The 126,757-nt window shown below is 39.9% G+C and overlaps 2 protein-coding genes and 1 long non-coding RNA gene across 3 annotated transcripts; 2 read left to right on the top strand and 1 right to left on the bottom strand.

The window, feature by feature from the left end:
* Positions 1-18,354: 18,354 nt before the first annotated feature.
* LOC121862356 (elongin-C) lies at positions 18,355-35,313 on the bottom strand. The gene is made up of 3 exons (XM_042360586.1): positions 35,208-35,313; positions 25,096-25,317; positions 18,355-19,681 (listed from the first exon to the last, which is right to left on the bottom strand). Exons 2-3 carry the CDS (start codon positions 25,302-25,304, stop codon positions 19,540-19,542), a joined length of 351 nt encoding a protein of 116 aa, XP_042216520.1. The 5' UTR covers positions 25,305-25,317; positions 35,208-35,313; the 3' UTR covers positions 18,355-19,539.
* A 10,405-nt stretch (positions 35,314-45,718) lies between these two features.
* Positions 45,719-90,938, top strand: LOC121862355 (N-acetyltransferase ESCO2-like). Its single transcript, XM_042360585.1, has 12 exons — positions 45,719-45,879; positions 48,067-48,281; positions 51,133-51,299; positions 53,567-53,674; positions 57,176-57,226; positions 64,027-64,130; positions 66,175-66,297; positions 73,579-73,843; positions 75,422-75,457; positions 80,500-80,858; positions 85,348-85,525; positions 88,627-90,938. The coding sequence occupies exons 2-12, from the start codon at positions 48,089-48,091 to the stop codon at positions 89,158-89,160; spliced, it is 2,118 nt and encodes a 705-aa protein (XP_042216519.1). The 5' UTR covers positions 45,719-45,879; positions 48,067-48,088; the 3' UTR covers positions 89,161-90,938.
* A 1,927-nt stretch (positions 90,939-92,865) lies between these two features.
* Positions 92,866-109,542, top strand: LOC121862354. Its single transcript, XR_006088215.1, has 3 exons — positions 92,866-92,974; positions 100,474-100,516; positions 109,078-109,542. It is a non-coding gene; the product is annotated as an uncharacterized LOC121862354 (long non-coding RNA).
* The last annotated feature ends 17,215 nt before the right edge of the window (positions 109,543-126,757 follow it).

Genomic DNA, 126,757 nt, shown 5'->3' with positions numbered 1-126,757 from the left:
AGCGCTCTGGCGCACGTGTACCGAAAGTGCTTTTGGGTGCATGTGTACCGAAGTGCTCTTGGCGCATGTACCGAAGGCCTTTGGGTGCACGCTACCGAAGTGCCTTTGCGCATGTGTACCGAAGCGCTCTTTGGCGCATGTGTACCGAAGTGCTCTTGGGTGCATGTGTACCGAATTGCCTGGGTGCATGTGTACCGAAGTGCTCTTGGGTGCATGTGTACCAGAGGCATTGGGCGCAAGTGTACCGAAGTGCTTGCGCATGTGTACCGAAGCGTCTTTTGCGCATGTACCGAAGTGTTCTTGGTGCGGAAACCGGCGTTTTGCGCATGTGTACCGAAGCGTTTTGGCACGTGTACCGAAGCGTTTTGCGCATGTGGTACCGAAGCGTTTGGGTGCATGTGTACCAAGCGTTTTGCGCATGTGCACCGAAGGTTTTGCGCATGTGTACCGAAGTGCTCTTTGCGCATGTGTACCGACGTTTTGCGCACGTACCGGCGTTTTGCGCACGTACCGAAGTGCCTTTGCGCATGTCCGAAGCTCCTTGCGCATGGGTACCGAAGCGTTTGGCGCATCACCGAATTCCTTGCGCATGTGTACCGAAGCGCTTTGCGCATGTGTACCGAAGCGTTTTGGGTGCATGTGTACCGAATTGTTTTGCGCATGTGTACCGAAGTGCTCTGGTGCATGTGTACCAGAACGTTCATTGCGCAGTGGTACCGAAGTGTTTTGCGCATGTACCGAATGCTCTTGGGTGATGTGTACCGAAGTGCTTTTGTGCATGTGTACCAGAGTTCTTGCGCATGTACCGAAGCGTTTCGGTGCATGCAAACCGAAGTGTTTTGGCATAATGAAGCGTTTTGCGCATGTGTACCGAAGTGCTCTTGGCATGTACCGAAGTGTTTTGCGCATGTACCAGAGTGCTCTTGCGCATGTGCACCGAAGTGCTCTTGGCGCATGTGTACCGAGTGCTCTGGGCGCACGTGTACCGAAGTGCTCTTTGCGCATGTACCGAAGCGTTTCGGCGTATGTACCGAAGTGCTGGCATGTACCGAAGTGTTTTGCGCATCGTGTACCAAATCGTTTTGCGATGTACCGAGTGTTTGGGCATGTGTACCGAAGTGTTTGGCGCACAGGTACCGAAGCGTTCTTGCGCATGTACCGAAGTGCTCTGGCATGTGCAACGAGACGTTTTGGCGCATGCGGTACCGAAGTGTTCTTGGCACGGCACCGAAGGTTTGGCGCATGTGCACCGAAGCGTTTTGGCGGCAGGTAATGTGAAGTGTTTTGGGCGCACGGCACCGACTGTTTTGCGCATGTGTACCGAAGGCTTCTTGCGCATGGTACCGAAGCGTCGGCGCATGTGCACCGAAGTGTTCTGGCGCATGTGTACCGAAGCGTTTCAGGGTGCATGTGTACCGAACGCATTGGGTGCAAGGTACCGAAGTGCTCTGGCATGTACCGGTGTTCTTGGCGCATGTGTACCGAAGCGTTTTTGGCGCATGTGGCACCGGCGTTTTGCGCATGTGTACCGAAGTGTTTTGCGCATGTGCACCAGGCGTTTGGTGCATGGTACCGAAGTGCTCTGCGCATGTACCGAAGCGTTTTGCGCATCGGGCACCGAAGTGCTCTGGGTGCATGTGGCAACGAAGCGGTTTGCGCATGTACCAGAGTGTTTTGGCGCATGTGTACCGAAGTGCTCTTGGGCGCATAAAAGGCGTTTTTGCGCATCGTGTACCGAAGCGTTTCGGTGCGCTGTGTACCGAAGTGTTTTGGGTGCATGTACCGAAGTGCTTTGGGCGCATGTGCACCGAGCGTTTTGCGCATCGTACCGAAGTGCTCTGCGCATGTGTACCGAGCGTTTCTGCGCATGTACCGGCGTTTTGGGTGCATGTGGTACCGAAGTGTTTGGGCGCATGTGTACCGAAGTGCTCTTGGTGCATGTGTACCGAGATGTTTTGCGCACGTGTACCGAAGTGCTTCTGCGCACGTGGTACCGAAGTGCTCTTTGGGCGCATGTGTACCGAATGCTCTTTGCGCATGGTACCGAAGTGTTTTGGGTGCATGTGCAACCGAAGTGGTTTTGCGCAGGTACCGAAGGCCTGCGCATGTGCACCGAAGTGTCGGCATGTGTACCGAAGTGTTTCTGCGCATGTGTACCGAAGCGTTTGCGCATGTACCGAAGCGTTCTTGCGCATGTGTACCGAAGCGTCTTGGTGCATGTGTACCGAAGTGCTCTTTGCGCATGTGCACCGAAGTGCTCTTGGCGCATGTGCACCGAAGCGCTCTTGGGCATGTGTACCAGAGTTTTGCGCATGTGCACCGGGCGTTTTGGGCATGTGTACCGAAGGCGTTTTTGCGCATGTGGTACCGAAGCGTTTTGCGCATGTGCACCGAAGTGCTCGCGCATGTACCGAAGTGCTCCGCATGTGACCGAGTGTTCTGCGCATGTGCACCGAAGGTTTTGCGCACGTGTACCGAAGCGTTTCTTGCGCATGTGCACCGGGGCGTTTTGGGCATGTGCACCGAAGTGCTTTGGGCGCATGGTACCGAAGTGCTCTTGCGCACGGTACCGAAGTGCTTGCGCATGTGTACGAAGCGTTTGCGCATGTGTACCGAAGTGCTCTTGGCGCATGTGTACCGAAATGCTCTGGGTGCACGTGGCACCGAAGCGTTTTGGGCGCACGGCACGAAGTGCTCTTGCGCATGTACCGGAATGTTTGCGCATGGGTAATGAAGTGCTCTTGCGCACGACCGAAGTGCTTTGCGCATGTACCGAAGGCTCTTTGCGCATGTGTACCGAAGCGTTCTTGTGGCACGAAGTGTTTGGGTGCATGTGGTACTGAGCGTTTAGGGTGTATGTACCGAACGTATTGCGGCATTAGGCGTTTTGCGCGGTACCGAAGTGTTTGCATGGTACCGTTAAGTGCATGTGTACCAGAGTCTATTGCGGTACCGAAGTGTTTTGCGCATGTGTACCGAAGTGTTTTGCGCATGTGTACCGAAGCGTTTGGGTGCATGTGTACCGACTGTTTTGGGTGCATGGGTACCGAAGTGCTCTTGCGTTTGGTACCAGAGTGCTCTTGGGCGCATGTGTACCGAAGCGCTCTTGGCGCATGTGTACCGAAGTGCTCTGGCGCACGGTACCGAAGTGCTCTGCGCATGTGTACCGAAGTGCTCTTTGCGCATGTACCGAAGGTTGTGGGTGCATGTACCGAAGTGTTTTGCGCATCGCTACCAAACTGTTTGGCGCATGTGTACCGAGTGTTTTGCGCATGTGTACCGAAGCGTTTGGGCATGCGGTACCGAAGCGTTTTGCGCATGTGTACCGAAGTGCTCTTTGCGTGATGTGACCGAGATGTTTTGGTGCATCGTGTACCGGCGTCGGCGCATGGTACCGAAGCGTTTTGCGCATGTGTACCGAATGCTTTTGCGCATAAAATGGCGTTTTGGGTGCACGTACCGAAGTGCTCTTGCGCATGTGTACCGAAGCGCTCTTGCGCATGTGTACCGGCGTTTTGGGCATGGTACCGAAGTGTTCTTGCGCATGTGTACCGAAGTGCTCTGGCGCATGTGCACCGAACGCTTGGTGCATGTGTAATGAAGTGCTGCTTTGCGCATGTGTACCGAAGTGTTTGCGGCAAACGGCGTTTTGCGCATGTGTACCGAAGTGCTCGGCATGTGTACCGGCGTTTTGCGCATGTGTACCGAAGCGTTTCGGTGCATGGTACCGAAGTGCTCTGCGCATGTGTACCGAAGCGTTTGGGCGCATGTGTACCGAAGTGTTTTGCGCATGTGTACCGAAGCGTTTTGGCATATGTACCAGAGCGTTTTGGCGCATGTGCAACCGGCGTTCTTGCGCATGTGTACCGAAGTGCTCGGCGCACGGTACCGAAGTGCTCTTTGGCATGTGTACCGAAGTGCTCTTTGGGCGCATGTGTACCGAAGCGTTTTGGCGCATGTGTACCGGTGCCTTGGGCGCATGTGTACCGAAGTGTTTGCGCATGTGGTACCGAAGCGTTTTGGCGCCAGTGTACCAGAGCGTTTTGGCGCATCGGGTACCGAAGTGTTTTGCGCATGTGTACAGAGGCGTTCTGGTGCACGTGTACCGAAGCGTTTTGGCATGTGTACCGAAGCGTTTTGGGCATGTGTACCGAAGCGCTTGTGGCATGTGCACCGGCGTTCTTTGCGCATCGGCACCGAAGCGTTTTGGGTGCATGTGTACCGAGTGCCTTTTGGGTGCATGCGGTACCGAAGCGTTTTGCGCATGTGTACCGAAGTGTTTTTGCGCATGTGTACCGAAGCGTTTTGCGCATGTACCGATGTTTTGGTGCATGCGGTACCGAAGGTTTTGCGCACGTGTACCGAAGTGCTCTGGGCATGTGTACCGAAATGTTCTGCGCATGGTACCGAAGCGTTTTGCGCACGGTACCGAAGTGTTTGGGTGCATGTGCACCGGGCGCCTGCGCATGTGTACCGGCGTTTTGGCGCATGTAAACCGAAGTGTTTTGCGCATGTGGTGTACCGGCGTTTCAGGTGTATCGCGGTACCAGAACGCTTGGGTGCAAGGTACCGAGCGCTTTGCGCAGGCACCAGCGTTTCGGCATGTGGCACCGATGTTTTGCGCATGGTACCGAAGCGTTTTGCGCATGTACCGAAGTGCTCGGCATGTGGGTACCGAAGTGCCTTTGGCGCATGTACCGAAGCGTTCTGGCATTGCAACCGAAGTGTTTTGCGCATGTGCACGAAGTGTTTTCGGTGCATGTGTACCGGCGTTTGGGCGCATCGTACCAGAGTGTTTTGGCGCATGTGCAACGAGCGTTTTGGGCATGTGACCGGCGTTTTGGCGCATCGCACCGAAGCGTTTTGCGCACGTGGGCACGAAGTGCTCTGCGCATGTGGCACCGAAGTGTTTTGGGCGCATGTGCACCGAAGTGTTTTGGCGCACGTGTACCAAAGTGCTCTTGGGCATGTACCGGAGCGTTCTGCGCATGTACCGAAGTGTTTTGCGCATGTGCACCGAAGTGCTCTTTGGGTGCATGTACCAGAGCGCGCACGTGGGCACCGAACTGCTCTTCGTATGTACCGAAGCGTTTTTGGGTGCAGGTACCGAAGTGCTCTTGGGCGCATGTGTACCGAAGTGCTCTTGGGTGCATGTGCACCGAGGTGCTCTTGCGCATGTGGCACGAGCTTGCGCACGTGGTACCGAAGCGTTTTGCGCATGTACCGAAGCGTTTTGCGCATGTGTACCGAAGTGTTTGGGCATGTACCAGAGCGCTGGCGCACGGTACCGAAGCGTGCTCTTGGCGCATGTGGTACCAGCGTTCTGCGCATGTGCACCAGAGTGCTTGCATGCGTACCGAAGTGCTCGGCATGCGGGTACCGAAGCGGTTTTGCGCATGTAACCGACCGTTCTGGCATGTAATCGGCGTTTTGGCATGTGTACCAGAGCGCATTGCGCAACGGTAACCGGCGTTCTGCGCATGTGGCATCGAAGCGTTTTGGGTGCATGTGTACACAGAGCGCGTTGGCGCACGCGGCACCAGCGTTCTGGGTGCATGTGTACCGAAGTGCCTGCGCATGTGTACCGAATGTCTTTTGCGCATGTACCGAAGCGTTCTGCGCATGTACCAGAGTGCATTGCGCATCGGTACCGAAGTGTTTTGCGCATGTGCACCGAAGTGCTCTGGTGCATGTGTACCAGAGCGTTTTGGCACGCACCGAAGCGTTCTTGCGCATGTGCACCGAAGTGTTTTGGGTGCACGTACCGAAGTGCCTTAGCGGCACCGTTGTGCTTTTGGGCGCAGGTACCAGAGCGCATTGGCGCACTGCAACGGCGTTCCATGACATGTGGCCGAAGTGCCTGCGCATGTGTACTGAATGCTCTTTGCGCATCGTGTACCGAAGCGTTTCTGGCATGGGCGTACCGAAGCGTCGGCATGTACCGAAGCGTTTGCGCATGTGTACCGAAGTGTTCTGGGTGCATGTACCGGCGGCCTGCGCATGTACCAAGGCGGCACACGAAGTGTTTCGGTGGTGCGTACCGAAGTGCTTCAGGTCTGCGGTACCGAAGTGTTTTGCGCACGTGCACGTGCACCGAAGTGCTCTTTTGGCATGCGTACCGAAGTGCTCTTTTGCGATCGGTTACCGGCGGCCAGTACCGAAGCGCTCTTGTGCATGTGCACCGAAGTGCTCTTGCGCATCGGTACCAGAGTGTTTCTGGCGCACGGAATGGCGTTTTGGGTGCATGTGTACCGAAGTGCTCTTGCGCATGGTACAGAAGTGCCTTCGGCAGGTGCACCGAACTGTTCTTGGGTGCATGTGCACCGAAGCGTCGGCATGTGCACCAGAGTGCATTGCGCACGTGTACCGAAGTGCTCGGGCGCATGGAACCGAAGTGCTTTGCGCATGTGTACCGAAGTGCTCTTGGGTGCACGTGCACCGAAGTGCTCTGCGCATGTACCGAAGTGCTCTGGGCGCATGTGTACCGGCGTTTGCGCTGTGGTACCGAAGTGCGCTTTGGGTGCATGTACCAGAGCATTGCGCAATACGTACCGAGCGTTTTGCGCACCGAAGTGCCTGCGCATGTAACGAAGCTCTTGGCGCAATGGCGTGTTTCGGTGCGGCGTACCGAAGCGTTTTGGCGCATAACCGAAGTCCTTTGCGCATCGTGTACCGGTGCTGTTCCAAAGACGTGTGTTTTTGCATGTACCAGAGTGCATTGGGTGCATCGTGGAACGAAGTGCTCTGGCGCATTGTACCGAAGCGTTTTGCGCATGTGCACCGAATGCTCTTGGGTGCACGTACCGAACGTTTTGCGCAAAGCAACGAAGTGCTCTTGGGCGCATGTGTACCGAAGTGCTCTGGGCACGTACCGGCCATGTCGCGCACCGAAGTGCTCTTGGCATGTGTACCAGAGTGCGTTGGGTGCATCGTGCACGAAGTGTTTGCGCATGTGGTACCGAAGTGTTCCCCAGAGTTCTGCGGTACCGAAATGTTTGCGCACGCGCAATCGGCGTTTCTTTGCGCATCGTGCACCGAAGCGTTTTGGTGCTGTGTACCAGGTCATTTGCGCATGGTACCGAAGCTGCCTGGTGCATGTACCGGAAGTGTTTTGCGCACGTGTACCAGAGTGTTTCTGCGCATGTACCGAAGTGTTTTGGGCATGTGTACTGAAGGGGTTTTGCGCATGTGGCACAGGGCGTTCTCGGTGCAGGTGTACCGAATTGTTTGGGTACCGAAGTGTTTTGGCACCAGAGTGCATTGCGCACGTGAACCGAAGTGCTCGGTGCATGTGTACCGAAGTGTTTGGGTGCATGTGTACCGAAGTGTCTTGCGCACGTGCACCGAAGCGTTTGTGCATGTGTACCGAAGTGCTCGGGCATGTGTACCGAAGCGTTTTGGGTGCATGTGTACCGAAGTGCGCTTGCGCATGTACCAGAGCGATTGGGGCACATGCACGAAGCGCTCTGGGTGCATTACCGAAGTGCTCTCGGTGCATGTGTAACGAAATGCTTTTGGGCGCATGGTACCGAAGTGTTTCTGCGGCACGATGTTTTGGCATGGGCACCGAAGTGTTTTGGGCACTGTACCGAAGTGCTCTTGGCACGTGCAACGAAGTGGTCTTGGCATGTACCAGGAGTGCGTTGGCATCGCAACGAGCGTTTTGCGCATGGGCACGAAGTGTCCAGAGTTCATGTGTACCGAATGTTTGCGCACGCACCATACCTTTGGCGCACGCCACCGAAGCGTTTTGGCGCATGTGTACCGAAGCGTTTCTGCGCATGTGCACCGAAGTGCTCTTGGGCTGCAGGCACCAGAGTGTTCTAGCGCATGTGTACCGAAGCGTTTTGCGCACAACCGAAGTGCTCTGCGCATGTAAAAAGCGTTTCAGCAGGTGCAACCGAATCGATCTTGGGCATGTACCCATGCCTTGAGCATGTGGTGTTTAGGCGTTCTTGCGCATGGGTACCGAAGTGCTCTTGGCATGTGGAATCAGCGTTCTGGTGCATGTGTACCGAAGTGCTCGGCGCATGTGCACCGAAGTGCTCTTGGGTGCCCAGGCACCAGAGCGCGCTGCGCACGGTACCGAAGTGTTTTGGCGCATGGGTACCGAAGTGTCTCGGCGCATGTGCACCAGAGTGCATTGGCGCACCACCGGCTCGGTGCAATGTGTACCGAAGTGGCTCTTGGGCGCATGTGGCACCGAATTGTTCTTGGGCATGTGTACCAGCGTTTTGCGCGCAGGTACCAGAGCGCATTGGGCGCACGCACCGAAGTGCTCTTGCGCATGTACCGAAGTGCCTTGGGTGCATGTGTACCAGAGTGCGTTGGTGATACCGATGACCTCTTGGCAATACGTGTACCGGCGTCTTGGGTGCACGTTTACCAGAGCGCTCTGCGCATATGTATCGAAGTGCTCTTCGGCGCATGTACCGAAGTGCTCTGGGTGCATGTGCACAGAAGTGCTCTTGCGCAGATGTACCGAATTGCTCTGCGCATGTGTACCGGCGTTTTGCGCATTGGCACCAGAGCGCATTGCGCACGGTACCGGCGTTCTTGCGCATGAGAACAGAGCGCATTGGGCATCGCACTGAAGCGTTTTGGGCATGTGCAACCGGGCGTCTTGGGCATGTACCAGCGCTTTGGGTGCATGTGTACCGAACTGTTCTTGCGCATGTAAACCGAACTGCGTGCATGTGTACCAAAATGCCTTGGCATGTGTACCGAAGTGCTCGGCAGGTGTACCGAATTGTTTTGGGCGCGGTACCGAAGCGCTCTTTGGGCATGTGGTACCAGAGCGCATTGCGCACGCTGCACCGAAGCGTTCTTGCGCATAGGCACCGAAGCGTTTTGCGCATAAAATCGAAGTTTATATCAAAAATCGAAGCGCTCTGCATGGTACCGAAGTTTTGCGCAGGTACCAGAGTGCATTGCGCACGAGCAACCGGCGTTTTGTGCATGTGTACCGAAGCGCTCAGGCATGTGCACCGAAACGCTCACGGCAAAACGGCGTCGGCAAGTACCAAGGCCCGGTGCGGGTGAATCGGTGTTTTGCGCATCGCAAAAACGGCGTTTCGGCGCATGTACGAAGTGGTCTTGGGTGCATGTACCAGAGTGCGCTGGCACGTACCAGAGTGTTTTGGGTACGGCATCAGCGTTTTTGGGCACAATACAGAAGTGTTTTGTGCATGGTGCACAGAGAAGCGCCCGCAGGTAACCGAATTGCTTTTGGCGCATGTCAATCAGCGTTTTGCGCACGTGTACCAGAGCGCATTGCGCATCGTGCACCGAAGTGCTCTTTGCGCATGTACTGAAGTTCGGCAGGTGTACCGAATTGTTTGCGCATGTGTACCGGAAGTGCCTTTGGGTGCATGTGTGCCGAAGTGTTTTGGTTTCTCAGGTGATTGGGTGGTGTTATGTTTTTCTAGATGTACTTAATCACTGAAATTAATCCCAACAAATTTCAAATCTGAGAGAAAATCATATTTGGGTGAAAAAACGCGTAAGGGGGGACCCTTACGCGTTTTTTCCAGGGTCGAGACAAAACGCGATAAATGCGATTTTGTTCAAAATCACAGTATAGGTACTCCTGAAGATGCTGATTCCGATCCTATAATCGAAAGTTCGATTGGGGAATAATTAGTGGTCGTAATGATGCTTGGAATATTTTAATGAAATTTTCTCAATACTTATTTCAGCACTCGCAAACTATTGGTTTCTCAGGTGATTGGGTGGTGTTGTTATGTTTTTCTGGGTGTACTTAATTACTGAAATTAATCCCACCAAATTTCAAGTCTGAGAGAAAATCATATTTGGGTGAAAAAACGCGTAAGGGGGGACCCTTACGCGTTTTTTCCAGGGTCGAGACAAAACGCGATAAATGCGATTTTGTTCAAAATCACAGTATAGGTACTCCTGAAGATGCTGATTCCGGTCCTATAATCGAAAGTTCGATTGCGGAATAATTAGTGGTCGTAATGATGCTTGGAATATTTTAATGAAATTTTTCTCATTACTTATTTCAGTACTCGCAAACTATTGGTTTCTCAGGTGATTGGGTGGTGTTGTTATGTTTTTCTGGATGTACTTAATTACTGAAATTAATCCCACCAAATTTCAAGTCTGAGAGAAAATCATATTTGGGTGAAAAAACGCGTAAGGGTCCCCCCCTTACGCGTTTTTTCCAGGGTCGAGACAAAACGCGATAAATGCGATTTTGTTCAAAATCACAGTATAGGTACTCCTGAAGATGCTGATTCCGGTCCTATAATCGAAAGTTCGATTGCGGAATAATTAGTGGTCGTAATGATGCTTGGAATATTTTAATGAAATTTTTCTCATTACTTATTTCAGTACTTGCAAACTATTGGTTTCTCAGGTGATTGGGTAGTGTTGTTATGTTTTTCTGGATGTACTTAATTACTGAAATTAATCTCACCAAATTTCAAGTCTGAGAAAATCATATTTGGGTGAAAAAACGCGTAAGGGGGGACCCTTACGCGTTTTTTCCAGGGTCGAGACAAAACGCGATAAATGCGATTTTGTTCAAAATCACAGTATAGGTACTCCTGAAGATGCTGATTCCGGTCCTATAATCGAAAGTTCGATTGCGGAATAATTAGTGGTCGTAATGATGCTTGGAATATTTTAATGAAATTTTTCTCAATACTTATTTCAGTACTCGCAAACTATTGGTTTCTCAGGTGATTGGGTGGTGTTGTTATGTTTTTCTGGATGTACTTAATTACTGAAATTAATCCCACCAAATTTCAAGTCTGAGAGAAAATCATATTTGGGTGAAAAAACGCGTAAGGGGGGACCCTTACGCGTTTTTTCCAGGGTCGAGACAAAACGCGATAAATGCGATTTTGTTCAAAATCACAGTATAGGTACTCCTGAAGATGCTGATTCCGATTCTATAATCGAAAGTTCGATTGCGGAATAATTAGTGGTCGTAATGATGCTTGGAATATTTTAATGAAATATTTCTCATTACTTATTTCAGTACTCGCAAACTATTGGTTTCTCAGGTGATTGGGTGGTGTTGTTATGTTTTTCTGGATGTACTTAATTACTGAAATTAATCCCACCAAATTTCAAGTCTGAGTGAAAATCATATTTGGGTGAAAAAACGCGTAAGGGTCCCCCCTTACGCGTTTTTTCCAGGGTCGAGACAAAACGCGATAAATGCGATTTTGTTCAAAATCACAGTATAGGTACTCCGGAAGATGCTGATTCCGGTCCTATAATCGAAAGTTCGATTGCGGAATAATTAGTGGTCGTAATGATGCTTGGAATATTTTAATGAAATTTTTCTCAATACTTATTTCAGTACTCTCAAACTATTGGTTTCTCAGGTGATTGGGTGGTGTTGTTATGTTTTTCTGGATGTACAGTATTACCCCGCCTAACGCGGTTTCACTTAACGCGTTTTTTCATATACGCGGTGCCTCGCCAGAGCTGAACTTTCACTTAACACGGATTTTTTCCACATATACGCGGTGAGTGTCCGGCTCGAGACGCTATTTTTAGATTTGCCCCACCTGCCACCCTGCCTGACTGCCTGTTTTAGCTCATAAAATTCATACAAATTACCCGGCCAGAATATAATTTACATTGCTGGAATTCTTATAATTTGATGATCATTTTGAATATAAACATCATATATTTTGCATTAGACATACAAATTTTAGATAAAATGTTTTCTCTGAGTAGATATGTTCTCTTTTGTGCAAAATATATGACATTTATATTCAAAATATTCCTGGTCTTACAAGGAATCCAGCAATGTCAATTATATTATCCTAACTTTAGTTTGAGGTATTATTTATTAAAATTAAATATTCTGGTTTTCCCACACATCTCCTTGGGACGGTTGGTGGGGGGTGGGGGGGAGGGAGGGACCGACCGACCATCTGTTACCCTGTGAAGAATATTTTTTTTTTTTATTAACTGAAGATATTTGTTTTAGCTCATAAAATTCATACAAATTACCCGGTCAGAATATAATTTACATTGCTGGAATTCTTATAATTTGATGATCATTTTGAATATAAACATCATATATTTTGCATTAGACATACAAATTTTAGATAAAATGTTTTCTCTGAGTAGATATGTTCTCTTTTGTGCAAAATATATGACATTTATATTCAAAATATTCCTGGTCTTACAAGGAATCCAGCAATATCAATTACATTATCCTAACTTTAATCTGAGGTATTAAATACAAAATGTTAAAATTTATTTTTTTCACCCAACATCTCTTGAAGAGAGGATTGGTGGGGGGTGGGGGGGAGTGTTGGGACTGACCGCGCGGTTGGAAGAGGGGGGAAGGCAAGGTGGGGTACTTTGATTGACAGATAGTGTCGTGAAGAATATTTTTTCTTTTATTAACTGAAGATATTTGTTTTAGCTCATAAAATTCATACAAATTACCCGGCCAGAATATAATTTACATTGCTGGAATTCTTATAATTTGGTGACCATTTTGAATATAAACATCATATATTTTGCATTAGACATACAAATTTTAGATAAAATGTTTTCTCTGAGTAACTATGTTATCTTTTGTGCAAAATATATGACATTTATATTCAAAATATTCCTGGTCTTACAAGGAATCCAGCAATGTCAATTGTATTATCCTAACTTTAGTTTGAGGTATTATTTATTAAAATTTAGTGGTTTTCCCCAAAAAATTTCTCAGAGAGGGAAGAGCCGGTAGTGTAGTGTGAGAAGAGGGGGAGGGAGTTGAGTCCATTATTTGAATGGACATTAACTTGGCGACTGTATTTCTCTATTTCTCTTAAGTATTAATTGTGTGCATGTACCATCATAAAATTAAGATGCTATTTTTACTACAACATAGTTGTGTCTTCAAAAAGTGGAGTTTGGGGGTCGGGCCGGCTTCTATTGGAATTAATCCCATATGTTCTGTTGTTCACTTAACGCGGATTTCACTTAACGCGGGACCCTCTGGGTTCTATTGACCGCGTTAAGTGGGGTACAACTGTACTTAATTACTGAAATTAATCCCACCAAATTTCAAGTCTGAGAGAAAATCATATTTGGCTGAAAAAACGCATAAGGGGGGACCCTTACGCGTTTTTTCCAGGGTCGAGACAAAACGCGATAAATGCGATTTTAATCAAAATCACAGTATAGGTACTCCTGAAGATGCTGATTCCGGTCCTATAATCGAAAGTTCGATTGCGGAATAATTAGTGGTCATAATGATGCTTGGAATATTTTAATGAAATTTTTCTCAATGCTTATTTCAGTACTCACCAACTATTGGTTTCTCAGGTGATTGGGTGGTGTTGTAATAGGCCCCTGTCTCATCAACAGAACGTATTATATAAATGGGTCAATACATCTGATATTATATTCAGATTCACCACCCTGTAACTTTCCACTGTCTATTAGTAAGACATGATATGGACACGTGAGCGGGCAACTCACCCAAGAGGGCGAGACCCATAGCTCAGCATTTCTGTAAGCACGCACTGCAATGCCCTTAAGCTTCAGTCACTCACATCAACTTATATCGTAAGGACGTGACCTAATGTTTATAATACATAAACGCCGTCCCCTTCTCATTCACTCCTAGACAGTGAGACTTACGGTTGATCAACACTCCGGAATTATATATATAACCTTTTATAATAAAACAAAGGAACTACCGTTTGGGTTTTGTTACTTAAAACCCAAATATGAATATATGTGAACGGACTGGTTAATTGGACAAGCAGCTGATTCATATAGGTGGCAAGCGGTGTGTACGGATTCTTCAAACTGGTAGTCGTATCATCCGTCTGTGTTTTGTGAAAAACAAGGAAACACAGCAGTGACGCGTTACATAATCCGAGTGTTTAAAACTATATCCCGTATTGAGACGATATTTAGTGAGCGTTCCTTATCTCTGCCACATACAAATACATGCAGAATTCGTAATATACATATATTACAGCCTGTTGGTGCATATCCAGATTGAGCCGGTTGAGATAGACTCCACTCAGTATTTCCTAGACATTACAGTGTTGCAGTGTTGAAGAACAGTTTCATAGCCTGGACTAACAATTGGTGTTTCACTAGCAGCTGAACAGTATTGTTGTGTCGTCAGCGCGAATTACGAAGTTCCGGTGTCATCATACAGATCTCCATATATACGTGGACTGTGAAGACTTGGCACACGGCAGTTTCGCCAGCGACCCAGCAACGACCAGTGTGATAACCAATCATCAGCAGTTCTCTGATCGCCGGAGGAGGAACTCCCCTAGTTCAAGTGGACTCGTCTCTCACCAAAGCAGAAGCGTCTTCTCGTTGCCAAGGAAACCAGCAGCAGCGCACGCATCCTAGGAAGAGGCCCCGCCCACACTCCACCCACTCGACTCAGACCTCTTGAAGGATCACATTTCTATACAGACGTACTACTCTGTATAAATAGGTATTTAAATTACATAATTCTACACACATGAACATATTCGAGAGATATCTTCACACCGATAGGTTCGTCGGATAGGATTATTTCAATGATAAAGTGTCGAATGTAAGATTAATGTATTGAACTCCTATAATTTACAGTGGTTTGTAAGTGTGTCTTCTTATTGATAGTTTAATAATTAACTACAATTCATATTCATTTGTCTTGTAAATGAGAGGCAAGTGATCTACTTACTGTTAAGTATTCATTGACCCAAGGGGGCTAATAGATAATTTCTAAGTTTCCCATGTCTAATGTAGATGAAATCGAACGCTTAGCTACTCTCTGAACTTCAACTGACCAAATAAGTTTCACCAAACCCTTTCAAGGCTCCAACTACAACCTTTATACCTTTCCATTCTAAAGGAGGTGTATGTGCTACTGCAACACCCATACACCTATAGCTCGACTCACGGATCTTGAATCTTCACTTTATGATGTCATCTGGCTCAAAATATCTCTACCAACTATGACTATTTTTCTTTGTTTCCTATAGTGTTCTCCCAACTCTACCAACTATTTGGAACTCATAACTATTTCACTTCTTGCCACGAGTCGTTGGTATCCACACATCCACTGAGAGTGGCTTGGTTCTGCAAAGGATGACTCAGGTGGAGCTGAGGCATTCTTTTTCCTAACTTAATGATCTGGAACAAATAATTATACACCCTACACGTGTTCCAGATTGACACGATCAACTTACTAACATTCTTGATCTTTGTTTTACCTCTAACCCCTCACATAATTCGTACTTAATTTCTGCCCCCTTAGGGTCTTCTGATCACAATCTTATTTCTATTAAATCAAACTGAGCATGACCACCTCCCCAACCCCCCTCTTAAACGCTAACAATGGCACTATCGGAGGGTGAACTGGCAATCCTTGCGAGAATTTTTCTCCAACTTTCCTTGGGATGAATATTACTTTTCCACTAGGGATGCCTCGGTATGTGCTGACAGCATTGCTGGGGTTATACAAGGTGGTATGAGCACATTTATCCCATCTTCTACCAAAACTTTCACTTCACAATCATGGTTTGATCGATCCTGTTCTCTTGCATGTAGGGAGAGAGATAGGGCGTATCAAGTTATGAAACTATCTCCTTCTCCTCTTACCTACTCCTCTTTCATTACTTCTAGGAATTGTTGTAAGGCTTCTTCGTAGGGCCAAGTGGAATTTTATAAAAAGAAGGACCATTGACTTTGCTAACTCTTCCTCTAGTAAATCCTTCTGGTCCTTATTCTTCTCTAACTCCACCTTTGACAATTCCAACTCTCCCCCTCCTACTCCTGCTCCTGAAGCTATGCACTTTCCTATACTGTAATCTCCACTCGTAGGGTTGCTGCTGTGATATCCAATCTGGATGTGAGTAAGGCACATGGATCAGACAGAATACCCCCCTTGTGAACTGAGGGAGTGCTGAAATTCTAGCCCCTGTACTTGCTTGCCTCAAAACCCAAACTTTTCCTTCTTCTTGGAATCATGTCTCGATTCAGCCCATCCCAAAGAAGGGTGACCATTCTAAACCATCAACATCTCCAAAACATTTGATAGGGTATGACACAAGTCTTTGCTTTCTAAACTTCCCTCTTATAGTTTCTCTCCTCCACGTTATTCTCTAATTTCTAGCTTCCTTGAGAACCGATCCATGGCACTTGTCAAGAAATCAATCACTCGCTCTTCTCTACCAATAGTGGTGTTCCACAGGGTTCTGTTCTTTCACCTACTTTTTTCCTTCTTTTTATCAATGATTTACTTCACAAGAAATTCTATCCATTCTTACGCTGTGGATTCTACTCTTCACTTTTCTCATATTTCCCTTCCCCCTAATTTTCAAATTAGATGTTTCTAAAGCTGATAAGCATTTCATCTATCAAAACAGATCTGTGCAACATTTCTGAATGGGGAGGTAGAAATCTGGTTCAATTCAAGTTATAAAACACATTATTTATTTACAAATTACACTTTCCAAAAATAGCTGATCTCCCACCAATCACATTTCAGGATGCAATCACTCTGCCAAATTCTAAAATACCCTGTAGATATGCTAGGCCTCACCATTTTCTCTAATATGTCATGGAAGCCACACAACCACAACATTCCTAAAGCTGTCTCCCAAAAGCTGAGAATGCTATGCAGATACCGTGGCTACTTCACTCCTGAGCAGTTGTTTCAAGTTAATAAGGGATTCCTTCATCCTAAGTTGGAGTACTGCTCTCATATCTGGGGTGGCTCTTCTTCTGCCCACGTGTTAGATCGGGTGGAATCAAAGGCATTTCGTTTTATTAACTCTCCTCCTTTAGTCGATAATCTCTTTTCGCTGCAATGTTGCTTCACTCTCTCTCTCTCTTTAACAGGTATTTTAACGGGCAATGTTCAGTGGCTTTGGCATCCTGTGTACCGCTGGCAAGGCCGTGGGCTCGTAAAAGTCGTCTTGCCTGCGGTGTCCACAGTTTCTGTGTGGATGTAGGTCACACTAGAATAACCTGTTATACTGTAGTACATCCTTCTTTCCTCACACAGCCAAAACTGTGGAATGCTCTGCCTTCTGTGTTTCCATACTCATACAATGTCTCACTTCAAAAAGCTGGTTTACCAGCATCTTTGCAGTGTAGAGTAAAATAGTATTTTCCTCTTCTATTTTTAATTTCTTTTTAATTACTCTTTTTGCCCCTAGGCCCTGATGTGGGTCAGTGACCTGTGCCCGGGTGGGCTATTCCCCGTAAAAAAAAAAAAAATAAATTAAATAAAAAAATAAAAAAAATTAAGTGATAAACATAGTAATTGGGGAACGCTCACAAAAATACACAGATTTGCAGAAAAAGGGACTTTTGAGACACTAATTTGCTAGGTTAGAATATACAGTACTGATAACATTTGACTGTACAGAATAAAGTATTTATTCCAACATGAGTCTGATAATGTAAAACTAGACTGAACAACAAAGAAATGAGTTTTATGGTTGGAACATACCCATCTCGCCCATACAAACCAAAGTTGGCTGGTGGGGTGATGAAGTCAGGCTAGCTCTGCCCACCTGTGTGCGAGTAGACACCGTAATCTCTACACTTTGGTTCTTGCCCTGCAGCACAGATGATACAAGCAGACCACTGTTTTTCCATTTCTGCAGATAATAACATTTTAAATACTCTGATGGTAATACTTTATTAACCCTCTCGTGGTCTTCTGTACGCTAAGCTCTCCCATGCTGGCGTGACCCCTCCCGCCTAGTCATTTCTCACACTGAGAGCACCCCTCCCATAAGCAGAAATGCTGGAACAGTGGACCAGCCCTATCAATTACCTAAATTCCTCCCATGAGCCTCGTTGGCTGGCAGATGCATCTCTAAGGGTGCAATTTGGGTCTGGATCACTCTAACCAATGTTTACCAACATGAAAAAACCGTTCCTGTTACCAATGCAACCTGTGTCGAAAGACAAAGGGGGCGAGATTGTAAACAACGCAATTGCGTAAAAAGACCACGAGGGGTTGAAATTTCCAACCATGGCATGGAGTACCAGATGGTTAACTGATTTAAATCTGGAAAAAAATTAAATATGATAAGTCAGCAAAATAATCAATATCACTTGGGATTCAACATCTATTATTGAGGTTTATCACAAGGTATAGAACATGGGCATACATTTTCCTTCTGTACATGTGTTAATATTTTAACTCAAACAATTTGCAATGGATTTTAACCAAACTTTGAGCAGAATACAAAGATATTGTATGGCAAAATCTTAGAATATTTCAATAATCATAATTTTTTGTCACAAACATTCAGAAGTACTGTATGGTCTTTGGGACTTTACTGTGGAAAGATAGTGGGCTTACCTGCCTTAAGTAAAAGGAAGTGAACAATAACAAAATGTACCAATATTTTATTCAGAATTGAATACAAGAGAAAACAACATACTCACAAAACTTACTGTACAACATACACATGAAACAAAATTAAATATATAAATTTCCACCAAAAAAAAAGAATACAAGAATCTAACCAATAAAGGAAACCAAGACTCAAAATTTCAATTTAATGTTTTTTTTTTTTTGGCAAACTGGTTAGCAGTATTCTCTCCAATGCAAAAACCTTCCATAATCATATTCATCACCCTGCACATAGAGGGGATCTCTATAAGAATTAGAAATATTAGGACAAAATATTTATGTCATTAATAACAAAGATGTGAGTGCATCAACTATATGCAATTAACATGTCAAGTAGTGCAAAGTGTTTGCCTAATATATACATTCGGTAGAGTTTTAAGTAATTTCCATTTGTAAACCTGCACATTAATGTTTACGGTGGATGACAAATCCAAATTCAAACTGGTGAAAGAATGAAGCCATAATACTTGAGAAATTGGGGCCTAAACGCGAGGATTTTTTTCTTTTTCAGTACTATTTCAATTTCAGTGATGCTACAACATATCAGTGACAGTTTTCTAAGTTATCAGCAACAGATACAATACTGTAGCCTCAGGAACTGGGTACTATCCTACAATAAACAAACATGCCAAATAAAGAAGGATTTGATGTACACAGCAGCACCATCTTCTCTTTATAAATATTAATCAAATGGTCTCCTAACACTCATCTTTACATACAAACTTATCCTCCTATTTCAGTTACATATAAGTGATTTTCAATTTCCTGAAGTTGGAGTTATTTAAAACAACTGATGCCTTAACATTTAAGTAGAAAAAGCTATGATAAATTCTGTTGATAAATCTAGCTCTGTCACCTCACTGTCCTTATGTCTTGGCAATAGCTCATACTGGTACCTAACATATATTTTCATTCTTCACTTCCTATCTGAATACCTCACAATTGCAAGATGATTATAATCGTTTACTGTCTTTACAGAATGAATGTTGCAAATTCGTGAAATCACAATATCATGGTACAGAATGATGAAATCACCTATTGAATGACCCTAAAGTTTCTTTAAGATTCTCTCTCTACCAATGCTTGAAAGAAAATCCTTGATATTCACACACCATCTCACAGACTTAATAACTCAAGAGGCATATGGTTTATAATTGATTTGTTCAGCAGTCGAGGAAGTTAGCAGCCATAAGCAGCTCTAGAGCAATTTCAGGTGCAATGGGGAACTCAGGAATCTCCGTAGAGCTGTTAGTGTACCGAACCTTATAGGTGAAATACATGCACACTTTTTGAAGTACATGTGATCTGGAAAAAATAAATGAATATGAAAATGATGAATTGGTCCTAAACTCATATTTTAAATGGAGTTTGGCCTGGGTTATTCTCAGTGTGCAAACAGGAAAATATAGTGTGTTTAAACCCTTGAAATAATATTTGAATTAAAAATTATGGTAAAAGCTTAGGTGTTACCATACAAAAATTGATACCTCACCGAGTCATGTGTCACATCAGCAGTACAGTAGTCTGTTATTTGCTTGGTTACAATTTTGACTCCAGGAACAACCCAATTTTCAATGTTAGTCATTCACAGCTCACTCTTATAGAGGGAGGGAATCATCCAGTCCAGTCTTGGTTATTAAATGGTATAGGTATTATCAAAAATCCATACATTCCATTTATGTGATTTCTTCATATGGATATCATAGTACAGTACATGGTATAAAATTCTGGCTGATGACCATGTACAGTACCTTTTAGTATTACCCCTGCACATACCTTATGCAGGTACTACTGCCTGGGAAGATATTGGAAGCATAACGTGTTGTCTAATGGTAGACCCTGCTGCCATATGACATCAAAAAAATTGTGACCAAGTCACAGGTTGCTGATCTGACTTTGCCTCATTTACACACAATTGCAGGGTCTCAATTATTTCTCTTACTACTGACAACACAACATACATACTGTATATTGTTTCTCACTTTTGATCTTTTTTTTTATGGCTCTTTATTTATTTTTTTATAATTTTCATGAATTTTTATTAGTATTACAGTATTAAGTTTCTTTTATTGTAAATGTTATTTATTTCATTAACTTTTATTAATTTTAATAGTATTAATACCCTATTATTATTATTACAGTACATTAATATTATTATTATCATCATCATTTTATTATATTTTCACCCCCAGGCCTTGATGTGGGTCATTATAAAATTACTTGTGCCCGGGTGGTCTAATGCCGCCACCGCCACCAAAAATAAAAACATATGGTTTTGTTGAGGGCAAATGCAGTCCAGTGGAATTATAGATCTATACATAACATTCTGATGCAGTGAGATACAGTATGCCATCCATGTTGGTTGTTTGATGGTCTAAAGACATCAAAGAATGAAAGCACATAGAGAAACAGAATTTTTGTAGATACTGTATAATGTACTGCACCAAAGTGCATCACAATACTGTACAGTGGAGTCTTGATAATTTGCAGGTTAGATAACAGAAGAGATCGTCAATTATCAAACTGAAATTATAATTCAACCAATTTAATGAAAATAATTAGTTAGGTTCCAGAGGCCAAAAAATATCCATAAAGTTCCAAAACTACTTTAATAAACACTAAATACAAATCATACATAAAAAATACAGTAACACAGATAGCGCACAAAAAGTCGTTCTATACATCACAAACAGCTCCTTCCCTTTTCATAATACTACTGTATAATCCTCTGGGCAACACCATTACACAAATATGGAGACAGGCAGGTGCCAGAGCTGACCAGCCGTTTGCCTATGATGTAAAACCACCAGGAATTTAATGACTTAATAACTCTTCTAAGATTGAGTGTGGGATTTTTTTCGGGAAAATATTACTTTACAAAATGTTTGATTAACCCGGTACCATATGAATCTAAATAATATGGGAATTATGGTGAAATGGCATAATGTTGTAATAAGGAGGTTGGAGGGGCAGCCAAGCGCTTGGGAATGGGGGAGGAAGCTCAGTCCACCACTTAATCACCCTGCTTCCCACAAACAATTTACCTTCCATTTTTTTTTCTCACACACACACACAATAACTAATTAATTTATTTACTTAAAAACTGGAGGCTTACCCCCTCCTCCACCCCATCTTATGTTGTCACTCAAATTAGGAAATTTATACTTTACTTTGACAATTAAGTGTTACTTCTTATAATCAACAGTTGAAATACAATGGTAATCTATTACTGTATACGTTTATTTATATAAACTAATTTACCAGAATTAAAGTAACTGGTGAGAAATAGTTAACTCGTCTCAACCCAGTGACACATCTGATGGCTACATCTGCTCAGAAGATTAATTATTTATTACAGTAATAAACCAACACAAATATTTATATTTTTATACATATGAATCATGGATTATAAAAATTATTGAGAGAAATCCATGATCTACCCCTGACAACAAGCCTAATTTACATTAAATTCAAACAGAAACCCACCACCCAAATATCTGAATGAGCTTTAGGGTTCCGTGAGGCAAGTCACTACGAGGTTTTATTTACTATTTCATACTATTACGTGGAATTATACAAAAAATTTTCACCGTTTTCTTGTACTATATTTTCTGTTTTTCTAAGGAATATTTATATTATATTTTCTTTCTTTTTTTCCGAGCCAAATGAGAGCAAATTAAGACTGCGGAAACCAGCACTTGGCTGGGAATTGTGAATATTTTACCATATACAGCATTAAAATTATGTGTAATAATAAAAGTATCTGAATTTTTATTTCACAAATTATCGCAACTCCACTGTACCAGATTTAGATCTCTATTCTCATTGGACTCCCACTGTCTGCCAATGAACATAGGTCCTCACAGTGGCAGATCACAACTGGGCTATTTGGTGACTTCACTTATAAAAGATTTACAAAACTATGGATGTGCCCCTAAGAAAACATACCAATACAATCAAGTCTTTGATGTTACAAACTCTCTGTGCTTGATATAGGCGTCAATTTGGTTACGCAGAGTTCAAGTTACAATTTAGAATCAATACAGTATTTTTTTATGAAAATACTCAGTATTGTAATATTAATATATGAGTTGACTGCCTTAGCTGGATAGACTGAATGGTGAGAACCATCTGCATTCTCCCATGCTGAGAAGAAAATGCACTAGGTCTAAATACAGGATATTACTCTCAGAAAAGAATTTCGATTTTAAACTTGGGCAAAGACTATCACCACTAAAGTACAGTAATTGGTGTGTACTACTGAAGTATGGCAGCACCTACTTCTAAACTCCCTTCCAGGGCCTTTTTCATAGGAACAAGACGTACTTCATCAAGCTTGTTCAAGACTACTTATATCGTTCTCTTTAACTGCTCAAGATTCACTACCATACATTACATTTCAGCTTGCTCAAGTCTACTTATGTCATCTTCTTTAAATGCCCATATTTTACTGCCATACATTATTACACTTCTCACACCATCTGTATACATTCTTCTTTTCATTCAAAGGAAAGGTTCTCCTGCCACCAATAAAGGCAGCAGTTCCCTGAACTTTCTCAAGATACTTGTGACTCTTGCAACCGAGCAGGCTTAATCACCCCCACCAGCACTGATCAACCCAGGTAACAGAACATCAACACAGTCCAGGGACATATCCCTTATGTTAAGTTTCTTCAATCTTGCTCTGGACACATGGTTATCTGCACATGCAGAACACTTAAAGTAAGCAACATCCTGCAGTCGGCCATCTACTCCACTGTACCTCTTGTGTACCCACATTCCACACTCATCCATTTTTTAGTTGCTTCTACCACCTTTCTTGCATGAAGCCCAGGCCATTTTCCATTTTCCCCATGGGTCCTTCACCCACTCCACTAGCCAATACTGTACCTACTTAGGTTTTTGCCACATTCACTCTCAGGTCCTTTAACACTATTCAATTTCTTAAATTTAGTCCACTACCCTTCAATTCTGTGCTATCTGTTATCAGCACTAAGTCATCAGCATACAACAACTCCCAAGGCAGGCCAGCCCTCTAGTCCCATGATGCTGCTTCTAACATCATGATAAATAGAAGTGGGCACAATACAGTCCCCTGATGGACTCCTACTTTTACCTCAAATTGTTAATTTTCTTTACCATTTACTCTAACAGAGATTTTTAAGCTCTCAAATAATGAGTGCAGAATTTAATGTACAGGTGTACCCTGATAACCAACGCATATAGGGATTGAGAAAAGTCATTGGTTAGTGAATCAACGGATATCAAAGCAAATAATCCCATAAGAACATAACAAATTCAGGGGGTTAGGGACCAGCGACTCTCGATATAACTTTGTCGTGCACACTGTCAATCAAGAAAATAAAGCAAGCATAATAAACCTTAAATAAGGAATGTGGATGGTAGAGATGGTCTAGGGTGACAAGTTCATGTCTCTACCAATCTTTGCTGGTCCATCACCACTCTTATTATGCCTTATCATATCATGCTGCCCCTAAGAAGGGGAACTATCATTGTGGCATTTAAGTATGATTGAGTAACACACCAAGTCGGATATAATGAAAAATTCAAGTCTCTACTAATCTTTGCTGGTCCATCACCACTCTTATTATACCTTATCATAACCCATCAGGCTGCCCATAAGAGGGGGCAGCACAATAGGAATTATCACTAGGGTGTTTAGGCATGATTGCATAACACACGGTCATAAATAACGAAAAAAAAATCACAGTTAGAGACACACAGTAAGTGTAAAGAAGAGCAAAGATGGCAGTAGTGAGTCAAAGGCAGCACGCAGAGCCCTCTCGTGGTAAGAATTCACACCACGCCACTGCCCACCATATTCAATACAGCTCTGCCGCTCCTCTCAGATCATCGGATCTCCGGGGTATCAACAAAACTTGCGGGTTATTTCCCCAATACCTGTATGTAATCGTTGGTTATACGAAACGGCGGTTATTGGGGGTGTTGGTTTTCGGGGTATACAGTACCTGTATTATTTAAGTGCATACTAAATAATTAAAAAAAAATTGTTATTTAAAATTACCTTTACATATTTATCATGTATATAGCATCATGTCTAGTGCTATTACTAATACCTAATGATACCCTCTTTTGCTCATAGGTAAGAAATAGCATGTCACAAACATTTCTCAATTAGAACCATGTTATACTGACCTCTTATAACACTACATTTTCCAGGAAAGCATCTAGAGTGCTATACTGTATGCTTAAAGTTTGCAAAGGCCAAATTCACCAGTGCCTTAATTCTTCAGGAACACATCTGTTGACATTTGCGAGGAATGACTAGTTATTGAAATCTTCCCAGAACCCCTCTCTTTCTTCTTCACTCTTCTCACTTCACAGTACATAACTATCACCCACATGTAATCCCAAAACAACACCAATACAGTACTATTCTTCACATTCACGCTTCATTGCCCTTGCTTGTCCCCAGCTCACCTCTCCTTCGCCCTTTAGTGTTGTACAAAACTTCATAAATCCAAACATCCAAAGACTCCTTCCACTCATCACAGTTCCATTAACTGTCTCTTTATCACTCCCAATACATTCATGAATATCCAAACATCCAACTTGCATTGAAATTAATAAAGTAACAATAAAATTCCTAGAATTGTGTTAAAATAGATAAAAAAAAAGTATTATGTAAAAGCTTTTGTTTAACCAAGTGTAAAGTGCACACACACTTCGGTACTTACGGTATCTCCCTAAAGTTGACTTCATTTGTTTCATTTTCAGCAAATTGGCCAGGTCCAGAGAGCATAGCCTTGATGGTTCCTGAGGTGAGTGCATGGTCTCTCTTGACAATGAATTCATGGCCATCAGAAGATATTAACTTGACGTACATGGCGTCGGGACCCTCACAACCTCCATATACACGCTCCTCATCTTTGTTTTCGTCCCCCATCTTCCAAAATTACCTTGTCAAAAATCAATCAATTAATATAGCACAATTTTTTTTTTTTTTTTTTTTTAATTTAAAAGCTCACAGAAGTTAGTGGTACACAGTATAAGAATGGGCAATATTATTAATATTCATTACTCCACAACTAAATTTCACTTGATATATATTGGATTATTTCGGAGACAAGGACCAACAACGCTCATGGAATAAAAAAAATTTAATACTCTGTATTAAAATACTTGTATTGTAATTCAATAAAAAAATAAGGGATTAGGGGTTGCAGGCCCAAAAAATTCACCAAACAAAGCTTAACCACTTGTGTATGGGGTCTCCTCTCTGCTGAATAAAACTGTCTGGTGATAGCTAAATAGAATGTTAAGAAACCAAGAAATGTAGTTTTCTGGTACAACATGGAGAAAATAAAGAGAACTGTGCAAAAATTAAGAAAATTGCAAATGAAAAGAAGAAAATACCCCAATCTTTTCTGTGGATGAAGAGAAATGCTATCTGTCTTGGAACTACTACTATGGCATTGCAACAAGTGGCCATGATAGCTTCCTCGTAAGTTATTACTCTCCACATAATGGTAGTGCAGCAACAATGTCTGGAAAGTACAATGGTGCTCAAAAGAAATTATCTGGTATGCTTGAGAGACCAATCACTTACATTCCCTTTTTACCTCATGGCTCTAAGTTAGTGATTGAGCTTAGCTGCAATGCAAGTGAACTAATGACACATATGTATGATGTACTGGAATCTTGCTATGTATTTTTTAGCAGTAGCTCCAGTCGTTCTGCAGCTCTTAAGGAAAATTTGGCACAAATTGAAGGTGCATTTCAATTAAAAAATCCTTTCAAAGACAAGATGGAGTACCAGGCCAGAGTCAGTGGATGCCTTTTGGAAATCTTATGAAGAAATATGTGAAGTACATTGAAAATACTTCAGTCAATAAGGAGTAGTGATGAGGCTCAGAAGCATTTGCTGGAAACTGCACTCAACTGTGCAAAAAATATTGATGTTGATGGAGAAGAGGAGTTCAAGAGAGTTCTCCGTCAAAGGAAACAGCCAAAAAAAAATTTGACGATGATCCAAACTCTAGTGTTCAGTATAATATATTGTAAGGAAATGAATGCAGTTTTAGATACGATGATTTCTGTGCTGACTTCAAAATGTGAAAATCTGAAATCTTCATTCAAATATTTTGCGAATGTTCTTGATCTTAATGTTGCAGACTATGACTCGGAAGGCTTTATTGAAGTCATTAAAGTCTGTCAGAAACCAATCCATCTGAAATACCCGACACTAAATCATTCCAAGTTGAATTAGAAGTGTTCAACATTAATTTTTCTCAATATGTGGAGCAGCATCCTCATGTAAAAAAAAAACAAAAAAAACATTCGCTCAATTGCAGAATGTGCACTGAGTGCTCATAGAAAGCAGCATTTATTTCCTCATGTGCCAAAAGTTTTCAGGCTATTCTTGACAGTACCACCTTCAGTATGTAAAAGTGAAAGGTCTTTTAGCAGGGTTAAGCTTTTGAAAACATCCATGTGAAACAGAACCTCACAAAAACGGTTGCATAATCTTATACTCATAGCTTGTGAAAATGACATAATTGATCAGATAGATCTTCAAAAGATTGCAGTTAATTGGAAGCTTAAGAAAACTAGGAGAATTAAAATTTAAGTTTAATTTCTTATGAATGGGTTAATGCTGTTAATTTTATCCAAGCTCCCCCCCGACTTACGACCACCCGCACTTACGACCTGCCTCAGTCCGTAACGACCTTCCGCACATACGACCGCCGCAGTCGGTACCAATTTTTTTTTTAAATGACTCGCGCATTTTCTATACCAAAACGTTTCCGTCCGGTACGAGAGCATCGCGTGGCTTGGGTCGTCGCGTGGCTACAGCACCCACGCAGTAGAGAGTTTAGTTGGTGTTTGGCTGTCGTTGTATCCGCAACTGATCGCGCTGTGTACTGACATTACTTTCGTATTTAATTGACTTTAGAATGACTGGAAAGCGTACAAGTGAGAGTGCTGGTAGTGCTCAAAAGAAAAGGAGACAGTCAATTTCTTATGAGACAAAAATGAAGATAATAATGCAGTATGAAAATGGAAAAACTGTAGCAACAATTTCACGCAACCTAGGCTTCTCACATTCGACCATATCTACCATTTTGAAGGACAAGGAAAGTATTCGCGAGGTAGTGAAAGGATCAGCACCTATAAAGGGAACTATAATTTCAAAGAAAAGACAAGGTCCTATTCACGATATGGAAAAATTATTGGTGATATGGATAGAAGACCAGATACAAAAGCGTGTACCCTTAAGCCTTCTAATCCTAAAGGCTAAGGCAAGAAGCCTTTTCGAAAGCCTGAAGGAGCAGGCAGGAGATGAGTGCGAGTAAACCTTCACAGCAAGTCAAGGGTGGTTTAACAGATTTAAGAACCGCTACAGTTTACATAATGTTAAGGTGAGTGGAGAGGCAGCTAGTGCTGATGTTGTTGCTGCCGAAGCTTTTAAGGAGGAGCTAGATCGTGTCATCGTGGAAGGAAATTATTTGGCTGAGCAAATATTCAATGTGGATGAAACTGGATTATTATGGAAGCGCATGCCTGAACAGACATACATCCACAAAGAGGCAAAAACAATGCCAGGATTCAAGGCATTCAAGAACCGAATTATGGGGGGGAATGTAGCTGGTTTCAAGATAAAGCCCTTCATGATCTATCATTCAGAGAACCCCGGGGCTTTTAAACATGTCAGTAAGCACACACTGCCAGTGTTTTATCACAGTAACAAGAAAGCCTGGATGACCCTAGTACTGTTTGAGGATTGGTTCATGAATTGTTTCATTCCTTGAGCCAAGGGGTATTGTCTGCAACAAGGGATTGCATTCAAGATTTTGTAAATTTTGGATAATGCTCCAGGACACCCACCACACCTGGACGACATGCACCCTGATGTTAAGGTAGTCTACATTCCACCTAACACTACCTCTGTCATCCAACCCATGGATCAAGGTGCTTTGCAGCTTTTAAAGCTAATTATTTATGTACAACCTTCGCTCGGGCTGTTGCTGCTACTGAAGGTGAGAAAACGCTCAGATAGTTTTGGAAGGACTACAACATTTTGACATGTACAAAGAACATTATTGGAGCATGGGATGAGATTACAGAACAGTGCATGAATGGAATATGGAAGAAAGTCCTTAAAAGATATGTGAACAGTTTCAGAGGATTTAATGAAAATTAAGTAATTTCGGAGATTAGTAACAAGATAGTGGAGTTGGATAAACAGCTTGAGTTAGAAATTGATAATGAAGATGTTGAACATTTGGTTGAAAGTGTAGCAGAAGAGCTAAGTAAAGAGGATTTTATCGAACTGGAAGCACAGGAAAATGCAGAGGAAGAAAAGAGTCTAAATGTAAAAGAAAAACCTGCACCTCCCAAAAATTTTCAGCGAAGCAAATGGCAGAGGCATTTGCTACAATTAATAAGGGGATGCAAACGTTTGATGGAATGGATCAAAATGTTGAGAGTTTTGCCAAAGTTGACAGAATGGTCCAAGATGCACTTGCTTGCTACAGGGGGATTTATAATGAAAAGAAAAAGCAAACTGTGCAGTCTAAATTGGAAATCTATTTTAAGAAGTCCCCCATTGCTGCTTCCTCACACCCAACCAGTGCTGCCTCTTCACTCCCTAAAGATGATCCAATACCTTCAACCAGCAAGTTTCCCTTGTACATAAACCTGTCTGAAGAAAGCTACATTGATGACCCACCCAGCCCTGTCTCCTCCTCTGCTTCATCCAACTAATATAGTCTCCATGTATACCTGTAAATATAAAATTATGGGGGCCCCGTGTGCATTCAGCTGACTACATTAAAGGTAAGTGCACAGTAAAACTGTATCCATTCTTCATTATTGATTACTTTTACTGTACTGTATTTCATTTTAGATTTTATATGTATTATTTTTTGCATTTCCGACTTACGACCTGGATTTGGGTCCCTAATCCCGTCGTAAGTCGGGGAGGAACTGTATTTGAGTAAAGATTTTACTTTATCCATTAAATTTCCATGCTAATGTTTAATAATTATACATTCAATAATGAAAATTTTGTAGTTCGCTTGGTCATTTTTCTTTTAACCCTCATTAGTTGGTCAAATTTGATAGGGCGAGTGGTACATTGCTAAAAAAAAAACCAATTACCCCCCTCCCAATGACAACCACTTCGGGCCATCCCTGTCCACGCTTTACTAGGATAGGTAGGTTAAGTAGGTTTTGTTAATTCATCTTATCTATGATAAATCATAATATAATATACTGTAGTAAAAACATTCACTTGAAGTACTCCTGTGTATGAAAAGATTGATAACAATGCTGCTGGGAAACCACTGCATTTACATGTTGCCAAACTAATAAGAGTACTACAGTATGAAAGAATAACTCATTATCAATGTCTACACAAAAGTTTTGCAAGTTGCCAGAGCTAATGTTGTTTCTTAATGAGTACGAAAAGGGTTCAGCCAGAAAGAATAACCACACCCTGCAAAATAGTGTATTTAGAAAATGCTGCAGCTTCTGAGAATGGGGCATGGGAGGGGGGGGTACTACTAAGAGCAGAGACGTTACCGAGAACTAATTCTGGCTTGAATGTCATGTACACTAATACTGACACTATCCTTGATAAGAGAGAAGAGTTTGGAACACTACTGAAGGTACATCAACCAGCTATTGTAGAAGTTGTCGAACTGTTGTACAAGAACAGGAGAATCGACCCAGAGGAATGCGAGTTCAGTAATGCTGAATTTTACTCATTTACGAACCTTTCTCAAGAAACTTGCAAGAGGGGTGTGGTTATCTATGCTAGGCAAGACCTTAGAGCCAGCCAGGCGAGGGTACAGGGAGAGAGTGTTTTTGAAGAGTCCAAGTGGTGCAAAATTAAACTAAAGGGAGGGGACTTACTTACTGTCGGGTGTATCTACAGATCCCCAAACTGTGGCCCACTAAATCAAAGGAAATTAAGAGCCTTAATAGACAACGAGGCGATGCTCAACCCTAGCCACCTCCTTATCATGGGGGACTTTAACTATGGCTACATCGACTGTAGAAACGAGTTCATCCCAAATGACTTGAATAACTCTGATACTCATTTTGTAGAAACTCCGAGAGATACTTTTCTGTTCCAACACGTTAGAGACCCGACACATTACAGAGGGGAGCAAACACCCAAGCCACTAGACCTCATCATAACAAACAAGAAGGGTATGGTGGCCAAACTGGAACACCTTGCCCCAGTTGGCACCAGTCACCATATAGTGTTGTCATTTAGATTTAACTGCTACCTAGTTCAAGATAAGGCCAGGCCAAGGTGCAAATATTACAAGGGAAATTACAAAGGGGTGAGGGGTTTCCACTGGCCTGACTCATTAAGGCACAAGAATGAAGACACTACACTGACTATCATAACTAGTAAAGTGACCCATTTGATCGATAAATATATAACCAAGACCAAACGCAGTGCCTCTAGGAATAAGAGGGGATCCCTACACATAACCATGGGCGGTCGAGAAAGTTAAGAAGAAAACCCAGAAATTCAAGACATGGGTTGGGTCAAACGATGAGCAGGACAGGATGATGTATGCAAGAGCCAGAAACAAAGCAAAGATAGTGTAGAATGGCTGAAAAAGAGTTCCAGAGGCTGGTTGCAAGCGAGGTCAAGTCAAACCCAAAGGCGTTTTACCGCTATGCAAAGTCGAAATTAAAAACGCGAGTAGAAGTATCAGACCTGAGGCTTGAAGATGGTAGTTATGCAGATTCTGACCAGGATAAAGCTGAGGCATTGAACAGCTTCTTTTCCTCGGTGTTCACAAGAGAGGATGCGATTAACCTTCCTGCGTTTGAGGAGAGACAGTTCAACACAGCACTGACCCACATTGTGTTCACAGAAGAGGGCATCAAAAATAAACTGTCAAAGCTAAAGGTCCGTAAGAGTCCCAGCCCTGACATGGTGCATCCTAGAGTGCTAAAAGAGTTGTGCAACGAGCTTGCCAAGCCCCTGAAGATCCTGCTTTGTAAATGCCTGGATGAACAAAAGGTCCCCAGTGAATGGAAAGTGGCTTATGCAAGTCCTATCTTCAAGAAGGGCGATCGTCACTCCACGAACAACTATAGACCGGTGAGCCTGACCAGCATAATATGTAAAGTACTTGAGAGTATTATCAGAGATGTCGCGTGGAACATCTACTAAGAAACAACTTTGTAAAGGATTGCCAACACGGTTTTATGCCGGGGCGCTCCTGCTTAACGCAATTGCTCAAGGTATTGGATATTTGGACCCATATTATGGAAAGGGTGGTAATATCGACAATATATACCTAGATTTTGCCAAGGCTCTCGACAGTGTACCCCACAAAAGGCTGAAAATCAAACTGAAACGGTACGGAATTTGGGGAAATGTCCTAGCATGGATAGAAGACTTTCTACAGTGTGTGGTGATTAATGGCACGAAATCATCATCCGTACCTGTCACAAGTGGGGTACCACAGGTATTGGGCTCGTTGTTTGTTTGTTTGTTTCATAAATGACATGACTGACGTTGTACACTCCTCCATACAAATGTTTGCCGATGACGCCAAGTTATTTCGGGAAATCAAGAACCAAGCAGACTGTGAAGAGCTCCAGAAGAATCTCTGAGAGCTTCAAGAATGGTCGAAGAAATGGCTGCCGAGATTCAATGTCACAAAGTGTAAGAGGATGCACCTGGGGCGTACCAACGGTGAGGAGGCATTTCATATGTCCCAACGGGATGAAGAAACTGCACTATTTGAGACTGAATGTGAGAAGGACCTAGGTGTGTATGTTGACAATGAGCTGAAGTTCTCGGACCATTTTGAAGAAGGTAAATCAGGCAAATAAATTATTGGGTCTTATAAGAAGGTCGTTCAGATATCTAGACAGTCAGTCCCTCGTAACAATCTTCATGAGTGAAGTGCTTCCCCATCTGGAGTACTGTCACCTCGTCTGGTCCCCGAGACATGCTAGGGACTGTCAGTTGGTTGAAAATGTTCAAAGGAGGGCCACCAGACTGGTGCCTGCACTTCGGCACCTCAGCTACCATGAGAGATTGGAGCGCCTGAACTTGCCTAGCTTATACTACAGACGGGCAAGGGGCGACCTAATTGAGGTGTATAAGCATCTCAAGGGGCACTACCCAGTCGAGTGTCCTTACTTGGAGCTGGAGGACGCTCACCCCACAAGGGGTCACAGCTCAAGATTGAAGAAGCCGCAAGTCCAAAAAACTGTGAGGGCAAACTTTTTCAGAGTGAGAGTTGTGAACTCTTGGAACAATCTACCAGAAAGTGTTGTGACGGCACCAAGTGTGAGCTCTTTCAAGACTGGAGCAGGTTCAGGTATATTCAGGAGCCGGTGCATGCCCAGTACTTGCCAACAGTGCATAACAGAGACGTGACCGATCGCCCCGCCCAAGTGGCTAACGAGCCGAGCAGTGGTGAAGAGGATAAAAGTAAGTAAGTGAAGTAAAGTGGCGTGGCTGCAGCCAGAAGGGGTCGAGAAGAAGAGGAAGACTGAGGCCTACTTGGGTTCAGACCATGAAGGAGGCAGAGAACAGATGGGATGAAATCTCTGAGAGCCCATGATTGCACAAGTTGAAATAATTATGTGGAGGCCCTTTGCACCCCAAAGCATTGGAGGCAGTAACAGGCATGAAAGAGAATAGAATTAATGTCTATAAAACATTCAGACACTTCCAGCTTATGTAAATAAATGACTGAAGTACAATAAACAAGATGGTGTCCTTCTTGGGTAGTGGTATAAAACGTCTTTATTTACAAGAAAAACTAGGGGGGGAAAACAGAATACAAAAAGTGCTATTCCTCCACCCCATTTGCTTTACTCTTATAATAAGACTTAAGTTTTATTCTATTGATATTTTTGTTAGACACCTGGTTAACCCAGACCCTTGTCCATAACATACCAGTAAAGATCCATAAATACATTAAGGAATCTGGGAAATATTGTGGTGCTGCAAGTTATAAAAATTTTCAAGGGAAAATTTGTTACAGAGTGGATATAGGCACAGCAGCCGTACGCCCAAAATCACACTGGATATAGGTATGGTACCACAGATTGTGTTAGTAATGGTAAAGGTTAGGTTAGGTTTGTCAGAAAAAAGGTCATCTTAGTAACTATCATTGGTAATAATGGAGCAGATGGCAAACAGCAGAAGAAGCTGTTCGATTTCATTCATTTTTTCCACAGATGTTCTTTAATTATAAGCATTCATTTTTAATTTGTTTAGTTCTTCTCTATCTACGATCATAAATCACCTGTATTGGGCAGGGTAAGAAGGATGAGGGATAGTGCAGGATAAAACCCAATGAAAAACTGACCATGACACTAAAATGATTGTCTCTACGTGCTTTGCATGCCAAGAAATTATATACCATATATATTCAGTCGAAAAATCAACCATGTTGACTTATGTTGTTGTCTGCTCACATTCACAAGAAACGTTAAATTACACCATGTCGCTTTGAGAAAGTTGCCTTTATTGGTAACAGATATCAAAGTACTAAGTACTTTCTGTTTAATATGGTGGGGAGTCGGCCCCCCCAGCTAGGAAGTTGGATAAGGCGAGGTAGATTTCTTTGGTTGGTTAGATCAGATTCTATTATGTTCTGTGTATTGTTATATCATTCTTATTACTTACTATCATGATTATCATCCAATGAACATGTGGAAAAAATTAACGAAATTGAACAACGCGTTGTGGTGTTAGCCATCGGCTCCAGGATTACTGTCATTACAGGCAGTGGGTATTTTGCCGTAACCGGCTAAGTTCCTATTAACGTTATTTTAGTGAGTGCGCTGATTGGCTAATCGTTCAATACTGATGAAAAGCGCGAGAACTCTATTTGATCGTGACTGGTGGCATTTGTCATTTATTTTGCAGTGAGTCGATCGTTGTATAGCTGTAAACATATTTCTGTTGTTCATAAAAACTTATCCTTATAAGAGGCAACATTTACTATAACCTAATAGAACTGACCTAACCAACCAAAGAAACCTACCTAACCTTACCTAACTTCCTAGCCGAGGGCAGACCCCCATCATATTAAACAGAAGATACTCAGCCAATCAAAGCGCACTCGCAGCAAAATAGCATTAGTAGGACCTTAGCTGGTCACGGCAAAATATCCACTACGATCATTATATAGTCTGCCGACCAAGCATACGCATTAGGTTGCCGCACCTATAAACATCGACATTTTGCCTACGGCTGCCATACCTATATCCTGTGCCAATTTGTAAAGACTTGTTCATTATTCATGAAAAATAAACTTCATAAAAATGTAAAAGAAAGATTAATGAGCATGAACATAAAGAATCAAATTAAGCCATATTCTTGGTATCAGGTGGGTTCCCTAAGAAATGCAAAGCTGCCTTCAGACACGACCTACAAAATCACAAAAAGAAATGCAGGTCAAACTTCAAGTCTTTGTACAAAAATCAAACCATGCTTGTTCCCTGTACAAAAAGATTTAAGGTCGATTCTCTATTGATAATGGTAAATAACAGAATATGCAAAAGATTGAATTATTACAATTCACCTTCCGTCTTCACATTCCAGAAACTCATAAGCTCCACTTAAAATTATTAAAGGTTTTCATGTACGTTAGGAAACTTGATTATCTGTGCAATGAATTCTCCTATAACCTTCCCATTACTATGTAGGTTATTATGCAGCAACGTCAACCGATACACATGCATATCTAAATCCATACTGCAATTAAGGCAAAATAATATTCCCAACTGTAAAACCGGTAGTGTTCAATGCAAGGGTTACATTCAAAGGAAATAATATTAAACTTACTACACAGTACGGCGGCCACTGCTAGATGTAAACAGCTCCTGCTTCGAGCTCCCAGTGTTGCCAGGGATGTAAGTTTAAACCTCGCTAGACAGGCCTCGATAACCTGCTAGATTGGAAAAAAAAAGATAACTATTTCTTGCATTCGACATGACGTAAGTATAATCAATAATTGCACAAAAATGTTTGAAAATCACGCTTTTCCATTTCTTTATTACTATAGCCATGGCAAGAAAATATTTAGATTAAAAGAATATTCTGAATATACTGGTACAGGTGCACAGAATACTCACCTCTTGCAAAAAACAGCAACTCTGGGAATTCATCTTCCTCCTCATTTGGTGTGCTGGTGCAGGGATTTCGTACTCATAATAAGATTTTCCGCTTCGGAATCCTGCCCGGATTGCTAGAGGGTATTAACCATTTTTGTTGTCAAACGATTTCTCAGTTTATTTTTTACTATGTTTAACTGAATGAATGTTCGCTCAACTTCAGGGTTGGAGTGAGGTAGAATGAGGACTGACAGAGCAAGTTCAGCCAGTTTCTGGTACGGATTGCAGTCTGGTGCATCCCGGTACCTGAACACTTCATTCCAGAAAGGAATTGTTTGCTTAACTTCTTTCCACTTCACAAGAGGTATGTCTTTCCACTGAATTATCAATGACACTAATATCTTCTGGGGGGACTTGCAATAGTTCCATTAAAGGTATCAGGGATTCTTTAACTACACGAAGTGCTTTCTCAACTGAAACCAAAGACATTTGCTGAAGATTTATGACATTATTTGGTCGTCTTTGCCGAATTTGCTGTATCAAGATGATAATGAACTTCACGCATCTCTCCCTTAGTGCTTTCTCTTGATCCGTTTGGAAACCTTTTTCTTATTAAAGGTCGACTTCTTTTTCGAAGAGACAACCCAAGCAAGGCTTTGAGTCAAGCGCATTTTCAATGTTCCCTTGAAGGGGGTCAACCTTAGAGGTTCAAAACCAGTCATAACGGTGTCAAAGGGAATTTTTAGCTAAGCATTAAATAATTTTTGCAGCTTAAAGTACATTTGTAAAAAAAATCAGTATGACAAAATTTGGCATTAATAATACTAGGAATCTACCAGTCTTCTTTTAAAAAATGGCTAGAAAAGGGCGAGAAGTTAGATCCCATGTAAATGAGCTAGATCTAGCGAGAAAATGGCTAAAATGGCAACACTGCGAGTTCCTCCACGCACGAATCTGTATGAATGAGGCTTCGAACCTCCGACCTTATGAAACACGAAACCAAATGCGAGTCATTATAACATGACTGTTCCCTTTCTTTCTTTATCAGTAACATGTATAATATTACCACATGCGGACGTTTGATTAAACTGGTTCCTCTATTACCTTTACACGAATTTATTATCTATATAACTCGTATTTTTTTTAAAGAAATCAATTTGCCTGTAGAGCAGTCGGTCAGTTTTCTGTTGTGCACTGGATATACGCGGTCTACTGAATTTTCTTTGACGTGTATACGAGTGATTGTTAAAGTCTGGACTTAAAATCGTTAACAGTTAGTGCTGTCACAACAGTCAATGGTTTTGACAGTTTTCTACACTAATTGATTCTTTTAATTATGACTTCGAGTGGGTTACTAACAGTGACAAATATTGTTGAGTAATGTATGCGACCAGTTGTTTAATTTCTCTTTGCGCTTGTCAATTCTCTTTGTAATGGCCACATACACACGTACAATAAGGGAGATCTTGTGGTGTTATGAGATATTGGTTCACACTCAGGATGGGATGGAGAAAGGAAACTCACAATGTGCTCAGTGTATACATATTGTATTAGATGTACAATGCAGCTTGTTGCTGGGTAGGTAGCATGGTAATAAGCGTTGAGTAGAGAGAGGTGGGTGGTGAGGGTGCCCAAAGTGGGGGCACGCGGCTTGAGGGACGCCTAGGTATAAGGCGGGGATAGGCGTGGGTAGATAGTTGACCCCCGCTCCGTGGGCGGCGCTGGAGGCGTAGGCTGGAGAATTTGAGAAGGTTCGGTGCTTGTATGGGAGGAATCCACTACAATACTCCCCTTCCCCTCCGGGAGCGGCGGGAGCGGGAGCCGCCAGGCTGGTGCGGAGGAGGAGGTGTTACTTGCTGGTGGCACTTCAGATCTGTCTACCTGATCCGGCAGAATCGTATAAATACCCCCAGCAATCAACAATAAAAACATCTATTACCAAACACACTCCTATTTCACACTTCAGAACATTACCCAACAATAGACTAACAGAAGAAGTTAAATTAATCCAAACCCATTACAATGAAATAAACAAGTACAGTATATGGAAAGACATGGCAGTAACTGGTGGCTATATACGACGCAGACAGCACGACAGATAAAATTAAGAGACGCATGTAAGGAAGCAAAAAAAAAAAAATGGAATGATATAATAGTGGCCGACAAGACTAAAGACACAAAAACATTTTGGACTTCCATAAACAAGATGGTGGGGCATAACAAGCAAAAAACACCATACATTAAAGACTGTAGTGGATGATCTCACCATAAGCGTAGCCGCCTTTAGTCGCGGCGGGGTTCAGCCAACCGGGGAGTTTCTCTTACAAGCCTCGTCATCTAGACTCGCAGGGGGGGGGGGAGGCCACCTGTGACGCTTACTTCCGGTCTTGCTTCCGGTGGCCGTGTATATAAGCTCCCAGTCTCGCCGTGGATAAAATCATGGCTCACCGATAGAACGCAGTGGGTCAGCGTAGATGGTGTTAAATCTGAGTGGGGCCGTGTAACCAGTGGGGTTCCCCAGGGGTCAGTACTTGGCCCACTCTTGTTCATAATCTACATAAACGATTTAGATACTGGGATCAGCAGTGACATAAGCAAGTTTGCGGATGACACCAAAATAGGGCGGCAATTTAATTCAGGGCAGGATGCAAATGCATTACAGGAGGATCTAAATAAACTGCAGGGGTGGTCTGAAAAATGGCAAATGAAATTCAACACCAGCAAGTGCAGCATACTTAATATTGGAAGAACAAATACTTATAATGTATACAGCCTTAACAACATCAACCTAGAGAAGTCGACTTGTGAAAGAGACCTAGGGGTACTTGTAAGCCCGGACCTACGGCCTAGAAAACAGTGCGTTAATGTTCGAAATAAGGCAAACAGAGTATTGGGTTTTATATCTAGAAGTGTAAGTAACAAGAGTGCAGAGGTCTTATTGCAACTATATCTTGCGCTAGTTAGGCCGCACCTCGATTATGCGGTTCAGTTCTGGTGCCCCTATTATAGAATGGATATAAATTCACTAGAGTCGGTGCAGCGAAGAATGACAAAAATGATTCCGGGACTTAGAAACCTTCCATATCAGGATAGGTTAAAGAAACTTAACTTGCATTCCCTAGAAAGACGAAGAGTGCGGGGAGATATGATAGAAGTATTTAAGTGGGTGAAAGGAATCAATAAAGGGGATATAGATGAAGTTCTTATAATATCCGAGCAGGATAGGACTCGGAGCAACGGATTCAAGTTGGATAAGTTTAGGTTTAGGAGGGAGATAGGAAGAAACTGGTTCACAAATAGGGTGGTGGACGAGTGGAACAAGCTTAACAACTTTGTAGTAAGTGCGGGAACTCTGGAAAGTTTCAAAAGGAGGCTCGATAGATTCATGGATGATAGAGAGTGGTAGTAACTCTCGACAGGAGCTGCCATGCACAGGCCAACCGGCCTATTGCAGACTCCTTATTTTATGTTCTTATGTAACACGCAACATCTCCTCTAAAGAAGCTCCTACCCAAGCAATCTCTCCAGCACCAGACTGTTCTGTATATAATATATTTATATAAGAAAACCGCCATCGCTGAGTTCCCCTTCTCACCTCCATGCTGTGTGCGATTCAACATCACGAAACCCCACAAGACCATAATGGAACAAAACTCAGAGGAAAATGAACAAGAGTTAGCATTCAAAAGGGAATGGGTAAAAGTTTTTAAAATATCAGATGAGGAAAATGAAGATTTTGATACTGAACACGAAGAAAGGATAGAAGATGAAATGGGAAGACACATAAAATCACCCCAAAGCAATATATAGACTATAACTTACTACCTAATAATCAAATAATAACCATGGGAGAAATGATGCACTGTCTGAGGAAGTTTAAAGAAAAGGCCCCCGGTCTCACTGGTATTACATGAAATATGATCATAAATCTACCGGACAACATCTTAAAAACATTATTGAACATCTATAACGCATGCTTAATAATGGGTTACATTCCAGACAAACTAAAATATGCTAAAATTATATTTATTCCCAAGGATGGCAAGGACAATAAGGAAATATTAAACTACAGGCCAATATCTTTATTAGAAATTACCGGGAAATTACTGGAAGAAATTCTAAATTCAAGACTTATAACCTTTTTAACACAACAGGGGAAAACAAACAATAGACAACATGGATTTATGCCCAATAGAAATACCCTAACTGCAATCGCTACAATAATGGAAATAATGGCAATAGAAAAAAGCAAGGGGAACCAGATCAATATAATTTTAAGGAACGTTTCTAAGGCTTTTGATAAAGTTTGGCATTTGGGCTTAAAATGTAAAATATTAAATTTGGGACTTAACGAACACTTGCTAAGAATATTGTGTGACTATTTAGATGATAGGAGAGCACAAAATCAAATTGGAAACTTTATGAGAACTATGTTTAATCTCGAGAGTGGAGTACCTCAAGGAGGATACCTATCTCCGACACTATATACAATTTATACTTCAGACACACCTCAACCAACCCCCTTTAGCGAATATGTAATGTTTGCTGATGATATCACTCAAATAGTATCATACCCATTAAAATCAACCCAATTTATGGCACGCTACGCGGCAACAGCGATAAAAAACATAAATGGCTGAGAAAAAATGGAAAATCAGGACAAATTAGAACAAATTCAAGATAATACCAATAGCCAAGATCAAAACAAGTCCAGTAATAGTCGACCAGGAACTATACCCAAACACTGAAGGCAGGATGCTTGGACTAAAACTAACAAAAAGAGGATATATAACATACATAAAAGATAAAGAACGACAGGCAAGAATAAGATTATGAAAAATAAAACGTTTTAAGAACCTTAGCATAAATAACAAAAGAAAGATTTATATAGCCCTTGTCAAATCATTTATGGACTACCCACCCATCCCATTGAACACCCTCAGTAAAACGAGCATTAAAAGGTTACAAACAGTACAAAATATATCCCTCAGATTTCTTTATAACATAAAATATACAGACCACATCAATAATGAACAGCTCCACAAGAGAGCAAACTTTCTAGCAATCAATGTAGAAATACACAACAAAGCCGCAAATATTAGGAACAAAGTGACTGAACTCAACACAGAACCTTACCAAAACTGGACAATTAATATAGATAACGAAGAATTCCAAGAACACAGTTGGTTTAAATCAGCCAGAAAGAAAGTAATTGAACCATCTCCTGCCCCAATATACACATAAAACATTAATAGAGAGAATAAAAGATGAGTGACCTACAAGGCCCCATTAAGAGCCTGGCAGGCCTCTCCATACAGTGTACTTTTAGACTAACACAACTAACATTTAACTAACACATTAAAAAAAAAGGGAGACTAAATGTGACTATCCTCCCAGCCACACAAGGACCTGGGAGGGCTTGTGGGGTACGGGTTATTGGTTCACACTCAGGATGGGATGGAGAAAGAAAACTCACAATGTGCTCTCTGTATACATATTGTATTGGATGTACAATGCAGCTTGGTGCTGGGAAGGCAGCATGGTTACAAGCGTTGAGTAGAGAGAGCTGGTTGGTGAGGGTGCCCAGAGGAGGACCAGCTTGTGGGTCGCCATGGTCGCGGGAGCGAGGGCCGCCAGGCAGGAGTGGAGGAGGAGGAGGTGTTGCTTGAATACTGGCTGTAGGTAGAAAGAGAGGTCACCACGAGGTGTGGGTCGCCATGGTCGCCGGCTGGAGCGAGGGCCGCCAGGCAGGAGTGGAGGAGGAGGTGTTACTTGAAGACTGGTTGTAGGTAGAAAGAGGTAGGTCACCACGAGGTCAGGTCTTATATAGCGGGGGTAGGCGTGGCTTAATAGTTGACCTCAGTAGTGTAAGGCGGCGCTGTTTGCTTACCTAGACCACGAGGCATACACTGGGGAATTCGCGGTGTCGGCTACTCAGCGACAAAAGCGTTTGTGGGGGAGGAATCCACTACAGGCTCACTAACTCCATCACAGTAGAAAAAAAACTAAGTAAAAAGTATAATAAGTAGCACTATATAAATAAACCAATACTGTACTAATACAAAGGTCTGACGACCCAAGGGAGCAAAACAGAGATAAGAAACAATAGAACAGATAAAGCGATCTGGTTGAGCCCAGATTCTTTCTACTCCTACTGTATTTCAGTTTCACCACTTTTCTTCAATCCCTAATAATATTCTTTCACCTCATAATTCATGACTCCAAAGCCAAAGATACTTTTTCACGCAGAGGGTGGTAGACCCATTTAAAGGTCTACCATCCCAAACTGTGGAATCAAAAACAGTAATGGGCTTCAAAATAACCCTTGACAAAATTATCAAGAACAATATGGGGGGGAGGGGTCACAGGCCGCTAACTTCCTTCCCTAGGTAAATACACGCAAACGTGGGCTCTGCATCAGCACTATAATAGATGGGGGAAGGTAAAGTCAATGACACATAGCAGCTTGTACAGCTCTTGAAATGCAATCTGGTGATTATGCAGTAGCCTTGCAAGCTCCAATAAAGTTTAAAATTTCTTGTGTTCTTTGTCTTCATATCGAGTTTTCACACGAACTGCAAGCCGAGCTTCAGCTTTCATACAGTGTCACACTTGGAATGTTTAGCAAATGGATTCAACACAGACATGCTTAGTCTGTGCATCCATTTGCCTGTGATCCGTGATCCGTGTCCCCGTACGCATCCGTGTCAGTGAAAAATCGAGTATATGAGAAAAGGTTGAGAAGCATCCATTGATCAGTTCCGTGTCCGTATCCGTGAGGGATCGCGCAGTGAGCGATTTTTCACGGACGCGTATGGAACACGGAAGCTGTTGTGGGGGCTTCGTGACCTACGTAAACTCACGAGACCTATTTTATAATTAGTTTTCCATAACATCCACCATGCCCAAACGCAAGGATTCCAATAGACTGACCAACCAAAAAGTTTGTGAGGCCTTGGTAGAACTGGTCAGACAAAATCCGGGCATTTATGATGCCAGGTCTCCCCAACACAGGGACCCCATATTCGTTGCCAACATAAAAGAAACAAAAGAAAATAAGGAGTCTGCAATAGGCCGGTTGGCCTGTGATTGGCAGCTCCTGTCGAGAGTTACAACCACTCTCTATCAATCATGAATCCATCTAGCATTCCTTTAAAACTTTTCAGCGTTCCAGCACTTACTTCAAAGTTGCTAAGCTTGTTCCACTCGTCCACCACCCTATTTGTAAACCAGTTCTTTCCTATCTCCCTCCTAAACCTAAACTTATCCAACTTAAATCCGTTGCTACGACTCCTATCCTGCTCGGATATTATAAGAACTTTATCTGTCTCCTTTATTGATTCCTTTCACCCACATAAATACTTCTATCATATCTCCCCGCACTCTTCGTCTTTCTAGGGAATGTGAGTTTAGTTTCTTTAACCTATCTTGATATGGAAGGTGTCTAAGTCCCGGAATCATTTTCGTCATTCTTCGCTGCACCGACCCCTGCGAATTGATATCCATTCTATAATAAGGGCACCAGAACTGAACCGCATAATAATCGAGGTGCGGCCTCACTAGCGCAATAGGTCCATCTCCATGGCGTTGAAAATTTCTGGTATACCAGGTATGTATGTATGTACAGTATTTATGTGTAGTACACCGGTATTGTATTAATCAATTGTAAATATATATACTAGGTATGCTAGAGACTAATTATTATTGCAGACCAAATATCCGTTGCCAATTTCCTAAATTTGAACTCTTCAAGCAACAGTGCAGAAGCAACTGGTTTCAAATATATTTCATAACTTATATCAGCATATTTTGGAGCCAACATATACTTGGAATGTTCATATAAGGAACTCTTTTTGTCATTAAATTGGAACTTAAAAAACTAAACTTGTGAGCATTCCTATCTGAGGGAATGAATGTTAAGCCTTTCAATATATTAGCCCAGACTTCATCTATTTCAGAGATAATTTTTGGGCAAATATAATGCCAAGAAATTGTAGTTGTCACCTTCTAAAAGCAATGAATGATGACCCACAGTTGCTTGGCCTTCCTGTCTCTTTGTAAGTGCTGAGAGATCAGGAAAACAGTTGATTGAAAATATCCAGAGGGCCACCAGACTGGTGCCTGCACTTCGGCACCTCAGCTACCCAGAGAGACGAGAGCACCTACAACTGCCTAGCATACACTACAGACGGGCAAGGGGTGACCTAAACGAGGTGTATAAACATCTCAAAGGGCACTACTCAGTCGAGTGTCCACAGACTCCACACCTGGAGCTGGCGGGCGCTCGCCCCACAAGGGGTCACAGCTCATGGTTGAAGAAGCCACAAATCCAGAAAACTGTGGGGCGAACCTTTTCGGAGAGAGAATAGTGAACTCTTGGAACAACCTGCCAGAGAGTGTTGTGACGGCGCCGAGTGTGAGCTGTTTCAAGACCAGACTTGACTAACACTGGAGCAGGTTCAGGTACATTCAGGAGCCAGAGCATGCCCAGTACTTGCCAACAGCGCGTAACAGAGACGTAACCGATCGCCTAATCGGCTAATGAGCCGATCAGTGGTGAAGATAAAAAAAAAGTAAAGTATAATATTATGAAATGCAAGAGTAACACATTACACATGAACTACCAAGCTAGTCCTTAATGTGCTATCGCACACTTGGTGTGGTCACACAATTATCTTGTAGGCGATTTCAAGAATTCCCAGCTTAATCCGAAAAAAGTTAGCCCTGACATCCATAAATCTAGGATTTCTCAGAGGTGGAGGGGGCAGCTGTATATCCTGCCGGTAATAACGACCAATGATAAAGAAAAAGGCTGAATGATATTTAAAGCCACGGTAATATTTAATTATCTGGCTTGATAACCGCTTGGGCGGTCGGTCAGAACACACACACACACATATATCCCTAGCCCGAGAATTGCTGTTCGACACCACAACCGCATCCAGCCCATACGTGCACGAACTGATCGCTATAAGAACAGCCCAGTCCCAACCATTGTAAATATTATCAATAACTTGTAATAAACCAGTGTATTCACTCCCAGTAAACACTACTCCTTGCACTGTCACTATGTTGAAATGAACTGTAGTTTGAGCTTTTCCCCATCTAGTTATTATATATCTTATTTGTATCACTTGTGTTACTTGTATATTATTTGTAATTCGAAACCCATTCCCCAAATGTGTAACTGTATATTTTCAGCCTTCTGGCTGCCAAGCTCTTTCAATAAACCGTTAATTATTATTATTATTATTATTTATATTGTGGGGTTTTTGGGATTGTTTGTTTCACACTCAGGATGGGATGGAGAAAGGAAACTCACGATGTGCTCTCATGTATACATGTTGTATTGGGTGTACAATGCAGCTTGTTGCTGGGAAGGCAGCATGGTTACAAGCGTGATGTAGAGAGAGCTGGTTGGTGAGGGTGCTCAGAGGAGGACCAGCCTGTGGGTCGCCATGCTCGCCAGCGGGAGTGAGGACCGCCAGGCAGGCGGAGGAGGAGCGAGGGTCGCCAGGCAGCGGCGGAAGAGGTCAGGTCTTAAATAGCGGGGGTTAGGCGTGGCTTAGTAGTTGACCACCGCTCCGTGGTGTATGGCGGTGCTGGTTGACCTAGACCACGAGGCATACACTGGGGAATTGGTGGGGTCGGCTAGGCAGCGACAAACAGCGTTTGTAGGGGAGAAATCCACTACAATATATATATATATATATATATATATATATATATATATATATATATATATATATATATATATATATATATATATATATATATATATATTGCATGAATACTTATTTACAACCATGTTATCAGGAAAGATCCTTGTATGTTATTTTCAACGCTTCATACAAATTATCAAATCCTTGAATCACGTATTCGAATTTGAGCTTCCGATACTTCAAAGGTTGAATGGAGCCTCAAACCTTAGGTCTGCCTCGCCTATGTCAAAACATGATAATTCACTTGAACAAATAATATATTGCTTTATTTTTTTTTTAAGTTTTTGATAGTATTGTTGACACGAATAGAGAATAATGAAAATAATTGATAAAGCCAAATTCTTAAGGCAACATATCTTAAACTTTTAGGAAATCTTGCTTTCGGGATAAATATAATAAAGTAACATACATAAAAAATAACAGATAATTTAAGGATGAAAAAAGAAGTTAAATATATATATTATGACAAAAAAAATGATCTGATAAGAACCATCGACTACCTTGGTAATGGGGAGTGTGGGACCTGTTTGAAGGACGCGCGGGAGCTAAAGGCGGGCTCACCAGTCTCAACTAATGATAATAGTCCTACTGGCATTCGGTATTATCAAATTGGACGGGCAGGAAGAACACCTACGACTAGAATTATTCCATTGATGCTACTCACTAGACTGCTTCTTTCCGGTAAATGAACTTTTAGGTTTGATGCCGTTGTAGAATGGGACTAATGACAATAGCTGTTTCATGCACTAAATTGCCTGGAATTTTGTTTATACTAGACTTGTGCACCTATTTAAAGAAGGATTTGGGTGAATAAGACTATGCGGTGGAGTTCTTGATTATACCCAACTAGTATATCTGAGTTTGACTTGTATGGATGTATTGCAGTGCGATATTGACTTGGGTTCACTGCCCTCTTAGGTTGGACATAACAAGCTTGTTTAGTTTGACCTTGGGCAAAATCACAGGTTTGCTTCAGGTACTGCAGTGACCTGTACCGTCAGTGGGTCCAGGGGTGATGGCACTCACTTGGCCTCAAGGGAAACCAGTTAGACATAACTATTGTGCTGTCTTGTATGATTACATCAATTAAAAAAAAGGTCAATTTTCACTAATGCACCAGTCTTTGTTTGGGTATTAAAAATATGTTTTTCCGATGTTATTTGATGAGTTTCGAACTAACTAACCTAACATAACCTTAACCTAACATAACCTAACCTTAACCTAACATAACCTAACCTTAACCTAACCTTAACCTAACATAACTTAACCTAACCTTAACCTAACATAACCTAACCTTAACCTAACATAACCTAACCTTAACCTAACATAACCTAACCTTAACCTAACATAACCTAACCTTAACCTAACATAACCTAACCTTAACCTAACCTAACATAACCTAACCTTAACCTAACATAACCTAACCTTAACCTAACATAACCTAACCTTAACCTAACATAACCTAACCTTCACATAAGGCCGCCTCATTACCGCCAAGAAGACAAAGTAGTGATTAGGTGCCTAAATATCTACCAAATGAAGCATTTACACAAGAAATGATTATCATATCAGAACTCACTGATAACTCGTCAGCAGGTGAGTCGACAATATTAATCATCGTTTTTATTCCAAAAGGTATTTTGGGCTTTTAATCATTATCACTAGGATTTTTAGTACAATTATCATTTCGGTCATTCAGCAAATTTTAGGATTTTAAGTTTGGCTAATCGTCCAATACTGGTGTACAATGTGAGAACTCTTTGACCGTGTCTGGTCTGGTGGCATGTAGCATTTATTTCACCGTGAGTCAATCGTTGTGTAGCTGTAAATATATCTAAACATATTTCTGTTGTGCATAGAAACTTATCATTATAAGAGGCAACATTTACTAGAATCTAATAGAACTGACCTAACCAACCAAAGAACCCTACCTAACCTTAACTAACTTCCTATAAAACAGAAAGTACTTAGGCAATCAGAGTGCACTCACGGTAAAATAGTGCTAGTAGGAACTTAGCCGGTCACGACAAAATATCCACTACATTTAAGTTATGGAATCAGTACTTTAGACAGTTTTAAGACACTTCTTCTGTAGCATTTCATCCGTTCATGATTACTTTCCATGAAAGTCGCAATAAAGTGTTGGAAAATCGTCATATTTTTTGTAAGTTTTTGTCGGAAGTTGAAATTATGTTTTTCTGATGGTTTATGGTTTGTTTTGGATGATTCTGACCTTCATTTCTACTGCAAATCACTACATTTTGAGCTAACCTCTCCCTTATCCAATGATAATAGGGGACCCCCAGTGGGAACCAGGGGTTTTGTGTTAGGGAAAATCACAAAAATAGTAATTTGCAATAGAAATGAGATCAGAATCATCCAAAACCTAACCCGACCCAACCCATCCTAACCTAACCTCCACTGCACTAGCATCAGTAGCACTTGATGGGCTCTTGGAAGTCATTTTGAATGGTTATAGTACAGTTTTAGAGCAAAAACACTTAAGCACACACGAATGATGTGAAGTCGTAACAGAGACTGGCTTGGCGTCGCTTGGGGACGCTGTGACATTCCGCGAGTGAGGGCAGCGCTCCGAGCCAAGAGAGTGTAGCGAGGCCAGGCAAGAGTGGGTGATGCACCGTAGAAAGTAGTTCGTTACGACGCAAAATGGCGTAGTGTCGGATCCCCGGGACGTTAAACGAATTTTTGGTCTCTAAAGTTTAGCGACATAGTACCGAAACAATGTTAAGCGGGACGACGCTATACGAGAATGCACTGTACTTGTACTTAGAACTCAAGGATATAAGTGCTGTACAGTATTGGGTTTCAGTTACATAATATCTTTTCAAACATTATTTTCTGTTTCAGGCAAATTTGTGGCGACTGTTTGATGGCACCAATGATCCCTGACTGTGGGGTCTTATCGACCCCTCGCAGATATTCACCCTTGAAATTATGTGAAGGGGGCTTGCAGGCTGCACCTCATCTAGCCAGTTTAACTCACAGGTCACCAAAGCATGCTAATTTTGCTTCTGCAACTCCACCAAGACCTTCAGAAATAACTGGGGTAACCCTAAGTTCAGGTAATAATATTTTTGCTATTTGTACAGTATTATGGTGCTAGTTCTATGTGATCCATGAATATGCACACCAGCACTTGTCAGGATTTTCCTAGTAAAACCTCAGGTCTTGGAAACTGGTGGTAATCCAAATATCACTTACACGCACATGGAAAGAGTAGGACTCATATTTACATACGTTGTCACAGTTTGATTGCTCGTTTTAAAGTGGCGACTGCGTGGTCGCTTGTTGTCACTGTGCAGCTGTGGCATTCACGCATGCGCACGTACACACAAAAGCCCGCTAAATTTATAAAAAAAATAGTTTTCGAAAAGTCCGGATTCTCGGGTGGTCTGTATTTCTGGCATCCAGATTTTTGGACTTTTACTGTAATTGTATGTGCCTTGGTTAAGGACGTTCAGGTGATGGGCAAGTCGAAACCCTCCTTTTGACACATTCAATATTTATTGATGTGGTCAAATCCTGCAGAGGAGAAGGCATTTATAATATTACATGGTGATCTATCTGATACATAATTAGTTAGTCTCACACAATTTTATCTTAATTACTATTTATTAAACATAGTGACATAACACAAAGTTCATAACTATTAATCGTAGCTTCACTTCTTTCTGCATTGTCTTATGACTCCAGATAAGGCAGAAACAAGTAGGTGTAATTAATCAACAATGTTTCAGTACTGAGGGGTATGTCATCACTTAGGCTGTACTTACAAGTGCGGGTCAATGCAGATCAGTATGGTGCTCCAAGAGACAACAGTACTGTGTAAATTGTCCCAGCACAAATTCTCGGACAGTCGGTGTTCACCAGTGTGAGCAGAGGGCTGGTCTTCACAGCATCACTAGCGAGGGCGATCTGTCTCATGGCAGGGCGGGCAGCACCGCTACCCGCCGAAGACAGTCCACTCAGCAGAACCAGGACTTGTCTGTAAATACTTATACATCTGGCGAGGTCACAGGTCGAAAAATTTAATCGCAACACATGCCAGCACTGTAGCTGAAGCCAGCGGCGATAGCATAATATTGTGGAAGTTATACCTGCGCTTAAATCGTTGAAACCATCCTCAGCTGGCCGTAAAGGTCTCTTCCTTCGATCCTTCACCCTCTTCTGCCTTTAAGTCGTCAAACAAGGATCTGGCCTTATGCTGGATAACCATAAGGCTTACAGTGGCATTATGTTGATTCTGGTCCTCCATCCACATTGCCAGCATCTTTTCTATCACAGTGCTTCTAGTACGAGTTGTCTTAGTTGCAAGAGAAGAACCACTTCCAGCGCTAACCGTAATCTTATCAGCATTGGTCCGGATGGTACTCACTGTTGTGGGGGTTAGATCAAGCACAACGGCAATGTCCACAGCACGTTTCCCTTTTTCAAACCGGCTAATACGTCCATTTTCGTAGCAAGGGTAATGGTCTTACGTTGCCTCTTCACTCCACTAGCATCAGTAGCACTTGGTGGGTGCTTGGAAGTCATTTTGAATGGTTAGAATACAGTTTTAGAGCAAAAGCACTTGGGTACAAACGAATGAAGTGAAGTCATAACAGACTGTCTTGGAGTCGCTTTGGGATGCTGTGATGTTCCGCGAGTGAGGGCAGCGCGGCGAGCCGAGAGAGAGTAGCGAGGCCAGACAAGGGTGTTGCGCCGTAGAAAGTAGTCCGTGACGACGCAAAATGACGTAAGATCGGATCATCCGGACGTTAAACGAATTTTTGGTCTCTAAAGTTTAGCGACGTACACTAGTACCGAAACAATGTAAAGCGGACCGACGTTATACGGGGACTTACTGTATTACATCACAATTACCAACATCCTTCATGTTGGGTTGGCTAGATGGCTATAAAAGAAATTTTGTAAGTTTGATCTGTAATAATAATAAACAGTTTATTAATAGAGTTACAGCCGGTGGCTGAAAATATACAGACTTACATTTGATTTAGACATAATGATATAATATGCATTGAATACATTTACAGGGCTGTTCAGTACATAAATCAGGAGTTGTTTATTATTTTACAATAGATGGGATGGTGCTGTTCTTATATCTATCGGTGCGGGCTCTTATGGGCTGAATTTTGTTGTAGTGGCGGACTGCACGAGTTGGGTGGGGGGCTGCAGGAGGTGGCAATGACGAGGGTGGTGCGGTAGTCCACTGCCAAACCTTTCCAGTGCTTGGTGGTGGAGGTCACTGAGGGATGGCATTTCCAGGCTGGAACTCAGATGCCATTCGTTCTAGAGACAGTAACTTTTATGAGAAAAAAATTGCCGTATGGCAACCTAACTTTAATAACAAAGCATGAGTTGACTTGAAGGTAGACTCACATTTTTTTTCCACATTTCTTACATTTTGTTGTTTCTGTTTATTTGTGAGAGGATTTCCCATTATTATTTATTTACGTGTGTGTGGCTACACACACATATACAGTACAGGTAAAAGAAATAATTGTCCTAAGGGCAAACACACAAAGGGAATATGCATTTCTTTGCAGATGAGTACAAATGTACCCCCCTTCCCCCACCCACCCCACCCCATCAGCAAATGATATTCACAGTTTTGGCTATTCGTGGCCATTTTGAGACTCAAACCTTAGTGTGTTTTAAGGGCATGTTGAATTTTGACAAACTTTAAAGTATTTTTCTTCTGTTGCATCCATCCTTCATGAGAGCTTCTTGTACATGATACTGAACAGAGATTTAATAAGTAATATTGCAAGTATTGGTATAAAATTCTCAAACAAGATAAGAAAATCTCCCACTGTTAAACTTTCAGAACATACATGATGGAATTTAAATTTGAAAAAATAATTTCTATCAATGTGTATGTGTAGATTACTTAAAATGTTTTGTGTCTTACAGGATTCAACTTTGGGTTTTACAAGTCTCCAAAGAGCACTGTGGTTCCATATCACAAGGCTGAGCCCCTGCCTGTCTGTAAGAAAATCAAACGACCCAGAGATGGCATAAATAAAGGTGTTGGCCACAGTATCAAGAAGCCAAAGCTCAAACCAAGGGAGAAGATAAAGGTGAGGAGAAACAAAAAGTATTATTGGAATAGTGATGAAATTTTTTTTAATCCATGACCTCTGGATGATTTGATGTCTTGACAAAAGTGCTTTTTGTGTGTGGCTGAGGCCCAACTCAGGTGAGACATCAAATTCCTATTTCCATTGTACCATGAGTCACACACATCTACACTCTCCTAATTAATGTACACATATAGTTTAATACCCTGCTGAGACATGAGTAGTACAGTAAAGCCTTGAATAACGACAGTAATGTGTCTTCCAATATTGCAGTGTAAGGTGAATCATCGTATTGCAAATCATTAATTACCATTAAAATAAAGCAAAAATAATGAGATGCATTCCCATGTGTGACCTTTTCATATCTTTTGTGTGGCTTTTTACCCTCTTTTCCCCCCAAAACAATAAAATTAATGAAAATTGCAAACTATATTCTTTAAATAATGTTTCTGAATGCACTTTATACAATATAAATGAATAATAATATGGTCACACAAGAGGAGATGGGACGCCATTGTTTTCGTTTTTGTTTACAGCTGGGAGTCCGGGACGATAGTTCTACATGAGAAAATTAAGAAAATAAGACCCTGGTTGTAGCTGTAGTAAAATTAATATATATGTTTTAAGTAATGTTATTCAGTGTTAATAAATGGAACAATAGAAGTATCTAACCACTAATGGTAAAGAAAAAAAGTGAGATGGATTGGGAGCACCAACATATACGTGCACATTTAAGGATACCGCGTCATTTATCTTTTTAAGAATATGCACAAAAGATTCATTATTGTTTATTACTGAATATGTATTTGATTGAATTAATGTTTATATATGTGAAATGAACATTACAATTAATTAATAATACGTAGAATATTGAAACACACAAGAGGATACGAGACGGCATTGTTTTCGTGAGTGACTATGGTTCTACATAAGAAACTGAAGAGAATATGACCCTGGTTGTAGCTGTAGTGAACTTAATGTAAACAAAAATTGAATACCTGTATGTATGTTTTAAGTAATGTTATTTAATGTTAATAAATGGAACAATAGAAGTAGCTAACCATTAATGGTAAAGAAAAAAAGTGAGTGCGCAACGCCAACATATGTAAGTGCGTACATGTGAAAACATATCGTCATTTCTCTACATATGAATATGAAAGAAACACTTATTTACTGTTCATATATGTTTTAAATAATACTTACGAATGTAAAGCAAAAATTCTACTCACCAATGGTGGTAAAGTCTAAAACATAAGGACAGCCAATGATGATGTGCGAGTTTTAACTCGGATGACGAAGTCATCAGGTTCAACTCTGGCTGAAGCTGTAGCTTTCCATAAAGATATCATAGCTGTTGCTGAAACTGTTACTGAACCTGAAGTTGATGATTTAGGCCATATAATAATAAAGCTGTCGAAAGAACCTTGCACAGCTGCTTTCTTTTCTCATTATACATCTTTATGTAGAGGTCATTTGCATTTATTTAAATTTTAATGCTTTGTTCTGTTAATGGATCCACTCAAGAAAATATGTTTATTGCTTGCTCCATATAATATCCACAGACCTCTCGCCTTTTTCATATTGTTTTAACACATCTAGTTTCTCAGATAAGCTTATACACCTTCTTATAGCTTTTGAACCAGCACTACCACTACTTGCTCTCTTGCTTATGTTGAATAGGGACACAAAAATGCTGTAAGAAACCTGAGAAAGTTTTTCTCCTTTTCCTGTTCAGATGCATGAAAACAAAGGGCCCGCCAGCTGTGACTGTTTGTACTAGTGATGCTGGCGTCACCACTCACAAGCCCGGCAGCCTCCGTGTGCAAGGCTTGTTTTTTTTTATATAATACTGTCGGGATTTAGTTATTATTTATACGAAAATATAATTTATATATTTTTTAATTTCATCTTAAATATGTTGAAAATAATGGTGTAAGTGAATTGGGTCCTAAATTAACCAGGATCTTAGATATGAATCTTCGTTAGTTGAACCGTTGTTATGGGAGGCTTTACTGTATTAAGAGGTCTACAGGGACACTAGACTCACTTTGTGAATATGAATCATGGCAGTCAATTTTAAAACAGTGGAGTGAAAACTGAGTTTTCATGTTGTGCACGTCACAGTCCGACATGTACTGTACTATCATATGATGCACATCACAGTTGAATGGTTAAGTTGGAAAAGTCAAGAAAGTAAAAAAAGATAAAAACAAGAATTTATGCTTTTGCATCACATGATATTACATAAGATTTGCATCTACTGACAGAAAAGGGCCAGTGTCAAGACTGTAGTTAAGAGGTTGAAGGAAGGAAGATATACACCATGTCTGCCATCCAACCGCAGTCCACTGAAGACTCCAACGCCTGGACAGAAAGTGAGTATAGAAGAGCTTTTTACTGAAGCATGTAATTTTTTAAAACAAATTTCATGTTAAAGACTTATTCACTGCAGCGTCCCATGTCATACTTATTCCTACTACAAGTAATATCATTAAGTCACCAAAAATGAAAGTGCTAATTTGAGCTTTTTTTCACTTTTATATTATGAGAATAACATGAAATTTCCATATCTGGCATGAAAATTCCTTTGAAATGTGGGTACCTAGTGGATTTTTTCTATGAAAATTAAAAAAAAAACTAACTCGGGTATTCTGCAGATAAAATGGATGATGTCTTACAACCAAGTTATTCGTCACTGTAAATTCATTTTTTCATGTAAATTATAACCAGGTTTTGAGGTCCAGTATTGGGACAGTATATACAGTACCTCACTTGGAATAATTTTGGGTGAAACAAAACAAAACTGACAATACAATCACATTTATTTCAATAAACATATCAAACTTTCATACATTCACTTATATTGTAAACCATAAATTAGAATTTTATAAACTTCCTTGCAAGGAAGTGGCATAACATCCTAACAATCATATTCCATCTTACACTCATGGCTATGTAAAGCAAAACTAATACAAACACATGCCAGTGGCAGATAAGAAAATTATAAAAATGGTAATTAGGAGTCAGTAAAAATGTGCCTTAGTTACTACACAATACATATTTATTTTCCCACATTCATGCCACCATGGATAATGGGAAGCCGAAAACAGTGGAAGTTTAACAGTTGGTTTTCATACCGGAATAGAACCGATATTAGAGGAATCTTCAGTGTTTCAGAGTTCAGCTAATTGTGGATGTTAGGGCTCTTGCACAAATACTTACAATATCTGAGTAAGGTCTCAAATGAATTATAAAGATTGATTAATTATGATAAATTAAATTTGTGTATAATATTTCCTGAAGATAATGTACTAATGCTTGTCAATCATATGTACAGTCAAAGAAAATATGCTGTGTTACACACCCCATAGCATTTTTTTCTGAAACCCGTGATGAGATACAGTATTTTCTCAATCTAACGAACTAATTCCAGCTAACCGTTAGTTAAATTGATATTTCCGCCAATTGAGCTTTCTGTTATGTCTCGTATTACTGACCTTCTGATGGAATGTCAGGTTACCCTTTCTTGGGTGGGGGATTAGTGGGTCTCATGACCTGAAGATGTCTTGCATGAACACAAAAGCTAAAGTATTTTTAGGTAGATTGTCATAAGTGTAAGTACAGTATTACCCTGCTTTACACGGTTTCACTTTACGCGATTTCTCATTTACGCGGTACCTTGCCAGAACCGGACTTTCACTTCCCGCGGTGCATCTACTCATACGCGGTGAAGTATAATTTTTTTTTTTTTTTTTAGCTCATAAAATTCATACAAATTACCCGGCCAGAATATAATTTACATTGCTGGAATTCTTACAATATGATGATCATTTTGAATATAAACATCATGGATTTTGCATTAGACATACAAATTTTAGATCTAATGTAATAATTTGGTTTACACAAAGCAAATATTTTATCCTTTGTGCAGAATATATGAAGTTTACATTCAAAATATTTCCTGACCTGCAAGGAATCCAGAAATGTCAATTATATTATCCTAACTTTAGTCTGAGTTATTATTTATTACTAAAAATGTAAATATACTATTTTCTCCCAAAGCTTCTCTGGTAGGGAGAGGGGGTGGGGGGAGGAAGGGAGGGACCGACCCAGCTAAGGCGGAGTATTTTGATTGACAGATAGTGTCCTTGACGAATATTTCTTTGTTTATTTACTGAAGATATATGTTTTAGCTCATAAAATTCATACAAATTACCCAGCCAGAATATAATTTACATTGCTGGAATTCTTACAATATGATGATCATTTTGAATATAAACATCATGGATTTTGCATAAGACATACAAATTTTAGATCTAATGTAATAATTTGGTTTACACAAAGCAAATATTTTATCTTTTGTGGAAAATATATGAAGTTTACATTCAAAATATTCCCTGACCTGCAAGGAATCCAGAAATGTCAATTATATTATCCTAACTTTAGTCTGAGGTATTATTTATTACTAAATGTTAAAATCTAGTGTTTTCTCCCAATCATTTCTCAGAGAGGTAGGAGCTAGTGAGCTGGGAAGAGGGGGGAGGATTTGAGTCCATTATTTGAATGGACATTAACCTGGCGACTGTATTTCTCTTAAATATTAATTGTGTGAGCATACCATCATAAAATTTAGATGTTATTTTTACTACAACATAGGTATTGTGTCGGAAAAAGTGGAGTTTGGGGGTCGGGCCAGTCTCTATTGGAATTAATCCCATATGTTCTGTTGTTCACTTTACGCCGTTTTCACTTTACGCGGTACCCTGTGGATTCAATTGATCGTAAATCAGGGTACTACTGTATAAATGAGCAAAGTTGTATCCCTTCAACATTATGTTACATAATATTTTAAAATATGGAGTGAGAAGGCAGAAAGGTGTGGGTGATTAGAGAGATGAAATGGTAACATGCACTGGTGTTGCCAAACGTTCCTCAACACCTGAACTTTACCTCGCCACCAGGCAGTCACACAACCAGACCCTAACTGGATGCTTTTGTCTTAATTCCTGTGTGTGTGTGTGTAGTGTGGCAGCATTATGTTAATGTTAAGGTGCAAGCATGACTTGCTTACTCTTGCTTTCAATTACCGCTGCTGGCTAGCCCTCGTGGTGAACAGGGAAGCAACTTGCATAAGTCTTCCCCTGCCAGTACACAGCCGCTTCACTATCAAGACTCCTGCTGTGCCTCCTCGTGGTAGCACACGGTGCCTCGTGGGCCTAGGCTATACCAGCAGGAGATCTCGGAGTAGCAGTTGGCCCTAGAGGGGCGGCGCATAGGCCCAATGGCATGTGGACACGTCCTGGTGCCTACCAACCACTGCCCCACTGCCTTGCGGATTAACCTTGGTAGGTACAAGGCTTTTTTTTTTTTTGTGAGGACCAGCCCACACGGCACAGGTCACTGACCTACATCAGGGCCGGGGGGGGGGGAATATAATAATAATAACAACTATTATTATAATTAATACAAATTTATAAAAAATAATAAGAATAATCATAATAACTATAAGTAAATACAAAAATGAAAAAAATAAATCAAGAATGAGAAACGATGTACTGTACATTGTGTATGTTGTGTTGTCAAAGTAGAAAAACAATTGAGACCCTGCAATTGTCTGTAAATGAGGCAGAAAGACAGATCAGCAACCTGGGACTTGGTCACAATTTCTGTGATGCCATATGGCAGCAGGGTCTACCATTGGACAAAACATTATGCTTCCAATATCTTCCCAGGTGGTAGTACCTCCCGGTTTGATAGCATTGGTGTAAGGTAGTAAGTAGTAGGCAGCTACCAAACTAGTGTACAGTAATTTGTTGCAAGACCGGCAAATTCTAAGTTTCTTAACATGTAATTAACAAAGAATTCACCATTTACAGAAGAAACGTCGGGTGCTTTCTTCCCCGGGCATGACCTTCTTAGACTCTCCAGTAAGTATATTTTATAGCATATTATATTGCACTTTTGTAAGTTATGATGTAAAATACTTGCTACTTATTAGTACAGGGTATATCTTATTGGTCAACCATAAGGAGGTCACTCACTACTACTATATGCTACTATTTTGCTGTCACTTGGAATCGAGTATGACGATCATCCAGCTATGATACAATGATATGAGTTATTAGGGATGTCACCTAGGTTAGTGAGTTTTGAGGTGACTAAAGAGCCCGATACGGGACTGGCAGTTTCGTCCACATTTGTTTTACATTTGGAGGGCTCCATCTACTGTAGGAGGGGCAGTGGCAGCGTCTTTCCGACGTTGGCGCTTATATGCCTCGGTTTGCAGTTGGGCTAACTCGAAAGTACTGACACCTTCTCGTGTGGTGCTTCTCCAAGCGTTACGATGTGGAGTAATCGACTCCCAGGTGAGGGGGTCGATTTGGCACCTTTTCAGGTTTGTCTTATAAGACTATCCTTATACCTTTTCAATTGCTCGCTAGTGTTACGTTTACTATTCATTAGGTGACTGTAAAGTAGCTGCTTTGGCAGTCTACTGTCGTCCATGTGGGTAATATGGCCAGTCCAACGTAGTTGTTCAAGGATAATGGTAGCCTTGATGCTCCTACAGTTGGCTGTCAGCAAGAATGCTGGCATTTGTTCTCTTGTCTTCCCAGCGAACTCGGAGGATTGAACATAGACTATGTTGGTGAAAGTTTTCAAGTTTCTTGAGGTGCCTCCTGTATGTGACCCATGTCTCACTGCCATATAGTAGGGTGGGCAGGACCACTGCTCGATATATGTGCAGCTTTGTGGATAATTTCAGCTCCTGACAGCTGAAGACACAATTTCGGAGTCCGCCCAAGGCTTGAGATGCACATCTGGTCCGATGCTGAATCTCTTTATCGATGTCCGCGGTAGTGGACAGGTGGATGCCGAGATACCGAAAGTAGGTAACATTAGAGAGTGTAGTACCGTTAAGCTGGATGGATGGTAGAGTTGTGTCTGAAACCAGGGCCAGGTTGAAAGAGAATCTGAGTCTTACATACATTCACCTCAAGGCCGAAGTGTCCATACACATAGGTGTTCAGGATCTCCTGTAGATTGTGTTCAGTGTGAGCAACAAGGGTGAGGTCGTCTGCATACTGAATTTCGGTAATGGAAGCTGCCGACACCTTTGTTCTTGCATGGAGTCGTCTTATGTTGAAAAGACCCCCCTTCACATGGTAACCGATGTTCACTCCGGTGGCTAAATTGGCACTGGCAAGAGTAAGGAAGGCAGCCAAGAAGATGGAAAAGAGAGTTGGTGCCAGTACACACCCTTGTTTAACCCTGTTTGGATGGGGAAGAACTCTGACTGGGTGCCATTGTGCAGGACACTGCCGTTCATGCCATCGTGGAGTTGCCTCACAATGGTGATGAATTTTGGTGGGCAGCCAAAACGGCTGAGGGTCCACCTGAGGGCTTCCTTGTTGATCGAGTCGAAGGCCTTGGTTAGGTCGATGAAGGCATGTACAGGTCACGACGCTGTTCTCTGCACTTTTTCTGTATCTGGCGGGCAGCAGAGATCATGTCAGTGGTGCCTCGTGATGGTCTAAAGCCACATTGAGATTCTGGGAGATAGTTTTTCCCCTCAGGAAGAAGTCTGTTTAGGAGGACTTGGGTAATAATCTTGCCAGCTACGGAGAGCAGCGAGATCCCACGGTAGTTGCCACAGTCTGACCAGTCCCCCTTGTTATTATAAGTATTGACAATGGAGGCATCTTTAAGAGCTTGGGGGATTTCCTCCTATTCCCATATATTCTCCAGAAGAGAATGGAGATGGCTGGGAAGTAGAGGTCCTGCTTTATACACCTCGGCTAGGATTCCATCAGGCTTTGTTATTTTCCATCTGTTTGATGGCAGTAGCTACCTCATCCAGGGATGGAGGATAGCTGAGTTAGGTCAGCCTGATTGCTGAGGGACCTGCTGGGTAGTCAGGACATCCACATTGGTGTTTCGGGAGAGCAATGAATGGTAGTGCTCTTTCCAGCACTGAAGGAGGCCTTCATCGTTTTTAATTATGTGGTTACCGTGAGATGAGCGAAGGGGGTCTGCGCCACGAGTGACTGGCCCATAAAATATTTTAGTGAAAATGAAAAATTCATGCTTCTTGTGCTGATCTGCAAGTTTTTGTGTTTCACATGCTTTATTTTTAAGTCAGTTGTTCTTTAGATTGTGAAGTTCCCGCTGGGCTGCCGCTTTCTTCTTGCTTTGGTCCGAGACTGAGGGTTGTTCTGCCAGTCCGTAAAAGCAGCACGTTTATCATCGATGAGAACTTTGATTGCCAGGTCATTTTCATCAAACCAGTCCTGGTGTATTCTTTTGAACTGGCCGAGAGTCTCTCTGCAAGTCTTTGTCATAACAGTGTTAAGAGTATCCCATTCGGCACTGGGATTCGCGTTGTTTGCTGTTGGGTTGTTTATAAGCCCATGTTTGAGCTGCTCTCTGAAGGCATGTGCTACCGCTGGATCCTGCAGATGCTTAGTATTAAAACCTCTGCTAGAGGCTTGCTGCCTTTGCCGTTTTGGGGCAACGTGAAGTAAGAGCTTGGATCTGACAAGTCAATGGTCACTGTCACAGTGGTCTGAGCCACGCATGGCACGGGTGATGAGGACATCTCGGATATCTCTTTCTTTGACAATGATGTAGTCAATGAGATGCCAATGTTTGGATCGTGGGTGTTGCCACGATCCCTTGAACTTGTCGGTCTGCCTAAACAAGGTATTGGTGATAGTGAGGCTGTGTGCAGCACACTTACTGAGAAGGAGTAGGCCATTGGGATTACACTTGCCTAGTCCATTTCTCCCTATGGTTTCCTGCCAAATATTAGCGTCTCTGCCAACTTTGGCATTGAAGTCACCAAGGAGCACAACCTTATCTTCTCTGGAGATAGAGGTTAGTACTCTGTCAAGGTCGGCATGAAAGGCCTCCTTGATGTCATCCTCTGCATCCATGTTGAGGCATATGCACTGATGAAGAAGGCATGAGGTGCTCGTTGATCCCAATAGGCATTTCAGTTAGCCTGTGTAGGATGCAATTGGAGGGTGGCAAAGCCAACTCCATAAATGTAGTTCTCTCCGCAGCAGGCTTACCCTTCCAGAAGAAGGTGTAGCCAGAACCTTGTTCGTGAGTTGGCCTTCATCTGGGAGCCAGGACTCACTGATGGCTGCTATGTCTATATTATACCTAGCCAGCTCTTTTGCCACCAGGGCAGTTCTGCTTTCAGGATGCGCATTTGTGCCAGTATCCAGAAGGGTCCTGTCATTCCATGCAGCGACCATAAGAGGTTGTATGGTTTGTTTTTGTTTGTGTCTGTGATTATGATTGTGTTTTCGACCACATAAGGTTGACCTTACTGGGTGCGGTTGCCCAGTCAGGTTGGGTTTTTAGGCAGGCTATGTTTAAGGCACCTTTTCTCACCCCCTCCCCATGTGGGGTGAGCAGAGTGGCTCCTCATAAGGGCTGCTCAGTTACACAGACAGGACCGGATTGCACTGCTGCCTAGATCCCAGTGCATAAACGACCATCTTATCTGTGTCACCCATGTGCTGAGTTGTAACTAGAGACTCCCGGGAGTCATTTCTGCCTGTTCCCGTCACCATAGGACTATTGGGGGGTATAAGGGGTTTTGATGATGGCGAGTTGTATGATGAGCTGTGTGATGGCTGTGTGTGAGTTGATTTATGTGGTGAGGCAGGAGTGCAGGCTGCAACCACACATCTTGGCTCTCTCTTTTCTTGATTCAGTGGTGCAAGTGTTGCAATGACTGGGGAGAGGGAGAGTTGCAATGGACTGCCGATAGCCCAGTTTGTTGGGTTTTGCCTTAGTAGCCTGTCCATTGGGCTTTGCCTTCGTCCGCCGGTGTAGTCGTTGGGTTTCCATGGTGGTCACCTCTTCAGCCTGTACCGCTGTTGGGGTCTTGTTGGAGCTCTGTAAACATGTCTGCCTGATGCGGGGCTCCACCGCAGATTTTTCGTTTGGGGTGTACTCCCGTAGCCTTGTACCTACCAAGGTTAATCCGCAAGGCAGCAGGGCGGTGGTTGGTAGGTGCCAGGACGTTTCCACATGCCAGTGAGCCTATGCGCCTTCCCTCTGGTGGGGCCCACTGCTACTCTGAGATCCCCTGCTGATCTAGCCTGGGCCCACAAGGCGCCCAGTTACCGTGTGTTGCCACGAGGAGGCACAGCAGGATCCTTGATGGTGGGGAGGCTGTGAACTGGTAGGAGAAGACTTATGCAAGTTGCTTCCCTGTTCTCCACGAGGGCTAGCCAGCGGCTGCAGCCGAAAGCGTGAGGGAGCAAGCAGTGCTTGCACTTTAACTGTAACAAAATGCTGCCACACTAGATGCATTTCACCACCCTGTGTAGTGGGTGCACACACACACACACACACACACACACACACACACACACACACACACACACACATCTTTGACCACCGGAGGGTCAAGACCAATCAGGTGCCCACTCATGCTGCGGAGCTGCCCCCGGTTAATATTGAGCCCATTCCCCAAGTCCCTTTCCTCGACCCATCCTCACCACCATGATATCAACATAATCACGCTAAAAGTGACAATTTCATTTCGGAAAGAAGTGGGATCAGTGTTGAACAGCATTTAAGTCAGTGAATCTAGAACCAGACAGTACTAGCGAGAGCCGTGACCCACCAGTGAGGTCCACACCTAGAGATAAGCACCCCTGGGAACCGATCACCATTTTCTGACCAGGTTGTGTTAATCAGTCCACCCTGGGAACAACCTTGGGTCGGCTTTACACCTGACCATAAGATAACACAACACTATTTAGCAGCGAGTGAGGTACTGTGACACCAACCCACACCACACGGTGTCTCCCTGACCACGTGAGGTCCTTCATGTCAACATCCTTGAACAAGTTACTACACGTGAACACCACACCACCCCATGTCTCCATAACCACGTGAGGTCCTTCAGGTCAACACCTACGGACGAGTTACTGCACCACGTGACCTACGTGTCCTCACACAGTAGGGCAAGAGACCAGCCCGGGCCATCAAGTGTAAACTATAATTTGTATGTTCAATTCATGCTCCTTCTCCTTTTAGTAATGAAAGCTTTTGTTAAACGACCCACCTACCCCATGTCTTTGTATGTAATAAGCTATTCTTGTCTAATGTATATTTTCAGCCTTTGGGCTGCTGAACTTTTTCAATAAACCATTAATTAATATCATCATTATTATTATTATTATTATTTTTATTTTTATTTTTATTTTTATTACACACACTCACTCACAAACACACATGCAAATAAATCACTGGGGATGCTCATGTTCCATGTTTATGCTGATAACCACAGAACAGCATCTGAAAGCAGTGCCCTATTCGTTCATGTTAGGAATAATAATCATCCCATTGCTTGGGAAAAAAGCTTAGAAGTATTCAAATCATCTTGCGTCACAGAAAGACTTCTGGTTGAAGCAAGTTTGATTAAGGAATTAAAATCAATAAACCTTAGTGATGGTCAGTACAAAACTGATAATATGTTACATAAATTTATTTGTCTGTGGCCCACGGTTAAAAATGCTTTGAAAACCTTGGAGCTAGATGTATGATAGTTATTTAGTGGGTCCCTTATTTTTGACCTGACCTGACTAGTCACGTCGCCCCTTTCTCTTAAGCTCCTCTACGTGTGTGTTGGTGTTGGCGTGGGGATTAGTGGATGACATCATTATGACCTGACCTCATGTTTAATAAGGTCACCCTGTATATTTAAGCCTCTCTGTCCATGTAATCCAGTTGCCTCTGAAGATGTCTTGAATAAAGATGAAAGCTAAGTTGCTCCGTTGTTTCCCTTTTCCCCGTGTGATTTTATCAAGGTTTATCTTATCCACATTTTCATTGTGGATCTACATGAAATATATATATATATATATATATATATATATACACACAGATACAGTCATCCCTTGGTTATTGCAATTTTCATTATCACGCCTCCATTAAAATCTGCACACCTGTTATATCGCATTTTTCAAGCCGAGAATTTCGTTATCACGCAGTTGCCTCCAGGTGTTTTTACCCATTTGCTTCACCTACATCTATTGAGGATAAAATCTTTCACCTACAAATTGACAATAACATATACTGTAATCAGACATATCTAAGTTGCCTCAACAATTGCAACCCATTGCAATTTCAAATTCTGTGTCATTACTAAGGAATAATGAAGTTTCTGGTGCACTCTTAAGATTGAGGGAAAACGGATGAGTCGGGCGTCCTGAAGCAATGAGAAAACGGACTCCTCAGATGGGGGACTCAAATAAAGAAAGCATAGCTACATGTTTTGTGGACTACAGTATTGATTGTACCCTTTTCATCACTTTGTAATAAACCTAGCCATGCCTATGTGTGTGTCTGATACTTACCATAACATTATATTGTATACTGTATATCTTTAGTGGGCCTAAATGGTTCCTAAAATGGGAAAATTGGGGTTGGGTCTTGGGTGCCTGGAACCAATTAGAATAAATCCCATAGGTTCTGTACTTTCGTTATTGCATTTTTCGTTATCACGCACTTGGCGCTGTCCCAATTAGGCGTGATAACCAAGGGATGACTGTATATATTGGAAAGATTTTTGGTGGAAGGGGCACATTTTCCAGAAAATTTCCCAATACCTGGAAAATTCTGGGGATGAGGGAGTTTTTTCCAGGTTTGAGAGATTTTTTAATTGTATTTGAATTTTATTTTATATATTCTTGGATTCCAGGAACAAGATGGAGATGATAGTTTTCTACTGGAATCAAAAAATGGAAAATTTTTCACTAGCCGGTCTCGTGCTGCTGCTACTGTTCAAATTGGCAAGAACATAAAGTGAGTTCTTATTGTTTTACCATTATATTCACCTACCCACCTAATTTACCTAATGGCCACCGCAGAGAGAGGTGCCTGTGTAGGATCTTCCATTTGTTCTTGCATCCACACAGCTTGAACTTGTTTACTGTTCCATAGGTTTATGTGGGTGTATAAGTAAAGGTAATTTGTCAGTGATTAGATAACAATACTGTACAATATGCTGCTTTTTCCCAGTTATGTGTTCACTTGTTAGATGTGTTTTAAAGATCCAAATTTGGTAAATATTTTTATGAAAATATAAATACAGTATGCAAGTAGTACAGGTACTGTAGTTTCTAGTCTCAGCATATATTGCTGATGTAAAGACTTGCTCTTTAATAGGTGAATAAAATTGTCTGGCATTAGCCAAATAAAATATTAAAGTGGCATCTCCTTAGTGAAGGGGTTTGTATACAGTACACTGAAATAAGAAGATTTCTTAATTTTTTCTCCATTTCGAAATTGTTAGACTTGGGGTGCCTCACATTGTGTTATGAAAACAGTTCACAGTAAACTACTCACACCATGTGAACTGTGTTAATAAATCCTTGAATTATTTGTATTCCTATGATGATTACTTATGCTTTTATGAAGCCGATTTTTTATTTTTATTTTTTTTTATCGACTTTCAAAGTGTTTGCCTTGCATGGCAGTGCATATAGTCTCCGTTTTTCTCCATCTAAAAATTTGACTCCCAAGGAGCTTCAGTTACCCCTAGGCAGGCTATACACATTTTTGGGTTGAGTAAGAAAGGTGAGACGGGAGGATGGGTGTGAATTTTCATGTGTATTCTCCATCCCATTGAACTTCATTAATTTCTAAACTATGCAGGCCTGTACGCTTGGGGGAAAAAAGCGCTCTTGTGTTGAGTGGGCTTTATGTTGAAATATGAGAACTGTGGTTAACCCGCCCGGTTTGAAATACAGCGCAACCTCGAAAATTCGAATTGCATGGGCCCACGAAGTATAAAAATTTTGGATGTATGGAAGTGCCAGAGCAAATTGTTGTATCAAAACATGCTACAAAAATTATTTACATATCTAAAAACTGTCAATAAGCAATAGGTATAATAAATTAAAAGTATTATTGTACAGTATTTATATTCAACAACATTTATTCTAATATATTTAGAACATTATAGCTACAGTGGTCTCCATGTAATCTTGCCAGTCTCCAGTACAGTCTCCAAATACTGTACTGTACAACACTCCGTCTCCATCCACCTTCACTGTACTGGATACAATGTGTGACCTAGCATGTCTTGGAACCCGGATGCGCTTGTTGTGCTCAGCATTATGATCGCATTTGAAAGCTTGAATTATTATGGTGATATTTTCAAATTCGAAACCTAAAATTTTGGCACTTATTTTTAATCAGATGCTATTCGAATTTTAGATGTATCTGAATTTTTGAGGTTCGAATTTTAGAGGTTTCACTGTATTACTGCAGGGTATCATAATTTTTCATTTGTGAATGCTTTGCGAATATCAAATAGGGGTGTTAAACTACTTATTGCAGGCAAGCAAGTTTATGAATAGCGAGGTATTCCTGTACATAAATGACGCCACCTATGAAAGTATTCACCGAGCGGAAGTGCCATTTTGGCTGTTTACTATTTCCTCTCAGTGCTGGTCAGGATGCTTTGTCTGTTGTAAGTTGATTTATCAGACAATCTCTCTCTCTCAACACACAAGAGGGGTGAAATTAAACTTCTACGCTGCTGTGTAAATACACAGACATTTGAGTAGTGTACTGTATTAATATTCTCCATCAAAAATGAGGGGGGAATAAAACTGAATTTAGATTTTAATTTAGGTGTGTACAGTATCAATTTTGTACATAAGGGTCAAATTTATGTTACCTGTCTCAATCTTTAATGACCAGCCTATTGTCCAGCCATAAACTGTTGGGACAGTTTCTCATTCTTAATATCTCTGTCTTTTTTATTTTTTTGTAACCTCTATCAAGAACTAGGTTTGAACTTTATGCAGTTTAATAGAGTATTTATATGAAATTTTTGTAGACTGGCTGCTAGGTATGGGGACCTAACACTAAAGCAACGTGAGGGAGCCTTCATAAAGAAGAATGTTGGCCGTCTTGAGGATCAACTGGAGCAGTATTTTGAACCGCCAAACAAATCCCAAAGGTTGGTTCTTGAATGTTTGCTTCTAGAACAGTTAAAATCTTTTTCAGGTGTAATAGCTAAAGTCTGCAGAATTTGTAATAGGCTTAGCCCTTAAACGTTGGTGATCGTAAATAGATGATGAGCGCTTATTGTCCCACAACCAAGGTGATCATCTATATATTCATTGCAACTTTGGCTTCCCATTTTGATTCCTCCCTGCACCAATGAGGAATTTTTTGTGATCATGGAAGAATTTTCTGGCATTTCCAGTGACACTTGGTGCTGAAAGACCCCTGGTTGCAGCAATGTTGCCTTGATGCCCAGAAAAAAATAAGTAAAATGTTATGGGAGTCAAGTGTGAAGATGAGATTGAAGAACTGGTAGATTCACTAAATTAATTTGAAAATAGGAGTGTTTGAGCTTCAGCAATAGTGACACTGATAAACTAGTCATCAGCACAGGAGAAGTGCAGAGACACCAGGAGGAAAGCGAATTATAAGTGCTTCTCCACATTACACATGTATCAGGTAGGAGTGCATCACCAACACATGCATGAGGTGTTCGTGGTGAGCAGGAGACTTAAGTAGTGGTGATTATTTGGACTGCAAAGTCATCTTGGAAAAACTATGGTACAACACCACAGAATGAACTTTTGTTTTAACCCTTACCGTGTTGATGCCCCTTCACCATAAATCTGTTCTTTATGAATACTGAAAGAAATTAAACTATCTGCAGACACCTGTATTTGGGAATTGCCATATACAGTAATCATTCCTTATAATGAAATTCCTTTTAGTGGAACAAATTTGTGTCGTTATTGGCTTCTCCATCCATGCCACCGGTGTTGGTATGTATGCATCATAATGTGCAATAATGCACTACGAGTGTTGTGCACAAAATAAGTGCTGTATTATACAGAATATGATGAAAGAAAAAATATGGGTTTTGAGAGAGACAGGGCGTGTTTGTTTTTAACGAGGAATAGCCCACCTGGACACAGGTCATTAACCCACAACTGGGCCTAGGGGGCGAAAAAATAAGAGCAAAGAGAAAATAAAAATAGAAAGGGAAAATGTTATATTAATCTACACCAAGAAGATGCCAGAAAACCAGCTTTGGGAAGTGAGACAGATAGTATAAGTGTGGAAACACAGAAGAAGGCAGAGCATTCTACAGTTTGGCTGTGTGAGGAAAGAAGGATCTACTATAACTGGTTATTCTAGTGTGACCGACATCTACAGAGAAACGGTGGGCACCGCGGGCAAGACGAGTGTTACGAGCCCACGGCCTTGCCGGCGGTACACAATGCCAAATCCGCCAAACATTGCCTGCCAAAGTACCTGTAAAAAAGAGAGAGTGAAGCAACATTGCAGCAAAGAGAAAGGGAAGGGAGATTATCAACTAAAGGAGAAGAGTTAATAAGAGTCACCCCAGATAGGAGAGCAGTATTCCCAAGTTAGGATGAATGAATCCCTTATATACTTGAACTGTTCAGGAGTGAAGTAGCTATGGCATATGTACAGCATTCCCAGCTTTTGGGAGGCAGCTTTAACAATGTTGTGGATGTGTGGCTTCCCTGACATTTTAGAGGAAATGGAGAGGCCTTGCATATCTATTTTAGAATTTGGCAGAATGATTGCGTCCTGAAAAGTGATTGGTGGGAGATCATCTAATTTGGAAAGTGTAATTGGTAAATACTGTGTTTTATTACTATTGAATTTAACCAAGTTTCTACCTCCCCATTCGGAGATGCTGCACAGATCCACATTGATAGATGAAATGATATCCGCTCTAGAAATAGATCTAGTTTGAGAATTAGGGGGAAGGGAGAAGTGTGAAGAAGAGTTAAGGGTAGAATCATCAGCGTAAGAATGGATAGAATTAGTCGTAGTGTGAAGTAAATCGTTGATAAAAAGAAGGAAGAGAGTGGGTGAAAGAACAGAACCCTGTGGGACATCACTATTGGTAGAGAAAGATGACAACCTAAACATTTTCACATATCTGATGTTACATGATGGCTTGGAATAACAAAAAAAAATTACGAGGGCATGATGCAGGGATTTGTCATTTAAAGAACCTTTCTCACATTGCAAATGCCAAGAAATACTGTGATGAAAATGGACATCTAAAACAACTCAAGACTTCCCAAATAAGCATTGTAAAGAGCTCCAGCTGTGTATCATCTTGTAAGCCTACATTGTCAATTGTAGATCAAGTGACTGCTACTGAATCCATTTGATACACAACAATTGCAGTAGCCCATATACTGTACCAGCTCATGTTTGCAAAATTTTTTACAAGTCTCCCATTTTCATTCCAGATTCAAAAGTTGCTGCTATAATGAATTGTAATTGCTATGTAGCAAGTTAAATATAGTATCAGATGAACTTTGACCACATTTCAGTGTATATTAATTGAAACGAATTCAAAAATTTGCTTTAGCATACACTAGAGATTGAAGAGACGACAACTGTCATACTGGCGACAATTGGAAGTTTTGGTCAGGTACTTCTCTGAACAACAAAAAAGTGTTTGTCATCTTACTGCCATCACTATTGACAAGCCCCAAGCTGTTATTCTCTATGAAAAAAATTGCTGAAGTGTTTACTGCACTGTACACTCGCAAACTTCTGCAGATATCCAGTGGTGGACCAAATGTAATGAAAGCATAAACAAAGCAGGAAAAGGCAGTACTAAATCCCCACATTGTGGACATTAGTACTGCAGCTATTTGCATTATTCACAAAGTGCACAATGGCTTTTGCAGCTGCTTATGACAGGTTTCTTAATGTTGAACAACTCAGTACTGAGTTCTACTTACAGGCTACTCCAATAAGATGAAAGGATTTTTAGAAAGTTCAGAAAAAAGTAAAAAAAAAATACCACTTGTTTCTGTGTTATGTATCAAATTGGTGGCTCACCTTCGAAGTTGTAACTGGTCACCTTAAACAACTTCCTGCTATTGTACAGTGGACCCTCCATTAACGAGCGGTTCAATTTGTGAGATTTCAGTTAACGAGTTACCTCCCGTAAGGACTATCAGTTCTATTAACGAGTACAAATTCTATATAAGACAGCCTAATGAGAAACACGTTTTGGTGAGCACATCAGCTGATCGACTCGTCCGCCAATAATTGGCTCTAAGTTTACCTCTGTTTCCAGTGGAGTGAACAGCGAGAAAGTTGTGCTCTTGAATATTTTTGCATTTTTACATAAAGAATAATTGGTCATTTTCAAATTTGGTTAACATATTGTTAATATACAGTGCAGTGTTGGTTTCAATAAAAAAAATTGGAATTAGTTAAATAAATTTTTTTTTAACTTAAAATTTTTTGGGTGAAATTATCAAGCATGGGTCCGAAGAAATCTTGCAAGGCGATTTCAATTTAAATGAAACAAGAAATGTGAATAAATATGAAGAAGGCATTAGAACCAATGCACTCTGTAAAGAATATGGCATGTCGTCGTCGACTGTGTCTACAATCGGCTGTTTGCGCTGCCGCTATGTAAGCAAAGCCACCAGGAATTTACATACACACCTCTAAGTGTTAAAATATATATATTTATTATTATTATTATTGTACAGTATACAGTACAGTACTGTATTTTGTTTATATTTAATGTTTTGTTAATTCTATTACCGGTATACAGTACAGTGACCCCTCGGTTAACGAACTCAATCCGTTTCAGAAGGTCGTTCGTTAACCAAAAAGTTCGTTAACCGAAACCATTGTTTCAATGGGTTCTTGGGTAATTGGTTCCAGCTCACCGAAAATTTTCTAAATTCAACAAAAATGGGAGAAAAGTTCACTTACTTTTAGGTGTGTATGTAGAAGGCTCCTGGATGATGATGATGATGATGGGATTTAGAATGGGGGTGGAGGAGAAGGAAGAAGAGAAGGCATTGGGGTGGAAGAGAAGTCACCCCATGGCGCCATTTCACCCATAAAATTTTAGCTCTCTTGGTGTAATTCAAGATTATTTTCTTTAAATCAACACTGCACTGCATTATATATTGTCAATATGTAAAATATATTTCAAAATGACCAATAATTTGCTTGGAAACACAGAAAAAAAGCATTTAGTTGAAGAGAGTCTCAAGCAAGATGTTACCTCCAGTGAAAACAGAGAGAGACTAATGCCTGTTTGCTGTGTTAAGAGGCTGGATGCCGCGCATTAAACTAGTCTCTTTACCTTCAATTATGTTCAATAATTGTTAAAATGATTAAAAAATTGAATATTAAACTTTTAACATTATTGAATAGCATAAACTTCTTGATATTTACTAAAATAGTAAGGAATTTAAGCCCTAGAACCGATTAATGTATTGGCGGACTGATACTAAAGTTGGTTGCCCGGTCAGTGCAAGCGAAAACATGTTGAGGTCGGTTCGTAAGAAATTCGTTAACCGAATTTTTGTTCGTTAACCGAATTTAAGATCCTTATGGAAGGCAGTTCGTTAACCGAAATTTCGTTAAACGAGGGGTCACTGTACTTTGTATGTACTTTTTAATTCATTTTAAGGGAATTATGTGAGTTGGAACCAATTACCCAATATCCCATTGAAATAATAGATTCAGTTAACGAGTGACTCTGGAACCAATTGAGCTCGTTATTGGAGGGGCCACTGTACTACATTTTCTTTGTGACCAAACCTGTAAGAATAATGAATGAATCAAGAAGCACTCCAAGACTTTGAAGAACAATTTGCTTGTTGTAGAAATACAATTCCTGAAATGTCATGTCAGCATTTACAAGAGTAACAAAGCTGTTACAGAGTGAAGCACTGCTTATCTACATTCTGTACAGTATATTGAGCTCTCCATGCTAATTGTTTACATTACTTTGCCATTTCCTAAAGCCTAAAGTGGTTGGAACAAAATTTGGCAATGAACTCTACAATATCAACACTGAAAGAAATGAAAACTACTTGACAACTCCACACTTTGGATATGAAGCTTCAAAGACACTTGAGATATTTATCGGTGGAGAATCTCTGATATGGATGTCAGACATTCCACAGTCGGGCACGTACCTTCTTCAAATAGTTTGTCTTGGCTTTGTGGGAATCTTTTCCTATGGGACCTCCAAGTGCTCCATCTGATTGGTCAGTTGGAGCTATTTAACAGTTGGCTGTGAGCATTAAATTTTTTCCTCATCCTAAAATAGAAAGTGTTAATAATGAATGGAAGGCATTTCAAGTTGAACTGTTAACAGAAGAATGGGCCCTATTTCAGTTCAGGTGGTAGATAAATGAGACAATATATTTCAAGTTAGTTGAGAAACTCCAAATGATGATCTACATTCTGACAATTGACATACAGTACATGCAGTGAAACCTCTATTTAATGAACTATTTGGAGAGGAAAGTCCATTATATCGGGGGTCTGTTAGGTGTATAATCCCCAGCTAACAGATTATTTGTAGAGAGAAGTCCATAATAAAAGTTTTCAGCAGAAAGGCAATTAATGGTCTCAAAATAGCCTACCCTTGAAATGCTTGTCAAAATCTGTTTGACTCTCTTACACAGCAGTGCTGATGTAGATAGATCCTTCAGTGAAGATAAGGCTGTGATGACTTCTGCAAGAACTCAAATGTCAAATGAAATTTTGATTGACAGTTTTTTCATTCATTAGGAAATATGAGAACAAGAGAATATGTACCAATAACTCTTGCACTGTGTTAAGTTGTTAAAAATGTTAGAACTAAACCTGACCAACTTGTGGAAACACAAAAAAAAAATATGAAACCTTCTCGGGTGAAATGCAAAAATGTCAATAGATAGCCCAATCACCTAATAAGTATCTCGAGATTGCTAATGCAAATCTGTCTGAAGCTGATGCACTTAAGAAGGAAGGACTGACTATGCTTCAGGTCACTTGTAACAATGCAAACATGAGTAAGGCTAATGTTGTACATGCAATTATAGAGCATAGCAAGCGGACTGGGCCAGAAAAGGAATGCTGAAGCTGAAATATCTACAGTTTATATTTGGTCAATACATGCTTGCAGTGATGAAGTATTGAAATACAGTCAACCCTCACTTTATTCGGTTAATTCAACCCACAGGGTACCACGTAAAGTGAACAACATAACATATGGGATTAATTGAAATAGAGACCGGGCTGACCCCCAAACTCCACTTTTTCAGACACAATACCTACGTTGTAGTAAAAATAACTTCTTAATTTTATGATGGTATGCACACACAATTAATAATTAAGAGAAATATCAATAATATTAGGTTTTTTAACACTTACATTAGTAGAAAAGATGGCTGGGCACACGGGGATGGGGGGTTGGTTCCGAGGCAGAGGGCAGATTATTGGCCCTCACCTGTATCAATTGTATCTCTATCCACCACAGAGGCTTGCAGGGCCTCTTTGTCAAACCCCTCAAAGTCCATATAAGTCCATATCCTCACTGTAATTATCACTATCACTGACTTGGGCCGGCTGTGGTGGGTGGCGGGTGAAGAACTCGGTAATGTTTTGATGACTGGGCGACCTTGTGCGCACCCTGCTCGCGCCGCTTACACAACATGGCGGATGGCGGAAGGTTTGGATCCAAAAATGGCGCGGCTCGCCAGCCGCTCTCCGCGTAAAGGGGTACACGCACCGCGGAATGTGAGCATTCCGGTTTCAGCAGGGTACCGCGTAAACGTGAAAACGCGGAATGTGGGACCGCGTAAATCGAGGGTTGACTGTATTAACATTACTTCATTCAGTAAAGCCTTCATTTTTTTGTTGGCTGTATGAAATTTAATGGTCTGGTAATTTATTTTATTCAATCACAGCACCAGTGTGATTTAGTTACTAATGCTTTGCTTATAATATTACCGTATGTGTTCACTGATATGGAGTACAGTACAGCACTAAATTTTGTTTTCATCTCTTGGAAAATTAATTTATTATAATAAGCTCTACCCAAAAGCTGCATTTTGGCAGACCCGTTCTAGTTAGGTCGTGGGTAAACCAACCCTTTAGTGAGCTAGCACCTTCCCAGGGAGGTGGAGGTAATGCACATGAGTCCCTCCTGTATTGTAGCAGAAAAATTTAAAATGTATAGGAGTTAAAAAAAAAAAAGCTAGGCATTAACATAACTAGGTATAAGCTAGGCGTCGCATTCTGGATTGAACAAAAACAACATTTACAGATCTTTTCACTACAATTACTTTGCCCTTTTAAAGGTTTTTAATCACCTAAACATATGGGGTCTAATTATGAGTTATATTTACAAGGAATGAAGGAGAGAATTTTGTTGCTTTAATGTATTATAACAACATATATGCTTCTATTTCAGTATAAAAGAAGCCTTGTCTTTACCATCGGTGCAGGCCAACCCTCGTCCCCTTCCAACTCGTGTGCCATCAAGTCCATCACCTGGGAAACAGCGTGATCAACGCAAGAAATCACCTAAAAAATGCAAGATAGTGACTGGTTCAAAAAATGGGTTGAATGTCTCCAGTGAATCTGTTGGTGAAGAGCTACAGGACATGGAGTCTATTCTCAAAGACTGGGATGAAGTGGAGGCTGCAACTGAAAATTTTACATCTGATGAAAAACTGGTTTGTACAGTTTACATTTATTTAATAAATTTAAGTAAGCCTTTTAGGAAGCTATACACAGTATTAAATGAGACATATACAGTGGTCCCTCGGTTAATGAATACAATTCGTTCCACAGAGTCGTTCGTAAACCGAATCTATTATTTCAATGGGATATTGGGTAATTGGTTCCAATTCACAGAAAAAGTATACATACAAAGTACTGTATACCGGTAATAGAATTAACAAAACATTAAATATAAACTAAATACAGTACTATACTGTACAGTATACTGTATTAAAAATAAATGCAGTAAAGTACACTTACTTTGAGGTGTGCATGTAAAAGGCTCCTGGTTGATGATGATGATGGGAATTAGAATGGGGGTGGAGGAGAAGGGAGAAGAGAAGGCAGTGGGGGTGGAAGAGAAGTCATCCCATGCTGCCATTTCACCCATAAAATTTTAGTTCACTTGGTGTAATTCAAAATTATTTTCTTTAAATCAACACTGCACGGTGCTATATATTATCAATATGTAAAATATATTTCAAAATGACCAATAATTTGACTGGAAACAAAAAAAAACATTTATGTTGAAGAGTCTCAAATAAGATGTTTCTTCCTCTGAACTGGTAAACAAACTGACGCCAAGCTTGGTGTGTTGAGTGGCTGTTTGGCGCGCAAAAAACTACAGTTCAAGTACAGAAATCCGGACCACCCGAGAATCCGGACTTTTCGAAAACTCAAACTTTTTAAATTTAGCGGGCTTTTGTGGGTAACTTGAATGAACGGAGTTGCTTTAAAAAAATTAATTTACATAATTCTAATAATAAAAGTAATTGTAAATTATAGGTAGCTAATTTTGTTTGTTTTGTAATTAGCTTGTCCTGAAATATAAAATTTGAGGCACTAAATCTTTTGTGTGCATGCGTGAATGCCACAGCTGCACAGTGACAACAAGCGACCACGCGGTCGCCACTTTAAAACAAGCAATCAAACGGTGACAACGTATGTAATTTTGAGTCCTACTCTTTCCATTTACAGAGTACTGTACAAGCCCATAATAATGGCTCCTAAAGTAGATAAACTTCGTTGTGTGAAGAGAAAGAAGAACACATTGAAATTGAGTGACAAACTTGAAATAATTAAGAAACTAGAACGTGGTGTGAGCAATACTGATCTAATGGAAACATACGACATTGGAAAGTCTACAATTTATGATATAAAAATGGCAAAGAATAAAATTCTAGAATTCACAGCTTCTTCTGAGCCTTAAAACATTTAATATAAAACTTTTAAAATAATTGAATAGTACAACCTTTGTGATATTTACTAAAATGGTAAGGAATTTAAGCCCTAAATCCGATTACTGTATTAGCAGACTAATACTACAGCTGTTGGGCAGCCAAATGCAGGCGAAAACATGTTGGGAAAAATTCGTAAGGAATTCGTTAACCGAGGGTTTGCTCGTTAACCGAAGTGAAGAATCTTATGGAAGGTAATTCGTTAACCGAAGGATCACTGTGTGTGTGTATATATAATATATATAATACCCGGTATATATAATAATAATAATAATAATTTTTTTCATTTTTTAGGGAGGGGGACTCCGAAGATCACCACGAAAGCATAAGGTGCAGTAAAATTCATACAGTATTTTGTGGTTTATTTTTAAATTTAATGTTGACCTCCATTTTTTTTGCACATACGTAGTCTATTGAAACTGTAGTACGGTACCACAGTAACTATACTGTACAGTATATCTCAACACACATTGATTCCTTCATGGACACTTGCATGCATTTTGTCCAGTGACTTTTTTTCTTAAACAATTGATACTTTATGTAATGTAGTTTTATAAACTTGAATTGTATCTCCTTTGATGGACCTTAATTTCACATCTTAAATGTATAGGTAGTAGGCAGCTGTCAAACAGGGAGGTACTACCGCCTGGGAAGATATTGGAAGCATAATGTGTTGTCTAATGGTTGACCCTGCTCCCATATCGCATCAAAAATTTTTTTTACCAAGTCCCAGGTTGCTGATCTGACTTTCTGCCTCATTTACACACAATTGTAGGGTCTCAATTGTTTCTCTTACTTTTGACAACACAACATACATATATTGTTTCTCACTATTGATCTTTTTTTCATTTTTGTATTTCTTTATGGTTCTTTATTATTATTATTATTACTGTATTATCAGTGTTGTTATTGATATTTCATTTTTAATTTTGTATTTTGTTTGAAAAAATTTATTTACTATGAACTAATTATATTATTATTATTATTATTATTATTATTATTATTATTATTATTATTATTACGTTTTTGCCCCCCAGGCCCTGATGTGGATCAGTGACCTGTGCCCGGGTGGGCTAATCCCTGTAAAAAAAAAAAATTGGGTATTGTTCAACAGATGATATAATATATTAGTCACTTCTCTGCACAATTTCCCATTTTACGATTGGTGTGTTCAAAATTTCCCTTCAGTGTCATTAAGGATTTCTCCTCTGTACCAATTCACTTGTGTAGTCTTTCCACTTGATTTTGATAGATAACTCATATACAGTATTTGTCACTGCGGAGTCAGTAATTATTGTGTTCAAACTATGTTTGAGACTACTACCGGTACTATTTTTAGTAGGTTTAATTTGCAAGTACAGTAGAACATCGATATAACACGAGATACGTTTCAAGTGAGGTCGCTTTAAATCGAATTCACACTAAATCGAAGTGTTGTTTCAATGGACTAATTTAGTTTGGTACTTGAGAGAAACACAAAATACTAAAAAGACTGAGAGTCTACCCAGTTGCACCTCAGACCATCTCCTAGAATAAACAAAACATTGTTTTTTGTAGTATTATGTTAAAACAAACACTCATAAATAAACAGCTACAATTACGGGTCGCAAAATGGTCTGTTTACTAGCGATCAGCTGATGCGAGAGGGTGGTCGCGCTGGCACCGCACACCGCCTGCCTCTCATCTGCTTCACTATCCCTACCACTCACCATGCACTTTCACTTTCCTCTCAACTTAGTTTTTCATTACTTTATGCTATAAAAATAGATTTTCACCCACCTTTAGTTAGGCAAGTCATCCTCTGAAGATGCAGAGCCCAACTTGACCAGCTCATCATCCACATCACTGTCTAGTGGTGTGGCTGTGGAGGCACCTGACACGCAGGAAGCACTGGATGACAGCCGTGTTTGCCCAGACGTAGATGGGCCAGCTACCCCAGGAGCTGAAGGAATGGAAAATATTAATTGAACTATTGAATTTCTACCACATAATTATTATGTATCGTAAACCCAATATTTAATGAATTTTTCCAAGCAATAAACACTCAGTTTCATAACAAACTCACCTGATGAAGATAATGGACAGAAGAATGGGCTGATTTTCTTCTGTTGCTGGGCCATAACCATCTGATCTAGCAGCTGAAAATTCTTAGATGCAGCCCGATTCAACTGCGTTCCCTATCAGGGTCATGTTGCAGTACAGACTGGGTGGCAGAAGTGACATGCTGCATGAACTCCCTCACCTTAGGAATTGTCAGTTCCTTCCTCACTGTTTGGGGCTATCTGTTGCTTCCTCTTCTTCCTCGTGTTTCTTTGCCATCTCCAAGACTTCTTCAGAAGTGAGAGGATCTTCCATGCTGACAAGCAGTTCATTCACATCCTCCTCTTGAATTTCTTGAAATCCTGGTTCACCTCTCAGTTCCTAAATGAGCTTCAGAATATCTTTCACGTCCTTGCCTTCATCAAAGCCCTTGAAATCATGGACTACCTCACGCCACAGATTATGCCACACTCCATTTAGTGCAGTTTCTGGCACACTTTTCCACACAAGTGCAATGTTAGCTGTGGCATCTTTGATGATGTAGCTCTTCCAAAATGTTGCTGCAGTCACATTGTTGTCCTTGTTCATAGCTTCAGCCATTTGCTTCATGGTAAACTTGAGATAATATCTCTTGAACAAGACAAGAACACCTTGATCTAGTGGCTGAATAAGTGAAGTCATGTTTGGAGGGAAGGAGGTCAAGTTTACATCCTTATTCACGCTGCACAGGTGTTTGGAGTGGCAAGATGCGTTGTCCATGAGAACCAAAGCCTTGTTGCTGAGGTTAATTTTTTTTTTAAATTTTCGATGAATGGGGTGACAAGGCTGACGTGCCACTCATCAAGAATATCAGAAGTCATCCACGCCTTCTTGTTTGATCGTCAAATTACAGGAAGTTTCGGGATGAGCACATTTTTGAAGGCACGAGGTCTAGCTGAGTGGTGAATGACGAGTGGCTTTATTCGTGCGGTGCCTGGTGGGTGCATTGGCCATGAGAAGACTCGTCAGTGTCCTTGCTGACCTTGAGCCCTGGTGCCTTTTCTTCACTCTTCATTAGATAGGTTTTCTTGGGCATTCTTTTCCAATACAGCCCAGTTTCATCACAATTCCACACCTGGCAAGGAGAATAACCATTTTCTAACACTATATCCTTCAGAACTTTCTTCATATCCTCAGCCGCCTCCGCGTCGGCAGATGCAGCGTCACCTGAAAGCATCACATTCCATAGCCCCATCCTTTTGACAAATTTGTACAACCTGTACTTGTTGTGAACTTGCTGTCTTTGAGTGACTTCCCTTCCTTTTCAAGTTTCCGGGACTGTATTTCGTAGGCTTGGTTTTGCATCATGGGGCCAGTGAGAGGAAGTTTTCAGCACTGCATGTCTTCTACCCATAACTTCAGTGTATCTTCCATCTCAACATACACAGCAGACTTCAGGTGGAGTTTACCCTTGGCAACATCTGGTGAAGCATAGGCTGCTCTAATTTTCTTCTTGTTGAGCTTGATAGTGCGGACAGAGCTCTCCGACAGTCCAAATTGGCGCCCCACACTTGAAGCACCATTTCCAGCACCTTGTTTTTCTGTTCCAGTGTAATTGCTTGCCTTGATTTCTTGGCCTTTGGGGTAGTTAATGATGAAGTGGCTGGCCTCTTGGACATAGTGGTGATGGTTGATGCACGTGGTAGAAGGAGATAGTGTCACACAATACATATGTCCGTTCACTAGAGCGTCAGCGCGAGAATGGAGGGTGTGGGAGAGTGGCGGGCATCCTTGTAGCGTACCCAGAGAGGTGTCTGGCGGGAAACATTAGGTGCGAAACTTAAAATAGTGTGTGTTTCCATATGACGTGCCAGATTTGACTCGCGTAAAATAGGAAAGATTCATTTTAAATTAATAGTGTCCTTAATTGTGGGTGTCGCTTTAGATCAATAATTTTAAATCGACGTTCTACTGTACTGTAAAGTTCTTGGTGCTTTAGCATATGGAGCTAATTTGTTTACTCCATGCTCCATTTGTACTCTATAGTTGCAGACACATTCATTACCCAAGAAATTTATTAGGATATAACTGGAAAATTTATCCTGCAATTTCTTAATGTAACCAAGCCTGGATCAGGTGTCTCGGTTACCATCACACCTCCCAATAGGAAACTGAAGTACTGTATAGTAAACCCTCAATAACTCGGAATTTCGTATAACTCGGAATGTATTATAGTATAACTTGGGAAATGCCAAAATATATAAAATTATCTGGGAAAATCTCGGCATATCTGGCCACCTGCGTCACCTACCATACCTCTATGTCACCTGCTATGATGCTTCATTCTTTACCTACAGTGCTGTTAAGTGTTACTTCTATACATTCAGTAATTAAATGTACACATACAGTAATACCCCGCTTTACGCGGTTTCGCTTTAAGCGATTCTACATTTACGCGGTACCTCGTCAGAACCGGAATTTCATTTTACGCGGTGCATCTACTCATATACGCGGGTGAAGTATAATTTTTTATTTAGCTCATAAAATTCGTACAAATTACCCGGCCAGAATATAATTTACATTGCTGGAATTCTTACAATATGATGATCATTTTGAATATAATCATCATGGATTTTGCATTAGACATACAAATTTTAGATCTAATGTAATAATTTGGTTTATACAAAGCAAATATTTTATCTTTTGTGCAAAATATATGAAGTTTACATTCAAAATATTTCCTGGCCTGCAAGGAATCCAGAAATGTCAATTATATTATCCTAACTTTAGTCTGAGGTATTATTTATTACTAAACGTTAAAATCTAGTGTTTTCACCCAAACATTTCTCAGAGAGGGAGGAGTCAGTGAGCGTGGGAAGAGGGGGGGGGAGTTGAGTCCATTATTTGAATGGACATTAACCTGGCGACTGTATTTCTCTTAAATATTAATTGTGTGAGCATACCATCATAAAATTAAGATGTTATTTTTACTACAACATAGGTATTGTGTCGGAAAAAGTTGAGTTTGGGGTCGGGCCAGTCTCTTTTGGAATTAATCCCATAAGTTTTGTTATTCCATTTACGCGGTACCCCGTGGGTTCAATTGACCGCATAAATCGGGGTATCACTGTATATAGGTCGATAATTTTTTATTGTTGTACTTCTGTAGGTGGGGGGGGAAGTGCCTTGATAAGTCGGAATTTGGGATAACTCAACATGGCCAGAGCCCTATACAGTATGTCTTTTGTATAGAGCTTAATCTGTGATATCATACATGCTTGAGTGCATTGACATTGTGCAGTTTTTTACTCTTTTTTTTTTGTATGTAATAAATTTATATAAATTATTTATAGAGTGAATCTCCACACAAGCCTAAAAAAAAACAGGGCAACACTGGGTCTCCTAGAAAATCACCAAGGAAACTAGGACAAACTGAATTTCCAAGTGAAAATATAGAAAAAACCTCTCCAGCAAAGAAACTTGTAAGGCATGAAAGTAGTGTGTCTTCTCCAAGAAGGTCTCCAAGAAAATTACAAAATACAGTCCCATTGCCCATGAAAAACCAAAAGGATATGAATAGTGTATCTTCTCCAAAGTCACCTTCATTGCAGTCATCATTGAAGACCGATTCTCAAGAAACCAAGTTTTTTTCTATTTTTGATCCTAAAAGAAGACTAACAGATCAAAAACATCCCAAGAAGATTGAACACAGGTAAGTTGGTGCATGTTGTGTCATTCTTTTAGTTTAACTTTGAGATTAACAGCCATAAGTGTCTTGTACTGGTCCATACATCAATGTGCCCTGCAGATTATGATTTCACATATGAAATGTACTCATCAGAAACAGATTTTGATAATTTTTTGCTGTTTGATATTGTTAAATACTGTAGTACATTAAGATGTTGAGTACATGTTGAGTTGTTTCAAATTCTTCTGAGTTGTGTTATGTATGTCTTGTTTAGTTTTTACTCCTTGTATAACTTGAATAGTCATTGTTGTCCCCCCTCTCCCCTCCTTTTATTGGAAGGATTTATCCTGGAAAAGTAGCCTGAAACTTGAAGTTCTATCATGAACCCAACTTTTTATTTTCAAATTTAACTCTTTCAATGCTCAAGTTGATTATTTTTTCCTAATTATCCTTATAGATTCATTAACCTTTAAATGACATGATTGTAAATTGCTGACAAGTGCCCTTTGCTCATCAACAATAGTTTTCAGTGATACAATCAGATCTTTTGTGCTATAATATTTAAGTTTGGTATCTGATTTCTGCTCAAGGTAGTTGTGACTTGTGGCAACAATTACTTTCCTGTGTTGGCCCCTCTCTGCTCCAGTAGGTTTTTTATTTTTTTTCTTCATGGAGAAAGTTTTTGGCATTTCCACTGACGCATTGTGCGGAAAGACCCCTGGCCATAGCAATGGTGCCTTGACACTCAGAAAATAAGTAAAATGGTATGGAAATGAGAGAGAGAGATTGAAGAATGGTAGATTCACAAAGTATATTTGGAAATGATAACACGTGTGTGAACTTCAGCAATAGTGAGACTGGTGAAATAGTCATCAATGTAGAAGTGCTTAGAGACCAAGAGGAAAGCAGTGAGGAAAATGAAGTATAAGTTATCCGCATATTTTTTTTTGTACTGTTGAACACTGCATGTTATATTATTTATGATGACTCATGTATCATAAGAGTTTGATCTATGACAATGTAAAAATGAATCAATATTAAAAATGTGTCCAAAGCTGCCTGGCCCCCCAACCTCTTACCTCGTCACGTACACAGTCACTTCTTCCCCTTTGTTCTTGGCTCTCGTGAGGCTTACAGCACTTCTGATTACAGTGCTGTATTGAGTGACCAAATTTTTTCCTTTTCCCCCCAAAAAATAAATTGGTAACACACACACACCCACCTTCTTCTTTTTTAACACTGTTGCGCATGCTGTAATTTTTTTAAGTTTCCGTGACCACAACAAGATTCGCGTGGGACCACTCATTTGAGTGTCTGGTCATCTTTGTGCTGCAGCCAATTTATTCCACAAAAGTTATTTTTTCTTTATTTTGAGGGCATCTCTGGCATCATTATTGTTTTGGCTTTAACATGATCAGAAAAAAAAGTAAATAAGACAAGAATCACACTATTTTTTTACTCTGAATAAAGAAAAAAAATTCCCAGCATCATATCTGATGTTTTCCCCACTAACCTACCAAGAGTATCCTAGTTATAGAAGTGGAATTGTATGAGCTTTCCAATGGTGGCTTTGGAATTTTGTTATGGTTTAATTATGGGGAGTGTGGGAGAACAAATACAGTGGGGGATGCTATAATGAATCTAATTGGTTCTAGAACCTCGTTCGTTATAGGATTAATCCGTTCCAGGCCCCCAATTACAACCACTTAACACTGAAAAAATTCTGTGGAAAATGTAAAAAATACGGTACTTTATCTTACCTTAGTGTTGTTCAGCATGCAGGACAGGAGGCAGAGGGGGAGGGGGGAGGAGAGAATTATGGAGAAGAGGTGGAAGGAAAGGAGTCATCCTTCCTAGCCCTCTTTGGTGACTGTCTCACGGGCACTTTGTCTGTAGGTTCTTTTGTTACCTTTGTAAAGAAGGAATCCAGGGTTGGCTGCTTCAACCTTGATTTCTGGACCTTCCAAAAGTAGTTCATAACATTGTCATTAAACACACTGATGGCCTTTTGCACAGAACCAACATCAGGATGATAATCCTCAGCAAGTTTGGACAGTTTGCTCCAGCAAAAGAACGCATCCTTGAGATCTTTGGCTGGAATGATGCGGCTTTCCTCCTTGTCCTCCTCCTCCCCTGACTCCTCAGAAGTTAAGCTCCGCTTCAGTGTCTCGTTTTGTTCTTTGTGAAGCTCAAGCAGCTCCTCAGTGGACAGTTCCTTACTGTGCTCTTCCACCAACTCCTCAACATCATCATCATCCACTTCCAGGCCCATGGAATTGCCCAGAGACACAATTTCATGAACAACAGCCTCCTCTTCTAACTCTTCGAAGCCTTCAAAGTCTCTTTGAAGCACACATTCAGGCCACAATGGCCTCCAAGCAGCACAAAGACACCTCACAGTAACCTCTTTCCAGGCTGAGGTAATTAAAAAAAACAGCGTCTGCTATATTGAAGTGACTTCCAGAATTCCTTCAAACTAACATCACTGGAAGAAGTGGATGCAAAACATTTTCTAAACAGTGCCTTTGTGTACAGCTTCTTAAAGTTAGAAATTACCTGTTGATCCATGGGCTGGATGAGAGGTGTTGTGTTGGGTGGCAAGAAGTGCACAGTGATGAAGTTGAACTCCTCTGGCAATTCAACCATCAAATTAGGAGGGTGGGCTGGTGCATTGTCCATCACCAACAAAGCTTTCAGTGGAAGATTATTCTCCCTGAGGTATTCCCGAACACTGGGTCCAAACACCTCAATCACCCACTCGGAGAATAAATTCCTGGTCACCCAAGCCTTTGGGTTTGACCGCCACATAACACGAAGGCGGGTCTTCCTAATGTTTTTGAAAGCTCTGGGATTTTCTGCATGGTACACAAGGCGTGACTTTATTTTGCAGTCACCAGAAGCATTGGCACAAAGAAGGAGGGTAAGCCTGTCTTTCATTGGCTTATGGCCAGGGACAGAAGTTTCCTCCTTGGTAATGTATGTACGGCGAGGCATTTTTTTTCCAAAAACGTCCAGTTTCATCACAGTTGAATACCTGCTGAGAAACAAAGCCTCCCTCTGTAATAACATTCAAAAAAATGTCATGGTGTTCCTTAGCTGCTTCCTTATCTGCACTAGCAGCATCACCATGTCTCACAACACTATGTAATTTATTTCTCCTTCTGAAACCAGTAAACCACCCCTTGGTACCCCTAAACACTGGCACATCACTTGCACTGGGAGTCTTGGCTTTAAGGTCCTCAAACAATTGTCTGGCCTTCTCACAAATTATAGCTTCACTAATGCTATCACCTGCCATTTCTTTCTCCTTTATCCACACTAAGAGTAAATTTTCCGTCTCCTCAATCACATTACACCTTGCTTTGCTAAGTCTAGAGATTCCCTTAGCCACTTGCACAGTTTTCAACTCCTCTTTATTCTTTAAAATCGTACATATAGTCGATTTAGACATCCCATACTCATCACTAAGTTTCGCAATGCTTGTGCCATCCTCACGTTTCTTTATGATTTCTTTCTTAGTTTCAAGAATTATGAGCTTTCTCACTTGCTTTGGACGATTCATTGTCACAATTGTACACTTGTATAACAAAATATTTATACAAATAACTCTATTTCCACATCAAAAGACGAAATTTCAACAATAACAGTGGTGCACTGGCTACACAATGAGACAAAGATGGCACCTGACACTCTTGTTGTGGGTCGCGGTACAACAATATTCATGCGCCAGGCGAAATAGTCCCGTATTCATCCGCGTTCGTTGTAGGAGTTGCGTTCGCTACAGCATTCTCAATTTTATAGGTAAAACCGTTCGTTATAGGAATATTTGTAGTAGGATCCGTTCGTTATAGCATACCCCACTGTAGAGACAAATGCAACCTACCAGCACAGCTGACGGGGGGAATCGATGGACAGCGGAACTCCAACATTTTGGTACTTTCTCGAAGCTTCACTCGCTAAATCATGCCTGAAAATTTGATGCATTTATCTTGAAAACTAATTTTTGGCAAATTTTTAAAGTTTAATGGCACGATTTGCATCACCGATGCAAATCGTGCTACCCAATAATTTGACGTGATTTGTATCATGGATGAAACTAATGTATTATTCTTAGCTATATAGTTGACTATGATTGGATGCTCTAATGTGGTAACTCCACAACAAATTAGTATCCCTCGGTCATGCATTGATTACACATGTAGTGCATCCCATAGAGCTCTAAGTACTGTACTTTAAATGGCTTAAATACCAATTAAATGGAGCTTTTCCCTCTTGTTTAAACTAAGAAGAATGTCCTTGGCAAATATGAATGACAGTAAAGTTCAAACATTAAAGAATAGAAAAATCAAGTGATGGGAAATAAAGATGGGGAAGTAGGAAATAGTATTGATTACAGAATAGACTCTGAGTGTGTCCCCCCACCCAAACAACAAGGTAAAATGTAGCAAGATTGTTTTAAACATTAGTTAGAGAAATTTACTCTATTATTATTTTTACTTTTTTCTGCTTACAGACCAAACAGACATACATTTGTTAATACTGATGATTCACAAATGATGATTGATGCTGGACAAAAGAAGTTTGGTGCCCAACAGTGCTCAGTGTGTGAACTTGTATATGAAGTGAGCAATCCATCAGAAGAAGTCTATCATAATAATTACCATAATCAATTCAACACACTCAAGTTTTTGGTAAGTATCATATTGCTAAATTTATATTAAATTAATCAATCAGTCATTTTCCATGCTTGTGTATGTTAGCCGTAATTACTTGATGGCATGTGTACCGGTTGCCATCAGGCAGATTTGAAGCTAGTTTTACTGCTGGATACCTATCCTATTACCAATCCACTTTTACAGGGTTGAAACTGGGTTTGGATAAAATATAATATGTTAGCTTATCAACAAGATTCAATACAAAGTTCAGTACTGTATCCTATAACTTTGTAAGACATATTTACAGTAAACTTCCACTGATCGAGACTAATTGGAAGGAAGGCCTGTTCGGTTTGATCTGAAATTCCAGATTGGGCGGGGTTCTATATTGCAAGGTGGAAACTTTTATTTTTATAGGATGGGATTTCCGACTCCAAGCTACCTAAGAACACTGAACCTACTGTAATTTTTAGCCTAGACTTAACACCCTCAGGGTTTTTGTACATCATGTGAACTTTTTTTTCGCTGCTTAGAGTTTTTAAAACTGTGAAGAAAAAAATATTCCTCAGTCTTATACACTCTCAGCAGCTTGGTGAAGTCTCAGTACAGCTGTATTCGCTGAGTCACCCATCAGCTGGTGTTGCCGAGGGATCTCATACGTGATATCCCCGTTAGCTGGAATAATTGGTGTAGAGCTCTTCTGGGGATGAGAGATTTCCGGGTACCAAGACAAATGTCTCAAACCCGGAAAAATCCCACATCCCTGGAATTTTTCCGGGTACTGTACTACTGGGAAATGTTTCCGAGAGTCTAAGACAGACACTATTGTACATTCCTGGAAGGTTTCCAGGGTCTGGGGAAATTTTCTCTGGATTCTAAATTATGCAAGAGTCGGAAGTGACTGAAGAAAATTAATATGTCATCATTTTATTAACTACTTTAATGTATAAAGCAGCATACAGTATTTATATTTAAAAAAAAATCAACTGGAGATAAGACCAACCTCACCTTGTGAAAGAGGCATCACACCAGTAATATAAAACTTTCCAAAATCGTAAATCAAATCAAAACAAAATAACACCAAAGTAATATACAGTAGAATAACAATTATTATATAAATATTAACAAAAAGAATTGAAATCAGAAACTTTGAATAAAATAGAAATTCAACACCGATTGGAACTCTAGCACCACTTGTGTACTCCCAGTCTTCATTGATATACCAGCTAACATTTTAGGCGTTGCTGATTGGTTGATATCTCCTACGTCATCATCAGCAACACACAGCACTCGGTACTTGTAGAAGATCTGAGATTATCCAGTGCTGTGGCACCACTAAATAGCATAATTACAGAAATAGAAAAAATTTAACAAATCAAGAGTTAGAAACAATATATATGTGATGTTTTTAAAGAAAGAGAAACAATTGAGACCCTGCAATTGTGTGTTAATGAGGCAGAAAGTCAGATCAGCAACCTGGGACTTGGTTACAATTTTTGTGATGCCTTTTGTAAGTACTCTTTGTTGACACAAGGAATTATAAATGTGTACCTTATGGCACGGCTGTTATTAAACCGAGTACAGGTACCGTACAGTACATCATTTGGAAGAACTCTCCCACTTGCAATTGTGCTTGATGGAAAACTTTTTTATGTTCAGGATGAAGTATACTGTTTAGATCAGGGGTTCTCAACCAGGGGTGAATTTCCCCACTCAGGTTTTCAGGGGAGGGGAAAACTGATACTAATATGGAAAAAATAAAGGATTTTCAGTATTATATGCATATTATTTGGAATGCACTTTTTGAGGCAGACAATCTTGGAAAGGAGGGGGAATGACATTCTGACATATGGTGAAAGGGGTGCATGGGGCAAACAAGGTTGAGAACCACTGGTTTAGATCAATGGTTCCCAAACTTTTTAACATGGTGTCCCCCTTTTGCAAAGTCCTCATCCCCCCCCCCCCTTATAAACAAGCAACTGGAAGCAGTCGGCAACATCAGTCGTTTCATCACACTGTATTGCAAAAAAGCGGGATGCTTTTATTTTGTCCAAGACTTGTAATCTGCAAGTTCATCGATGCGATGCTTCACTGTGTTTTCAGACAGGGAAATCTTAGATAACCTTTTCTGACTTTTGTCTCCAAGCACAATATTTGCAGCACTCAACAAGCATGGTTTTACAAGAGTCTCCCCAATAGAGTGAGCCTTCTTTGCTCTGGCAATAAGTAGTGACAGCTCGTAAGAAGCTTCCACCACTTTGAATGTCTCCTGATGAAAAGCTCCAGTGGTGTCCAGCTTCATACGTTTTAACTCTTGAAGTTTGGCTGTGAAAAACTCCTTTGGCTTGTCTTTTAATGCATTGTGGTTTGTGTTCAAATGTCTCCAGACGACCAGGTTGTAAGGTATCATTGCTGAGAACTGCATGGCATTCGACACACTGAGGGAGGTGAATCCCATGTTTCTCAATAACGGTGAAGCCAAACTTGACACACCCATCTATATACTTTCTTTTCTTCACGACATACATTTCTGCAAAGTGTCATAAAACACACTGCATGGTCACACACCTAACTAAAAGGCTGATTAAATAAGAAACCATAATAAACTTTCTCGTGGAGTGGGTATTACACATCACACCATAGTTCTAAGGAAAATTAATTTTAAAAATCATTAAAAGAGAAGAAATCCAGACTAAAACACACAGTTTGAGATAAATCTTAACATCCCGTAACTGAAGATGAGGGAGGATCGGTGGCTGGTGGTGTTGTGAAAGATACGAGTAGTGCGAGTCAGTATGGTGTCCATGACATGTACAAGACGTGTAAGGAGAGAGAGATGAAATGATAGAAAACGGATAGGGGTGACTGCTATACTTTGGTTTTGCACGGGTATGTGTAAGATTCAAACGGAGAAAAGGTTACTCCTGAAAGAGTTTCTTCATTGTATTCTTTTTGAGCAAAAAATAGCAAATTTTGGCAGATGGCTTCACACCTCCCCTGTACTCACCTCACGTCCCCCCAGTTTGGGAACCACTGGTTTAGATGAAATGACTTGGTACAGTACTTTAGTGCCCAACATATTTTTGTACTAAGTTATGAATTTAGATAAATTCATCATAATTTATTTTTAATTTCAGGGTTGGAAACATGAGAAGGTTGTTCGTATCATGGGTACTCTGGATGAACGAGTTATAATGGTCTCTTCAGAAGATCCTGTGCACTATTGGCGGAAAGTGGAGGAGATACGGCAGATAGTTGACACTGAGCTAGGCTTTTCAGAAAATTGTATTCGAACCAAGGAGAACACCAAAGTCTTTTTTTACATATTAAAACAAAGAATTGTTGGTTGCCTTATTGCTGAGAGGATCAGCAAAGCTTATAAAGTCATTCCACAGAAGTCCTCAACCCCAAACAAAGGACGTCTAGTATGTCGCTCAAACACCCCAACAAAAGTATGGACTGGTATCAGCCGTTTGTGGGTCCTTCAATCTGAGCGAGGGAAAGGTATTGCCAGTACACTGGTAAATTCAATGCGAGCTAACATGATGAAAAACTATATCCTGAATATAGATGAAATTGCCTTTTCTGATCCCACAGAAAGTGGCCTTGGATTTGCAGAAAAGTACACGGGTAAACCGGATTTTCTTGTGTATAGTCAAGAATTGCTTTAATTCTTATATGTACAGTGAATTAAAGGATGTAGTCTCGTAATTTTTAAGTTGTGAATTAATGTGGGGAAATTATATTTTTATCAGTATTTTTATTTTCATGTTGCTTTTGACTGGTAGCTGCAGGGAAACTTAATTTATGCTCATTTAGCTTTGAAGAGAAAAGTTTAATTTTATTTGTGAATGTACAATAAAAGAAATTATCTTTGAAGCCTTTTCACCTTAAGTTTGGAGAAATATAAGAATATTTTGTTCTTTTAAGTTTAGATCATAAAAATAATAAGTGCTTCCTGTTTTTATATGGTATACTATATGCACTGAAACCTCACAAATTTAATATTTTTTCTCAAAGAATTTATGAGAACATTTTAGCAGTTTTGGGAAAAAATATCAAATTACTCCAAAAACTGTCAAAACAACCCACATGACTTCCTTCATATGGGGAGAAAAAAAATCATCTACTCGTCTTATATAATTTTCAGCTCTTTTAAAGATTCAAAAGGAAATCTAGCGATTATGAAAATTGACTGATGCACAGAAAAGGAGATATGACAAAAATACTGTTGGTAGTTCTGCAGTCTCCAATTTATGTCACTGAAGCAAGGAAAACAAGAAATCAGTCTGGCAGGAGGATAACCTTATGGTATTTTTGGCTTAAATTTAAGGCAAAGTAAATGAGAGAGGCAGAGGAGATAGTGGTGTAATGTCTTGTGTCTCACCCATCTCAAAGGGTTCCATTCCATGCAACAGTTTCATACCTTAAGGAAGTGATATAGGAGGTGCAACACTCATTATACAGTACCTATTGTATTTTATATATTCCTATTATTATTGACGTCGTACAAGTGTAAGTATGCATTCTTCTCAAAACCGTGTTAGGTTTTCCTCATACAAGGTTACCCACTCTCAAAAATCAATTGAGGCAAGTTGTACCAAAAAATATGGAATTTTGTGATAGTTTCAATGTGTTGGGATAATTCAATATTTCTGGCTGATTCAATTATCCCAGAGCCCTAGTGATATCTTTGAGGGTTCAGTGTATATTTATATAGAGTAAATTTATCTGTGTCACAAAGTAAATATAATTTCAAAATAATTCTCTCTCTCTTTCAGTTGTTTTTAATTATACACTATAAATGAAATCACATCTTTCATAACTAAATCTTAATTTAGGTTGGTTGGTAAACAACAAATTGAACCTAATACTCATTAATTTCTTTGGAATTGTCACCGTAAAAGCAAAAAAAAAAATTATCCTTATTTAGTGTGACTTCTCTTTCTTTCTCTCTTTATTCTCATCTCTTCTCTCCCTGCTCTTTCCTTCCCTTTTCCCTCCTCATCATTTCTTCACTCCACTCCATTTCTTTCTCCTCTCACCCAATACAAGATTCAGTTAAAAGGAAATAGATGTCAACTCAACAAGCACTGAATATTCACTTGAAATAGGTAGTCACATATTTTAGACAGCCATATAAACTTTATAGGTAAAGTGATCATTTAGAGAAAGGAGGCCACAAGGAGAGATCTGTTCATTGATACAATAAGTTCACTCATTGTTTCACCTTGAATTTTATACCTAACATTCAAGTTCCATGAAAGAACAAAATCCTAAACCTTGAATCAGCATTTTTATCTGTAAGTGTTGGGATTTAATGTGTCTTGCTGAAGAATTGATCTCTGTACAGCTAGACCCCGACTTACGACTGCTTGGACTTACGACCGTCGGGACTTACGACATAAATAATTTTTTTTTTTTTTTTTTCCAAATGACACGAATTTTCTATACTGTACTGTATCCATTCCTCATTATTTATTACTTTTACTGTACTGTATTTCATTGTAGATTTTTTATTAATTTTTTTTTTTTTATCTATGTCGGACTTACGACCAGGATTTGGGTCCCTAACCCCGTCGTAAGTCGGGGTCTAGCTGTATTATATTTCTTCAATAATTCAACCACTTATGTTTTAACAATTCAGATTATTTAGATCTGTTTCAATTTTAGGGTACAGTAATGTATTTATGTTCATTTTTGTGTGTAAATAAAGGAAAAGTTATTCATGGCATTTTATTTTTTATTCCATTTGTTAATGTTGAAAATTTGTACTGTAAATAAGAGGGCATGTCAACCTAAGTCCTAAGCTTTGTCTGTCTTTCCCCCTTACCAGTCTAAGTTTTTTTTTTGAGGGGGGTGGGGGGATATAAGCGAGTGTTTTTTTTTTACAGGGATTAGCCCACCCGAGCACAGATCACTGACCCTCATTGAGGCCTGGGGACGCGAAAACGTAATAATAATAATAATTAGTTCAAAGTAATTAAAATTTATAATAAATACAAAATTAAAAAATAAATAATAACTGATAACAAAAATATTAAAGAACCATAAAGTTATAAAGAAATGAAAAAGATCAATAGTGAGAAACGATATATTTATAGTATGTTGTGTTGTCAAAGAAAGAAACCAGTGAGACCCTGCAATTGTATGTAATGAGGCAGAAAGTCAGATCAGCAACCTGGGACTTGGTTACAATTTTTGTGATGCCTTATGGCAGCAGGGTCTACCATTAGACAACACATAATGCCTCCAATATCTTCCCAGGCAATAGTACCTCCCAGTTTGGTAGCTGCCTACTACCTGTGTGTGTAGCTTTATTAATCATAATATAAAATAAGAAAATAAAATAAAAAAAGAATCATTGTGAGGTCTTTTAGCAGCTGCACTCTTTATATTTCTATAGCAGTACGACTATGGGTCACTGTCTTCCCTTTACTGATAGGTTTACATATTTAAGCCGAATTTCACCATCCTATGCTTCAATATCAATTGGTTTCCATCAAAATTGCATCTATTTTCACTGTTGGCATTTGTGCATTTACAATTGCATCTCCCAGACACACAAGTGTCACTCAAGGCTGCCAGACATGCACCATGATAAGCTTTTCATGGCTTTTGAAAAGAAACTGAGCAGCTGTGAAGTTTGAGGTTGAATTATTACTGTTGGCAACATACAGCTCCAGGATATTGAAACTAGACAGGATGCATCAGTCCGTATCTTGTTACTGGGTAGGACTAGTCCCAAGTGCATAAAGTTTATGGGTAGGACTCGCCCAAATGAGAGCCACAGATAAGAGTTCAGCCAACCGGGAGCCATGTTACTCAGCGGTTGGGAAGTCTTCTCGGGCTGTCTCACACTTAGTTTATATATATATATATATATATATATATATATATATATATATATATATATATATCCCAAGTCATTTATATAAGGTGTTATTGTTTTCGTGCTCGTGATACATTACAGTGTTAGAAGTATACCACGAACAACATATTGTCACAAAATATATACTACAAGTATTTAGGTAGAGTAATATTTTATAAAGAATAAGTCAAATTAAATTATAATTTATATTAAATTAGGTCTTTTTTACTTATATAATCTGAAATATAAACTGTTTTGAGGACTAATACATGCTACTATTTTTAACATTGCCCAGTATACCATTGAAGTAAAGCTAAACAGTGTTGCCAACCGTAGGATAATTCAGCCTCATTTCCTGGTCTGTAGGGCGGTATATACATATGCTATTTACCGGTATATAAATAAAAGCAGTACCAACTAGTATATTAGTATTTTTATATTGAGCCGTAGGGTAATGAAGGGGAATATAGGGTAATTTCAGTGTGTGTGTGTCGGGCGGGGAGGTGTTGGCAACACTCACCTCACACAGTGTACACGTGAGACACACCACTAGAGGAGCCATGTACCTGAATTATTACCTAGACGACCAGGGCAAAAGGGTTTACACCCTTGCAGTAAGTATTGTCTAAAGTTGTATATAATCATAGTACTATTAGCTCTTGTTTATGATAATTTTATCACGAGTATTGAGGACATTTACGCTTGTGTTAAGAGAGTCCTCCCCAACTCTGAAACGGACAACACATAAGAATGGAGGAAACTGCAGCGGGCCTATTGGTCCATACTGGGCAGTCCCGTTTACACCCAACCCCTATTGCTCATATAAGCATCCAACCTATGTTTGAAGCTACCCAGCGTATTCGAGTTAATGATGATATTTGGTAACTTGTTCCATTCATCCACTACTCTGTTCCAAACCAATGTTTACCTATTTCACGCCTAAATCTAAATTTGTTTAATTTAAAACCATTGTTACGAGTTCGCTCCTGGTTGGATAGTTTGAGTACCTTTGTTTAGTCCTGCCTTCCACTTATACACCTCTATCAGGTCGCCCCTCGCTCTACGTCTCTCGAGGGAGTGCAAATTAAGATGCTTTAACCTGTCTCTATACTCAAGGTTCCTAATGCCCGGGATTAGTCTTGTCATTCTCCTCTGAATTCTTAACAAGGATTCTATATCCATTCTGTAATACGGTGACCAGAACTGAACTGCGTAATCCAGGTGTGGTCTCACAAGAGCAAGATACAGTTTTAGGATGACCTCGCTAGTCTTGTAACTAACACTCCTTTGTATGAACCCAAGTACTTTATTAGCCTTGTTACGAGCAAAAACACATTGTTTGCTTGGCTTAAGGTTCCTACTTATCATTACTCCTAAATCTCTCTCGCAGTCGGATTTCTCTATGGCATCGTTGTTCATCTGATATCTGGTTTCCCTGTTTACATCTCCTATACTGAGTACTTTACATTTGTCCACGTTGAATTTCATCTGCCATTTTTCAGACCATTCGAAAAATTTGTTTAGATCTTCCTGTAGTTTTGCGGAGTCCTCGACAGATTTAATAATACGTCCTAATTTAGTGTCATCAGCAAATTTACTTATGTTGCTGTCTATGCCGATATTTATGTCGTTTATGTATATAATAAATAATAATGGTCCAAGTACTGAGCCTTGGGGAACTCCACTAGTGACGTTGCTCCAATGGGACTTAATGCCAGCTAGGGGTCAGGTTAGGCCTACCGGGGGTCCCAAGGCTGAGCTCCCGGCTAGGAGTTAGGTTAGGTTTTGTTATGGCAGATGACTCGTTTTCGTGTTCTCCCCCACCCAAAACCCCGATTTTCCAGGCTCTCCCCATTGTCGTTGGGGGGTCGGGGTGGGGTAAAAATGAGCAATTTCCGCCAAAAATGAAGGTGAGATTCGTTTAAAACACACCAAAATACACTGGAAAAACATATTGGTCAACCCCAAGGGACTCATGTCCTAAAGTAAAAATTTACTGTATATTTAAAAATATGACAACTTTCTCGCATAATTTTAAGGCGCTGTTTTTGTTGTTTACTTCGCTGAAGCCCTCTTCAAGAGACGTTTCCTATAAATGATGGTGAACGTTTCCACTTATTCCTCCTGATGTATATGAACCTCAATGTTAAGGTAAGTTGTTTAACACATAAATTAACACGATAATACATAGGACCTGACCTAACATACCCAACCTATGGGTATGTTAGGTTAGGTTCTGTGTATTATCGTTTCCATTTCTGTGTTTATAAGCATGCAATTAGTGTGTAGAAAAAAATTCAACGATTTCTTAAAACTCCTTCTGGTCTTAGCCCTAAACTACACGTTTACCCAATAGTCGGTTAATATGCTGTATAGGACTAACCCGCGGATGAGTTATTTTTATTACTGTTTATTTTCTTACATTATTTTCATCAATGAGTTCTGATATGATAATAATTTATTGTGGAAATTGTTCGTTTCATAGATACTTAGGTGCCTAGGCGCGCACTCATTTGTCTTGCAGGCGGTAATGAGGCCGCGATTAGCTGAGGCCCTTTGACCGCGCCCAGGGCAGTTTGTTTTTCAGCATTGTCACCGGTCTTACATGTACGTAATTTGCGAATTTAGGGATAAAGACGACGAGACCCTTCAATTGTTTAAAGATCACGGCATTGTTCCTTTGAATAGAGGCTGTCCATACTGCGGGAATTTCTGTGCTTTCAGACCGGAAGGAAATTTGTTCATTACTTCCTCAACTCTGTGGCTCGATATTTCCCACCATCACAATAAATCACTCCGCCGCTTGGGCTGCATAAAGCCAATGCGGCCATATCATCTCACGTCCAGAAAATGCCTCAAATTTCACCAGGTCATAGTAAGTTCTTTCTGTTTAATATGGGGTCCGGGGGTAAGGAAGTTAGATAAGGTTAGGTAGGTTTGTTTGGTTTGTTTGGTTTGGCCTTTTCTTCATACCCACAAATGTTAAGTAACGTTTATTTTAAAAATTAAAATTTTAAAATATTCCCACAAACTACAACAGTGTCCACTATAATATAATAATGGATTTCCTGCGTTTTTATAATTGTTTTCAATCAATTTTGCTCGCAGGCTAGTCCTATACAAGTATAATTACTGAATAGTCTGAATAATGAAAAAACGTGTTTTCAATTAAGAAATTGTTTTTGGTTCGCAGGTTCCCACCTTGTTCACCTGAGGCTATATTCCTCACTTAGAGTCACTTGTCTCACCCTTTCCTCCTCCTTGTAGGTTAGATTAGGCGAGGTAGGTTGGTTCCTTTGGTATGTAAAATTATCTTTTCAATCATGTAGCAAATTTTAGGATTTTAAGTTTTGGAATCAATAGTTTAGACAATTCTAAGACACTTTTCTTCTATAGTGGATCCGTCGGAAACTTTTATTTGTCGAGTAGGTCACTAAGAAAACCAGGTTTTGGTTAGGTTACGTTAGCACCATAAACGAAGGTCAGATTCGTTTGAATCACACCAAGAACCAAAGGAAAAACGAATTTTATTTGAAAAAATCGAAACCTGGCTACTATCATAAATTGACCTTTGAGTGTTTTAATTGATAAAATTACCAATTACCAAAATTACCTCTACTTGTTTGAAGTAGAGGGAAAATGTAGGGTAAAATACTAAAAAGACACTAAACAAACTTTTGTAAACCTGACCTAACGTTTCCTAACCTTTAAAAATCCTAAAACTATAAAAAAATTATCTTATTCATGCTTTTGGTGTTTGTTATGTGATGGTGTTGTTTTCGGTTTGGGTAATTATTCGTTACAGCACACACTCGAATATTTTTGTGAGATGTTTGATTTCTTATGTATTTTGATGTGTTTTGATCAGATTTGATCTTCATTTCCATGGGAAATGCGTTGTTAAAAAAAAAAGAAAAAAAAAAGATGCAAGTCATCCTTGATCAAAAACTGCTATTTTCCATAAAAACAACGATCTGAACAAAATACATCCAAATACATCAGAAACCAAACACCTAGACCCCTAACTTGCACTAAATTAACCTAACCTAATCTCACCTCACCTAACCCCTGCAGGGGCCTCTAATCCCTACGCTCAGTGTGACAAGCCTCACGGCTCCACGGTGGGACAAGAAATGACTGGTGGAGATTTATTGATCTAATTTCATAGGCATTCCTCACTTGTGTGATTTTTCTGAAAGAAACATGTTTCCAAAAGGCTTCAAGGGTGAGGAATGTAATATACAGGCAGTCCCCGACTTACGACTGGGTTAGGGACCCAAATCCAGGCTGTAAGTCGAAAATGCGAAAATAATTCATAGAAAATCTAAAATGGGTGTCTTTTTTTCTTCTCAGCACCTCAAAACTCTCACTTTTAAGCATGCCAGCCATTTTAAAGGGAATTACAAATTAAAGTTTTGTCAGTACACAGCGCAATCACTAACGTCGGGACTCGAAAATACGTAATTTGAAAAATTTTTGGTACGACTGGGGCGGTTGTGTGTCCGGTTGGTCGTAAGTCGAGGAGTACCTGTACTGTATGAGGTAGAAATTCCCTAAAAGTAAGTACAGTACAGCCACTCCTCGACTTACAACGGGGTTAGGGACCCAAATCCAGGTCGTAAATCGAAAATGCGAAGATAATACATAGAAAATCTAAAATGGGTGTCTTTTTTCTTGTCAGCACCACAAAACTCTCACTTTAAGCATGCCAGCCATTTTAAAGGGAATTACAAACGAAAATTTTGTCAGTACACAGCGCAATCGCTCACGTCGGGACTCGAAAATACGTAATTTAAAAAAATTTGGTGCGACTGGGGCGTCGTATGTCGAGTAAGTCGAGGTAACTGCCTAGACCCCGACTTACGACGGGGTTAGGGACCCAAATCCAGGTCGTAAGTCCGATATGGTCGTAAGTCCGATATAGATAAAAAAATAAAAAATAAATAAAAAAATTTTCAAAAAAAAAAAAATTCAAAAATTTTTTTTTTCAAATTTTTTTTAAAAATCTACAATGAAATACAGTACACTAAACGTAAAAAATAATGAGGAATGGATACAGTACAGTAAAAGTAATAAATAATGAGGAATGGATACAGTGTGACTGAGCACTTACCTTAAATGTAGTCAGCTGAATGCACACAGGGCCCCCATAATTTTCTATTTACAGGATACATGGAGACTATATTAATTGGAAGAAGCAGAAGAGGAGACAGGGCTGGGTGGGTCATCAATGTCGCTTCCTTCAGACAGGTTTATGTACTGTGGTAACTTGCTGGTTGAAGGTATTGGATCATCTTGAGGGAGTGAAGAGGCAGCACTGGTGGGGCGTGAGGAGCCAGTACTGGGGGACTTCTTGAAATAGGTGTCCAATTTAGACTGCACAGTTTTCTTTTTCTTTTCATTATAAATTTCTCTGTAGCAAGCAAGTGAATCTTGGATCATTCTGTCAACTTTGGCATAACGCTCATAATTTTGATCCATGCCATCAAACATTTGCATTCCTTTATTAATTGTAGCAAATGCCTCTGCCATATGTTTCACTGAAAACTTTTTGGGGGGTGCAGGCTCTTCTTCTACATTTTGTCTCTCTTCTTCCTCTGCAACTTTCTGTGCATCTAGTTCAATAAGATCCTCGTTACTGAGCTCTTCTGCTACACTTTCAACCAACTGTCCAACATCTTCAGTATCAATTTCTAACTCCAGCTGTTTACCTAAGTCCACTATCTTGTTACTAATATCCAAAATAACTTCACTTTCATTAAATCCTTTGAAACTGTTCACATATCTTTTCAGGATTTTCTTCCATATTCCATTCATGCAATGTTTTGTAACCTGATCCCATGCTGCACTAATGTTCTTTATACATGACAAAATGTTGTACTCCTTCCAAAACTGTCTGAGCGTTTTCTCACCTTCAGTAGCAGCAACAGCCTGAGCGAAGGTCGTGCGTAAATAATATGCTTTAAAGGCAGAAATAGCACCTTGATCCATGGGTTGGATGATAGAGGTAGTGTTAGGTGGCATGTACACTACCTTAACATCAGGGTGCATGTCGTCCAGGTGTGGTGGGTGTCCCGGAGCATTATCCAAAATCAGTAAAATCTTGAATGGAATCCTTTGTTGCAGACAATACTCCTTGGCTCGTGGAATGAAACAAGTCATGAACCAATCCTCAAATAGTACTAGGGTCATCCAGGCTTTCTTGTTACTGCGATAAAACACTGGCAGTGTGTGCTTGCTGACATGTTTAAAAGCCCTGGGGTTCTCTGAATGATAGATCATGAAGGGCTTTAGCTTGAAACCAGCAACATTCCCCCCCAACAGAAGTGTAATTCTGTCCTTGAATGCCTTGAATCCGGGCATTTTTTTTGCCTCTTTGTGGATGTATGTCCGGTCAGGCATGCGTTTCCACAATAATCCAGTCTCATCCACATTGAATATTTGCTCTGGCAAATAATTCCCTTCCACAATCACATCATCTAACTCCTCCTTAAAAGCTTCGGCAGCACCAACATCGGCACTAGCTGCCTCTCCACTCACCTTAACACTGTGTAGACTGTAGCGTTTTTTAAATCTATCAAACCACCCTTGACTTCCTGTAAAGGTTTGATCACATTCATCTCCTGCCTGCTCCTTCAGGCTTTGGAACAGGCTTCTTGCTTTAGCCTGTATGGTTAGAACACTTAAGGGTACACGCTTCTGTATCTGGTCTTCTATCCATATCACCAATAATTTTTCCATATCGTGGATAGGACCTTGTCTTTTCTTTGTTATTATAGTTCCCTTTATAGGTGTTGTTCCTTTCACTACTTCACGAATACGTTCCTTGTCCTTCAGAATAGTGGATATAGTCGAGTGTGAGAAACCTAGGTCGCGTGAGATTGTTGCTACTGTTTTTCCATTCTCATACTGTGTTATTATCTTCAGTTTCATCTCAAAAGTAATTGCCTGTCTCCTTTTCCTTGGAGTACCACCAGCACTCTCACTTTTACGCTTTCCAGTCATTATAAAGTCAATTAAATACAATAATAACGAAAGTTCACAGCGCGATCAGTATAGGATACGATAGCCAAACACAAACAAAGCGCTCCACTGAGTGAGTGCAGCCACGAGGCGACCCAAGCCACCCCTCCCTCTCGCCCGGGACGGAAACGTTTCGGTATAGAAAATGCGCGCGTCATTTGAAAAAATTTTTGGTCACGGCGGTCGCAGTCGTATGTCGTGGACGACGTCCAGGTCGTAAGTACCATTGGACGTAAGTCGTATCGTAAGTCGGGTTTAGGTGTACTTCTATGCAATTTAAACATGTGCTAAACTGAATAATAACTTCAGTTTTTAGTATGTGTTGTTTTCAGTGTTCAGATGAGGAGGGATCCATAAACTCGAAAGTGATTATTCAAATTTTTACAAATTAGGAAACATTCAGGTAAGGTTTTCAAAGGTTTGTTTGGTGTTTTTTTTAAGTATTTTACTAGAAAGCCTTGCTCACTTTGACCAACTAATATTGTGGGTAATTTTATCGGTTAAAATACTAAAAGAAATATAAATTTACTGCAGAAGTGTCTTAGAATTGTTTAAACTACTGATTCCCAAACTTAAAATCCTAAAATTTGCCACATGACCAAAATGATAATAATACCTTTGGTATGAGAAAAGGTTTTTTTTTTGTGTTTATTGGTGTGTTTTATTTAAATCTGACCTTTGGGGGGGGGGTGGGAATTGGTAGTTTCTGTTAAACACAAAAATTTAAATTTTTGGCAAAAACCGCTAATTTGGACGAATATTTAACCCACATAATATACCTTTTTTATAGGTGAAATTTCATTGAAAATCTTCATAGTTCTTGAATTTTTGGGTTTTGGTCATTTAATGTTCATTTAGATATGTGTCCTGTGATTGTTAGGAATATAGGAAGAGAGATTGTAAGAGGCCATGTAGCATGGAGAGCTGCCATCAGGTAATCGCGGCAACCCACACAAGTGTGGAAAATGGCTGTAAAAGAATGATGATATTACTTTATCTGTGATATCTGCTGTCTGTAAGTTGCTATTATTAAAAAGTTATATGCTAATGCTCAATCACTTGAATTTATCTTTTTGTCTTTCTTTTACAGAAAACAGATCCTACTGGAAAACCATGTTTCTCAGCACACCCTGGTAAGATTTTCTGCTAACAATTTAGATTGCAAATGCTAGTACAGTACAGCGGAGTTGCAATAGTTCGTGAAATACAAATTCACTGGGTCTTAAATTTTGCTAAAAAAATTCATAATTCGCTGCCGAGTGCTGGTTACCGCAGTAATTATTTACATAGGGAAACCATAAAAGTTATGGAAATATCATTTCAGTGCTTTAATTTGACTTTGAAATAAAGAAAATATAATATGAAGCTATAAGATAAGAAAACATGAAGAGTGGGGAGTGAATTGTGTGAGGAAGAGGTAGAACTTGACGGAAATTACCCAACTCACGACCCCTTTACTGTATATCAACATTATGCTATTTCACCTTAATTCTCATACAGTAGAATTTTGATATAACACGAGATACGTTCCAAGAGAGGTCGCTTTAAACCAAATTCGCACTAAATCGAAGTGTTGTTTCAATGGAATAAATTAGTTTGGTACTTGAGAGAAACACAAAATACTAAAACGACTGAGAGTCTACCCAGATGCACCTCAGCCCATTTCCTAAAATAAACAAAACATTGTTTTTTGTAGTACAGGTTGTACCTCTCTAGTCCGGCATTCTGTGGTCCGGAAACTCCCGTGGTCCGGAACGATTTTAGTTTGTCCAATAGGTAGATAGGCAGCTTTATTATTATTTTTTTTTTTTTTTTACGTATCTGAATTATTATTATTATTATTACAGGAGTATTAAATTTTTGCCCCCCAGGCCCTAATGTGGGTCAGTGACCTATTCCCGGGTGGGCTAATCCCCTTAAAAAAAAAAAGCCGCGGGAAATTACGGTTTGTTTACATCCGGCAGTTCGGCTGCTCTCTCTCTCTCTCTCTGCTTGTCTATACAGAGTACAACATTTAACCCTTCAATATATATGAGCAGTAAATAAGTGTTGCTTTCATATTCTTATGTAGAGTAATGACGATATATTTTCACATGTGCGCACTTACATACGAGCAGTCTCACTTTTTTTTTTTACCATTAATGGTTAGCTACTTATATTGTTCCATTTATTAACATTAAATAACATTACAGGTACTTCAAGCAACCATATTCATTTTTTTACATTAATTTTACTACAGCTAAACTCAGGGTCTTATTTTCTTCAGTTTTATATGTAGAACCAATCAGCACTGGTTTCGTAAGCTTTAACATAAACAATGCCGGCAGCCGTCTCGTCTCCTCTAATATTCCACGTATTATTAATAAATTGTATTGTTAATTTTGCACACACGTACATTAATTTAATAAAAACAAATTCAGAAACATTAATTAAAATATATATGAACAGTAAATAAGTGTTGCTTTCATATTCTTATGTAAAGTAATGATGATATGTTTTCACGTGTGCGCATGCGCACTTACATATGCGATCTCTCTTTTTTCTTTACCATTCGTTAGCTACTTCTATTGTTCCATTTATTAACATTAAATAACATTACTTAAAACAACCATATTAATTTTACTACAGCTACAACCAAGGTCTTATTTTCTTCAGTTTTATATGTAGAACCAGTCAGTCACTGGTTTTGTAATCAACGAATACAGTGCTGTGTCATTTCCTCGTGTGTTTTAATATTCTACGTATTATTAATGAATTGTATTGCTCATTTTGCACACATAAACATTAATTCAATAAAAAAGACATTCAGTAATAAACAATAATGAATCTTTTGTACATAAGAGAAATGACGCTGTTCACACGATTATGCACGTCGTCTGCACGTTGGCGGGCCATTCAAACCCGTCGAAATTCAAGTTTCCGCCGTCAAAATTTTTATTTATTTTTTTGTGTGTTCCAATAAAATACGTTAAGAATTAAAAACTCGCGAAATTTGAGAAGCTACTACACGACATTTAACCCTTCAATATGTCTTCAAAGAGACCATGATGCAGAGAAAGTGGTGCTAGTGCTTCCAGGCTTAAGCACAAGTCACTATCTATCCAGGAAAAGGGTGAATTTCCATGGTCCGGCAATTTCCATGGTCCGGCACCGGTCAGGTCCCGAGGTTGCCGGACTAGAGAGGTACAACCTGTATTATGTTAAAACAAACACTCATAAATCAACACAGCTAAAATTATGGGACATGAAATGGTCTGTTTACTAGCGATCAGCTGATGGGGGGGAGGTGAGGTGATATATTTGACAGTTGATGCCAAGGTTTGGTGCTTATTTATTTATCTCTCCTTAAGAGTGAGTTTAAGTTTTTCTCTTGTAAAATGTCACTGAACTGACATGTCTTATTAATTTTATTACAAAGGGTTAAAATTTTTATCTCGTGCAAAATATATGATGTTTATTTTCAAATTATTCGCTGTCTTGCAAGGATTCTAGCAATGCAAATTATATTCTCCTAACTTTAGCCTGTGATATTATGTAAGATAAAAACTGTAAGCCTATAGCCATCCAACCCTGGCTGGGAAGATTGGGGGGGGGGTGACAGTGACACGTTTTAAATTAAAACATTGTCCTTAATTGTGGGTGTCGCTTTAAATCAATAATCTTAAATTGAATTGCTTTAAATCGACGTTCTGTTGTACAGGTACTACGTAGGTTCATACTACAGTATGTTGGTTATTATTATTATTTTTTTTGGGGGGGGGGGTGTAAATAATAAATTTTCCTGAAAAAAAATCCCACATCTGACCAGCCAGCCCTGGCACCTGCCTGTCTCCATATTTGTGTAATGGTGTTGCCTAGAGGATTATTATGAAAAGGGAAGGAGTTGTTTATGTGATATATAGAAAACTTTTTGTGCGCTAATTTTGGAAGTTTATGATGTCTTCGGGTATATAACCACTGAATTATTGCGATTTACTGTATATATGTTACAGTCAAACCGTGTAATTTTTTAGCAAAATGATTGCTTCTCTTGGGTTAGGTTTGGACGTAGCCGAATGTAATGTAATGTAATATGACATACAGGCACTCCACGAATTACGATCATCCACACTTATGATGATTGCCCTATTATATTCTTTAAAAAAATAAAAAGCGACATAACCATTTGTAATATTTACAAATCAAGCATGGAGCGCTCTACCTTGTTCAGCACACCGCTTCAGCCCTCTCACTGAGCCAGCTAACTTGTGTGCAAAGAAATTTTATATATTCCCTTTATTTGTTTCCTCTTATGACAATTATTTCTTTTACCTTTTTTCTTCACAATATGTATGTTGGATGGTGTGTACATGTAACTGAGTAAAAATAAATGAAGAAAGGTTCGTATATCTACCAAAAAATACGAGTTGAAAACAACTATAACACCTCACAGCTTGGCTCAGTAGCCTGGTGGTTACAGTAATGAGTCTAACCTGACTACAATGCCACCAGTGATGTCAGCAGATGCAAATGTGAAAAGAAAGTTATCAGTAAATCTTCATTTGTATCAATTATTACATCACAAATTTTTTAAAATAAGGAGTGAGAAAGCAAAAAGGTGTGGATGATTTGAGAGATGGAATGAAAAGGAGTTTTGCCAAGCACTCCTTAACAGCTGATCTTTAACTCGCTACCATGCAATCACACACTTGTGCATCAGTACATATTTTATTGGGAATTTACAATGTTCCGAGTTATGAACAGATCGACTTACGATTAGGGTCCAGGAACGTATCCCTGTCGTAAGTCGGAGAGTGCCTGTACTGTACTATAGTGTTATGAACAGTTCTGTAAGTATACATCATCCTTTTAATTTGCTTTAACAAACACATCATTGTTAAATTATCTTGACAATTTTATAAATTTGTGATACTTGTACAGATATTTTGTTCTTCATATACTGTACTGGTATAAAGTGATATCTCCATTAGCCGGAACAATTGTTGCAGAGCACTTCCGGGATTGAGAGATTTCCAGGTAACGAGACGACTCTCAAAGCTGGAAAAACAAAATTCCTCATCCCCAGAATTTTTCGGGTAATGGAAACATGTTCTTGCAAGTTCCAGAATAATGCAATATTTCATCTCTCCAATCCGGAAAAATATCCCCCATCCCCGGAATTTTCTGGGTATCTGAAAAAAATTCTTGGAATTTCCGGAAATTGCTCCCGACTTTCATCTTTCAAACCCAGAAAAAGGCTCCCCCATCCCCAGAATTTTACTGGTTCTGGGAAAATTTTCTTGAAATTTTCCAGAAAATGTGCACCTCGGAAAATTTCAATTACCACTATCGGAGAGTTCCGTGTTTGAGGGATTCCGACTAATGGAGATACTGTACTCTGTACAGGTATTACTGTATTTGTGTTAAATTCATGAAGTTGAACTTGATATGAGTACAGTATAGTCTTCATTTACGCGGATTTTGTTTACGCGTTTGGTCATTTATGCGGCGCCTTGCCAGAATGACAATTTTAAATTACGTGGTACATTCCATCATATGGACTTCGAGGGGTTTGACAAAGAGGCCCTGCAAGCCTCTGTGGTGGATAGTGGTACAATTGATACAGGTGAGGGCCAATAATCTGCCGTCTTTTCTACTAATGTAAGTGTTAAAAAACCTAATATTATTGATATCTCTCTTAAATATTAATTGTGTGTGCATACCATCATAAAATTAAGATGTTATTTTTACTACAACGTACTATTGTGTCGGAAAAAGTGTAGTTTGGGGGGTCGGCCCAGTCTCTATTTCAATTAATCCCAAATGTTCTGTTATTTCGTTTACGCGTTTCTCGTTTTACGCGGACCTCCACGGGTTCAATTGACCGCGTAAATGAAAACTATACTGCATAACAAATGGAGAATCACTTCAACATAATCAAAATAGAAAGAATCCTTATTAATCACCAGTTTTATCATAATTAATTTTGTGGACAGCTTGGTTCCTTAATACAACGTAGATAAATGAAAAGAAAAAAGAAATGGAAAAATGTATACCTGGTAAAAAAAACTATGTTTACAGATCTTGTGCGAAAGACAATGACACCACGAATGAAGGTATTTGATAAAGGCACATGAGGCAAACTGTTACTCACCAATCATAATGTAACTAACTAATTTTATATTATGAATGAAGTAACTAAATTAGACCCACCACAGTAGGTACGAAATGTCTCACAATCACGCCTACCAACCCTAGTGAGACAACATGATTGTTCAGTTCCAAATTTATCTGCCCTCTCCTGAACGATATTTATTTTACTGAGTGTACGTGTTTTGAGAAAAAATTACCTTAGGATGGACCAGATGACTCTCCTCCAAATACTGTACTAAGTTTCAAGGTAACTTATATCAGATGAAATTTGTTCTCATATGTCCCATGTCATACCCATAGCACTCTACAGTATCCATTTTATGTAGTGTATAAAACCACATTTGACAAGGTTGCAACTAGTACATGTACCTTGATACAGTATTACTGTATTATGGGGGGTGGTCTCAAAAAACAATTGGCCCTATTTTGTTATACAGTGAAGCCTCTAATAACGACAGTAATGTGTCCTGCAATATTGCAGTGTAAGGTGAATCATCGTATCGTGAATCATTAATTACCATTAAAATAAAGCAATAATAATGAGATGCGTTCCAAAGTCTGACCTTTTCATATATTTTGTGTGACTTTTTACCCTCTTCCCCCAAACAATAAAATCAATGAAAAATGCAAACTACATTCATTAAATAATGATTATGAATATGCCTTATACAATATAAATAAATAATATTATGGTCACACAAGAGGAGGTGGGATGCCATTGTTGTTGTCAGTGTTTACACCCATAATGTCAGTTATCCATCTGTCAGTTGTCAGTGTTTACACCCATAATGTCAGTTATCCATCTGAAACTGAAGAAAATAAGACTGGTTGTTGTTGAAGTAAATAATGTTAAAAATATGTATGTTTTAATTAATGTTATTTAATGTACAGTAGAAGTAACCACTGATGGTAAAGAAAAAAAGTGAGAGACTGATAGTGGAATGCCAACGTATACAATCATGGAAACATAGTCATTTATCTTAAGAATATGTTCAAAAGACTCAGTATTGTTTATTACTGAATATGTATTTGATTGAATTAATGTTTATATATGCGAAATGAACATTACAATTCATTAATAATATGTAAAATATTAAAACACATTCGAGGAGACAAGACGGCATTGTTTTCGTTAGTGTTTACACCCATGACTGATTCTCCATATGAAACTGAAGAGAATAAGACCCTGGTTGTAGCTGTAGTGAACTTAATGTAATAAAATTGAATACCTGAATGTATGTTTTAAGTAATGTTATTTAATGTTAATAAATGGAACAATAGAAGTAGCTAACCATTAATGGTAAAGAAAAAAAGTGAGTGCGCAACGCCAACATATGTAAGTGCGTACATGTGAAAACATATTGTCATTTCTCTACATATGAATATGAAAGCAACGCTTATTTACTGTTCTTATATGTTTTAAATAATATTTACGAGTGTAAAACAAAAATTCTACTCACCAATGGTGGTAAAGTCTGAAACATAAGGACAGCCAAATGATGTGCGAGTTTTTACTCAGATGACAAAGTCATCAGGTTCAACTCTGGTTGAAGCTGTAGCATTCCATAAAGATATCATAACTGTTACTGAACCTGAAGTTGTTGCTGATGCTGAAGTTGATGGTTTAGGCCTTTGAACAATAAAGCTGCACAGCTGCTTTCTTTTCTCATTATACAGTGGGGTATGCCATAACGAATCTAATTGGTTCTAGAACCTTGTTCGTCATAGGATTAATCCGTTCCAGGCCCCCAAATACAACCACTTAACACTGAAAAATATAATATAAATTTGTAAAAATTGTAAAAAAGTGCATAAATATGCATCTAAACCCCTGAAATAAAGAATATTAATACTTGTAATAAAAAAAACAATAAATTAGTAAAAAAAAAAATTCGTTGTTGGAGTTTTGTTCATTATAGCATTCTCAATTTTATAGGTAAACCCATTTGTTATAGGAATATTCGTAGTAGAATCCATTCGTTATAGCATACCCCACTGTACATCTTTATGTAGAGGTCATTTGCGTTTATTTAAATTTTAATGCTGTGTTCTGTTAATGGATCCACTCAAGAAAATATGTTCATTGCTTGCTCCATATAATATCCACAGACGTCTCACCTTTTTCATATCATTTTAACACATCTAGTTTCTCGGATAAGCTTATACACCTTCTTATAGCTTTTGAACCAGCACTACCATCGCTTGTTCTCTTGCTCATGGTGAATAGGGATTAAAAAATGCTGTAAGAAACCTGAATGTTTTTCTCCTTTTCCTGTTCAGATGCGTAAAAAGAAAGGGCCCGCCAGCTGTGACTGTTTATACTAGTGATGCTGGTGTCACCACTCACAAGCCCGGCAGCCTCCGTGCGCGAGGCATGTTATTTTTTTAATTTATATAATATATGTCGTGATTTAGTTATTATTTATATGAAAATTTAATTTATTTTGTTTTTTATTCTATTTTTGTGGTAAATATGAAGAAAATAACTGAAAATTGAATTGGGTCCTAAATTAACCAGGGTCTTAAATATGAATTGTCGTCAGTAGAACCGTCGTTATTGGAGGCTTTCCTGTACTGTACAGTGGGGTATGCTATAACGAACGGATCCTACTACGAATATTCCTATAACGAACGGTTTTACCTATAAAATTGAGAATGCTATAACGAACGCAACTCCTACAACGAACGCGGATGAATACCGGACTATTTCGCCTGGCGCATGAATATTGTTGTACCGCGACCCACAACAAGAGCGTCAGGCGCCATCTTTGTCTCATTGTGTAGCCAGTGCACCACTGTTATTGTTGAAATTTCGTCTTTTGATGTGGAAATTCGCGTTATTTGTATAACTATTTTGTTATACAAGTATACAATTGTAACAATGAGTCGTCCAAAGCGAGTGAGAAAGCTAATAACCCTTGAAACTAAGAAAGAAATTATAAAGAAACGTGAGAATGGAAGAAGCATTGCGAAACTTAGTGATGAATATGGGATGGCTAAATCGACTATATGTACAATTTTGAAGAATAAAGAGGAGTTAAAAACTGTGCAAGTGGCTAAGGGAATCTTTAGACTTAGCAAAGCAAGGTGTAATGTGATTGAAGAGATGGAAAATTTACTCTTAGTGTGGATAAAGGAGAAAGAAATGGCAGGTGATAGCATTAGTGAAGCTATAATTTGTGAGAAGGCTAAACAATTGTTTGAGGACCTTAAAGCCAAGACTCCCAGTGGAAGTGATAGTGATGTGCCAGTGTTTAGGGGTACCTGCATGCTGAATAACACTAAGGTAAGATAGAGTACCGTATTTTTTACATTTTCCACAGAATTTTTTCAGTGTTAAGCGGTTTTATTTGGGGGCCTGGAACGGATTAATCCTATAACGAACGAGGTTCTGGAACCAATTACGTTCGTTATAGCATACCCCACTGTAGTTGTATTTTATAGAAAGTGAAGATTTGTATGCACTTTAATTACATGCATTGATGCACTTATATACTGTATTGTATTATTTTGTGTTATTAATTTAAAAGGAGAAACCATCATTCTTTATTTTTCCAGCAAGGTTTTCACCAGAGGATAAATATTCACAGCATCGAGTATTGATCAAGAAAAGGTTTGGACTACTGCTCACCCAGCAACCACCAGTTGCTTACTAGTCCTCAAGGGACTTGTGACCAAATAGATTCCACAAGATCATCTTCAAATGTTATGGGTGTTATGTGCTACTGACTCACTAAAATTTGGAGTGTGATACATTTGTTTGAAATTCTCAGTACAGTACAGTATAATATACAGTATTTACACTAGACAAGCAAGCATATTGTAGAATTGGGTGAATATCATTTTTTTTTTTTTTAGCAGTGTGTATACAGCTTATTCAGATTTTATTGTTGGGTACTTTTGAAATATATACTGTACTTGTAAATTGAAAAGAGAGAGAATGTTGTAATTTTCTTAGTTACATAATAATGTAATATTCTTTGTCACATGTGCTGCTACCTTCAATATTATAAATTGTTTTATTATATTATTTTTATCATTGACCCTTACTCTATTCTCATAGACAAACTTATTTTGAGTGCTGGGTAATGCAGCACTAAGGAGGTATTTTTAGTGAAATTCTATTTTTACCACCCTTTGTACAATAATTACAATTGTACTGCTAAATATGGTATTTGATATCAAGAACTTTAAAATTTGTATGTAATGCTGAAAACTCGTATCTTATCATTCTTGGTACCATATACCACAGTACAGCAGGGAGATTATTGCAGTACAATACACTATATACAGTCACCCCAAAAACTATCTTCACAAAATTTTGTTGGGAAATTGATGCAACGAACAAAAGATTTTGACTATACGCACTTTACCAACTTGGCATAGTTCTGCAAGTTCCTACATCAAAATATCGATCATGCACTCCCTCATAGTACTGACCCACAAAGCTTCTGCACTTGTTTCTATTTCATCTCGCCCCATATATGATGATGGTAGTTCAGAACAAATCCTGCCAAAACTGTGGTAGAGGCCCAGAGAACCTTAAACATAAGGGAACTAGGTTAATTCAAAGCTTAACTTATACAGTACCCAAAAACTTTGGGTACTGTCTTAAAAGCTGCAGTCATCAATGAAGTCTGATGAGCTGTCTTACAGTAATTCTATAATCCATTCATTACTTATTTAGCTGTAAAGCAGGCATATAGCAGACAATGGGCCAAAGCCATTGGAATGTCACAAAGCCAAGGCAGCCATTAAACCCTTTAGGAAGCAGCTGAACACTTCAGTATTTTATTCTGGCTAATGGCAGAAGTTTTATTCAGTTGAGGAAAACCCCTGCCCTATAAAGGGTTAAGAGCCTATCTCAATTAAGCCTTCAGCCTTGTGTTTCACTCTAGAGTGTACCACTCATCGACTCTCCATTCTTTGTACGATTTTTGGTACACAACTTTAAATTCATGGTGCTTAATACCAATCGTCAAAAGACAGTGATGGTGCGTTTTTCAGTAAATCAGGCGAAGACAATAATAGCAGTTAAAGAGTTAGTCTCCATGAAACCTTAACGCCATTACTTACATGATTTAGTGTACTGTATTATACAGGTATACCTTATATGTTGATGAATATACATATGATATACTGTACTAAGTTGCAGCTAAGGAGGTTGAATGGATGGAGGTGACATCTGCCGTGTATGCAACAGAGGCATGTGAAGCCAGGCAGCCCGCCCACTGCCATTTTGGTCAGGGCAACATGCCCGCAGCTACTCACGAGCAAATGGTGGTTACAGATAATGATGTAGGATTTATGCTATTCTTTTATTTATTGTGCACATTATAGTGAGATTAATCAAGGAGGTTGAAATCACTGAGCGAGAAGTACTACCATATTGGCCAAGGCATCAGTCACAGTCAGTGACTTCGCTTGAGGTAACAGGTGCCGCCTCCATTTATTCAACCTCCTTGGTTGCAGCAAGGCTTTGAGAGAAGCTGATTGTTCTTGGGATAAATTTTGACTATCCCTATAGAGTTACCTATCGTAGTCTCGACCCCATAAATTGGGTTAGGGTGGTTAGTCTTTAGGTGAAATAAACTGGGATGGAAATTCTTAATGTGGCCCAAAAAAGTTGCTTATTAATAAAAATTTACCTTTCTATTTTTGTTTTGTTCTTTATTAAATTCATTCATTCATTTCTCTTTCACTTATTTTGTTCAGTGCTTAAGACAAATCAGTTATGTAAAAAATCTACAAAACATTCGTGATGATAATTATATAAACATGGTAACTTACAGTCACAAATTACAAAGAAGCATTGCAACGAATCATGTTAAGATTTTCAAAGATGCAGTTGCTCAGCTGGCATCTCTCAGGTTGGAAGATTTTCCCAGCAATGCTGGGAGACAGAGATGGTACTTGCCCAAGGTTCAGGTTAGGTCATTGTGAGAATAGACCAATAGAAATAGGAGGGATCAGCTGTGATGTCAATGGGACTGTAGCACACCTGGGCAGGTCAAGTCATTTTGAGCACAGAAAAGACTGGTATCAGCTTGGCTGTGACGTCACAATATGGTCAGTGTGTGTGTGTATAGAAGAAAATATGAAGCTAGGACTGTGGCTTCAAAGCTGAAGCTGGTGTCATAGCCAATGCCATACCTCTGGCTTCAAAGCCAAAGCTTTAGAACGTTTCAAAGCGAAGCCCAAAATATGGCATCCAAAAGCCGAAGCCAGCTTTCAGCCCCATGCCTGGCATATACAGTAGATGAGTTATATAGTACCTGTAATATAAAAAAGCAACAAAATGTTCTTCAACTGTTTTGGATGATATACATAAAGACCGACATATTAAAAGTTTACCACAATAACACCACGGGGAAAGTGATAAAGCATTGCCGAATTCAGATGGCGTCTTATGCCTTCAAAGAGCACCAAACCAACTGTTATAACATTTATGGCTCAATTATAAAAAGCTTGGCACAAATACCAGAAAATTGGCATTGTCTCTACTCCAGAGACAATGCCAATTTTCTTGAATAGTGTCACTGTGACGTGAGAATTCAATATGGCTGATGACTTTTATTATCTCACAGTGAAAGTTATGTATGTTCTTTGTTTATATGATCACAAAATGGCATTGATTGGTGATTAGTTATGTTTGATAGATGTGAAAGCCTTTTTATAACTTTAACCTTTCTGGAAGTTTACCTTATAATTTTGAATTATGCTTTTGGTATCTTGATCTGCATGTTGTTCATCAAGGAAGCAAGTAACCATGTCCATCTTCTGTACATTTTCTACCATTGATTGATTTGTACCCTGGAGACAAGACCTGCATATTTTCCACTCCAAAATACTTGAGCAGAATTGCCAGAGCACAATGTCTCTGCTGTAATAACCTTTTACTAGCTATTGCTTTGGAAGGCATCTGAGATCATCAGTGAGATACCTGATCATTGTTGCTTGAGTGATGTTGTATTGTTACTAGGGTGTTTTTCATACATTGATGACTCTCTCAGCAGTAGGAATGGAAGGAACTGGACTAACCCCTTTGCTCAGAGTGGCCAATATGGTCACCAAACACTGTATCAGAGTGGATGGGTGAGGGAGGGGGTGTGTGTGAATGCACACTCCCATCACTCAGCTCGCAGCCTACCATCCACGATGTGGAGGTCAGTAGAACAGGCTGGCCACTCAGAGAAAGAGGTAAGAAAAAGATAAATACAGTAAGCTCAATATTTGCCGCAACACAAGAGAGAAGAAAAAAATCTGACTAGGTCTAGTGAAATATTGTGTCTTAGAAGAATGCTTGTGCCCATTCATACTGTCAGAGAGATTTAAGGATGTACCAGGTACATCCTTCTGGTGTGATGCTTGGTGTAAGAGGACATACCAGGCAAGTCCCTCTTACTTGAATGGTTAAAAAATATCCTAGAGGCACTATATGGTGAAAATGCCATAGTACCCATGCTCACAGAGAAATTGTTCAGAGAGCATTATATGGGCATCTCCTTGGAGATAAATGGCACTTCTTGATGAGCCTAAAGGATTGTATACTTCATTGTTATGTTGTAAGATTGATAAAGACAATCTAATCTGCTCTGATTCTTTAACTAAGATAGAACTAGCAGCCAAGATAATGAAGTTAAGAGTTATCAGATCAATCAAAATTAAACTGTGGCTCAATTATCAGAAGATGTTGATTGTGGCCTGTACGGTGGTAATGTTTGACTGCACTGGAATAGGCACCTCCATGCTATTTCTGACTGCTTACCCATACTGTATTTCCTGCTGCTGGACACAAATTATCTGAAATAAATATACAGTACAGTTGAGTCTGGATTTACGCGGTTTTCGTTTACGCAGTGCCTTGCCAGAATTGAGATGCTTGATTTACGCGGTAAATTTGGTCATTTACGAGGAGAGCAGCTGGCGGTCCTGCCGTGCTGTGCAATTTTTGGATTCAAACCTCCCGCCATGTTTGGGTAAGCGGCGCGAGTAGGTTGCGCAGTGTATGTCTCTGTTGCATTATCGGTGAAGTCATATGACGTATCAGACTGTGATTGGGCCACGCATCCTGACCTCATTCCGCCACTAGCTGTGATTGGTTTAATGTAATGTGACATGCCCTGCCACGGGAGGGAAGAAGGCGCTTGACCTAGCCTCGTCAGTTACGATCCTCCCAGTCACCCCGTGTATACTGTGTTCTATTGTTCGGATAATCTCGCTAATCTCGTAAGAATGGCTTCCACTGGACCCCCACCACCACAGAAAAACCTTGCATTACCTGGACCCAGCCGTCCTAAGCCAACGAAGATACGACGTGCCCTAAGTTACGAGGTGAAGTACAAGATAATACAAGAGTTAGAAAAAGGAACGAGACAGGTTGGTCTCGCGCGCCAGCATGGTGTTAACGAATCTAAGATCCGGACGATCAAGAAGGATGCAGCCAAGATAAAAGAACACATGAACATCGCAAAGTCTGCAGGTGCTTCAATGGTGAAGTACTGCCAGAACAAGGTGCTTCTCAAGACGGAGAATTTACTTGTGAGCTACTTGATTCGTCAGGCAAGACAGAACATGGCGGTGGACACGCGGTTGGTTCAAGAGTACGCACGTGAACTGTACGTAGCAGTGGCACGTAAGATGGGAATTGCAGAGCCCAAACCCTTCAATGCTTCCTCTGGGTGGCTGCAAGGGTTTAAGAAGAGGAACAAGATCACCAACATTAACATTGGTGGTGAAGGAGCGAGTGCTGACTGTGTTGCGGCTAGTGATTTTCCTCCGTTCTTACGTGACGTTATGGAGGAAGGACAGTACACCGACGACCAGGTGTTCAACATGGATGAATCCGGTCTGTTTTGGAAAAAGCTACCTTCCAAGACCTTTGTTGTCAAGTCTGCCAACGAGTGTCAGGGCCGGAAGTTGCAAAAGGAGCGCATCACCGTCCTGTTTACCACCAATGCCTCCGGTACCCGTAAACTCAAGTTATCGGTGATCCACACAGCCCGCAAGCCGCACGCCTACAAGAACATGGACATGACCAAGCTAAATGTCCACTGGCGAACCACACGTAAGGCGTGGATGTTCTCTGCTCTGTCCCTCTCCTGGTTTGTTGACTGTTTTGTTCATGACGTCAAGAAATTCTGCAAGCAACAGAATGTTCCGTTCAACATTTTGTTGCTCCTTGACAACGCATCAGGACACTCGCCCCTACTGTTGGATCGTCACCCCAACGTAAAAGTGGTCTTCCTTCCTCCCAACACTACATCGTTAATCCAGCCCATGGACCAGGAGTTGATATGCAACGTTAAGGCTGCATTCTCTACAAAGAAGTTTAAGCTCCTGAATGACTGTACCAACACCAAGGATGAGTTGCGTAACCTGGGTGACACCGATAGCGAGAGCAACGAGGACGAGGAACAAGAGTTGGCGGATCAAGAAGTTCGCGTCAAACAGTTTTGGAAAAAATTTAATGTCAAGAAAGCTGTTGACTTCTTGGTGGAGGCATGGGATCAGCTGTCTGTAGCAACGATTCGTCACGCATGGCGGCATGTGTTGCAAGGTATCCCAGGTGGGAGGCAGAGTCAACCTGTGACTGGTGAGGTTCAGTCTGTTGCAGTGGCAGTGGACCTAGCAAGAGAAGCTGCGCAGAGTGTTACAGCTGCAGGCTTCTCCGAGACCACCAACGACGACATTATGGAGGTGATAAAGGATCCTGAGGTGACTGCCGACAAGATGTTAGAAGACGATGACGTCAGTGAAGAGGCAGGTGGTGCGTCATCCCGAGAAGAACACAAGTTAACGCATGGTAATGTTAAGGATGCCATCGAGTGTGCAGAGAAACTGTAGCTCATCCTTTCCAACGACCTTGATGATAACTGCTATGAAGTCTTCAATAACCAGCTGTTGCAGACTATGGAGCCGTACATCAAGGTGTATCACAACATCAACACTAGCCGTCAGCGTAACATCACAGACTTCTTCGCCCGCAACCCACCACAGCCAGCCCAAGCCAGTGATAGTGACAGTGAAGCTATGGACTTTGAGGGATTTGTCAGGGAGGCCCTGACAACTGTGGTGGATAGTGATGATGATTCACCTGAGGGCCAGTAATCTGCCCTCTGCCTCGGAACCAGCTGCCATTCCCGTACGCCGACCCATCTCTTCTACTAAGGTAAGTGTTAAACCTAACTTAACCTTGATTTTTTCTAACCTAACCTAACGTAAGTGTTAAACCTTGATTTTTTCTAACCTAACCTAACCTTACGTAAGTGTTAAACCTTGATTTTTTCTAACCTAACCTGACATAAGTGTTAAACCTTGATTTTTCTTTTACCTGGTACAGTATAATATTCTCTTATTGATATTTCTCTTCTATATTATGTGTGCGTGCATACCATCATAAAGTTAAGATACTATTTTTACTACAACGTAGGTATTGTGTCTGAAAAAGTGGAGTTTGGGGGTCGGCCCGGTCTCTATTTCAATTAATCCCATATGTTTTGTTATTTCATTTACGCGTTTCTCGTTTTACGCGGTACTCCGCGGGTTCAATTGACCGCGTAAATGAAGACCCAACTGTATTGTATTTGTACCAACAGAAGATGAGTGCAATAGAAACAGAAAACTCGTGAGCATTTTTATAAAGCTAAACAGGGTCTCTGTCATTAGGCAAACTGACCAGTACTGGGCAAGCCTCAGTTCAGACTTGGTGATTGAGTAAACACTTATGCCCGGAGTTTAAATCACCCTCTTCCGTTGATGGGGATCATCACGTTTGCAATCAGTTGTAAAAAATTTGAGTCAAAGGACACTGCACTTAAGTGCTTGGTGGGGAGATGTGGCAGTTAAATGAACTAATTCCAATATTATAAGTTTATTTTACCACCACAGTTTTAGATTGTATGAGAAAGGAAGAAAACCAAAGAAAAATGAGCACCCAGAAATTACTATAAATTGTCTTTCTTTTTTTACAATTGTTGACAAATCATAAACCAAATCATATAACACATTCTCTTATATAGCTGTGTAATTAAAGTAATTATCTAATCAAAGATAAATAAGACATGCTTCCATACAGAGGCATTACTGTATCATATAAGTTCCCCTAAATATTTGTGGTGTGATAAACACAAAAACAAGGTACAGGTACTACACAGAGGAACATCACAATCAGGACAATGATATCTGCTTTTTCTTCTGATTTTCTTCCCATTTGCTTCACATTTTCGAGAGCACATGGCACAGAATCTTGTTGGGGCTTTCTTCCTTTCAGTTGCAGGTAGAATTTCTGGCAAGTGTCTTCCAGTGAGATGAAATGGAGCTGGTTCTTTCCCTGGTCATCCTGATGATTTGGAGCTGAGCTCAGGTGCATGGTATTTCAGCATAATTTACTCATTGATACTTATTCTGTACTGCAAAAGAGTACTTGTCCCTCCTGATCTCATATAATCATATAAAGGAAGCAAGAGCAGTGCCAGATTAACCATGAGGCAGCTGCCTCAGTGCCTCCAAAAAAAAGTGGCGCCCACAATTCCTTCCCCCAACCAACCAAATATATATATATATATATATATATATATATATATATATATATATATATATATATATATATATATATATATATATATATATATATATATATATATATATATATATATATATATATATATATATATATATATATATATATATATATATATATATATATATATAATTTCATGCTACAGAAAAGTCTGTGAATATATAATATAATATATAAGTTAACGTGCAGATAAAATCACATGTAAACATAGCAAAATGGTTATTTTGAAACACGGCCAAACCTTTTCCCATGGCAAAATATTATTAATGTACAGTTGGCTCCACTCCTGACTTTACCACCTAGCATTGCCAATCCTTTTTCTACCTCCTGAACCCTGAAGTGTGAAAGTGATTCATTCACCAGTGAGCGGGAGGGAGAGTGGGGGGTGTGTCAGGATTGGTGTCTTTTTTTTGTGGTGAGGAGGTAACTTGTATATCAGTTGGGAGAGATTACAGTGCAGAATAATGCTTTGATAATTGGGGTTTCGTAAGCTGAGTGTAATTGTCAAGTGCTAGCCAGATGAAAATAATATACTCATGTAGTTAAAATAGGATGAGAGGGGGATGAATTCATGTTCTAAGGTGTTCCTTTGTAAAAGGGGCCATTAATTAACAAATGGATTATGGATATGTTTGAATCTATATGAGATGGAACTTCCCCAGCTGAATTAAATCATCTGGCGGTAGCCAGAATAAAATAGATAAGAAGACGTCGTAGTGAAGAGATTAATTATTATCGATCAAAGCAATCAGGAAGTGGGCACCACATATTTATTGTAAAACAAACTTGATGTGAACAAAAGTAATTCAGTTGGCAGCAGTCCGGTATAGAATCAGCAAACCACATAGTACAATTATGCTAAACAGTTAGGTTAAATGGATAACAAACTATTGACAGTTTCATTACAGTAGACCGTTGATATAACGCGAGATACGTTTCAAGAGAGGTCGCTTTAAACCGAATTCGCACTAAATCGAAGTGTTATTTTTAATGGAATAATTTAGATTGGTACTTGAGAGAAACACAAAGTACTAAAAAGACTAAGGGTCTACCCAGATGCACCTCAGCCCATCTCCTAGAATCAACAAAGCATTGTTTTTTGTAGTGCAGTATTATGTTAAAACAAACACTCATAAATCAACACAGCTAAAATTAAGGGATGTGAAATGGTCTGTTTACTGGCTGGGAAGATAGGGGGGGGTGAGGTGATATGTTTGACAGTTGATACCAAGGTCTTGTGCTTATTTATTTATCTGTCCTTAAGAGTGACTTAAGTTTTTCTCTTATAAAATGTCACTGAACTGACATGGGAGAAAATAATTAATATGGCTGGAATTCTTATACGATTGTGATTAATTTGAATATAAGCATGCTATAGCTCGCATTAGACATACATATTTTAGTTCTAATTTAAGAATTTTATTACAGAGCAAAATTTTTTATCTCATTTAAAATATATGACGTTTATATTCAAATTATTCGCTGTCTTGCAAGGATTCCTACAATACAAATTATATTCTAATTTTAGTCTGACATTATATAAGATAAAACTTTAAGCCTAAAACACCAAACCCTGGCTGGGAAGATGGGAGGGGAGGGAAGTGACAGTGACATGTTTGACAGTTGGAGTCGAAGGTCTAGTGAAGTATTTATTTGTTTATTTATGTCCATTAGCTTGAGTTTAAGTTTTTTGCTTATAAAATGTCACAGAAGTGACGGGGGAGAATATAATTTACATTGCTGGAATTCTTATAAGATAGTGATTAATTTGAATATAAACATGCTATAGTTTGCACTAGACAAAAATTTTAGTAATCATTTAGTACATTATTTTGAGTACATGTACAGTACAGCTTTGCCCTTAGGAGAGTGTAGCGTGCCCAGAGACACAGTAGGCGCAAAATTTTAAATATGAGGTGCCAGATTGACTCGCGCAAAATAGGAAAGATTCGCTTTAAATTAAAACATTGTCCTTAATTGTGGGTGTCACTTTAAATCAATAATCTTCAATTGAATAGCTTTAAATCGATGTTCTACTGTACAACAGCTTTGCATCACAAATTGTACATTTGATAATAAAATACTGTAATTATAATAATACTGATATAATTTTTTATCCATTTAACCTAACTGTTTGGCACAATTAAACTTTGAGGTTTGCTGATTCTATACCGGACTGCTGCCAACAGAACTATTTTTGTTCACATTAGTTTGTAATTCAATAAATATGTGTTGCCCATTTCCAGAATGTTTTAATTGCTAATTAATCCCTTCACTACGATGTCTTCTTATCTATTTTATTCTGGCTACCTCCAGACAATTTTATTCAGCTGGGGAAGTTCCATCTTATTGTCAAGGGGTTAAACAAAACTTCGCTGCTTCTTCAAGATATAGATTCAAACATGTCCACAATCCATTTGCTTATAAAAGCCTGCTTTTGCATGAATTGTTGTCCTTTTCATCCTATTGTAAATTTAGTATTTTCATCTGGCTAGTGTTAGATGATTACACTCAGAAGAGGAAACCCCCTTCAGCATTGTATTGCCAAAGCGTTACTTTGCAATGTAATCTCTCCCAACTGATATACAGTACTGTATACTTTCTGTCCTCACCCCCTAGTAACCCCCCCCTCCCGCCCCAACAGTAAGACACATACCCCAACACACCCCCACCCTTCTCCCTCCTGCTCACTCGCTCACTAACGAATGCTTCAAATTCAGAGTTTAACGTTCATACCTCAAGAAGCGAGAGGATTGGCAATGCTAAGTGTTAAAGTCAGGAGTAGAGCCAACTGAACACCTTAACTGAGCATCTGATGATGATTTTATTGGGGCATAAACATCAGTAAGGTGGCAACCTTTCAAACACGACACGCTGCGCCCGCAGTGTTTGTTTATAACTCTGTCTTATTTTTTCTCTTGATGGGTTATTCATCGGTTTCATCTCAACAAGGTAGTGTTGTTAATTGTTGGCATGTATTGTACATAGTTAATATCAGTCTACACAGGCTATTAGTTTTTTTAACAATTTCATACACACATTCACAGCATGTTGATTTGGCCATCGAGGGATGTGTTCTGAGGGAGTAGTTGAACTTATTATGGCTTTTTGTATTGCGAGGTTGTGGAGGCAGCACAACTTTATCATTCTGCTGGTTAGTGTTCTATGCTGACTAACAAGGTAATTTTGCCTATATTTCCCATTTTCTGTTGTCTTGTATACATTGTCAGTGTTTCCCAACATGGGGTCCCCGGACCCCAGGGGTCAGCAATGGTGGTACTGTAGGTCCGTGAACCTGGTTCACAATTACACAGGATCCACCGTAAATCATATGAGTTCACAATTAACTATTTCTTCGTTTTTTGCTAGCCTATCAATGCTAAAAAGTAACTCATTTCATCAATTTTGCTATATTGTAAGAGAACTATTGCCTGCCAAGAAAAAAAAGAGATGAGCCTTGAACATTTATGTTCAAAATAATTCGTGATCAGAGGCTAGAATCAACATTTCCAAACACAGACATACTTCAATGGATTTATCTGAGTCTTATGGTAACAAATTGGTCTGGAGAGAGGTAATTTTCCAAACTGAAATACAGGTACAGGTAGTTCTGCTATAACGCGATAATTGTGTTCTTGTAAAATATCGTGTTATAGAAAATCGTGTAATAGAAATAACAGGGCTTATGGAGAAAATAGGGTTAGGTGCAGATTACTCGAAATCGAAAAAATTTAGTAGTTAGCCTAACACAAAGGATAGCACAGTCTAAATAAATGTTACATTCATATCTAATAATGAAATCATACAGTAAATGTAACACTTTACCTTGAAAAAATATGAATGTAACTTGATGAGGGAGAAGGGTGATTTTGAGGTTGATAAAATCGAGCTTCTCTTCAAGTGTTATATCCTTTCTTTTACGATCATCACCGGGAATTCTATCACCAGAACGCTTCTTGGAGATATTCTTCTTTACCATATTCACAGTTAATACTGTACCACAAAATTGGAGAAATAGTAAGCAAAAATCGCGTTATAGCAAACAAGCGTTCGCGTTATACAAATATCGTTCCTAATTCATAAATCGCGTTAGAGCAAATTCGCGTTATCAAAACACGCGTTATAGCAGAACTCATTGTATGTGAAAAATTGTCTCCCATCAACTACGACTCAAAAAAGTTAATCTGGTACTTATGAGTGTGGAACATGATGTAATAGAGATCATTGATTTCGACAAGGCATGTAAAGTTTCAATGCACCTATGGTAGATTATAATGTTATATCGAAGATAATGAAGTTTAAGTTATTGTTCATTTTGTTTGTCTGTTCTTTATGGATTACTGTAATACATATTAATAAAGTACTGTACTGTATACAATTTGTAATAATTTTTTTTATTATTGACTTGCCACTACTTCTATTTAGTCTGTGAAATTGTTTTCATACATACATATCATAGGCAATTCTACGTGTAGCTTGTAAGAAAAAGTAGTTGGTATTTTTATTTAATTTAGCATATGAAAGGGCCTCCACAAGCATATTTGCCTCAGGGCCTCCACCTACCTTAATCCAGCCCTGGGTAAGATTTCCACACTGCCAAATGTATAACATGCAGAAATATTTTCTTATCGTACTTCTTCCCTTGCTTTCTTGGTACAGTACAGGTAATATACCAAGTGTTGATTTTCTTTACCTACTCCTCCCATTGTATTATTATAGACCATTACTGCTTGTTTGTTGTTTCATCTTCATTTCACATCGTTTCTCAACACCCACCATCTCTGCATTATGAACTGTTGAGAGTCGAGACATTTTTCTTGTCTTTCCAACATATAGCAGTGAGTTTTCTTTTTGTCAATGATACAATTTCCCCTTTCTTTTCCAATATTCAATGGGCATGTCCTTTCTTGTGAGCCTTACAGTTCCATACAAATCAGTACAGTATTTTGACTTTTAAGGATGTCTGCTAGTTATAGTATTATCCACAGTGAAACAATGTCCTTTATTGATCAAAGGTTTGATAAGTGTCATTACTACCTGTGATGACATTGGAAGATCTTTGTAATACTGTAGTTATCAATATTTGTACCTTTCCCTATATATATTTTAAAAGGCCGAACATATCCACATTTTGACTCGCAAAGCATGAAAATTTTTATGCCAAACCTAGCCCTTTTCAATGGAAGATACAGTACTGTATGAACCCAGCCTAATTCTCCTTTATAAAGCATTAGGCTCTCATCCACAGTAAAGCTCCGTCCACACGATCAAGCAGTGCCTGGTGGGCTTTAAAAGCCTGTGTGATGTTGTACACACGGGGGTGGTTGGCGGCAGTCATAGTTGGGCGCCGGTAGCTAGTAGGTGGTCGGCAGTGGCGAGTGCGGTACGATCACCATGGTGTGTCGCAGGAATAATCGCCGGACAGTTAAAGCGAAGAGCATAGCGTTGTGTACTCCAGTATAATAATTGCTGTTATGTGCAAAAAGAAGAACCAAATGCAGAAAAGGGAATGGTGCAGAGTGGCTAGGTCGAAGAATAGTATTGGGAAGTCATGCCATGATTTTACGTGAACTGCAAGATGGACATGAGCAAGACTTCACCAATTACATGAGAATGGACCCCAACACCTTTTACAAACTTCTAGCGAAAGTGGAACCGTATATAAAAAAAACAGGATACCAATATGAGGGAGAGTATATCTGCAGAGGCTCATCTAGAGGCAACGCTCATATATCTTTCAACTGGGTGCACCTACACATCACTTCAGTATAGAACGAGGATATCAAAACAAAGTTTGTCTCGCATAATACCTGCAACTTGTCAAGCCATGTATGAAGTACTCAAGGAAGATTACTTGCAGGTGAGATTTGAAGTACATAAAAATTCATTGAATGTTAGAATTATGATATGCATAGACAGGAAGCTATGGGACTAGAGTGGAGAGCAGCAGGAACGAAGAACACACATGAATGTCCTCATTACATAATACATAAACAATCTCCCGTTTATTGTCACACCAATAATGTACATTGCATAAGCTTATTTGGTTATACACTGGACATCTGGACCGAGCGGGGAACATATACGTATCACATTTGCAGCACAGTACTTAACTCAAGTTTTACAAAGTGCTAGCATATGTTCTGTCAGTATCTCTGTTCAAGGGTGCTGGCGATAGAGTTCAATTAACAGCATGGACTCTGCTCTAGACCAATGAATGTTTCTTTGTTCTTTGGTGGACAGAGGGCTAGACATGGTACAGTGGTGACTGTTGTGGCGAGGCTGAGAAACTGACAGCCAGGGTCCCAGGGTCAACTTTGTTTGTCTGGCAGTCGTCACTCCATATCCGGCAGCAAACCACCAGGCAGGCTGACCATGATTTCGCTCAACGACGGGCACTGCTCGATCTGTGGACGGGCCTTAAAATCCTTCTCTGGTGCCTCGAGATTCCTAAATTTATTCACTAGAAGTTCATAAACAGGCCATATTTTATTCAGTTTAGGATTTGGATGAGTTTGAAGATCATACTCCTCATTACCTACAAAGTGCAAATACTGTACTGTTTTATTTTACAAAAAATTTTAAGAAAAAAGGTGTGGACAGCATGGAATTCTTTTCCTTCACAAGGTTGTTCATGTAAATGTTCCATAATGACATCTCTTATAATGCTCTCTAGTATTTTGCACACTATACTGGTCAGGTTCACTGGTCTATAATTATTCATGGAGTGAGATCGTCTTGCTTTAATATAGGACTCACATAGCCATTTTCCAATCACTGGGGAGCTTTTGCTCCTCCAGGCACTTACAGAACAGGATCTTAAGGGGCTCAACAAGCTCCTTGCACAATTCTCTTAGCACTCTGGGATGCACCATGTCAGGGCCAAGACTCTTGTGAACGTTTAGCTTTGACAATTTCTTAACTCCTCTTCTGGTACCTGTAACACAATGTGGGTCAGCGCCGTGTCAAACTGTCTTTCCTCAAATGCAGGGAGATTGTTCACATGCTCTCTTGTGAACACTGAGGAAAAGAATTAGTTTAACGCCTCCGCCTTGTCTTGATCTGAATCTGCGTGATTACCATCATCAAGCCTCAGATCTGGTATACCTACACGCATTTTTAATTTTGATTTTGGATAACGGTAGCAAACCTTTGGGTTTGACTTGACCTCGCTTGCATTCTGCCTCTGAAACTCATTTCCAGCCCTTCTGCACTCTGATTTTGCTCATCATAAACAACTGTGTGATGGAGCATTTCCTCTGATGCTACATGCCTGGCCTTGATGCTTTCCCAACAATGTTCCCCATTTTTTCTTTTAAATGAGATCATACGTGTAAGTTTGTATGTCTGGACAGTTGCACTACTAAGTTACCCCAGAGCACATACACGCATGGATGTAGCACGTCTTTGTGTTTATTTCTCCCATTTTGTTTTTTTATCAAACTGATTTATTCTACTTTAATTTTAGAATAATTGTTTGTGGCATTGAAAAATTTTAATTCTTGAAAAGTATATTATATTATTCATCAGAATTTAGTTTAGAGAAACAATTACTGAATAACACACCAGTATTCTAGATTAATTAATTTCCTTCACTTTGGTAGAAAAAGAAAAGAAAAAATATATTATTTAGAATGTATTTTACCAACAAAGGTACTGTATAAACAATTTTGAGGGATAGTGACTCAGTGAGCAAGGTGGCTGGCCACACCTGGATCACAAAGGGTGTGGCTGCCAGTTCTTACTCTTCTTGAGTACTTGCTTATCTTGAACTCATCACAATATGTGGGTATTGAGCTGCCATTCTCAACTTATCAGCAAATTGACAAACTTTTGTATTTTTTAAAACAGCTCCAGCAGAACTGCTGAGACCTTCATTGGAAGACATTATGAAACACTCAAGGATTCCAAAATGCACAAAATTTCAAAAGTTTGTTGAAGCAAAATATTGTATGTCTTCTCACTACAGTAATATCAACGCTAACTGATGGGTGATGCTATGCACCACAATGTCTTTTTCATAAGCTGTGATTGAAAACAGTTGAAATAAGATACTGTATAAGGTTTGAAATTTCTGAAAGTACATGTAGCTAAATTATGACCAATTATAAGTTGTGGGGTTAAGAATTAGAGAGATTTTAGAGCATATTACAATTATTTCATCACATTTGGAAAAAATGGTTGCATTTTCTCAACTGTATAAGCAAAAATACAATGCCTAAGTCCACATTTGATGAAGGTTGGCTGTTTGTAATACTTCATATAAAAAATTGGGTTACCTGGTTAAGTCATGGAGAGAGGTTTCATGGAAGTAAATTACCATGTGGATACCAACTAATAACTCATTCTTAGAAAAAGGGTATGTATCAGCCTTGACAACATAAGGAAGTTTACTGGCCCTCTACTAAGACTTTTTGTTTGACTGAGTTGGTGGTGGAGTGCCACAACTTGACTTTGGTAGGCTGTGAATATGATACCTGAGATATGAGATATATTCATGTTAAATAGCACTACAGTTCACCTGGTAACTTTTGTCTCCTGAACTGAGTCCTCCATGATACATTCAACAATACAACTAACCTCTAGTTTTCTACCTACATACAACTTGATCAACAATGAATCGTCTACCATAAATAATTTAATTAGTTTTTTATTGCCCAAATTAAAGAGACTACTTGAACTGCATCCTCTCAACCATTGGTTGCTGCACTGTACATCTCAATGGTTTACACATTCAGGATTCATTTACAAGTACAGTACAGTACATTACTTAAAAAAATATAGCTATAAATATTTTCTTTAAATCAGCTTCAATTATTATATAAATGAAGCTGTTGCCTTAAAATTTCTATGTTAAAGATGACTCTAATACACTATCTATAACTGACTAACCTAGATTAGACATTTATCATTATATTGCTGTACAGTACTATAAAAATTTCAGAATGTTTTATGAACACTATTTAAGGGTCAAACGCCAGCTGCACAATGGTAAAAATGTTTGCCGAGTGCCTTTTAGATAGAAACATTGACTTGGTTTAACCCACAGCATCACAAAAGATTTGATCTTAGACAAATTATTCCAGATTCTATTAACATATCATCCAGTGTACATTCAAATAATACAATAAAAATTAAATAACAATATCCTGTACAGCCTTCAATAAGCAGGGGCCTATGTAAAGGTAATATAAATAGCTCAAGACTGAATCTGGTACACATAACAACAACTAAATGTAAATATAAATAATGAAACTCGGCTTCTAATACATTCTTAAGAAAACAATTGTTCAATAACATATCTCTAATCCAAGAATTCAGTGCTTTATACTTGTCATCGTGCACAACATACATGGTATGTAAAAATACTGTAATTACTATTCAAGTTGAACTGGTGACATTCTCAAGTACAGTATTACCCCGCTTTACGCGTTTCCACGGTACCCTGCCAGACCCGGAATGCTCACTTTACGCGGTGCATGTACTCTTTTACGTGGAGAGCGGCGCGGGCAGGGTGCGCACAAGGTCGCCCAGTCATCAAAACATTACTGAGTTCTTCACCTGCCACAGCCTGCCCAAGTCGGTGATAGTGATAGTGAGGATATGGACTTTGAGGGGTTTGACAAAGAGGCCCTGCAAGCCTCTGTGGTGGATAGTGATA

The sequence above is a fragment of the Homarus americanus genome, unplaced genomic scaffold (genome assembly GCF_018991925.1).
Source record: "Homarus americanus isolate GMGI-L3 unplaced genomic scaffold, GMGI_Hamer_2.0 scaffold31037, whole genome shotgun sequence".
NCBI classification, from domain to species: Eukaryota; Metazoa; Arthropoda; class Malacostraca; order Decapoda; family Nephropidae; genus Homarus; species Homarus americanus.
Note: the sequence above shows the minus strand (reverse complement) of the source record. Positions and strands in the feature narration are given on the sequence as shown.

What these genes read in the sequence shown, in the direction of transcription:
- LOC121862356 (XM_042360586.1), bottom strand. Translation starts at nt 25,304, where the DNA reads ATGGGGGACGAAAACAAAGATGAGGAGCGTGTATATGGAGGTTGTGAG. An exon ending in GTCAACTTTAGGGAGATACC is followed by an intron (nt 19,682 to 25,095) that starts GTAAGTACCGAA and finishes TATTTTTTCCAG; the next exon opens with ATCACATGTACTTCAAAAAG.
- LOC121862355 (XM_042360585.1), top strand. Translation starts at nt 48,089, where the DNA reads ATGGCACCAATGATCCCTGACTGTGGGGTCTTATCGACCCCTCGCAGA. An exon ending in TGGGGTAACCCTAAGTTCAG is followed by an intron (nt 48,282 to 51,132) that starts GTAATAATATTT and finishes TGTGTCTTACAG; the next exon opens with GATTCAACTTTGGGTTTTAC. An exon ending in CCGCCAAACAAATCCCAAAG is followed by an intron (nt 66,298 to 73,578) that starts GTTGGTTCTTGA and finishes CTTCTATTTCAG; the next exon opens with TATAAAAGAAGCCTTGTCTT.